The following is a 144179-nucleotide window of genomic DNA, read 5'->3' on the forward strand; positions in this document are numbered from 1 at the left end:
GGTCAAAATGCATTTAGATTTAAAATAATGTCTACATAAATGTCTTTTTTAAACTAATGCACAATCGTGTTCACAAATGTATGAGATAACAAAATTTTGTTACAGTATTTGTAATAATAAAGGAGTCAAAATTTATTAGCATTATTAGTTAATTGACTGACACAGCTTACCCTGAGATATCTGACATACTTACCCCATGACTACCATTTTAAGAAAATGCTTCATGTTATGATTCATGGCTAAACAGTAATAAGTTGTTGTCTAATAACATGATTATAAAAGGACGAGGTGAATTTGAGGACTGGAGTAATGATGCTGAAAATTCAGCTTTGCTTCACAGGAATAAATTACATTTTAAAATATATTAAAATAGAAACATTTCCTTTAAATTGTAACAATATTTCACAATATTGCTCTTTTTACTTCTTTCAAAAACTTAAAAAAGTACATGTGTTTTTATGCATACGTTTGCTTTGACATAAACACTGTGCATCTCCCAAACAGGCAGGTGTGCATCATAGGCCCTTTATAAATGTTTGGTCATGTGACAAAAGAGTTCCTCCCCAGCTAAAACTTCTCAGTAGGTGTTTGCTTCAACACAGATAAACTAGACATCAAGCAGCAGGTATGTCTGCATTTCCCCAACGTTGATCAAACGAAACAGGAAATCATGCCTTAAAATGCAGAACCAGAAAGATCTTTATCTTGAGAACGGCACAAATGAGTAAACACAGTTTACACGTCCAGTTTGTCACACCCAAACATATGCAGGTAGGACTAGGAGAGCAGGAAGTGTCATTTTCTGCTGTAATGTTTTTGCAATCTGGGGCATCAAGCTCCTCTTCCTGTTCCTTCAGTGAACGAATCCCTCATTTTAATGATGTTTATCCTCTGCTCGTTCGCTGCCTGGAACCTGCCATTCCTTTGAACTCTGAATCTTACAGGAGGAAATTCAAAGGTCAGTCATAAAATGATATGTTTAACATTATTTGGGACCAGTTTCTCAGTTTAGATTCTCTTGAGCAGATCATTGGTTTATTCTGAACTCTTCCTGTCTTTGCGGCAGCTTTCATGAACCATCGATATATCTGTCAACAAGAACTCCACCGTCTGATCATGACGAAAGGAGTTCTTTCTACCTAAACAAGTTGGTGTGGAGCACCTGAAGTATACGGGAGGATCTGAACTGTCTGACATGTGAATCATTATGTAGAACGACCGGTTTTGATGAGTAAGTAATGTTAAATCTGTGTGGGGAAAGTTTTGTGTCATGCCTGATGGAAGTTAAATAACAGTTTCCTGAAGTAAAAATGAATAATGAGAATGCAAAATGCGTCATGAAAACTTGATCGCAACCCCATCAAAACAGGTTTAAATATCCACCATCTAAATAAATCATTCCATTTAAAGCAACATTTCAACACCATTGCTAAATTTAACGTTACGTGCCATTAATGTCATCATTTTATGAAGATTTTTTTTTGCTTTTCCAGTAGCAAAGTTACCACACTTCATTCTTTGATGTCTAGCAGAACAAAAGCTTGAATTTGCTCCTAGTTGGGTCAAGTGCTCAGGTAGGAACGTCCTGACAAAATACACTCTTAAAAAATAAAGGTGCTTCACAATGCCATAGAAGAACCTTTAACATCTGAAGAAACGTTCTGTTTCACAAAAGAAGAAGAAGGTTCTTCAGATTATAAAAAGGTAAGAACGAGATGGTTCTTTAAAAAACCTTTGACTGAATGGTTCTTTGTGGAACCAAAAAATGGTTCTTCTGTGGCATCGCTGTGAAGAACCTTTTAAAGCACCTTTATTTTTAAGAATGTATGTCTTTTTTAAACATGACAAAATTTATGTTGCGCATCTTTGAGAACCAACCCTAACATGAGTGAATTGTTAAGTTATTCTAATTTTATATCCATTTCCCAACTAACACCAACTCACACTGTTTTCAGCCTGGCATCATCATTTAATACAGGCTTAAACCAAAATTCATAAAATGGATAATCCTGGTCCTGGCTTCAGATTGATATTTTTGATGCATGTTATGTCTATAAAAACACCCTTTAGCCAACGACATGCAATATACTACGGCATCTTGTGAATTAGTGGTTAAATAACATATTTTTCTTCAATTTTTAAATAGCTTCCTATATTTTTACAACAACTTCGGCCGAGGGATTTGTTTTCGTTGACATTCAAAAATTGAGAAGTTGCCCTCATAATGAGAAGTTTTAATAATTTCATGATAATATCTTTATGGATAAAGCTGACAAACATTCAGAATGCACTTATGAACCAGACTAGACATAAACGTTCCAAACTGAACAAAAATTTTTTTTTTTTTTTTAGTTTAATACAACTGAAGAACCTTTTCTCATTCTCTAGCTCTTTTAGAAAACCTACAGTATATACAGGTACTGGTGCTTTGACGAAACCATCTTAATATCTAATCTTATGAACCTGTAATGTGACTTCAAGACCTTTTTTAGTCTACATAGAACCCTATGACCAACTCAAAAACTGAATACAGCAAAAACTGGTCTTCGTAAGGAGAACTTTGCTAAACTTGAGGCACTGAGAAAAACATTTGTGACCATGGACCACAAAACCAGTCATAAGGGTAAATTTTTCGAAATTGAGCTTTATACACCATCTGAAAGTTGAATAAACAAGCTTTCCACTGATGTATGGTTTGTTAGGATGGGACAATATTTGGCCGAGATACGACTATTTGAATATATGGAATCTGAGGGTGCAAAAAAAATCAAAATATTGAGAAAATCGCCTTTAAAGTTGTCCACATGAAGCTCTCACTAATGCATATTACTAATCAAAAATTAAGTTTTGATATATTTACAGTAGGAATGTTACTAAGTATCTTAATGAAACATGATCTTTACTTAATTTCCTAATGATTTAGATAAATCGATAATTTTGACCCATACAATGTATTTTTGGCTATTGCTACAAATATACCCCAGCAACTTAAGACTGGTTTTGTTGTCCAGGGTCACATTTGAAGAACCTGTAAAAAAATGTTAACTATATAATTACATTTCATACTATTAATTGTTTAATGAATAACTGTCATACCGTAAATGTCTACTACATTGACTGAAAACAGTCAAGCACATAAATCGCTCCGTCAAAATAATGTGTCATGAAAACAAACCCAACCAACAGCTAATGACGTGATTTAGTAGTAAAGCTGTTGAAATATTTTTGTCACCTCTGTTTTTTCTGTCGTTGGTCTCAGGTTGCAGTCAAGGAGGAGCTGAGATCCTCCCGTGGGCCTGTGCTGGAAGCTGCTCCTCACATATAAAGCGCTTCCCAATGCCGGAGGAAACAGTGAATCACAGCTTCAGAGGGGGAGTCGAGCACCATCCACTGATCTCTCTCACAGTGCTCTTCAACCACCAGCTGCTCAGTCAAAGTCGTCTCTGATTGCGCTTTTACTTTGCTTTAAATTCGAAACTAAAGAAAAACTTTAGGTCACATTCAAAGTTTGAGACGAAGGGAAGCCGAAGTTTTGAGAGCGCACATGGCTGCCCTGATAAGCGCGTATTCGTCCTGGCCGGAGAGCTTTGAGTGCTCCGCGGGAAATGCGGACGTACCTGACGGACACACCTCCCACAGAGCTCCCGCGGACAAGGTGTCGGAGCCTCGCATCAGGAGACCCATGAACGCCTTCATGGTGTGGGCCAAAGATGAGCGCAAGAGACTCGCAGTACAGAATCCCGATCTCCACAACGCGGAGCTAAGCAAGATGCTGGGTAAGTACTATTTGTGTAATAATCATTCATATTAAGCGCTCATACTTATTATTATTATTATTATTATTATTATTAAAGTAGGATATTGTTATTAATATCATTGGCAAGTTTTTGAGACTTGATCTTTTGTTACACAGATCTTTTGTTTTATGCGTCGATTACACAAAGTGGGATGTTTAATCCTAATTAAAAACTATTTGTAGACAAATTATAAGAGATAATATTTTTTGGAATCTTAAGAAGCGTGAAACACACAAAAAGCGTGAATCTGTCCGAGACGAACTTGAACTGAAAATAAACTGAAACAAAACTGAAATAAATCTGAGTCAAAGCGAGATGACACACATCTTTAAATTACATTTAGACTATTTATATTTAGATCAAGAGCGCACATTTATCATTTCACACGTGTGAGAGACTTATTTTCAGCTATAAATACTATAGAGTTTATATAAAATGTAAAAACGATTTAAATATTTATTAACAAACAATATATAGAAACAATTTCAAATTCATTTTAAATCAGTCTGATCTTTGGGTTTGTATAAGAAATAACTGAAAAGTGTAAAACTTCACTGGATTATGAATTAGTATGTTGTATATGTGAATTTTTTATACTAAGGTACATTATTTCAGTTGTGATAGATTTGCAGGCCTGTTTTAACAATTAACTTCTATAGGAAATATTTTTTGCTGCTCTAATAAAAAAATGTTTTTAAGTGTTTTTAAAAGCTACACATTTTTAACTCAGTATAGTTCCTGTCAATATTATATTTCAAACATTATCGAATTAATGCCAAGCTACGAATAAAGCACCTTTAAAAACTATGGTGCAAAAATATATTTTTATAACTGCCGTTATAGGCAATTATACTAGCTAATGATTATTTATTTGTATTATTTCTGTTGAAATATTCAAAAAAATGCAGACATTATTTAATTTATCTTTGTCTGCTGCACAATGAAAGCAGACAAACTAACAGTTTGAAAAATAATAAACCATATAATTATTTTGTGTTGGTGCTAATGTGATTGTGAAAGGAATAGTTACTGTGATTAACTCTACTCTACTTATGTGAAAAACGCCAAATGGATCCTTTAAAAATACAGTATTAAGTCTCATGTGTCTGTTCGTTTTTCTCTTCAACAGGAAAGTCCTGGAAAGCTTTAACTCCGCCGCAAAAGAGACCATACGTGGAGGAAGCGGAGCGGCTGAGGGTGCAGCACATGCAGGACTACCCCAATTATAAATACCGTCCCCGTAGGAAGAAGCAGTTGAAGCGCATCTGTAAACGCGTGGACCCCGGCTTCCTCCTGACCACCCTCGGCCCCGACCAGAACTCCCTCCCGGATCCCCGAGGCTGCTGTCACCCTCTCGACAAAGACGACGAGAGCGGCGTGAGTGGCAGCGGTGGCTTCGGTTCTCCCAGCGCAGCTCTACCCGGCGTCAGGGTCTTCAGAGATCCCGCCAGTTCCAACAGCAGCTTCGATACGTACCCGTACGGCTTGCCCACGCCACCTGAGATGTCGCCTCTGGATGCCGTGGATCACGAACACCAGTCCTACTACTCGTCCTCCAGCTCAGTGTCCACCAGCTCCTGCTCGTCTTCCAACTCTTGCCCAGACGACAGGCGTCCCACCCCGGTGCACATGAGCAGTCCACCGCCCTACCATCCCGATTACTCCCAGCAGGTACCTTTGCACTGTGGGAGCTCACATTTGGGCCACATCCCAATGTCCCACCAGGGAAGTGGGGCGACCCTTATCACGGCTCCTCCGTTGTCCTATTACAACCCTTCGTTCCCGCAGGTTCAGATCCATCATGGGCATCAGGGGCACCAGGGGCACCTGGGCCAGCTTTCGCCCCCTCCAGAGCAGGGGCACCTGGAGGGTCTGGACCAGTTGAGCCAGGCTGAATTGCTAGGTGAGGTAGACCGCGATGAGTTCGACCAGTACCTAAATTCCACTAGTTATCACCCTGAACAAGGTGGGATGACAGTGACGGGACACATCCAGGTAACGCCGGCTTCCGTTTGCTCCAGCAGCGCTACGGAAACCAGTCTCATCTCCGTATTGGCCGACGCCACGGCAGCCTATTACAACAACTACAGCATTTCATAAACACCAAAACAGAGACGGCTGACACAGACAGAGACTGTGGGCTTGACAAAGGTCAGCAATGTGACTGGCAGGTGAAAGGGGGGCCGTGGAGGGAGCGGAAAAGAGAAGCTACAGGAAGTCAAAGGACACCTCAGGGATGCATAGATAAAAAAAAAAACTGAAGTTCATTCCCATCTTTGTTTCCAAAAGAAGAACGGAAGTAAAAGAAAAAATGGACAAACATAGAAAATGCTCTCATATCTTGCCACAAAGCATGTACATATGCTATAAAGCTTATTTATATATCGAATCGCTTTGCATTAAAGCTTATTGTATTGCTTTTTTCAGTCCTGATATATTCATTTGATTTATTTTTTTTCCCAAACCTCAATTGTTTTACCTCAAGAATTATTTAAGTGAGGCTGGACATAATTTTGAAGGAAATTCTGTCCTTTCTTTTTCCCTTTACATTCATTTCAACAAATTTATATGTATACTCATAAACTGTTAAAAGAATAATAATAATGATGAATACTATTGTATGCCAGTTTAGGTTTGCCATATTAATTTAATTCAAATGAAATGTTGAGTTTATACATTTAGGATTCTCACTTTTGATATCCACACAGATGTCAAACGGATAAACGTAGCTCCATATTGATGTTTGTTGAACGCCGTTCAATGATGAGGACTTCGAGTTGTCAAATTTCATGATGAATTGCATTGTTTATGCCCGTATAAGTCCAGCACAGTGATTCTGTCTGTAGGTCTGGACTTAAGAAAAAAATGTTGCAGATGCTGTTCATTTTGTGAAATATATTAAAAGTGAATGTTCTGAGGTCCCATCTGAATTAGACGCCGCTGAATAAAAACACAAAATAAATACAGGTGAAAAGTCTCTTGATTTTGTAATTTGTCATTATTCAGCTTTTTCTTTATTATTATTATTATTCATATAAAATTTCATAAGTATAGTAAGTAAATAAACTTCTTTACAGTTATTTAGAAATATGAACCACTAAATGTTGTTTTTTTTTTTTCAATATTTGTTTTCCATGCACTTATTTTAATACTGGACGCAAGCGATTGAGGTCCCTTCAAGAAGCTGACCTCTACATTTTTTGTTGTTGTGTGTGCCGGGCCGTCGCCATAACCATAGCCCTGGAAACCGACGGTATCCACCCTACGTTCCCAGTTTGCTATCAGCAACACCCATTATGCACTCAGTTTCACTCCTCCGCGGATCAGAGGATTAGTGTAAAACAGGCTCTGCTGTTTTTCTCCCCGCCTCCATCTCCACGGGCCTTTTGTTTCCCCTCATCTTATTCTGGGTGCGTGTCTTAAGCAGAGCGCTGGAACTCCCCTCCTACCCTACCTTCACCCCCCTCTGCTGCCTGTCCTATCTTGCTGATGCAGACTTTCATAATCTCTACGAAATAAATAAATACACCTCGTCCCGTCAACTGTTTTACACGTTCATCGTTTTTATTTTTCTCCCTCTGTCTCTCTCTCCGTCTCTTTTCAAATTCCTCCTCTTTTTTGATAAAAGGAATCTGAAGTGGGGAAAAGAGGGAGGCGGTGGCGGGCGTTTGACAAATCCTGGAGTCTGGCTTGGTCTTCCTGCGTTTTTGGGAACGGTTGAGTCGTGTTTCTTGTAAAGAGGATGTGGCGGAGAAGCAGTGTTTCCTGCCTGATAAGAGTAAAGCCTCTCTCCGTCAGGATGTTTGGGCCCCGGCCGGTCCCCGCATTAAAAGAGCCCATGGCGAGGGAAAGGGAACCTGCTGTTCGTTTTAGCAGGGAGGAAACATGGCTCTCGTTGATTAATATCTCACACCGTGGTTTTTTTAGGGCTTCGATTTGACCCTCCTCTGGTTTGGCCACACACCGGGCTCAGCACAGATTTTCTTAATCTGTCTCTGTCACTGGCTCCAAAGACAAGTAGCTTGTGGTTATGATGTGAGCTGAGGCGTCGCATTCGTTTTTATGAAACGTTTCAGTCAAGGGACATTCATCATGTGACTCTAATTTCTTTTCACAAGTGAGGTTGTTATTAACAGCCTGCGAGTGAATGCTTAAGGTTTGGGAGAGAGGGGGTGATTGGGGTCACCAGCCCCAGGCTGAGGCTTGAATTGTGGCTTATGAGCCGGACACCTATAGGTTCAGAGTACGTGGGTCCAATACAACCTATTCCACTGGCCTTGGGGAAGGGCACGGTGTCACGGCAAACCAGACGCATTCAACATCAATATGTTTGCGTACATTTTAAAAGTTCAATTTCAGTCAGACTTAAACAGTACATGTGACCTCGTCACAACTGGCTTTGTTGTGTGCTTGCTCTAAAAGACAGAGGTAATGTGCAATGTGTTTACTAAAACATGAACTATCCAACCATAATAAATTAAAATATCTAATTTAGGTCACAGTCTCAGTCATAAACAGGCAAATGTATATTAAATGCAAAATAACACAATAATTAAAATAAACGAGTGTACCTAATCCTTACGAAAATTAACCATGGTTTTAATACGAATAAAAAAAAAAAACATGGTTACTCTACTTAAACCATGGTAACTACAAATTAACCATGGTTTTGGTATTCTAGTTTAAGCATGGTATTTGTAGTAAAACTGTGGTTTTACAAATGGTAATAAATACGCCAAATATAACAAATAAAAAAACGGTTACTACACTTTTACTATAATAAAACCATGGTTAATTTTCGTAAGTGAATACAGGGACGAAAAGCAGAATCATTTTTAATCTGCTCATTAAATGAACCACCTGAAAACATCAAAGTTATCCTAAAACAAAAATGGGTATTGTTTTTGTCTTAGAACAACTTTGATTAAAGGTTTTGATCCACTTCAAATGTCGACTACTGTAGTCCAGAATGAATCGACTCTTCAACATTACAATGAGTAAAACAATTAGAGTGAACCGAGTCACTAGAATGAATCGGACTTTCAAGTGAACCGATTCATTCGAATTCCAAACGTCAAAAAGAACCGTTTGTGTGAGGGTGTTTGATTATTCTCTCAGGTAAACAGCGACGAAGCGTTGTTTAGTAGCTTATTACTGTAATATATTTCAAAATATTATCCATTGTTTTAGTTATATATTTAACTAGACACATTAATCACATTAAAAATAAGACAAAAGAGAGTTCAGGTGAGTGTGTTTGATTCTTTCAGCATTTAGTCGCGCTATCAGGTAACTTAATTACTTTGACGTTACTGGATATTTTTCAAAATATTATCCAGTATTACAAGTATATTTCACTGGACACATAACCTCATAAACATAAGACATACAAAGAGAATTTTAGATGAGTTTAGATGTGTGCTTATTCTTTTAGCTAAAACAGCTGTGTAGCATTTAGTATCCCTTACGAAAATTAACCATGGTTTTATTACAGTAAAAGTGCAGCAAACATGCTTTTTTTGACGTATTTATTACTATTTGTAAAACGATGGTTTTATTACAAATACCATGGTTAGAATACCAAAACCATGGTTAATTTGTAGTTAGCATGGTTTAACCATAGTAACCATGTTTTTTTTTTGTTTTGTCTTATTTGTAGTAAAACCATGGTTAATTTTCATGCCGACAACTTGTTCTTTAGAGGGATATTTCAAAATATAATCCAATTTTTAAATGATATTTCACTTGACACATTAATTGAATTAAACATATATAATTATATACTGTGCCCATGACAACGCCTGCTTTAGGTTTTTCGCCAATACTTTTCATAAACATTGCAGCCCATTGTAGTCACTGTGGAGACTGCTGACTTTCAGGAAACCAGGGCAAACAATCAACTCATCTGCTACAATCTTTTCCTGTGTGAAACTTGAATAATTCTCCATGCAACATACTAAGAATACACTGCACTCAGTGTCACCCACAGAATGGCCTCTATTTCCATGTTCCTTAAATAGGCCAGAGTGTTGGCTAGCTCAATACAGTGGCTGAGAATTACATTAATGTGCAGAATGTGAGTTGTTATTTGCAAAATGAGGCCATGCATTCTTGATTCAATTTAAATATGCAAACATTCAACTTGACCTTGTTAATAACTTATTTATGCTAAGTTTGTGGTATAAACTCTCTATCAAACTTTTTTTCACACTTTCTTACAGCATTACAACTTCAAATTCATGTTTGAATTTGCATGGTCTTACGACTACTTTTAAGATATTTATGTTATATAATTCAACAGATTTCCCCTTCTTGTTTTTTCTTTCTGATTGCTCTCAGGATCGGCTCCGTTCTCAGGTCATCTCTGTGGAACGTGGATGTCAGGTAGTCTCAACTGTTTCCTGTTTCCCCAGCAGTGACGTCACATCGCCGGGCAAATAAGCAAGGGAGCGCTCCAGCACGCGCCATCTTCCTCACGGCGGGTATCTGATGCTGCGACACTGCGTGTGTACAACCTTACTTAGCACATCTGGGTAAAGTATTAAGTGTCCTGAGGGAGAGGAGGTCATGCATATTGACGCCCCTGTCGGAGACATACTGGCTCGAGCTCTGATCATGAGCCCGACTGGGTGTGGACAGAAGCCACCTGATAACGTCAGCCCATATGCTAAAATGAGTTAGACAGCACATACTGTACACTGTAAAACTGCAAGGGTTTTCAAGATTAAACAAAAAATACTGCGATATTTACTTTGTAAATTAATGCACGCAGATGCAAAGTGGTATAGACAAAAAAGAAATTACACATTGCATTATTCGATCAAAGAACCATTGTGGTCCTTTGTCTTTCATTTGGCTGAGAATGGTAAAAAATGCAACTGCATAATTTATTTATGCCAGCATAGTATTACAGTTACGTTTATGACTGTAATGCAGACAGAAAATTATTGAAATTCTAGCACATGCTGCTATTATTATAGTTACTTCCTGCTACTGTTTACTGTTGCAGAGTCAAACTAAGTTGTGTTGAATTATATAAATACTATAATTACAATTAATGATGAGAAAACGTTTTATATTATAAAGGTAATTCAGAGATAAGTGTTAAAATAACAAAACATACCTTACAATTGCGCGATACAATTATGAGATTGCAATTATTAGATTTCTTGCAATTATGAGATTTAAAATGTGAGATGTCACAGTAAGAAATAAAGTTAATTATAAGAAAATAAATGGACATTGTAAAATATTAAGTCATAATAAAGAGATATAAAATTTCACAATTGTGAGATGAGAAATAAAATTGTCATTGTGCGATAGTCACATCACAAATTATGAAGTGACAGTTATGAGAAATAAATCCACATTGTGAAATAAGTCAGAATTATGAGATATGAGTTGCAATTGTGATATATAAATTCATTGTGAAAAATTAGGTCACAATTATAAAAAATAAAGTTTTAAATAAAGATTTACAGTTACAGTTATGAAATATAAAGTCAAGATTGTGAGATATAAAGTCACAATTGTGAGATACAGTTGAGGTCAAAAGTTCACACCTTGCAGAATCTGCAAAAATGTTAATTATTTTACCGAAATAAGAGGGATCAAACAAAATGCATGTTATTTTTTATATAATACTCATACAGTCCACAAGAGAAATTAATAAGTTGAATTTATAAAAATAATCCTGTTCAAAAGTTGCAGCTATTACAGGAGTTTTAAATGCTCACTGATGCTCCAGAAGGAAAAATGTGCATTATGAAAAAATGTGTTAAGAGCCAGGGGTGTAAACTTTTGAACAGAATGAAGATGTGGATCATTCAGGTAACAACACAGTATTAAGAATCAAGTGTATGTAAACTTTTGAACAGGGTCATTTTTATAAATTCAACTATTATTTTCTTATGTGGACTGTATGTAACGTTTTTTTATGTGAAATATTTTATTTAGTACAGTACTAAAAAAAACATAACAAGCATTTTGTATGATCCCTCATATTTTGGTAAAATAATTAACATTTTGCAGATTCTGCAAGGTGTATGTAAACTTTTGACCTCAATTGTATAAATACACATTGTGAACTACTAAGTCACAATTATAAGAAATAAAGTCACAATTGTGATAACTATGAGACTGAAATATTAAGTCACAGTTATAAGATACAAATTCACAGTGTGAAATATTTCCTCACACTAATGAGAATTTAACTCGCATTATAAAATATTAGGTCACAGTTATGAGAAATAAAGTTGCAATTGTGATTTACAGTTGCAGTTATGAGATAAAAAGTTAAAATGGGAAGATATGAAGTCACAATTGTGAAGTATTAAGTCACAGTGAAGTTGTAATTGTGAGATAGTGTTGCAATTATGAGAAATAATGTTGCAATTATGTGATATAAAGTAAAAATTGTGAGACATAAAGTTGCAACTAAGATGTAGCCGAAACTGTGAGATATATAAAGTCTGAATAACTTTAATAAATAAAAACCTAATGACAATAACATGAATTCAAATAAGCATATTTGATTTCACATATAAGTCTGCTCAAAACAGCTGTAAAGTTATGGGGGGAACAATGACCTAGTGAATTTACAGAACTAATGTCTCACATTAGTCTACCTAATCACTCTGGTATATCACAGCTTCCCGCTCACACCTTTCAGTCTGTGTCTCTCAATATGGTCACTGCACATACCAGGATGTGGATGGAGAAGAATAATAACCTGCTTACTATTCATATTTGGCATCCATTACTGGTGGCTGGGGATTATAGGTCTAGCTGTTCTCCTGCATTCCTGCTCATTGTGGTAGAACAACAGACTCGGCAAGCAGATGTGGTGCAGGCGTGGTGCAAGGCCAGCTAAAGAATGGACCAGACCCGGCCCAGGGCCCTGTGCCATGTGGTGGAGCCAGCGCATGGGTACAGATGGGAACCCCTGGAAAACTTGAGGGATGCTGCAAGCAGCCAACGGCCACCCACCTGTACCTGCGTGTGAATACGCCAGCCGTGTTGAGTCCAGCACCTGTTTACTGCAGATACTGAAAGGTGCCATTAACTGAGAAAATGAGGCTGGAGTTCCACTGCCAACCATGGGAGAGGGAATACAGCTTCCTCATTTTCCTTCTCAGAGGTAAGCGATTCCAATATCAACATTTTACGCCTTGTCTCCTTCCGCTAAGCATTGTCAGGATACATTCGCCATGCATACTAATTGTGAAATGTGAAATCTAGTGTTTTAAATATGAAACAGCTCAACGAATGCACCTCTATGTCATGCAAAAAAATCACAAGTCATGAAACTTCCAAAATAATAACTCAAGTAACAATTTAAACAGTATATTTTATTTGTGAACTTACGTTCAGCTGTTCTTTTTAATAGTTAACTTTTAACTATTTTTGAAATTTTCAGATCTTCAGATCATCAGGTCATCAAAGCTCGGTGGTCACAGACACTGAGATTTACTTAAATTTCACCAAGCTGATTACTCACTAAAAACTCCCACAGATCATGTTTCCAGGCTATTTTAAGTCTTATTTTGACATGAGTCTTCCCATTATATATAACACCATTATATTGTTCATTTAGATTCGATGATTTGCACAAACATGAGGCTTTATCGTGTGGGATTTATTATATGAACCAATCACAGCTGAACATAACCAGTCATATCCAATCATATCGCGATGGAAACGTTGTCTCCTCTCACATGACTTGAGATTTCTCAATTACCCCCAAGTGAAAAATGAGTGATTCATACACTTTTTAATGTTAGATTTTGTATTTTGAGGAGACACTTGCCTCCTCTGAGGAAATTCCCTTGACATACACTATTGTTCAAAAACTAAAATACAGTTTAAGATAAGTTTTTTGAAGGCAAACTGAATTTTCAGCAGACGTTACTTTAGTCTTAAGTGTCACATGGACCTTCAGGAATCATTCTAATATACTGATCTGATGCTCATTAAACATTTATTATCATTATTATCAATGGTGAAATCAATTGTGCTGCTTATTATTTTTAATTTTGTGGATTTTTTTTCAGGATTCTTTAATGAATAGTAAAGAGCAGCATTTATTTAAAAAATAATTTTTGTAACATTAAAAATGTTTTTACCGTTAACTTTTGAATAGTTAATTAATGTATAATGAGCTTGCTGATTATTTTACTGACCCCAAAACACTGAGAAAAAAAATACTCTTCATACCTCTTCACACAAACTTTGACCTCAGAAGTACTTAATTATTGTTCTTTTAAATATGCAAAACAATATAAAGTCAGACAATTTAATGTATACTACTAGTCAAAAGTTTTTGAACAGTAAGATTTGTAATGTTTTTTTAAAAGAAGTTTCTTTGCTGAACAGCATTTATGTAAAATAGAATTCTTTTGTAATCTTTTGTCTTTATTGTCACTTTTGATCAATTCAAAGCTAAATTGCTAAATAAAAGTATTAATTTCAATAATTTCTTTCCCAATAAATAAATAAATAAATAATTTAATTAATAAATTAATTAATTATACTGATTCCAAGCTTTGGATGGTAATGGGGAAAAAAATGAAAACTGTTTTAAATATTGATGATAATAATAATAATATTTTTTTTTTCTTGAGCAGTAAATCAGCATATTAGAATGATTTCTAAATGGATCAAGTGACACTGAAGAGTGGAGTAATGATGCTGAAAATTTGGCTTTGATCACAGGAATAAATTACATTTTAAAATATATTCAAATAGAAAACAGTTATTTTAAATAGCAAAAATATTTCACAATATACTGCAACATACTGCTTTTGCTCTTTTTTGGATCAAATAAATACAGGCTTGGTAAAAAAAGCAAACATTAAAAATCTTAAAAAGTTAAAAAACTTTTGACTGGTAGTGTAATTTAATAAACTATTATATTATAAAATGGTGCATTTTATAATTGTCAAGTCGAAGCACAGGTTTGCCACTGCATTTTTAACCCATAAAGCATCCTGAGGAAACACAAAGCTATAAGAATAGTTTCAGCAGTTTACTTGACGTCTGTGTCAGGTTCTTCCTCACTTCTGACCCACAACCCCCATAAGGAGCTGACATGTACTGTAGGTGTAATCAGTGTCTCCGAATCGGGCTTACCGAATCCTCTGCTGATACTGTGAACATCCTACCAGGGTCAGTGTGAGTAGGCTGCAATCTCTACAAGCTTGTTTTTGTAAAGCACAGGAGCTCCCAGGAGTGTCATAACTCTTAACCCCAATGTGGAGGAGGATGTTCCTATTGTGCTTCCTAATTGCAATGTGGATCTTTCATTTAGTCTGTGTAAAAAGTCACGTCATTTCCTGTCCTGCTGCTGGAAAGAGTTTTTGGTGATAGCCCAGCACTCTGGAATTTTTTGTTCCAGTGATCTACGACCTATATGAACTGCGAAAAGGCATTAAGCCATTTATTTAATCATGTTATGAATCATAAAATCCAAAAGAGAGCTCTTTTGGAGATGCTAAACAATCAAGGTTCTCTGAGAATGAAATGTCAGTTACCTTAAATATTTATCAGGTTTGACAGCTCAAGAACCAAGGAGTTTTTATGCTTTTGACCAGTCATGGACCCCAAAGATTCTTGTTTGAAGTCACTATTGTGTCTGTGTTTACTCAACTAATTTCCTGAAACCGCAGTAATGATTACAATGAAAGATGTTTTAATCTGTTTCGTCCTGTTACGTCTGGTGTGGGCTTTATACCTGCTTTGTAGACAGATTACACGAGTAAGAAAGCTTAAGTGCTCGACATCATTATTCAGGCATTTTGCCTGTGAGAACAACAAACGCGCACAGCACCTCTGAACTCACGCTGCCCACCAGCGTCACAACAGTAATACCAAAAATCATTGCGTTTATCCTCAAATATGTTATTCTGCCAAAAGAGAATTTCCGATGCCTTGATCCCATGTGTTTACAATGTGACAACAGGGGGAGGATCAGTAGCGGCTGACCTTGGCCACTGCACAAAGTAATATCATTTCCCCTCATGTGCGCAAACATTTTAGAACGATGTTGTTTATGAGTTCGCAAGGCATCTTTTCCTGGTGGATAGTCAGATCTGTTTCCTTAAGACTTCTCTTCAAATGAAAATCATGGAAATGAGTCATAGTTCCAGTGACAGTTTGTCATGACACATCTTGACAGGTGCATAACAGGATGTAAACGATAGTGTTCATGGATCATCATACAGTAGTCTGTGATGATACATAGGTATCACCATCAAACACTGAACAACATTTTTAGGATAATTTCAATATAATGCAATATTGCTCATTGTTAACTGATATTTGTTTGTAAAAATTGTTAATGTATACAAAAATGCATTACTAGACTTTGTATTATATTTATTTTTATTTAATTTACATTAATGTAGATCAGTAATTGCTGTAAAAGTAGTTACTTTAACAAATTGAACCTTATTGAAAAGTGTTCACAAATTAGTTGCTGTGACTGGTTTTCGAGGGGCTTTGATTTTGTGACTAATAGTGCATGTTGATCACAAAAAAGTATTTAAAAAGTGCGCAAATGTACTTGAATTTTATTCTTAACGACAAATGTGAAGTTTAGAGCATAGTTCTATTATTTTAGTGAAGTACCTGTATAAACTGAACCTGTATGAACACCACAATTCACAAAAAAATCTCACAATTCTCAGTCATAATTGCAAGATGTAAACTCAGAATTCAAAGACAAAAGGCATAACTGACCCTTCTCAAAAACTTGCCCTCCTTAGTTACTGTTTCTCTGTCTGACAAACAATGCGGCTCTCACACTGCACATCATGTTCTCATGCAGTGAAGAATACATTGCAGACCGAAGAGGAAACTGACAACACGACGACAGATGAGAAAAAGCAGGTTACTTCTGGTATAAAACAAGGTCTCAGCTTTTTTTAAGAAATTCAAACAATAAATATCATTTTGTGGCTCTTTAATGTGTCTTGACACATCACTGTATTGCCTTATTAGATCAATCGACACATGAATCGATCGTCTTTTCTTAATTAATTAATACACTCAAAAAACATGAATGAACATCAGAACATATTTTATTTCAACCGTGGAAAGTCATCAGTACACACAGTTTTTCAAGTTTAAGTCCACCGGAGTTAATCTACTCTCCTGTCTGATTTGTTTGTCGGACAGAATGACAGATTCGGTGTTATGATTGGTCAGATCGCCTTCAATTAAGCTGTTTGCGAAGGTTCAATTGCAAGATGTAAACTCAAATTTTAAAGATAAAAGCAGGGTTGCCAGGTTTTAACAACAAAACCCACCCAACTGCTACTCAAAACAAGCCCAAAACTAGGGGTCCCCCATTAAAAACCCATGTTCCGCGGGGTAAAATACACATTTTTTTTTAACAGCGTTCCCCTGGTAAAATTCACATTCCGGGGATAATTATCACGTTATTGGGGTCGCTTCAACCCGCAGCTACAGTGTTAAAGTAGCCCAATTCTGCGGACTTAGCAACACTGGAAAAAGTTGCTAAGATCTAAACTTGGAATTCAAAGAAAAACTCTGAGTTATGAGATGTAAACTCGGAATTTAAAAAAAGGTCAAAATTCTGAAATTATATATTATAATTCTGATGTTTTTCTCAGAATTGTGAGATATTTCTAACTAAAAACAAATTGGATACTGGTAATTCAGCTATTATAATGAAATATTTGTAGTTTTGATGTTGCTTGCAAAATATAAATGGCTTATTTTGAATGGCCAACAATGGAGAAAGATGCTTTTTGTAGCTGTCAGACGGTGTAGTTAAACCATCAACCAGCAGGTGCTAACTATAGTCTATGCTAACCGGTAAAACTTTGACCTCTTGTTGATGTAAATGAAGTCAAAGAGTCATGTGGCATATTAATACATATACTGCAGGTAAAGATGTGCTCTTAAGCAGGTAGGTATGAATGCAACCTTGCATATGTGTCAGAATTAATTCAGCTGCTTACTTATGCAAGAGAGGTTGATTATGGAAAAACTATGAAAAAAATTAGCATTTGATAAAGTGTCTCATGTTCACACAGCCCTCTTTTGTGATGCTCACATTCCTCTTTGCCATGCTCCTACTTTTTTTTCTCCTGCTTTTTTTCTCTCTTTCACTTTCTTTTATAAACGTGTACAATAGCCTAACACCATTTATTGTTTTATTCTTGATTTTCGGAGAAAATAGATTTTAAATATTCGGAAAGGAAAGGACATGACACATGGCCAAGTATGGTGTCCCATACTCAGAATTTGTGCTCTGCATTTCACCCATCCAAGTGCATGCACACAGCAGTGAACAGTGTTGGGCATTTTACTTTTAAAAAGTAATTAGTCATAGTTACTAGTTACTTCTCATAAATAGTAACTAAGCTAGTAACTGAGTTACAACGTTCTAAAAGAAACTAATTACCAGGGAAAATATTGTGTTACTATTTATGTTGTTCAAATGTTCAAATATGTCAAATAACTTGATTTGTTTTACCTTTTTTGTTGAAGGTGTTTGATGATCTTTGCATGTTCACTTTGCAAAAACAGGGTCAGCACTTGTGTAGGATGATTTTGAAATGATTTTTTCGACATACCCTAACTGTCTTGAGCCAGAATACATAGAGTTCAGGGAGAGCAAAACAAGACAAGTGTTTGAGGTTAATTTTTTTTTTAATAAAAATAACCATTTGTTATTGGACCCTTCTTCCTCAGCTGGGATCGTTTACAACTGAATAATCACGTTGTCTGCGTTCACTCGAACTGATTTGCTGAAATCAAAACAGGGTCGATAATAGGTGAGCACCAGCCAATGAGATTGTTGTTTGCTCGTTAGTTTGACAGCAATACAGCAAAGAAAATTGTTTACATGTAGCGAGTCAATTTGGCATAGCATAAAAGACTCTCTCGCTGTCTGTCTGTCTTTGCGTGTGTGTGAGACAAAGCGATGGCTATTCGTGTGCCGTCACACTAGAGTTTATGGTTCGTCAAATACAGGTATGCTGCGCATATGATGAACTGAAAAATATAATTATACACAGATAGTAATGCTGTTATATCAGTGGCAGTGAATACTGAACAAACATCTCATCCGGAGCAGTGGGCAGCCATTTTTGCTGGAGCACCCAGGGAGCAGTTGTACCGAAGGTGTAAGAGAACGTTGTTCATTCACTCCCCCCACCTACAATCCTTGCCAGTACTGAAACTCAAACCCGCAAACTTTGGATTACAAGTCTGACTCTCTAACCATTAGGCCACAGCTACCCCTTTAGATTTGGCAGACATATTACAGAGAGAGACTAACTTTAATGACTGAGTTTTAAAAAATCGTCAGACAAATATTTAAAGTCCCCATGGAATGGAAGTAGCGTCAGATCTTTTCTTCATTACTGTAACGCACTTCCAAGTGTAACGGATTATTGAAAAAAAACATGCACTTGGATCTATACATCAGTTGTTGATTGGATTTGAGCTTGCAGGGACGTTGTTTAACTGGATTAAATGACAGGAGAAGTTGTGCATACGTCACCAGAGAAAAGTCTGTCATTTCACTGGAAAATTTAGTTTTTTGAAGAAAAACTATTATTATAGCTTAAACAAATTAAGGTTGAACCACTGATGTCACATGGACTGTTTTAACAGTTCTGGGCCTTGAATGTGTCAGTTCTATTGCTGTCTGTGCAGTGTCAGAAAGCTCTAGGATTTAATCAAAAAGATCTAAATTTGTGTTCCACAGACTAATTTTTATGTGAACTATCCCTTCAAATGCCATTTTCTGTATAGACTGAAAAGATTAATTTGCACAAAAATGCAATTTTTGTCTTTCTTACTTGCTGAACAAAACAGAAAATTTTGAAGCCTGTGCCTGGATGGTTGCTCCTTTCAATGCAATATCAACAAAGGTCACCTACAGCTGCAAAAACAAGTAAAAGCATCATAAAAGTAGTCTGTTTGACTTGTATGCTCTATTGCACGTTTACTGAAGCCGTACGATAATAGCCTGTGTTTGCTTTAAGAATTTCATATTGTCCTTTAAGAATAACATTATATATTTAAGGTGTAACCTTAAAGACTAAATAGTCAAACATAGCTACAGCTTGTGTCAAAGCAGGTTCTGCAGTAATTAGGCCTGACATCCAGAAAGCAGCAGCTAAGCCAAGGTGTCAGAACTCACGTGTGGCCCTTGACCAGAAGGAGTCCTGCTAAGAATAATGTCTGTAGTACTTTTATACATTTATGCTCAGAATTTTGTCTTTCTAACAGCCTTTATATTCTGTGGAAAAAAACAACTATTTGTTTGTCTTAGTTTCCATCTTTTATGTCCAAAAGTGATAAAAATCGTAGGATATTTGTTATGTTCTTTTGGAAATCTTGCGGTGCTTTGCATTCTGGCTTCACAACTTTAGGGAGGTTCCTTAATTCAGGAAAGACCCAGAGGGAGGAGGCCGGGGTGTGAACTCTACGGGGGTCTTACGGCACATGACTCAGGAGAAAAACAATCTTATGTCCCAACTCACCCATCTGCTGAGCCAAGCCTCTTATGGCAAGACTGCAAGTTCACCCTTGAGTGCATTTGTTGACGCTTTCTTGGATGAATAAGCATCTCTATCCTTGTAATTTCCAGAAAATATATCGTAACCGGGGTTGGGATATCTTTACAAGCTGCAGTTTCTGATAAGAACGACATTAGCAGGTGACTAGCCTTGAGTAGTTAGCTTTTTGTTTGTGGCTATTATTCAGCAACAAGCTGTTTCCTACCGCTGATTCCCAGAAGTCTTACAGCCTGTGTTCAGGATACATGTCAACATACAAGCAAACATGAGTATTTTTACTCGAGGAGGAAGGTTGAGTCACACAGTTATAAAAATCGACTTGACTGAACAGTCAAAAGAGCAGATTTGTGCTCTTCATGTGCAGGTGGGCTTGACTCAACACTGTGCTAAAAGACTTTTATGTATTAGATTCTTGGCTTCATGTAGATGATCAACTGAATTTGTCATTGCCGGCAGAGCTTTGATGAAAATAATGCTGGTTCGGATCAGAACCGTGGCCTTAGGACAACAATGTGATATGCATTGTTCTAATTACTGCTGAATATGAGCCATTAATCCATTTCCATCTGGGCCACCCATCAAGTTAACTGGATCAGCCCAGATACCCTCCTGAGCTCTTAGCGATAAGGTACAGTACTGTAGATGTCCTGACTGTCTTTTCACTTGCAAGGTCTCACTTTTACTTGCATTACTCAGTTTTAATGCAAAGAGCCGGTCAAATAAATGCTGATTCTATTCATCAAAGAATCCTGAAACAGTATTATGATTTTTACTGTATTTCTGATCAAATACATTACTAGTCAAGTTTTTGACCAGTACGTTTTTTTTTAAGAAGTTCTGCTCACCAAGCCTGCATTTATTTGATCCCAAGTACAGCAAAAACATTAAAATTGTTAAATATTTTTATTATTTGAGTTAACATTTTTTCTATTTGTATATATTTTAAAATGGAATTTATTCCTGTGATCAAATGTAAATCTGAATTGCTGTTCAAAAAACATTTATTATTAGTACTATTATTATTATCAATATTTAAAATAGTTAAGTACATTTTTTCAGGATTCTTTGATTTTTTTTTTTTTGAAAAAAGAAATGAATACTTTTATTTAGCAAGAATGCTTTAAATGGATCAGAAGTGATGATAACAACATTTATAATGTTACAAAAGATTTCTATTTCAGATAAATTCTGTTCTTCTGAACTTTCTATTCATCAAAGAAACCTGAAAAAATTCTACTCAGCTGTTTTTAACATAATAATAATAATAAATGTTTTTTGAGCAGCAAATCAGAATATTAGAATGATTTCTGAAGGATCATGCGACTGGAGTAATGATGCTAAAAATTCAACTTTGAAATCACATGAATAAATTACATTGTAAAATATATTCAAATACAAAACAGTTCTTTTAAATAGTGTAAATATTTCAGAATTGTACTGTTTTTGCTGTACTTTAGATCAAATAAATTCAGGCTTGGTGAGCAGAAGAGACTTCTTTAAAAAACATTAAAATCTTACTGTTCAAAAACTTGGTAAGTGTAAGAGACTTACGGTAGTATAAGTTATTGCCAATATTAGAGATTTTATTATTGAATATTTCACTGTTCATGCTCATTTTCAAGTACCTTTGCCATAATCTAACATTCAACTTCAAGTTAATCTTTAAAAACACTAATAATAACACTGTTAAAACCTGCAAATCTGAAAATAAATATCCATTTATACTGTACATTATAATATAACAATGCTTACAATCACTTGTAGCATTCAAAACAAATGAGTCTAGTTTTTAGTGTTTTATTTACTTTATTGTTTACTTTTTAATATCAGCCATTTACCATTTATGACCAAATAATTATCAGCTTATCCTGTTAGCAAAAATTGACATATTTTGATTAACAATGAAGTACATAAAGTACATAAATGTGTCTTATCAACAGTTTGATTAGGTAAGATTTAGCTGAACGTTTGTTCATGAAATACTGAGGCCGCTTAAGCTTTATTTATTTGTCCTGCAAAAATGTAACCATATGCTCTCAACTATCAGTGTCCTCAAGGGTCTTTCACTGACGATGTGCTAAGTTTGTCTGCTCTTTTATGCAATGGCCAAGTTCTAGTCATGTGTCCAAAGCCTCAGCAGATTTTGATGCAGTCTCAGAGTGATTAAGAAGGCTTTTCGTTCTATCCTTAGCTTCCCAAGGACCGATTAGCAGGTTGGCCCCCAGTGGGACAAGTGCTGCTCAGATGGCAGTTCATAGCAGCTCCTGCTCCTTCTCAACTCTCATGGTGTGGAAACTCAGAAGATGCTTGGTTTTCTCAACACTGAGATCATGGTTCTTATCATGGTGAGTATTTAGCAGACCTTTGTAAGGGACAGTTTGAGTTTACATGGAAGGCTTCTTTTGGATCACAGTTAGTTAGAAAATGTAACTGAGACCGTCAAAGGTGCTTTCACAGTCATTACAGTTAAGATTCTCTCCCTTTTTTGTGCTTCAGTTGGTGTTTTTGACTTGGAGTTCAAATTAAGTGATTACAAGGATATCAACACAGGTGCATGCGGTAATACTGGAGTATAATGAGAAACGTCAGTGCAGTTATCTGGAATGCATTAAAAGTATTGTGCCAGTCAGACTTCTGCCCACATTTACAAAGTTCTGTGGATATCCATGATGCCTAAAACGTCCTTAGCTCAGGTTTGTTTAACATCTTTTTCATATGCTGTTTTGAGCTTACAGATCCTCTGTATCACAAGAATTTACTTGTTTTGGGTAACATAATTGATGTCATATGATTCATATTATTTGTTTACATTCTGTTTTCTTCAAATGTTCTCATCAAAAGCAGATATTGGAACAGGCCTCTGGGTAATTTATTAGAACTTTTTTTTTTTATCCAGAAAGAAGGGTGCAGATTCAGCTTTGCTAGTTCAACATTTCGTAATATGAATTACATCAGTGTCACTTTAAAAGTAATTTTTTGCTCTCCTGCAATTGAACGTTATGATCATAGGCCATTTTGTTCACAATATCATTTTTGCACATATGTAATATTTTTTCCCCATTACACAGTTTTTGATAACATATATTGACTAAACTACCGTTCCGTTTTGATTATAAATGTGTGTGTGTGTATATATATATATATATATATATATATATACACACACACACATATATATATATATATATATATATACATATATATATATGAAGAGTTCAGATGCAAAAGCCTCTAAATCCATCTGTCATATTTCTATAAAATTAGCATTTCTTTCTGGCTACTTTGTATAGGTTTCTGTGTAAGTACTGGTACTTCCGATTGGGCTGAGGCTGAAATTTAGCAAGTTTGAAGTAAGAGTATTTGATGGACATATAATATGTGTCAGGAGCATTCACTCAGTAACATTATCTCATTTTTGACCGAGATGGCTTTTAGCTGGTTTTGCATCTGAACTCTTCATATATATGTATATATATATATATATAGATAGATAGATAGATAGATATAGAAGTCATTATATTGTAAAATATTTTTTCAGTTTAAAATAACTGTTATATAAAATAATCTCCCATTATTTCAGTCTTCAGTGTCTCATGATCTTTCAGAAATCTTTCTAATATGTTGATTTGGCACTCAAGAAACTCAAGAAAATTTTCAGTTTTGAAAACATCTGTGCTGCTTAATATTTTTGTGTTTCTTTGATGAATAGAAACTTCTAAAAAAAAACATTTATTTGAAATAGAATTCTTTTTAACATAAGTAGCTTTGCTGTCAGTTTTCAATTTAATGCATTCTTTATATATAAAAGTGCTGATTTCTTAAAAAAAAAGTTTTTAATGGTAGTGTATAGGGATTATTATGTACTTTGCAAGACTTAAAGAGTCTGATTTGGTGCTGTTATGCAATAAAACTCTCAGGCTATCATTTCCCTGTTTTTGTTCCGATAGCTTAAATGGAAAAAGAGAGCTGGAACTGGAACTTTTTTTTTTTTTTTTTTTTAAAGAGATCATGGTCTATTTTTTATGTTTATTAAATAAAACAACAATGTATATGTGGATCAGAATATAAGTCAGTGCATTGACTGACCTTACACCCAGTTTTGAAATACAAATCATTCTGTGATGAATACTTTTGTGTTAGATTTCACTGATTTTGAGTTCCGCCATTTCTATGAACAAATCAGCACGTCTTTCTGTTTCTTAGTAACTTTGCTTTCTTAAATCACATGACTTGGTAATATTTAATTTTCACATTTGTACTTGAATCAAAAATAACAATAGGCTTCCACTGCAGCTTCATCCTGTCACATGTTGCTTCCACTTTCTCCCTGCACTTGTAGATAAGCTCTTTAGTCTAATTCAGGCGAAGTCTGCTCTTTTTATCCCTGCTTAGTCTCTGATATCTGTCCATCATTTCTGTGTCTTGAGCTCAGTAATGCTCCCTCAGCTGTAGTGTGTGCCAGACACCAATGTGCTGTCATGGTGTGCCAATGGGATTCCTGCAGATGTACCTGTTTAGGGTCACGTGTTAAATCTGTTTTTTCTTTTAGCTTTGGTTCGACATCAACACTACAGATACTTTCAGTTTTAATAGTTGCATTGGGCATAAAGCACTTAGACTCTGTGCCCATTTCAGTTGTAAAGGTACTGTGTCTCATGTAAAGAAGCTTGATTGTGCCAGGAACTAATTGACAAAAGACTTTAATGGGATTCTGATAGAAAAGCTGGGAGAAAAGTGAGTTCAGGTACAATAAAATTCAAATTTAAATGTAAATGATCAAATAGGAATCTAAAAACGGTTCATTTCATGACAGTGCACATGTTTCCGTATTGTGTTTGGATCACTTAGCAGAGAATCTTGTCAAGAACAGGATCGAGTTAAAAGCATTCCCTCTTTCTTTTAAGCTTGTGAGTTTATCCTCTTGTTTAAGCTTATTAGTTTATTCCCTGGTTTATAAGGGTCATAAGGGTCAATTTTCTGAAATTGAGATTTATACATTGTCTAGAAGCTGAATAAATAAGCTTTCTACTGATGTATGTTTTTTTTTTTTTTTTAGGATAGGACATTATTTAGCCGAGATACAACTATTTGAATATCTGGAATCTGAGAATGCAAAAAAAAAAAATCTAAATATTGAGAAAATTGCCTTTAAAGTTGTCCAAAAGAAGTTCTTAGCAATGCATATTACTATTCCAACATTACGTTTTGATATATTTACGGTAGGAAATTTACAAAATATCTTAATGGAACATGATCTTTACTTAATATCCTAATGATTTTTGGCATAAAAGAAAAAATTTGACCCATACAGTGTATTTTTGGCTATTGCTACAAATATACCCATGCTACATAAGACTGGTTTTGTGGTCCAGGGTCACATATTTGTTTCATATAATACATATGAGAAAGTATGCAACATGCACAATTTGCAAGTGTGCGTTAAAAGGCTAAAATGTAAAATGTCTCGCTTAAAAACGAGAGTGATTATAGCTGAATGAAATCAACATGGATTCCAGAATTTAAGTATTTACTTTAATGATATACTGTAAGCACAAGTAAGAGCTTCACAAGTTTGAGACAAACTTGATGATCATCTTGAAAGAGCATCTTGAGCTTTAATGGAAGTGAAAACATCTGAAGTACGCATAGTTATTAATTAATTCACCTAAAAATAGTGCAGACTCTTTAGTATTTCTTATTTATTTTACATTATAACATTTTTGTTTACATTTACTTTTATTTAAATCTTAAAACTGAAAACCTGCAGGTTAAAATTACATTTTAAATTGCAGATACAGCCCATATTCTTACATCATTCATAGTTTAAAGGAGAAGTCCACTTCCAAAACAAAGATTCACATATAATGTACTCACCCCCTTGTCATCCAAGGTGTTCATATCTTTCTTTCTTTAGTCGTAAAGAAATTATGTTTTTTGAGGAAAACATTTCAGCATTTTTCTCCATATAATGGATGGCTATGGTGCCCCAATTTTGAACTTCCAAAATGCAGTTTAAATGTGACTTCAAACAATCATAAATGTGATTGTAAATGATCCCAGCCAAAGAAGAGGGGTCTTATCTAGCGAAACTATTGGTTATTTTCATTAAAAAAATACAATTTAAATACTTTTTAATCTCAAACGCTCGTCTTGCCTTTCTCTCCATGAACTCTGTGTATTCTGGCTCAAGACAGTTAGGGTATGTTGAAAAACTCGTATGGTATTTTCTCCCTTAACTTCAGAAATCATTTCAAAATCATCCTACATCGATGCAGAAGTTCCAACCCAGTCTTTGCAACGTGAACATGCAAAGAAATTCAAACACTCAACAAAAAAGGTAAAACAGATTTCGAAGTTGAGGGAGAACATGAGATGGGAGTTTTTTGACATACCCTAACTGTCATAAACCGGAACAAAAACAGTCCAGGCAGAGTGAAACAAGACAAGCGTTTGTCATTAAAGAGTATATAAACTGTATTTTTAAAAATGAAAATAACTGATCGTTTTGCTAGATAAGACCCTTCTTCCTTGGCTGGGATCGTCTACAACCACATTTGGGATCGTTTGAAGCCACATTTAAAATCGGTTCAAAACCGGGGCACCATATCAGTCCATTATATGTAGAAAAATGCTGAAATGTTTTCCTCAAAAAACATAATTTTTTTTTGAACTGAAGAAATAAAGACATGAACATCTTGGATGACAAGGAGGTGAGTAAATTATTGTAAATTGTTGTTCTGGAAGTGGAGTTCTCCTTTAAATTTGTTTCATGGACCTAAACCAATTTAGATGCATTACTGTCCAGTTTGTATCATTATTAAAATATTCCCTGGGCTTGACATCCTAATGGGCTTGACACAGAATTACTTAAAGGAGACCTATTATGCCCCTTTTTTACAATATGTGATATAAGTCTCCGGAGTCCACAGAAAGTCTGTAAAATATTAGCTCAAAATACCCCACAGATCATTTTGAAAATGCCTATTTTGAGTGGAAGCAGAAACACGCTGTTTTTGTGTATGTCTCTTTAAATGCAAATGAGCTGCTGCTCCCCGTCCCTTTTTCAGAATAGGGCTGTGCCTTTACAGCTTGTACCTCAGATACTCTGCCAAAAGCATCTGTTTGGTTTTGATTATTATGTCTGTTGCACTGAAATCATGTATTTTAAACCATATTAGTTTAAACTTCTGATATAGGGTTTTCTAAGCGCACACGTCCGAAGCACATTCACAAAAAGCGGTATGTCACATGGCATGCGAGTGCAAAACTAAGTTCTCTTTCATGTCTTAACCTGGGCATGTGTTTTATGCTTTTGTCTTTTACAGAGTGTAAGGAGAGGATGAATGAGTGTGATCTGCTAGGCCAGAGAGTATAGCCTTGCTATGTTCTCCTGTGGTTCCTTTATCATCTGATTAAACCTACAATCAACCGAGGCCATTGGATGAAGTTAAAATGGCCTCTCACAAGCAAAGCTTTCAATGCTTTGACGCCATCACGGACGACCCATCTCTCAAGCCGCCTTTACCTCATGGGCACTACTCCTCAGCATCCTTCAGAGGCTCATCCGGCTCGACTAGACTGGAGCCGCTGGAAGATCATGGATGCTATCTGTGTGCTGATCACCAGCAAGCCAAAGCGTTGGCCTCAGAGGCCTCAGGAGCTTACTCAAACCCATGGTATCATTTCCAGACGCATCCACATTCTCAGCAGTATACAATCAGGAGGCCCACTCGAACTGAGGAAGCTCCAGGACAGGTTGACGATCACCACCTCCACCATCACCATCATCACAGGCACTCCAGGAAAATTGTGCTTGTGAAAAACAGTGATCCTTCTGTCCGGAGGACCATCATCCTGCATCGCAGGAGCCTGCGCAGTCTGGCGCTCTTCATGGACGAAGTTTCTGAACTCATGCAATGTCTCATCAGGAAGCTCTACACACTGGAAGGCCACAAGGTGAGTCTCTTTTGGAAATACACAGTATTATTCAGCAATGGTGCATTAAAGGCATAGTTCATCTTGTCGTTCCAAACCTGTAAGACCTTCATTCATCTTCGGAGATATTTTTGATGAAATCTGAAAGCTTTCTGACCCTGCATAGGCAGTTCCACCACGTTTAAGACCCAGAAAGGTAGTAAGAACATTGTTAAAATAGTCCATCAGTGGTGCAACTAGTATGTTATGAAGCTACGAGTACTTTTTGTGCACAAAGGAAACAAAAATAACGACTTTATTCAACAATTTCTTCTCTTCCATGTCAGTCTTCAAGGCGTGTTTGCGCACACAAAGTATTCTCATAGCTTCGTAACTATTTTAGTTGGACTTATGGACTATTTTAATGATGTCTAATTTTCTGGGCCTTGAACGTGGTAGTTGCGTTGCAGAAAGCTCTTTTTTCATCAAAAATACTTTAATTTGTGTTCGGAAGATGAACAAAGGTCTTACAGGTTTGGAATGACATGACGGTGAGTAATGACAATTTTTCTGTCCCTTTAAATTAAACAAGTGCAACATGTATAATGTGAAAAAAAAGAAAATTTTTCGCTTATCTAAAAAGAAAGAGAAATAACAGTTTCTTTAATGTAAGTTCAAGATTATTACATATCAAATTAAGTGCTTGCTGTGGCAAAAATCTCACATTCACCAAGTCCAAGTTTCAGAATTTATGAATTGAATCCCTTTCATTTTTGGCTGAAGTTGAATTGAATTGTCAATAGGTACTGTACAAATTGTTGAATTACAGGAAGTGAAACTTACTAAATTAAAAAGCTAATGTGGGGTGGAGGTGAAAACTACTTTTTATAGCTACTACTGTAAATCTCAGTCGACAAATATGCATACTTGAAAATAAATGAGTTAAACTTCTATGTGTCTGTAAGGCCTACTGTATTAAAACTTTAAACGTATAAACTTTTTTAACTTTCAAGCCTTCAAGGCTTTGTCAAGCCATCATTCAAAGTTTTTTCTTATATTTTCTAGTTAAAATTGATACTTTTTGCAGTTATGTAATTTATTTTAAATTTAGTTCATTTGAATAGAGTTCCAAATCTTCATCCTGATTTTTTACCTCAATTCGAATTCAAATAGTCAGTTTAGTTCTAAATGGTGCACAATCCTGGAATTCACAGTCTAGTTTTGGTTAGTTCAGTGCTGTTTCACATTCTGAAGATCATTTGACTCTTAAGAGTGGATCTACTTAAGTTAAAAAGTGTGCTTATATCTGCATCTTGCATAGAACACAAACCGAGTTAAGAGTTAAGCACCCTTCTAAGTATTATCAGTCAATGTTCAGGTTTTCTTATTAGTGTCTTGTTATAAAATGTCTCGGATTGTATTTGTAAATTTACCCAAATTATGTAAGAACCACAGATGGTTTGCAGGAGAAGCAAATGTTCTAAGGACACAGAGGCCTCTAGTGGCTGAAACCGGAGGCTCTGATACCAATACTCAACAGGCTCTAAAAAAGTTAGGCTAGCAAATCTGTGTTCCTTCATTCCTCTCACTTTAGTTAAAAACACATGTTTACAGGAAGCTAGGTATTTATAAGTGACGCCGCATCTGACAGCTGGAAAGTCCCAAAGCTGTGGGAGCTCTAAACTTGAGCTCTTTAATTTGATTTTTGTGCATTAGTTATTTCAGTCAAGCAAACAAAGTGACAGTCCCCACAGATTGAGTTGTTTGATTTATGAGGTGATCATAATGCTGAGAACAAGATTAGCTGAGCAGATCAGTCAGCGTAAAGTTCATTTTAGTTACTATCACTCCCACTAGCGCTTAAGGGCAAATGCCACAGACCACGGAAGAGGAAAAAATAAAGAATTACAGTCTGCAGGTGGTTTGGGTAGATAAGAGGTGGACAGGGTGGCCCGGGCTGTGTAAGAAATAGCCCCTCTGGGACAAAGCTATGGCAACCCTGATAAAAGGTGAGAGGCTAGGAGTTTATACAGCTCCGAGGGCAACCAGAGGCTGTTCCACAAAATCAAGACACGTCTCTAACGTGTTCGCACGCAACGGTTACGGCACAGTGTGCCACGATGCTAATGGTGGCGTCACGCTGTACGCAGAGAAAGTGCTGTCCCTTTAAAAGGGGAACACTTCTTGGCTTGGAGTCCACAGAATGTCTGGAGTCGATCCAGGCATTTCCTGTCCATCAGAGCTGGACTCACTAGTCATTGCTGACTCTGGTCAGCGCTGCTGGTCCTCTGTGGGTCTAGAGCAGGCACATCCTATTAGCACTGCCACAGGCATGTACTTCCCATAGAAAACATGCTGTAAAGTGGCACACACCCCTCCACAGGGGCCTGACTGATACATGGATAACATTACGAATGGCACCAAGACAATGCCAGAAATAGCTTGACCAGGACTAGAGTAAAGGTTTATTTGTCACTGGCTGAAAGTTGAACATGTAAGAGAACAAGAACAAAATCCGGAACGACCCTTGTCTGTCTTTGAAGATATAAAGCTTTGTGCTTCAGTTGCTGGGCAAGACAAATTTTACTATGTGTGAGTTTTCAGGGCTTTAAATAAAATGTTTTAAATAGGTTTAAAGGCATAGTTCACCTAAAAATGAAAACTACATTATTTACTCACCCTCATGCTATCCTAGGTGTATATGACTTTCTTCTTTCGAAGTTCGAAGTTGTATTAAAAATGTCCTGGCTTTTAATTCCAAGCTTTATAATGGCAGCGAATGGGTGTTGAGAATTTGAAGTCCAATAAAGTGCATCCATCCATCATAAAAAGTACTCCACATGGCTCCGGGTAGTTAATAAAGGCCTTCTGAAGTGAAATGATGCGTTTATATGAGAAAAATATCTCTATTTAATACTTTATAAACCATAATCTCTAGCTTCTGCTATCTGTCATACGTGCGATCATGAGAGTGGTGTTCCAGCAGATAGAACGTTTACTTAATATCCTAAAGATTTTTGGCCTAAAAGAAAATTTGATAATTTTGACCCATACAATGTATTTTTCGCTACTGCAAAATGTTAATTGTTTTTTTAAAAATGAGAGGGATCACACAAAATGTGTTATTTTTTTATTTAGTATTGACCTGAATAAGATATTTCACATAAAGACATTTACATACAGTCCATATTTAACCCCGAAGCATCAGTGAGGGTTTGAGTCTCTCAGTGTAAAAAGATGGATCTCAAAATCATACAGTCATTGTTGGAAAGGGTTCAAATACACAAAAATGCTGAAAAACCAAAGAATTTGTTTGACCTGAAGGATTTTTCTAAAGAAAAGCAGGCAGTTTAACTGTTTAGGACAAACAAGGTATTCATGAACTATGACTACAAAAACAAGACAAAACAAAACAAACGAACATCAACAAAAAAATAAACAATTGTGGATCATTCAGGTAACAACACAGTATTAAGAATCAAGCGTATGTAAACTTTTGAACAGGGTCATATTTTTTTAAATTCAATTATTATTTTATCTTGTGGACTAAGTGTAAACATCTTTTATGTGAAATATCTTAATTAGGTCAGTACTAAATAAAAAATAACATGCATTTTGTATGATCCCTCTTATTTTGGTAAAATAATTAACGTTTTGCAGAATCTGCACTGTGTATGTAAACTTTTGACCTCAAATGTATATTACATTTAAAATGACATTTATTCATACTGTTATAACATTATACAATCTTACTTAGTATAATTTTTGTGTGTATACCATAAAATTAAATTCTCATTTTTGATACACTCTTTTTTAAACATCTTTGGATAAATTTTTCCTGCTGTTCTTGTTAAATATGATCAGGATATTCCTTTACTGGTATTGTTGCACAGCAGTGATGCACCAGCATCCAGAGAATAACTATTAATCTTGCTCAAATCAGAGCTATTTTGAACCAGCAGAAGCAGGTCAATGCCATGAAAACATACAGTTTGAGATTCTCGCATCTCTACAGTTCCAATTAATTATCTTCAAACCCACTTGAAAATTGAAAAGTTTCGAAAACAGCAGAGAATGCAGATTTAGCATAAGGTTAGTATTGTGTTAAAGAGTGATAGGTGATGTTGATGTGTGTACGTTTTCTCTACGTATCTACAGTATATTCTGCTTTCATGAGTTTAAAACCTGGTTGTTGGATTGCTACATTAAATTAAATTAAAAGGGGTTTCTCTTCTTTTTTTTGTGACACATTATTCAGGTTTTTTTTTTTTTTTTTTAGCTTTTTTTGATTTCCAGAAGTTTAACTTCAATGAAGTGACCTCAGATGAACTCTGATATTTGATTTGCTAGTTATTGATATTCTTTTAATACAGATATATTCACAATAGTTTTTTCATTAGGGATGAAGCCTTTTTGATCTGACCTATGACCTATTTGTTTGTACACTTCTTGTTTATGCTGACCCATGGGCACTGACTCATGCACCGAAAACACCCTGCATAATGGATCACACACATTTTCAGATCACTGTTTTCATGATTAAAAATTACTGTGGGAAAATGTATACACCAGATGGGTTGACTTCCCATGGCCATTAACCTTTAATTGGTATGGCTTCAATCCATCATAGCACATTTCCTAATCAGAACTTGGCAGTTGTAATAATCCCTGCTGATTTAATTTTCGGCCAGATATTGCTGATCTCAATCAATTCGATTGTGTCATATTGTAATCAACCAGCAGCAGAGTCTATCTAACGTAGAAAGTGATTTGCATGTTTTTCAGATTGACAGCGTGCAAAGTCTGCTGCAGTGCCCGAGCATTTTGGTTTGTGTGGGACGTGAGCCTTTCCACCCACTCCTGTTGGACAGCTTCAGGAAGAACTCTTACGACAAACTTCCAAGGCTGAACACAAAGTCACGCTCTAGTGTCTGCAGTGATGAAAAGGGGGTCAAGAAAAATGGTAGGTCGCATGGCATTAGCCACTGGAAAAAGAAAAATAAACTTCAAATTTATACTGAGACTAAATGAAAAACATGAAAAAATCTATAGAATTATGTAATGATTTTGTATATTTGCTATAACAGTTATTTACTTTACTTTCTTACTTGTAGTCAACTTTGGACTTGAAACAAAGAGAAGCGCCATTAATCCAATGTGTGATTCAAGCAACAGATCAGCAAGACTGTCCACCTCATCTGAAAAGTTGTTTCCCAGTGGACTTAACTCATTACCACCAGGGCACAGAGGTGCTTGTCCTCATCCGGGAGAAAATACGATGGATGATGACATTGAAAAGCGAGTTCTAGTCAACAAAGACGGAAGCCTGTCAATGGAGATGAAAGTGCGCTTTCGACTATTACACAATGAGACACTGCACTGGTCCACAGAGGTTAAGAAGTCAAAGAGCAGTTTTAATGAAGCCCATATTGTACCTGATGATGCTTGTTCTCTCTCGCATGGCAGTGCAGAGAGCTGCTCTGAAGCCGATTCTCTCTCTGCTGGCGAAGCAGATGAGACATACAGCACCAAACATTACCAGAAACACTTTGAGGAGCCACATTGCCAGCATTGCTGCAGTCAGTGTCAGGAGTATGATATCTGGAAGAATCCTGTACCTCCTGATCAAGGATCTGTAAGACGCATCAGATCTTCAAGCTCAAGTGCGTCCTCACGGAGAATAGTTTGCAAAAAGGCATCTACCGACAGCATGCGCACAATGTCCAGTGAGGAGTACACGGAGCATGTGGTGGAAAAGGCAACTTGCATTCAACAGACCTTTGGGCAGCAGGGCGACACCACGATTGAAAAATGTACCATCAACCATTGCCACAGTCGAAGTGAAGTGCGCTCAGTGTCTCCTAAAACAAAGAGCACAAGTGCTGTAGAAGACAAGTTTGAGAACACTCACGTATCTGAAAATGACAGACCTGATGTCATATCCTCAAACCTGCCTAAAGATCAATTAAGTGTTCAGATCACTCAGCCAGTGGAGGAAGAGGAGAGGCCTGTATCTGTCGTGAGCGCTTCTTCTCAAATTTTAGCATCACTGAAGGAGGATCAAGATGATGAAGATGTCGACCTTCCTGTGAGCATCTCCAGAACATCCCAGGAAGATGAGGAGAGCAAAGATGCAGAACCAAACGCTTGTTCTACTACACCCTGTAAGTCTCCTGCATCTCTGGCACATTTGTCACCAAGACCACCAAGCAAAACTTCGCCTTTAGGACGGTCTAAAAGATCCAAAAAGTTGGTCAGTCCAGAAGTAGATGATGAAGAGGGCAGGTCTGAAGCATCTGCTTCACCCAAAGCTTTGTCTGAACCCAAAGTGTGTAAATGTGTGGTTACAAAAGACACAGCGATTCCAGGGGCTTCTGAATCAAATGAGAAACTAGAAGACATTCAACTCCAGACTGATGTGGAAGATGAAAAAGAAGAAAGGGCACTAAGTGCAATGTCAGCCAAATCGAAAACTTCTGTGAAGTCGTTGTCTGAGTTATCAGCCTCTAATGAGAGTGAAAATGCTGATGAGTGTACTGGAGTAAATGGCGAAATGATAGAGGAGCGCTCCTCGAGTGCTATTTCCATAAAATCCAATATCTCTGGAAAATCAAATGTTTCAGAGGTACTTGAAAAGGATGGAAGAGCACCCAGTGCCATGTCAATAAAGTCTCAGAAATCTGACAAATCAAGAAAAAATGAAATCGCAGACAATGTGTCTGAGGAACAAATCTCTGAAGTAAGAACATCAAGTGCCATGTCTGTTAAATCAAATACATCTTTGAGGTCAAAAACATCAGATAATGGCTTTGATGAGCTTGCCACATTACAAGACAATGTTGAGGAAAGAGCCGAAAGTGCTGTGTCGTCTAAGTCAAATATTTCCGCTACATCTAGTCGGTCCAAAGAGCCACAGTCTATACCCAATGAGGCATCAGAGGAGAAAATAGAAGAGAAAGCTTCAAGTGTTAAATCTGGAACATCAAACAAATCTGGAATCAAAGAGGTGGCAAATGATGATCACATATTGGAGAGGGCTCCCAGCTCCATTTCAATGAAGTCAAATATTTCTGCAAGATCTAAAATGTCAATTGAGCTGAGCGAGCTTGAAGATCAAGACCGAGCCCCCAGCAGCATTTCTGTGATATCAAATGTCTCACATAAATCAAAGTCTGACATTTCAGAAGCAGCATCTTTCCATGAAGGAGATGAATCTGCAAATTCAGTGAAGTTAAACACATCTGAAGCTGACGAAGATCCTCAAGTGGAGCTAGCAGGGGAGAGATCGCCAAGCTCTGTGTCATCAAAATCAAATATCTCTACAAGATCCAGAACATCCAGAAGTGTTGAGGCAGACCAAGATGAAGTACAGGAAAAAGAGGATGTTCAGGAAAGAGCATCAAGTGCTATTTCAGTAAAGTCTGCTACATCTGCACGGTCAAGGAAATCAGAAACAACACCAAAATTAGGAGAAGAAATGAAGGAACGAGCTTCTAGTGTTATGTCAACCAAATCAAATGCTTCCTTAAAATCAAATAAGTCCAAGATGGAGGAGGAGGAAATAGCAAACAGAGCTTCCAGTGCTTTGTCTGCTAAATCTGAAGTTTCCACATCGTCAAGAAAATCTAATCAAACTGATGTAGAGCAAATGGAGGGAAGACCATCAAGTCCAATATCAGCTAAATCAAAGGTTTCTGTAAGATCTAAAGGGTCCAAAATGTCAGAGGTGCCAGGAGATGATGATCAATCATCCGTAGCAGCATCTCATACCTCTGAAACATTAAATGAATGCAGCACAACACCTGGAGAAACCTGCAAAAGCACACAGAAAACACCGGACAAAGAGGAAAGAGCATCAAGTGCATTGTCAACAAAATCCAATAACTCTGCTAAATCCAAGAAGTCCAAAATATCTGATATGGCTGATGATATTGTGTCTGACGATTTGCGATCTGCAAGTGCAATGTCCTCTAAATCTAATGTATCTGCAAAATCTGTGAAATCAGGGGTCTCAGAATTGGTCACAGAAGGGCCTGTAGAAGCACTGGACCAAACAGAAGAACAGGCTCAGAGAGCATTATCATCACAATCCAATCATTCAGGAGTACGCATAAGTGATGGAGTAGAAGTTGCAGAGGAACGGGCACTGAGTGCTATGTCATCTAAATCCAATGCTTCTCAAAGATCAAAAAAGTCCAATAATTTAAAAGTGCCAACTGCTTTGCCTCAAGCAGCAAATCACCAGACTGAGGAACAAGCTCATAGTGCATTGCCAGCTAGATCAAGCATTTCAAAAAGATCCAGTGAGGCCAAAATTTCAGATGTTTTAACTGATGAGTTTGTTGATGTGAAAGACCAAGAAGAAGAGAGAGCTTCAAGTGTTTTGTCTGCAAAATCAAGCATTTCTGCAAAGTCAAAAAAGTCAAAGGCTTCTGCAACAGATGTCAAAGCTGATGACAAAGAAAATGCAGAAAGAGTACCAAGTGCTATGTCAGGAAGGTCTGATATTTCTACCAAAACCAGTCTCTCTGCAAAATCCAAAGTATCAAACGTTTCAGAAGTACCACCAGAAGAGCTTGATAATGAAGAAAGTGAAGTAAAAGCACTGAGCATTCCTAAATCCAGTATTTCAGTAAGATCCAATAAGTCAAAGCATTCAGAACTTGGTGTTGAAGAAGAGCTTCAGAACATAGAGAGACCTCCAAGTGCAATTTCAGTAATATCTGATGGTACACCTGAGGAAAATGAAAACACAAATGACAGTGAATTTCAAGAAAGGGCTCCAAGTGGTGTGTCTGCAAAATCAAGCATTTCTGCAAAGTCAAAAAAGTCAAAGGCTTCTGCAACAGACGTCAAAGCTGATGACAAAGAAAATGGAGACAGAGTACCAAGTGCTATGTCAGGGAGATCTGATATTTCTACAAAAACCAGTGTCTCTGCAAAATCCAAAGCATCAAAAGTTTCAGAATTACCAACAGAAGACCATGATGATGAAGAAAGTGAAGTAAAAGCACCAAGTATTACTAAATCCAGTATTTCAGTAAGATCCAATAAGTCAAAGCATTCAGAACTTGGTGCTGAAGAAGAGGTTCAGAACATACAGAGACCTCCAAGTGCAATTTCAGTAATATCTGATGGTACACCTGAGGAAAATGAAAACACAAATGACAGTGAAATTCAAGAAAGGGCTCCAAGTGTTTTGTCTTCAAAATCAAGCATTTCTGCAAAGTCAAAAAAGTCAAAGGCTTCTGCAACAGACATCAAAGCTGATGACAAAGAAAATGGAGACAGAGTACCAAGTGCTATGTCAGGAAGATCTGATATTTCTACAAAAACCAGTGTCTCTGCAAAATCCAAAGCATCAAAAGTTTCAGAATTACCAAGAGAAGACCATGATGATGAAGAAAGTGAAGTAAAAGCACCAAGTATTACTAAATCCAGTATTTCAGTAAGATCCAATAAGTCAAAGCATTCAGAATTTGGTGCTGAAGAAGAGGTTCAGAACATACAGAGACCTCCAAGTGCAATTTCAGTAATATCTGATGCTACACCTGAGGAAAATGAAAACACAAATGACAGTGAAATTCAAGAAAGGGCTCCAAGTGTTTTGTCTTCAAAATCAAGCATTTCTGCAAAGTCAAAAAAGTCAAAGGCTTCTGCAACAGACGTCAAAGCTGATGACAAAGAAAATGGAGACAGAGTACCAAGTGCTATGTCAGGGAGATCTGATATTTCTACAAAAACCAGTGTCTCTGCAAAATCCAAAGCATCAAAAGTTTCAGAATTACCAACAGAAGACCATGATGATGAAGAAAGTGAAGTAAAAGCACCAAGTATTACTAAATCCAGTATTTCAGTAAGATCCAATAAGTCAAAGCATTCAGAACTTGGTGCTGAAGAAGAGGTTCAGAACATACAGAGACCTCCAAGTGCAATTTCAGTAATATCTGATGGTACACCTGAGGAAAATGAAAACACAAATGACAGTGAAATTCAAGAAAGGGCTCCAAGTGTTTTGTCTTCAAAATCAAGCATTTCTGCAAAGTCAAAAAAGTCAAAGGCTTTTGCAACAGACATCAAAGCTGATGACAAAGAAAATGGAGACAGAGTACCAAGTGCTATGTCAGGAAGATCTGATATTTCTACAAAAACCAGTGTCTCTGCAAAATCCAAAGCATCAAAAGTTTCAGAATTACAAAGAGAAGACCATGATGATGAAGAAAGTGAAGTAAAAGCACCAAGTATTACTAAATCCAGTATTTCAGTAAGATCCAATAAGTCAAAGCATTCAGAACTTGGTGCTGAAGAAGAGGTTCAGAACATACAGAGACCTCCAAGTGCAATTTCAGTAATATCTGATGCTACACCTGAGGAAAATGAAAACACAAATGACAGTGAAATTCAAGAAAGGGCTCCAAGTGGTGTGTCTGCAAAATCATGTTCCTCTGTAAGATCTAGGACATCAAAAGTTTCTGAAATAATCATAGATGAACCAAATAACCAAAAAGTGGAGAGGGCACCAAGTTCTAGATCACTGAAATCTGATGCCTCTGGAAGATCTGGTCCAGATGACCCTGTCAATGAAGAAAAGGAAGCAAGAACAGAAAGCGCATTGTCCTCAATTTCTGCAAGATCAAATAAGTCAGAAAATTCTGAGATAATCAGCAGTGTGAAACAGAGAGCACCAAGTACAGCATCAGTTACATCTAAAACATCTGCAAGATCTAAAAGGTCAAATATTTCAGTAGTAGCTCCTAAAGAAATTGGAAACACAGATACTGGAGATGGCCGAGCATCAAGTGCAATGTCTGCAAAATCTTGTGTGTCTGAGAAATCAAAATGTTCAGAAAGAACAGCTGTGGAGGATGAAGAAGTAAATAAAGTGGTTGACAGAACAACCAGCTCTTTGTCTGTAAAGTCAAACCAATCCATAACATCTGATGCCACTGGTAAATCAAGTATTGTTCCTGCTAAATCAAATGCTTCTGCAATTTCCCACCTCTCAGAAGTTGAAGAGCCTGACAGAAGATCCACAAGTGTGGTATCTAATGCATCTGCAGAAACTAAAACATCAAAGGCAAACCATTCACCAAGCAAATTATCAGTTAAATCAAATGTATCTACAAGATCGAAAAAGTCTAAAGTTTCTGAGGGTGAGGACCATGCATGCACAAACACTGAAGATGTGGAATTAAACAGAGATGAGAGTCCGTTGTCAGATCAATCAAAAGTATCTCATAGAGAGAACTCAAATGAATGTATTTGTGGTGCAATAAACAAGCCATCAAGTCCAGTGGCATCATCTGAAAAAGACTTCGACCTTGAAGAGGTACCTGCAAGTCCTCTGTCTAAAAAGTCAGCAAAGTCCAAAATCAGTTCTGTTGGTTCCACCTCTGAAAGAGCTTTAACACCAACAAGCACTTCAGTTTCTATTGGGATTGTTGAAGACCATGAGGCTGATGATGTTGAGGAAATAGATGGAGGTGCTGTTTCAGTGAACTCAAGAACTTCATCAAAGACTGAAATATGTGGTAAATCTGATCAGTGTTTATCAGAATCTCCAGTACAAATCACAAATGAAGCAACACCAACACCAGAGGAAAGACCTATAAGTTCTTCATCAGCTAAGTCAGATGTCTCTGGTAAATCGAAGTCCAAGAGCTCTCATTGCGGCTCTGCATGTCCTATAGACACAATCCAAGACAGAGATGATGTAGCAAGCAATAAGTATTTAACTGACAGCCACCCTTCAGCCAACAGTTCAATGAAGCAGAGCTCTCAAACCCAGGAGATTCGTCCATCTAGCAATGTTTCCAGTTGGTCTGTACACACTGAAATCACAGGTCAAGAGAAAGCTGAAAGTCCAGATGTTACCCATAAACCTCAAAGTGTCTGTTCAAAATTCAGTTCTACAAAACAGAAAGAAAAAACTTCACCTGCTTCAAGTGCCTCAGCAATCTCAGACTCTGGGAAATCCAAAACTAAAGAAGAAAATACTGCAGGAGTGACTAACAGACCAAAGAGTAATAAATCTAGGTCATCATCTCATTTGAAAGTAAATGTTCAAAAGAATGATGTTGAAGCTGGAGTTAATGAAAGAAGCAATAAATTAAACACCAGAAAGTCAACACAGAAAGTTGAGGACAATGCACCCAGGTGTCATTCAGCGCCTTTGTCTTTTACCTCAGGAAATCAGCTAAGTCCTTGCCCACCAAAATCTCCCAAAAAATCCAAAAAACCTGTTATTCTACTTGGAAGCTCTAATGATAGCGTGTTATCGCAGATTGTTCCTGCTCCAGAACCAAGAGAAGAATATACTGACCATTTGAAAGCAGCAGCAGAAAAACCTCAGTCTTGTAGATCTGAAACAAATGTCAGTGAAGTTAAGAGTGAAAAAAGTAGCAAATGTAGAAAACGAATCGGAAGCAACACTTCTTGCAACAAGATGGATGATGACATGTCTGATCTGAGTCCTTCTTGTTTGCCAAATGCTTCTCCAACTGAGGTTGTGAATGAATGGCTGAGGAAAATCCCATCAGACACCACCTTGTGTGATTTGGTTGATGAATTCCATGACAATTATGATTTGATAGAGCCACTTTGCACATCACATGTGCCATCAGGAGATGATAATGAGCATGAAAGTTTGCAGCCAAGTGATGTTACCAAGCTTGAAACACAAAATGAGATGGAAGATGCTCATGTGGTGAATACAGAAGGTTCTACTGAAAAAAAAACTCCTGAAGTTGCTCAAGGTGATCGCTCTCAGAGAGGGGATGGACCAAAGATGTTTGATTCTTCAGTTCTGGTGATGAAAGTCTTGCTGAGCCCCAAACTCGACCGATGCAATAGCCTTCCAGAGGTATCTCCTGTGTATGGACGTAAGCTCAGTGCATCAGCGCAAGGTCTTCTGGATTGTCTGGCAAATCTTCAGTTGTTAGACTTTGGTCCTAGTGATGAAGATGGTAAAAAAGAAAAATACCAGGAGCTAATGAGTATGCTTAAGTCTCTTTGGCTTTGTGACCCAAAAGAAAGTGAGAAGACATCTGAAGAAAGAAACAAGTGTCTGGACGAGGAATTCAAAGCCAGGTCATCCTCAGGGGTGGATGTGAACAGTGGCTCAACAGGTTCAGTGAAAAGTAATGTCAATGATGGCACCCAAGCCCAAATCAACACAGAATGTGAAGTCCTGGATACCCTGACAAAGATACAGGAAGTTGATGAAACAGTGGAAGGGGAAGCTTCAGAAACACCACAATCAAAATATGATTCAGCCACTCCAGAAATTGCAAACCGAGCTCAGTTAACCCCAGAGACAAAGGACACAGTTGAAGGGAAGCTAAAAGATGATGTCCCAGGCTCTGAAGAGACAATCAGGAGTAATGATAGTCCAAGGGAACTCATTGAAACACCTCTTTCCTCAAACAAGAGTTCTGAGAATAATCCCAAAAAAGAGGAAACTGAATCAGACCGTCAAGAGGACACAAGTTCAGGCAGTGCTCCAAAACAACCAAGAGGTCAATTATCAAAAAAACTTTCTCAAGACCCTGATCCTGTATGGGTTCTGAATTTATTGAACAAATTAGAAAAGCAATTTATGACACATTATGTGAACGCAATGGCTGAGTTCAAAGTCCGTTGGGATCTGGATGACAACGAGCAACTTGATGCCATGATATGCGAACTGCAACATGAAGTCCGCAAACGAATACAATCGAGTATAGACAGGGAGCTAAGGAAAATCCAAGGCAGAGCTGGAAGACCAAGACCACCAAAAGAGACAATGTCACGTGAATCTACCATTCAAACAGAGCAAAGGCGGAGACGTCTGAAAGTGATGCGCAACCAATCAGTTGATCCGCAACCTGCTAAAAGTGATGATGATTACACAATGACAGGAACCGATTTTAGCGATCAACGTAGCGATGATGAATATTGTCCTTGTGACACATGCTTGAAAAAGAAAATGACATCCAAGCATGTGTTACCTGCAGAAATGCTGAATTCTGCCCCTGTAATGATGGACTTTGATTTAAGAAGAATTCTCCAGATGAAGAAATCACCTCCAACCGATGAAAAGATTGAGGAGACTGCCAATAAACAAGATGGTAGGATGGAAGGAGACGATGCAGGGCTCGAAGCTGTCTTAGAGGAGAATGAGAAAGAGGGGGCAGATAAGGAAATTCTTGCTTTCTGTGCTCAAGAAATTGAATATGAAAAACAAGAAAGTGAGGACGGTGAAGAGGAAGACAGTGCTTCCAGCTCTTATGTAGAAGATAGTTCTGAGAAACAATCAAATATACCCAGACAATTAGAAAAAGATGTGGATAAAGTTGGGGAAATTGCTGAAATGACTACGACACAAGATGAGGAGCAAGAAGACAATATTGAGAGTGATTCTGATTCAGTGGCTGTCAAAGAAAGCGCAAGCAGCTATAAGATGAATAAATTAGATGTTGCAAATGATGACATTAGTGAATTAGATGACCTAATGCAAACTGAAGCAAAGGAGGAAGCATCTGAAGAACACACTGAGGAAGAATCAGAAGAGCAGGACAAGACAGCTGATGATGAAACTGCAGAAGAAGGGCAGACTGCAAAAACAGAATATGTTGTAGAAGGTGAGACCAAAGACACTTTAGAGGATGGGCAAATTGCTGAAGCAGTAGCTGCTGGAGAAGAAGGTGAGACAGCTGAGGGTGAGACAGCAGAAGTTGGACAAGTAGCTGAAGCTAAAACTTTAAGAGATGGTGAGACAGCAGAGGTTGAAACTGCAGAAGAGGGTGAAACAGTTGAAGATGAAGCTTCAGAAGATGGACGAACTGCAGAAGCAAAAATCACTGCAGAAAATCGACAAACTTCTGAAGATGAAACTGCAGAAGAAGGTGAGAGCGTTAATGACGAGATTGGAGAAGAGCATGCAATAACTGAAAATGAAACTGCAGAAGATGGACAAACAGCTGAAGATGAAACTGAAGAAGAAGGTGAAAGCGTTAATGACGATTTTGGAGAAGAGAATGCGACAATTGATAATGAAACTGCAGAAGGTGGACAAACAGCTGAAGATGAAACTGGAGACGAAGGTGAGACAGTTAATGAAGACACTGCAGAAGAGCATGAAATGGCTAAAAGTCAAACTGCAGAAGATGGACAAACAGCTGAAGATGAAACTGGAGAAAGTGAGACAGTTAATGAAGACACTGCAGAAGAGCATGAAAAGGCTAAAAGTAAAACTGCAGAAGGTGAACAAACAGCTGAAGATGAAACTGAAGAAGAAGGTGAGAGCGTTAATGACAATTTTGGAGAAGAGAATGCGACAACTGAAAATGAAACGGCAGAAGGTGGACAAACAGCTGAAGATGAAACTGGAGACGAAGGTGAGACAGTTAATGAAGACACTGCAGAAGAGCATGAAATGGCTAAAAGTGAAACAGCAGAAGATGGACAAACAGCTGAAGATGAAACTGGAGACGAAGGTGAGACAGTTAATGAAGACACTGCAGAAGAGCATGAAATGGCTAAAAGTGAAACAGCAGAAGATGGACAAACAGCTGAAGATGAAACTGGAGAAAGTGAGACAGTTAATGAAGACACTGCAGAAGAGCATGAAAAGGCTAAAAGTAAAACTGCAGAAGGTGAACAAACAGCTGAAGATGAAACTGAAGAAGAAGGTGAGAGCGTTAATGACAATTTTGGAGAAGAGAATGCGACAACTGAAAATGAAACGGCAGAAGGTGGACAAACAGCTGAAGATGAAACTGGAGACGAAGGTGAGACAGTTAATGAAGACACTGCAGAAGAGCATGAAATGGCTAAAAGTAAAACTGCAGAAGATGGACAAACAGCTGAAGATGAAACTGGAGAAGAAGGTGAGACAGTTAATGAAGACACTGAAGAAGGGCATGAGACAACTGGAAGTGAAACTGCAGAAGGTGGACAAACAGCTGAAGATGAAACTGCAGAAGATGGAGAAACTGATGAAGATAAATCTGCAGAAGAAGGTGAGACAACTGAAGATAGAACTTCAGAAGATGGAAGAACTGCTGAAGCAGAAACTATTGGAGAGGATGAAATAACTGAGGATGAAACTGGAGGGGAGGGCGAGACATCAGCTAAAAATGAATCTGTAGAAGAAGAAGAGACTGCTGAAACTGAAGCTGTGGAAGACAGCAATATAGAGGGTGAGACAGCTGTTGACAACACTGTAGAAGAACATGAGATGGCTGAGAATGAATCTGTAGAAGATGGGCAAGATGAAACTGTAAGAGAAAGTGATACAGAAGATGGGGACACTGCAAAAGAGAGTGAGATAGCTGAAGATGAAAAGGCAGAAAATGCCCAATCTTCTGAAGTTGAAGCTGCAGAAGATGAGCAGAATGCAGAAGCTGATTCAGGCGAGAGAGATACAAGTGATAATGGAGCTGTAGATGATGAGCGAACTGCTGAAGAGAGTGAGACAGCTGAAGATGAAACAGAAGCAGAGAAAGATACTGCGGAGGGGACATCAGTTGAAAGAGTAACTGATGTACAAAGAACCAATGAAGATGAAGACAACACAGATGATTCAGGAACTGCAGAAGGCATGTCAGCTGAGGAAAAAGAGACTTCTGAAGCAGAAACAGCAGATGAAGGGACCACTGAAGCTGAGGTGTCTGAAGAGAAAGCTGCTGTCGAAGATAGCAATGTGGCAGAAGACAAAAATGCAGTGGTAGAGCTCTCAGAGCAAACTTCCGAGACAGCTGGAGATGAGACAGACAAGAGTCATTCAAACAATGATGAAGACAAGGAAACTGTCAGTTGTGAAGCAGCAGAGAACGAAGATGTTCTTTCTAACACTGAAGACACTGAGAGTCATGATGTTTTGACTAATGTTGAGGTAATTGAAGATGAAACACCACTTAAGAACAATGGTGACATTGTTCTAGATAGTGTTGATGACAAAGGTGAAGAAAGTGGAAAAGAAGATGATGATGTGGAGATCATGGCAAATAAACCTGGTCATGTAGCAAACACTGGTGAATCAGCTGAAGCTGGTGATGAAGCTGAGGATGACACAGAGCCAGATATGGAGACAGATGAAGGGGAGCATAATAGGAATACTCTTGCTTTACAGCCTCTTTCACAGCCAAAACCAAAAGATGACAAACCAGATGGGACGGCTTCATTTAACGTTTTGGTAAAGCACAACTCAGAGTCTGAAGATGGTGCCGATGCTGATGTAGAAGACTCAGAAACAGAAGTCATAGATTTGAGTTCTGAGTCAGAAAACAAGCCACAGAGAAAAACTGCTCTTAAAACCTTAAAGACACTCATTTACACTCTGAAATTCCTCTCAGCTGCTGGACAATCAAAACGCAAGGAAGAAGATAATGAACATGTGGTTGAAGCTGAAGAGACTCCAGAGGACAGGAGTGATGATGCAGAAGAGAGTTCCTGTGTGGAGAAAGACGAGGTTGAAGAGAATCAAAAGGAGAAGAGTAAACTCTCAGATATTACAGAGGACACAGCAGAAGATGAGACAAATGAGACTAATGATTATTCAGAGGACCATGAATGGGAATCATCTGAACATTCCTTGCAAAAGCAAATAACAAAGTCATCCCTAGAATCTCAGCCAGGCTCTTTTGATGAAGTTCTTGAGGAACAGGCAAAAAATCAGAAAGGTTTAAATCATCTGAAAGCCAACAGGTAGAATTCCTCTTCAAGATTAAAGAAAAGAACCAGAGATGCTCTTCAGCATGTGAAAATGGTTCCAGAGGGGTTATTTCTCCATTATCTATAGACTTTATAATAATTATCCTATATATACACCTAATCTGAGTTTAAAATAGCCCCTGGGATTTTATCTACCAAAGAGTAACATATAATGCACTTTACTTCTTATTCAATTATTATGATTCCAATATATATATGCAAATTATATATATGCAAAAACACAGTGTTGCAGCTCAGGTACTATAAAAAGGGAATTGCTTATAATTGAACCGCACATTAGATGGAAGTCGAAGTTTGTTTCGAATTTTAGTATATTTATGTCAAAACAACATTTAATTGCAGTTATTTATAAACTTTACTCAGTTGTAAGCCTTAGCCAAGTGAGGGACTGTTGACAAACTTAATACTGTATCATAGTTACTGTACATGTGTGTGCTGCTGTACAAACATCCCTTTACTGAAATACAGTGTAAATTGAAAATCACGTATCATAATAACATGTAAAGGAAATCAGGGGGCCTAAACTGTGTGTATGAGTGCATGGGAATGAATGTGTATTGCACTAATTTGAATCTGAAAAACATTTTTATCCCTGCTAAAACACATAAGAGATGTCCAATCCATCTGACTTATAATATGCACATTAATGCTTGCTTTTAAAGTGCGTGCACTAAATGCAGATGTACAGGATTGACATCACCAATATACAGCATATTGTGTATTATAAGGATTGAGTTGCACACATTAAGCCATGCCTTAGATGTTTTGCCACATCACATAAAGGACTGTACAGCTAATAGACTATATGTCTAAGTTTTGTTCACACAAAACTGTAATGTAAAGTGATACAGATGCAAACATCGTTGCTGGCCAAATGGTCAATGGTTCACTTAAATATAATAAATTCCTTGTTACTTGAATGTACTAATTTCCTGCCTGTAATAAATATACCCAGGATTAATTGTTTATTTTATTTATTTATTAGCTTGAGAATTTTTTATTTTTTTTTTTAAATAAAAATTCCTGGTTCTTTTCATAAGAAATAATAATACATTTTATTTATAATGTGCTTTTCTCACACCCATAGCACTACAACAGAGTAAAAGACAAGTAAAATACAAATAATATATAATACAGTGTAAGACAACAATATAAAGCAAATCAATACCCTAATCACTTAACCATGCTAAGCTGTTTTAGAGAGCTGAGTAATTTGGTGTTCCTCAGGGCTCTGTTTTGGGTACTACACTTTTTAGTATTTATATGCTTCCACTGGGGAAAATCATTAGGAAACACAGTCTTGGCTATCATTTCTGTGCTGACGATACCTAAATTTACATCCGCTCAAAGTCTGATGTTACAGTCAGTTTCCTTTCTGAATGTTTCAGGACATATGGGGTTGATGGTTATTTGTCAAGCAAAAAGGGTTGAGTTCTAAAAAAAAGAACATTTTCCAGTTTAAAAAAGGCCCAAATCTCTAGGATGTACATGTCTAGATATAGAATCTTTCCAAAGGGATGTTGCATAAGTGAATTATGAGGTTATTTAAGTCTGTCACTGAAGCATTAGCAAAGCACTAATGACTCCGTGTAGATACTTTTAACCTAAGCTGATGGTAAACTAGACCTTCATGACAATCTTATTAGCACTATAATCTCTCTATATGTATAACTATTTTCACTTTTCTTTAGTGAAATGCATGTTCTGTGAGAGACACCTGCCACTCTATTACTTTTCACTAAATCAACTGTCCACTTCCATTACAAAAGCCCTGTTGCTTTGGTCACTGTGCCTTTCAGAAGTTCTGAATAAGAGGGAAATTATTTCAAGGGAGCTGACTTTGTCTCTGAACCTTCAATAGATCATACTATGACATTCATGACACAATAAAAAATACCCCCTGAAAATATTGAAGGTGAAAATCAGCAAACTATTAATAACCTGACCCACCTCATCCATCAACCACCTAGTTAAGAGTCAATTCCCAGCCAGTGAGACATCTGAAACAACCTGCATTTTGTTTTTGCTCCCCAACTTTGCTGTTTTTAACAGGCCGGTCGGTTCAGTGAACAGGGGCAGAGCCTAAGGATCCCACGACAACTCCAATTACTCAAGTTAACACCCCCCAAAACGGCGTCACCTGTCCAATCCATTAGTCTAAAATAGATATTTGTAGACTAAATGGTATGTATATTCAGGGACTTTTAATTACTGTCTCTTTCTGACAGGTAAGTGTGTGGCTGGTTATTTGAAACTGTCCTAAGAGACTTCATTCCCTGCCTTTGCAGTGCTGGAGTCATAGGTATATACAGCCCCATTGGACAAGTCTGATGGATGGTCCTCTCTTGTTGAGTTTCCATCCTCTGCTTCCGGAGGGAACGTGACATAAATAATTGGTGTCACTCCCATCGACCGAGTGCCACACTCAAAGGCGGGGCTGAAGCAGCTGACAAAACACAGCTGTCTAATCTCACAAGTTTTCACCATATCCTAGAGTGCCTTCCATCTCTGTACAGAGAGAGAGAGAGATGATGATGAGCCCATTTGCATTTTAGCATCCTATAAAGACAGACCAGAGGAAGAGCATAGTTATGCTTCCATGCCAGTATGCAGGGAATACAGAAGTGAGGTCATTGCTTTCACTTTATCTTTATTTGTAATAGTACTAATCGTTTTAAAGCTTAATACTCAAATATTGCAACAGAAACTGCATAATTGCTTTTAGTTTTAAAAGGTTCAAAGACAGGACACATTAATTAATTCAAAAATACATAAGTGCAGTACATACAATGAATAATGACGTTAACTTCTATGATAATTCTATGATTGACTGATTGATTGATTGTATAAAGGATGAAATAACTATTTAATTTCACCACAGAATCTGAAAAAGTAAAATTTAATTATATCCATTTATATCTCACAATTCTGACTTTTTTCTCAGAATTCTGAGTTTACAGTATCATATATCCTGCGATTCTAAATTTATGTCTCATACTCCTGACTTTTTTCCTCGTAATTCTGAGTATATAGTACTGTAGTTCTTCTGAGTTCTCTCATAATTGTGACATTTTTTCTCAGAATATCTAGTTTACAGTATATCTTGTAGTTCTGTGTTTATATCTTGCATTTTTGCCCTTTTCTCCCCTCAGAATTGCAGGAAAAGTTTATATATATAAACATGCTTCCATAGTCCTAAAATTATAATGAACAATAAAAAAGTGAATGAAAATGAATTTACTAATAATATTTTAAAAACTTTTACCTGCCAAATCAGTCAAATGATGTACTGCAACCAACTCGCCTGAGGAAAAACATAACAGGAAATGATATAAAATAGACCGTTGCAGACTCTCATGACCATATTTGAATTTCAAGTTTATTCAGTAATAAAACAAATTATTGGATCATTTGGCCTTTGACAAGACAAGGCGGGTTCAAGCTGTAAATTCAAGGTGTAAGCAAAATGTAACATTATGTAGAAAATAGTAAACATTTTACAAAACCATATGAAACCAAAACAAAGAAACACATTTGTAAAGTAGATGCAGTTTTAACTTTAACTTAAATCTGTATAGTCTTACTAGCCTATTCACCTTATTCCTAAAAGCGGAAGTCTCGCCCGACGCGGGATGTTGTCTACACAAACCTAACCTAACCTAACAATGGTAAGAGCACACATTATTTTATTATTTCACACGTAGTATTAACTGCTCATTTTCTTTTGTCACTGTTTATTAGCAGATTTGCTGATACAAAACAAGTACTTTCCAGGAATTTCTTAAGCTTACGTAAGTTACTGTGGCAGACAACAACAGCACAGATTAACCCTGCGCACATTTTTATATTTAGTTATATTGAAAAATTTTCAGTTTAATTAATTTGGTCGATCTTTTTTTTTTTTTTTCTATGGAGACTGGAACACAAGAGCATCCAAACGGAAGTTAGAATTCATCATGGAGGCGCTTACTCAGGAAAAAAGTAGATATATGAGAAATATGATAGTAGTAACTATTTAATGCATAATAATCAAAATGAAGACAGTTCTGACAAAACAAAGAACAGATTTTGAGATTCAGAACACATTCAGTCACACTAATCTAAGTTTTTATGTAACCAAATTTTACAAATTTTGCTGCCTGTCTAAACCTTTTATGCAACTGGCCCCAGATTTTGAGATTCAGTGACACATCAGATCATTAAACACTTTTTGGCTGTTGCTGGCATTAAGAGTCTTTGGGGCTTGAACATAAGCTGATGTCCATAGTTGCCCAAACATGGCTGTAAATGTGGATAAATAAGAAGACTTGTGGAGGAAGCACCTGCTCCCTGACAGGGGGGGCTATTTCCACCCTCAACGCTGGGATATACAGACATCTATTCCGGAGGATAATGCGAGGGGTTTTTCCCTGTTTTTCCCTGTTTACCTCTGAGTGTTATGCCTGCAGCCAGCTGCAAAGACCCGCTTAGTGCGATTCCACACTCTCATGCTTCCAGATGTTCCAGGAAAAACAAGTGTGCCAGCCTGTCGGTCAAGAGAAGAGTCATTTTAAGCTTTGCGCCAGGACTTCCTGCCTCACACTACACAGGTGGATGTCAGTTACAAGTGTAACAGAGCACACTTGTCTTTTTAAGTATTTTATTGAGCTCCAAGCATGCAGAGCATTCAGACCAGTTATTCACAGAAATAATCAAAATCAATTTATGTTATAGTGATTTTAATATATTTATTTATGCTGTTTACTGTTTAAAATTATTTATACTGTATATATTTACTAAATAACATTTTATTTTTATGATTTTATTATTTAAAGTGTTATTTAAAGTCTTTTATCTTTTTTTTATTTATGAAAGACTTAAAATGACACTTTAAATAATAAAAAGCTAAAAAGCTGTCCTATTTAAAACAAACATGTAAATCTATATTTTTTATTATTTTTTTTAAGTTAAAAACTAATACTATGAAGTATATTTCCTGTTAATTACAGGTATATCAGCAGTAATTCTTGGGAACACAAACAGGACACAAATAGCATGAGAATAAGCCAATCATTGATCATTGTATCAATCCTGGCATGTCTTTTTACAGTAGGATATGGCTCCAGTGCCAAGGACATGTCTTTTCAGACCATCAACTCCTGACAAAAAGTGATTCCACAGAGGAAGTACCATGTATAAAGCAGTCCTGGAAGCCAGGGCTAAACAACAGGCCCTTGAGAGCATTGTTCAGTTTACTGTTATTGTAGCCGATGTGTCCATGGTCTCATTTAATAAAGGACGAATAAATGAGTGAGTCCCTGTCCGGCTTGATGTGTGAGAGGGGCAGAGGAGTTTTCCCACACGGTGAGAGGAAGAGAGAAAATGTTCTCACAGTAGGCTGCTTTTCCCCCTTCCATTGAGGAAGCACCCTACAAGGCTGTGAATAGGGGCTTCTCTTTCTCTTTTGTCCTCAGGTGCTGCTTGATTGGCACGGTTAGGACTGGGTGCACGCAAACAGTATGAGAAAGCAGACTCTTTCATCTATTGTAGATTTACAGTACCTGTTGTTTTATGCACAAGAGTCTTAGTTGCACATGCGCTAGCCATTTTGACTACAATATGTACTGTAGGAAAATATGTAGTTTTTTTCTTAGTATGAAGAATATTTTTATTATCTAAAACCTCTAGAACCTACATTTTTAATGGTATGTGCACACCAAATGCGAATGTCATATTTCCTGCTCAAGTAAAAATTTCTCATCTTGCATGGAAGACACGATTGAGGCAAATATTGCACAGTTTTGGCAATTGCGTTGCGCAATTCGCGTCATTTGTGTTGCCCGGTGCGAACGTCATATCACAACCATTGCAGCCTACAAAGAAATTTCATATTCTAAAATTCTGTGACCGTAGCTTTACTCGGAGGATGTTTTTCATGTGATAAACAAAAACATTGCACATGCTCTCCTCCAATTTATGATATAACCGGATGTGTCAAAAAGCTCTTCACTGATTGGCTTGTGTGACAATGCGTCACACAAATTTCCCACTCAAGATCAAATTTTTAAATTTGGCGGAAGACATGACTAAGAAGAATATCAGACGTCAGTAGCAATCGCATCGACCAATTAGTGTCATGTGCTTTGCCCCACGCAAACATCACATCACAACCATTGCAGCGCACAAAGAAATTTCACATGCTAAAAGTCTGACTGCGGATTTACTTGAGGGATGTTTTTCATGCGACGAATAGAAACATTGCTTGTGCTGTCCTTCATTTTTGGTATAACTGGACGTGTCAAAAAGCTCTTTGCTGGTTTGTGCAACAACACGTCATACGAATTTCCCGCTCAAGTTGAAATTTTTACCCAGCAGGCACGTCTATATAACGTCAGGTTGACGTTGGACATGATGTCGGACAGACGTTGCATTTTGGTTGAGAATGAAAATCGTGTTGACATCAGTATTTGACGTCAATTTGACGCTGACTTAATGTTGGATTTTGGTTACACAACCTAAAAACAACAAAATATCAACGTCAGCTGACATTGGTATTGGACATCAATTTAACGTTGACATTAAATGTTGAATTTACATTGAATTTTGGTCAGCCAATGTCGCAACCGAAATTTAACCAAATATCAGCGTCTTATGATGTTGTGTGCCTGCTGGGGAACAACATATGTTCACGGCAATCGCAATTCGCATGCTAAAAGTCTGTGACTGCGGCTTTATTCACAATGTTTTTATCGCGTGACGAATAAAAACATTGCATGTGCTCTCCTCCATTTTCTGATATAACAGCGTGTTATACGACTTTCATGCTTGAGTTGAAATTTTTCAACTTGCACTAGAGACACAATTGAGGTGAATATCGCATGTTTGCGGCAATCGCATTGCCCAGGGCAAACATCATATCATGGCAATTGCAGCATACAAAGAAATTTTGCATGCTAAAGGTCTGTGACTGCGGCTTTACTTGCGGGATGTTTTTTGCGTGATGAATAAAAACATTGCTTGTGCTTTCCTCCATTTTCTGATATAACTGGATGTGTCAAAAAGCTCTTCGCTGATTACTCATACAAATTTCCCGCTCAAGTAGAAATTTTTCAACTTGTGTGGAAGACTCTACTGAGGTGAATATTCGCGGCAACCGCATTGTCCAGTTTGCAGCATTCGCGTTGCCCAGCGCAAACATCATATTATAACCATTGCAGCATACAAAGAAATTTTGCATGCTAAAAGTCTGTGACCACAGCTTTACTTGCAGCATGTTTTTCACGTGATGGATAAAAACCTTGCACGTGCTCACCTCCATTGTCTGTTATTACAGGAAGTGTCAAAAAGCTCTTTGCTGATTAGCTTGTGCGACAACACGTCATACGAGTTTCCGGTTTAAGTTGAAATTTTTTAATTGACTTGTAATCTACTCACGCAAATAATAAAATGTGCTTTGCATTTTTGAAAGTCAAAATGGCTTAAAGCCTTGCCCCAAAAATTTGACAACATTCATCTACTATATTATGAGGCAAGCTGTCACAATGGAGCATCCTATTAAATTGCTTACTTACAGAAAATAAGTAGTCAATGCATTGATTTGGGCAACAAATTTTGCAATCAAATAAAATTGTAATATAATAATAATTAAAATATATTCATTAATATTATTGTTGTTGTTATTAATAATAATAATAAAAAAAGAAAATAGTAATCATTTTGTATAAAAGTATTACCAATTATAGGCTATAGTTGAGGCTTTTGTTCTCCTTGTTTATTTGAACCGTTATGATGAGTTAAAAATACAATAGAATGGTATATATACGATTAGTATATATGCAAATAGTATATATACTCAGACTGTGCCTTGACTTTACTACTACCTACAAACCAAACCTTTTTCCACTATAAAGAACCTCTTTGTGCAATTTATCCATGGATGTTAAAGGGTCTTCATAGAACCACAGATGCCAATAAATGCGTTTTATAAACACTAAATAACCCTAAGAAATATTCAGCAGAGTGTGAAGTGTGACAGCTAGTCCCTGTTTGGCATATATGTATGTTCACATACACCAAACACAATAAGATGGTGCAGGAAGAATTTTGCATGGTTAGCATATTGTCACGAATATGGGCAGGGCACGGAGGTTTTCTCGAGCCACAATATCTCTCTCTCTCTGCTCCTACGTTTCCACTGTTATTCAGGTTATACTGCTGGACAGGATGCAGCGTCTGGGGACCTGGGTTGTGGGGACACAGTATCCGCAATCTCTGGGAAAATCAGAGTGGGAAAAAAGATGAATGTGTTACTAGGACACCCTCAACAAACTCCCATCACACACCTGCATGTCAGAGGGGCCCCTTATACACTCCACATCACATACACAGGTGGTCCGCAAAAAATGGGCCTGAGAGTGACGTTGTTACTCTCCATTTATGTGTGATCAAAAAGTGATTCTGACAGGAAAACAGGAACTGAAAGGAAACAACTTTGAAGTGATTTAAAGTGAACTGTACTTCCTTGATATAATTGTTTATGTAGTTCTCGTATTAATTTGATGAATGCCTTCCTGATTATATGGGAAAAACGGAGTTTACATAGGATAAAATGGTTAATCAACAAGCCATTGTTTGATGTTTATGATAGTTCATTTCCTTTGTTTCTCTGAATTCTTCAAATGATCAAGTGGAATGATGTCATCTTCAGTCTTCAGCATATACTCTACGCATTGTCATATAATAGAATTTCACACCAAGTAACATATTGTAGCTATGAAAAAAAAATGATATGAACTACAAATTCTTTAAAAATCAGTTTACTTGCAGAATAAAAAACTACAACAACAACCATAATTAAGATAAAATGTAAAGCACAAAAAGGTAAGTTAAAAAAGAAAACAATGCATGTTAAACCCTCACCTTTCTGCTTGCTTGCTTTCTTATTTATTTTATTTAATTTTTTTTTTTAAAAGAAAAATTAGGTTGCGCTTTGATATTCAATAGATACTCGAGTAGGAAAGTTATTAAAATAATGTTTGTATTCAGCTAACATGTCTAAATGAAAGTAATTATTTAGACATGGAAAATATATTTGAAAAATTAGCAAAATTAAAATTTGGTTAATTCAATTTTTTCACATCTAATTCACTGGGGTCTCCTGGAACACTCGTTCAGACAACGTAGAATAGCGGTTAACTGAATGCGGATATTCACGCGCAATCTGCCCTTTTATTTTTAAAAACAGAAGCTTTGCTGCTCTCTAGTGGGACGTTTTAAAATGGGCACAAGTTTGCACATGTCAGTAATGGTGCTGTGAAGTACAGATTCACAATCAGCCTCATACACAATCAGACACAAGACAGAAAAATGCTGTTTTACAGTGCAGAGGCAGGAGCTGCATATAGGCTATCATGAAATGCATTTACAGAAGAATTACAGATGCAGAAATAAAGTTAATAATTAATACAAAATACCACAATATTTATATATTACACAACATGACATAGTTTATTGTTTGAATGTTAAAACATTGATTTGCCCACTTTTTCCCCTTTCCCCTAGGCCTAAACAAATAAACAAATCTTCAATAAGGTGTTCTAAACAGTTTTCGATGTGTGAGGAGGCGCTCAAATCTCGCTCACTTTTACACATTAAAATCAACGTGTTGACGACTCAGTTAATTCAGTCTTAATTCGAACACATCCTTCAGGTGCTGAAGCAAAAGGCTAAATAGGCACGTAAAGAAGTAAAACTTTTAGTTATTGCAATGTATCCTAAATATCAACTTAAGTTTATACAATGCAATTGTTCTGTCCATCAGCATAATTTCTGCACAGATCATTCACTGGTTTATTATGAGTGCCGTTGTGGGTTGACGCGCCCAAACGCGACGCGAATGTGAGCGTACAGTGAATGACATCGCGTCGGGAGCTGACTAGCAAAATAACTACAAATGTTAAAGCAAAAAAAAAAACGTTGTATTCAAATTCAGAAAGCAAACACACTAGACTTGATTTGAGTAGACTACATAGTGCATATTAAAGGTTGCAATACAATTCGTATCAGATTTATTAATGTTAATAATATGACAATATCTGTAGTTAATAGAGAAGATAAAAGCACTGATGTTCGTTTAACTGACGTGGTATTCAGAAACTGTGAATAAATTACTGAAAAAAAATACTGCAAAATAATAATTATTATTATATCACGGCTATAACAGCATCCTCAACAAACAAAAAAGTGATTACCTTAGATAAAGTTTAATTAATACGTGTGTGAACCCCCAAATGCTCCCCGGGCGCCGCAGCATTGGCTGCCCACCGCTCCGGGTGTGTGTTCACAGTGTGTGTGTGTTTGTTCACTTCTCACTACTATGTGTGTGCACTTGGATGGGTGAAATGCAGACCACAAATTCCAAGTATGGGTCACCATACTTGGCCACACTTCCTTTCATTTCGTACCAGTATCGTACTGGTCAAAAGTTTGGACACATTACAGTTTTTTATGTTTTTGAATCTCTTAAGCTCATCATGCTATACAGTTACTTGATCAAAATTACCGAAAAAAGCAATATTGTGAAATACTGTGTGAAAAAGTATCGTAAAATATTGTGTAAAAGGAAGTAAAAAAAACCTTTCAAACCACAATACCATTCAAGAGGTTCCAACTTAATCTACAACATAAAACAAAACAAAACATCAGATCGCACAGAATCAACTACACGAAAACACACCACTGCCGGGAGTTATTGCCCAAACTTAAAAGGCCTGTTTAAATTATTAAAACTAGAGACATTAACTTTAAGATTTTTATTTTTTATCTTGTAAACTACCTATGTGCAATATGTCATATGCAGGTGTGGGGAACACGCATCACAGCATGCCATATCACAAATCAACCACATGACAGACAGTTGTCGAAGAACACCTGAAATGCGTGACCGAACGACCGATACATGACTGTATTTACAGTACACAAGCCGCTGTTCAGCTGCGCGCGACAAACGCTGCCAATGTGAAAGCACAACGGGCGCGTGCTGCTCCCGCTCTGCTGTATTATATTCAGACCTAAATGAAACTATGACAAGCATGCAATGTTGTAGTTATGGCGTCAGTTAAAGGAGAAGTCCACTTCTAGAACAACAATTTACAAATAATTTACTCACCTCCTTGTCATCCAAGTTGTTCATGTCTTTCTTTATTCAGTCGTAAAGAAATTATGTTTTTTGAGGAAAACATTTCAGGATTTTTCCCCATATAATGGACTGATATGGTGCCCCGATTTTGAACTTCCAAAATGCAGTTTAAATGCAGCTTCAAACGATCCCAAATGCGGGTGTAAACGGTCTTATCTAGCATAATGATCGTTTTTTTAAAAAAAATAATACAATTTATATACTTTTTAATGCCAAACGCTCCTCTTGTCTTACTCTGCCTGGACTGTTTTTGTTCCTGTTTATGACATTTAGGGTATGTCGAAAAACTCCCAGCTCATGTTCTCCCTCAACTTCAAAATCGTCCTATATCGCTGTTTTACCTTTTTTGTTAACGGTGTTTGATCTTTTTTGCATGTTCACTTTGCAAAGACTGGGTCGGAACTTCTGCAGTGATGTAGGATGATTTTGAAATGATTTTTGAAACTGAGGGAGAAAATACGATTGGAGTTTTTCTACATACCCTAACTGTCTTGAGCCAGAGTGAGTTCAAGGCCTGCAAGACAAGACCAGCGTTAGAGAATGAAGAGTATTTAAATTGTATTTTTTAAAAAAAATATAAATAACCGCAGTGTTTCACTAGATAAGACCCTTCTTTCTAGCCTGGGATTGTTTACAACCGCATTTGGGATCGTTTGAAGCCGCATTTAAACTGCATTTTGTAAGTTTAAAATTGGGGCACCATATCAGTCCATTATATTGGGGGGGAAATGCTGAAATGTTTTCCTCAAAAAACATAATTTCTTTACGACTGAAGAAAGACATGAACATCGTGGATGACAAGGGGGTGAGTAAATTATTTAATTGTTGTTCTGGAAGTGGAGTTCTCCTTTAATCCATTAAGTTACAAAAAAGGCGATTAAAGCGGCCTTAAAACTGTGCATGTAAGTATTTATTATTTATGAGATACATTTAAAGCAATGTCAGATCCGCGGCAAGTTCAGCAGTGGCAGCTTTTAAAGTAACAGCAGCAAAAGTTGTTTGATCAGTGTTTGATAACTTTATTACATTAGGCTGTATTTTCTTGCTGAAGAAGTATTTTTTAAAGTCTAATAAATGTTAAATTGATAGCTCTCAATTATACTGTAATGTTGAATGGCTATAGTCAATGGTTAAATATTAGGAAAAAAATCATAAAGACATCAGCTGGTCTCAGTGATACATAAAAAAGATGACATTAAAACAAATACTAAAAAATACTTTCTTCTAAAAATACTTTCTCCATTAATTCGAAGATTGAATGTGAAATTATTGCAACATAAAAGTATAATTTAAAACTTCAATGCTAGGTGGGATTAATCGCGATTAATTTCAGAAAAAAATGTGCAATCAATTGACACCACTAATATATATAAATATATATATATATATATATATATTCATTTTAAAATAAATTAATACATTTATTCATAAGGATGTGTTAAACTGATGCTGAAAATTCAGCTATGACTCATAGAAATACATATTTTAAAGTATGGTAAAAAAAAAAAAAAAAAAAAGAGAAAGAAAAGAAAACCATTATTTAATTTTGTATTTTTTTCTTTGAATTTTACAATATTATAGTTTTTCTGTATTTCTGACTAATATATATATATATATATATATTAAAAGAAATGAATACATTTATTCATAAGGATGTGTTAAACTGATGCTGAAAATTCAGCTATGATTCTAGAAATAGAATTTTATTTTTTAAATTTTACAATATTATAGTTCTTTCTGTATTTCTGACTAATAAATGCAGACGTGATAAGCGACATCTTAAAAATATAATATAAAATATATTTCACATTTTAAAATGAAATGTTGTATAAATAAAAAGGTTAAGAATGGAATTTTGCCTATAAATGTCTAGGTCCGGCCCTGTGTAATTCTGTCTGTGTTATTTTTTATTTTTTTTTTATTCACACAAATCAGTGGACTATAAGTGTAAATTGAACATATAAATGTAGTTTTATGACAGACATATTCATTTAAAAGCTATATTCCATTCTATATACATATGTTTTATACATATATACATATGTTTTCGTCCATTATTTGACAATTAATTCATAATATTGACACAGTATAGTCAGATTTGAGAAAATGGGGTTTCCTTTTAAAGTGTTTTTTTTTTTTCTCAGAAGATCCTAAAGATATCCCTGTTTTATACAGAATATGATTTCTTAATTAAAACCTTGCTGTTTTATTTTAATGGTAAATATCAGTGCTAATAATCTATACAGACATAATATACAGAGCAGATGAGAAGAAAACACACAAATGTAAATGTACATTCTACACAATATACAGTATTTTATTACATCTCAGAATAACATTTGTGAATGAGATCCTAAAGGGGAGATTATGGTGAGCTACTTTAGCCTGTTCCAGATGTCTCACTCTAAAGTCAGTACCAAGATACATACTGCGTCATTATTATTTCTCATACATCATTTTCCGTAATTTTTCATCAATTTTTACAGTTATCTAATTACCGTCATGGCATGTGCTGTACTCAAAAAGTTAGTAATTTGTTCCAAGGTAAGGTAGTTAGCGTTACTATGTCACTTCCTAAATATAAATGATGAGTCATTAAAGTCAATTTGGTATTTGGTATTAACGGAAGTGACGTTCTCATTCTAGAAAGAATTTGATTGGACAAAAATCTATGTACCACAGAATGCAAAAGAATCTGCTTAAAGTTAATTTGATCAACATTCAGAAGCACGTTATACAGGTGAGCTAAATTCCGCACAATTGTTATTTTTGTTATTGTCTACAAAAACACTCATGGTCAGTAATATAACACATACAATCTGAACTTTGAATTACATTACAACTGCAGAGTAACTGAACATGCAAAAGTAGAGATCAGATTAACTGAAGTTTAACTGAAGAAAACCACAGTGCCTATAAAGGGAAACATGTCTGTATGGGCTAGTCAACAACATCCTGTGACAAAGCTGCTGTTGTGAGCTAAATTTCACGTAGCTTCCAAGCACTTATCTCTTCTCTTAGAAAGAATTACATCTCGTACAACATGGGAAAATTTTGAGAATTTTGTTTTATGTATATATTTCTAGGACAAACGCCTGTGAAACGACACAACTTCCCAAATTGATTTTCAAAGAAGGTTTCATTTCGTAAAGCTAATTTAAATATTTAGGATAGCTACTTCTGTAATTCTAAGAAATCCTCAGGCTTCCTTGTTGCCGGAGAGCACAGAGTAAAAATAACTTTCAGAACAGCGAAACCGTTACCAAGAATGAGGATGTTAAAATATGTTGTTGTCTACAGTTTCAATGTCTGACATCACATGCTCATCATATGTGTGCTTTACTCTAAGGCATTTGCACAGTTTGTGAATTAAGCACTGAGAGAGGAAAAAGAGGGAGGGGTAAGCTAAATAAACACAACTACTGATGTCTAGTTATCTCTTTGAGCTAATGCGGTCTCTCTGGGCATATGCCGGGCCTCAGATGCAGATTGAGTGTGTGTCTGCGGTAGATGGACTGCCTGTATGTCTTCGTATATATGTTTGAGAGAAAAAACACTCCTTATTTACTTCAGAAATTAAGAACCTGAATTTGGATTATTAAACATATGTAAGTGTGCTGAGGACACACAAAATGTAAGTACAAACTGATATGTTTATTTGGCTTTAATTTCATAGTTTGCCTTAATTTATGATCATGCTTATATTCAGTGAGTTTAAATGGAAATAATTATTGAAAAAAGACCACAGAATCATAGTCGAAAAAAAGGTTTATCGTTTTCTTTCATTTAGGTTAACTTGTAAGGCTGTTAAAATATTAAACACCTAAAAATCGTATATTTTATGTTTTGCACCAGTGATTATTTTCATCCAATGGAAACCATTTTCGTATCATAAGGGTAAGCAGTCAGTTTATTAAATATTTAATTTGTTGTTTGTTTGTATTTGTACAGTATGATAAGATTGAATTTGTCTGTGACTGTCTATTTATGCTCATGGAAACAATATTGATTATGTTTTTTAAAAACTAAAGTGTAAACCACTAAACTGTGGTGAAGTCATTATCTCGTTTAGCTCTTATGTGTGAACTTGAAAAATGTTTTCTTATTTTATTTAGCACCCAGTATGATGCATTTATCAAACTTTCTGGTTTTCTTCTGGACTGTTACTGAACTCAGAGTAGGGAATTGGGGAGACTGACTGGGGAGACGGTGAATATAGGTGTGATTGCAAGTAACAAATACATTATTTTTTATAAAATGAACAGTGAATTAAATGAAGAGTAATTAAGATGATGATTAAATTTTATTTTTAAGGATGGGTTGTGCTTGTAGTGACCAGTATAATCCCAAAGACTCTAGAGGGCATGAACATTTTAATTCAAACTCCAACAAATTTCATGTAAGTATTGCTGTTTTTTTTTTTTTTAATATTGAGAACACACTTTACAATAAGGTTCATTAGTTAACTACATTAGTTAACATGAACTAAGAATGAACAATACTTCTACAGCATCTGTTAATCTTAGTTAATTTCAGTTAGTTATCATTTTAAAAGCATTATTAAAATCACAAGTTAGTTAATTATTTAATGGACTGAACTAACTTGAATAAACAACGAACAACTGTATTTTTATTAACTAACATTAACAAAGATTAATAAATAGTGTAATAAATGTAGTTAATTGTTCGTTCATGTTAGTTAATACATTAACTAATGTTAAAAAATGACACCTTATTGTAAAGTGCTACTGTTTATATTATTACAAATGCATGCATTTCTATGACATGTTATTGTTTTACAAAAACATTAATGAATAAGTAAGTTAATTATTGATTTACAGCTGTCAAGAGATCACAGGAGGCAAGACAACGATCTAGGTAAGAATTCAGGAAAGCAGTTTTCTTTCTAAAATCATTTTGAATACATTATATTAATAGTGCGGCTAGGTGTAGATCTTGTGTTCATACTAAAATAAGCAAATATAAAAGCCAGAATCACGTCATGTTGTTGTTCACATGTTACGCAACAGAGAAAAACAGATAGAAGAGATTTTAATGTGTTCATTTGAATTGCATATTTTAACAAATTTAATTTCCTTTCTAGATGAAGACATTGTTATTGCTCAATATGACTTCCAGCCTGCTAGTGACAGTGACCTTCAGTTCAAAAAAGGCGACAAACTCAAAATTATTAAAGAGTGAGTAAACAATCCAGGTGCTTTTTTGTTAATATAACTGTAAGATTAAAATACAGCAATGTTTACAATTAATTAAAAGCCTGCACTGGTAGAAACTTTGTTAACTAATAAAGTGTGAATGGTATAATAGGCACAGTTTTAAGCGAATAGCTAAATCACGTAAAGATGTCAGACCATTTGTTGTTGCTCATGTTGTTCCAAGTGTATCATTAAGTATGGTTAATATTTGCTGTACGTAAGCTAAAATAATAATTAAAAAAGCACACAAAAACAACACAATAAAAAGATTAAAGATTCATATGATTACAATAACTAACTATATCCTATGTTTTTCGTCAGGAATGGTGAATGGTGGTTGGCAAAGTCCTTGGTCACTGGTTATGAGGGATTTATTCCGTCTACATATGTGGCAAAAGTACACACACTGGAGGTGGAGAGGTACTGTAGCAACAAAAATGACCAGTATATTAATGTGTTTCAGCAATAGCGCATGGGATAAGCGTTGTTAGTTGTTCTGAATATCAGCACTGCCGAATTTCGGCCTTAGGCACTGAATGTTCCTTCACTGTTATACATAATCACATCAACATTCTTAGAATGTCACTCCGGAATCTGAACTAACTGTTGTATAATTTGCAGATTTCATCTGTGACGAATGATACTATAAAGGCTCTGTTTTCTGTTCCAGATGGTTTTTTAAAGACTTGAGTCGCAGAGACACAGAGCGTCTTCTGCTGGCACCAGGAAATAAACCTGGCTCATTTCTTGTGAGAGAAAGTGAAACAACCAAAGGTCAGATGCCAATACTTTTCACGCCATCATTGATTGTAATTACATCAGCAGTTCACTCCTTAGAGTCACACAAAAGTTTGCAACATTTCAGACAGTTCTGTTGGTAACACTTTACAATGTGGTGTCATTCGTTAACACTACTTTCAGTATTAATAAACAGGAATCAACAATACATTACAGTATTTATTAATCTTTGTTCATGTTAGTTAATAAAAATACATAAAATACAATAAAGGTGCTTTAAGAGGTTCAAGCGATGCCATAGAAGAACCATTTTTGGTTCCACAAAGAACCATTCAGTCAAAGGTTCTTTAAAGAACCATCTTGTTCTTACCTTTTTATAATCTGACGAACCTGCTTTCACCACAAATAACCTTTTGTGAAACAGAAAGGTTCTTCAGATGTTAAAGGTTCTTTATGGAACCATTTAGACAAAAAAGGTTCTTCTATGGCATCGTGAAGCACCTTTATTTTTAAGAGTGTAGTTCAACTGTTACAAAACACAACTTGTGATTTTAATAATGCATTAGTACAGGCTGAAATTAACATTAAGATTAATAAATGCTGTAGAAGTATTGTTTATTCTTAGTTCATGTTAACTATTGTAGTTAACTAATGTTAACCAACGAACTTTATTATAACGCGTTACCGTTCCATTGGTGCAGAACAGTGTATCATCGTTATCTTTTCTAGCCATAATGTAGTGCAGCACACTGTAAAAAACAATTTGTTGAGTCAACTTAAAATAATTTGTAACCTGGCTGCCTTAAAATTTGAAGTTCAGTCAACTTAAAAAAAGTTTATTCAACTTGAAATGTTAAATTATACTAAGTGACAACTTTAGCAATATTTGAGTTGAATCAACTTAAAAATTTAAGGCAGCTGGGTTACTTACCCATCTGTTAAGTTTAGCAAACACAAACATCTAAGTTGTTACTTAGTACAACTTAACATTTCAAGTTGACTAGTTGACTAATTTTAGTTGACTGAACTTAAAATTTTAAGGCAGCAGGGTAACAAATTATTTTAAGCTGACTAAGAACTGTTTTTTATTTTTTACAGTGCAAGAAAAAAATAGTTAAGTTTCTACCATAAACAGAAAGAAATACTGAAGAAATGACCTCAGACCACTCAAACTGAACTAATTTTAAAGCAGCACTGGATCCACAGCTTTAGAACTGTGTTACTTTTATTTGATTTTGATCTAATCTTGATAAAGTGTGCATATGTGAATTTTTCAAAGTTTGCAGAGCCTCATCTGCTGCTTTTTTTCAAGTTCACATGCAGAGAGCTGAAAGAGCAAATAAATGTCAGCCTATGTACTGAGATCTGTGATTTGCTTTGAGTGGAGATATTAATAGTTTTCTTATTTTATTTGTCTACTTGTAGAGCGATGGGAAATGCGGAAACTAGTCTTCACTGGAATTTTCTTATTTTACGCAGATAGAGTTTGATTACTTTAATACTTTTTTCAGTTTTTTTTAGTTCAGAGTCTATAATTTAGTCACCAAACGTCACCACGTGAAGTACCAAAACTTGTTAAATAAGTTTGTGTGTGTGACTTATTTTATTTATTATTATATAATTATTATATGATATATTTTATGATTATATATTTATTATATTAAATTCATATATTTATTTTTCTTACCACTTTTTGTTTTGTTTTAAGTGTAAAGTCACTTAATTTTGATACGTTTTTCAGACAACTATATCTATATGTAATTTTGTTTATAGATATTTGTTCTGAAAATAAGACAAAAATACTTTTTTGCATGCACTGTTAAATCAGTAAATATATGAAAAATATTATTGTTTAGCAAAGAAGTAATTAGGGTACAACGGGGCTAAAGGCACACCACACAAGTTGTTTATTTTGTTTAAAAATCGTATAAATGTATGAGGTGGCAGGGGGGCCTTTTTACCCCACATGTGGGGTAAAAGGCTCACCAGCATGGGGCAAAAGGCACACCTTTAGCTAAAACAGTGTTTTTTTAATAATGTCTAAGTTAATACATGTTCAAAACAATCACTTTAGCAAAGTTTGTTCTATTTTCTGCTTATTTTGATAATTAAAATAATTCATTTTTGTTCAATAAATGTACTGTCATTAAATATGTTAATATAAAAATATATATTTCAAAATACATAAAGCCATTATAGATTTACAGTAGTAATAACAAATTATATTTTATTATATTATTAATATCATGTTTTTAAATATGATGGTTTCATTCTAAACATAGTGATTATCTCTAAGATGGACACCAACATTATATATGTGACCCTGGACCACAAAACCAGTCTTAAGTCGCTGGGGTATATTTGTAGCAATAGCTAAAAAATACATTGTATGGGTCAAAATTATTGATTTTTCTTTTATGGCAAAAAATCATTAGGAAATTAAGTAAAGATCATGTTCCATTAAGATATTTTGTAAAATTTCTACTGTAAATGCATGAAAACCTAATTTTCGATTAGTGATATGCATTGTTAAGAACATTATCTGAAGAAATTTAAAGGTGATTTTCTCAATATTTTGATTTTTTTGCACCCTCAGATACTTGATTTTTAAATAGTTGTATCTTTGCCAAATATTGTCCTATCCTAACAAACTATACATCAATGAAAATATTTATTCAGCTTTCATATGATGTATAAAACTCAATTTTGAAAAAATGACCCTTACGACTGGTTTTGTGATCCAGGGTCACATATGATATTTACCATCTGAATCTAACCATGTCAACAAATGGAAAAGTCAGCTTTCTATTAATTCTCATGTTAATTATTGTGCCTTTTAGCCCCAACAGCAGGGGCACTTTTTACCCCAAATACCATACTTTTACATATTCTTTCGTTATTTAAAAACTGCTGTTTTACTTATCTTAATCAAAACTGAAAATCATTGAAAATATATTTATTTTAGTGATTCTCATTTGCTACTTAAATCCACAAGATTTTGAAAACATAAAATATTAGATAAAGTAAGCACAGAATCAACTTTGCGCTGCTGCCCATCATCGCGTCAAGGATCAGCCAAATTTGCACGTGCATCTTGATGTTTCGGAAAGTGCTACGCCACATTTTTCTGCCATGAGAAAAATAAAATCACGGCGCCTTTTAGCCCGGTGTGCTTTTAGCCCCATCGTACTATATTTACGTTGCTGTAAGCAATGTCAGCCATTTCTGAACATGCAAAATTATTCAGCATTTCTGAGAGTTGTCTTAAAGCCATGTACACTGTAAAAAAAAACTATTTGTTGAGTCAACTTAAAATAATTTGTTACGTGTCTGCCTTAAAATTCTAAGTTCAGTCAACTCAAAAAAAGTTTAGCAAACTTGAAATGTCAAGTTGTACTAAGTGACAATTTAGATATTTGAGTTGATTCAACTTAAAATTTTAAGGCAGCTGGGAAACTTCTCCAGCTTTAAAGTTTGACAAACCAAATTTTTTGTAAAGTCAACTCAAATATATAAGTTGTCACTTAGTACAACTTAACATTTCAAGTTGACTAAACGTATTTGAGTTGGCTGAACTTAAAATTTTAAGGCAGCAGGGTAACAAATCACCTCCCTGATTTATCATTTTACAACAAGGGTTGGTTCTCATGTTGTTAGGACACATATTTCAATGTTGCACAGTGACTTTTAATGTGCACTATTTTAAAAAAAGGTTGGCTGGCTCTTTAGAATTTTTCTGTTCTTCCTAAAAATAAGAACCCACTGATCAGCCATGTTATTTAACTGCTGTTTCTGATCCTCTGCAGGTGCTTTCTCTCTGTCTGTAAGAGACTCCACCCCGGAGCAATGTGATGTAGTAAAGCATTATAAGATTCGAGCCCTTGATAACGGTGGTTACTACATCTCTCCCTCCACAACCTTTTCTTCTCTTCAAGAACTAGTGAAGTATTACTCCAGTAAGTACTCAGAGCAAAGACTGCCTCTGTGCCAAGTACATTTTCTGTTCCTTCCACTGTATACTTTCTGTGGTCGTAGCTGTGAGAGCTCGACAAACAGTTGCTTTAACCACCAAATAAATAGGTCAGCTCGTCTCAGTTCACATTCCGCACTCTCGCCCCATTTCGGTTTGTTGTGTCTTTTTATAGAACTGTTTACAAGTAACAAAAACCTGCTTCTGCATTTTGGTTTGGGCACCTCTAGTGCTTTTCTCTAGACAGAATCAAAAACTATTAACCATGGTTTCATTTCAGTCCGTTTGGTAGATGCTAGTATTGTTTAATTACATTTGTGACTCTGCATTCTTACTTTCCTCTGAACATTCTTGCTCTTTTCACAAACTTCTTTATTGTACATGTAGGGACATCAGATGGTTTGTGCCAAAAGTTAGGAAGTCCTTGTAAAACTGCTGACCCTCAGAGACCGTGGGCTCAAGATGAGTGGGAGATTCCCAGAGAGACTCTGAAGATGGTGAAGAAACTTGGTGCCGGTCAGTTTGGAGAAGTGTGGATGGGTAAGAAGCGGAAGATAGTTCAGTTGCGCAGTGTTGCCTTTTGGTAACAAATCTTTATTCTTTCTTTGCAAGCACGTGATTCATATGCAGCGGAGATGAAATGGTTAATTATGAGGGGATGACTTTGAATGAAATAATACAGATTTCCTTTTTGGTCACACTACATCCTGCTGCTCATTTGTAAATTTTTTTCTGGCATGGTACAGCATTTGGAAGACTCATACACAACCAGTCAAAACTTTTTGAACAGAAAGATTTTAAATGTTTTTTTTTTTTTTTTTGTTGTTTTTTTAATGAAGTCTCTTCTGCTCACCAAGCCTGCATTTATCAGAGTACAACAAAAATAGTAATATTTTGAAATATTTTTACTATTTAAATTACTGTTTTCTATTTGAATATATTTTTTAAACTGTAATTTATTTAGGTAATTTCAAAGCTCAATTTTTATTTTATTTTTTATTTCATTATTCCAGTCACGTGATCCTTCAGAAATATTCTGAAAAAAAAAAAAAAAAAAAAAAAAAAAAACACAAATAAAAACACAAAAAAACAGAAAACAGCTCAAGAAAGTTCAGATGAACAGCATTTATCTGAAATAGACATCTTTTCTAACATTATAATTCTCTTTATCATCACTTTTGACCAATTTAAAGATTCTTGCTAAATAAAAGTATTACCTTCTATAATTTCTCAGGAAAAAAAAAATGATATTGACTCCAAGCCTTTGAATGGTATATGGTACAATGTTACAAAAACTTTTTATTTCAGATAAATGCTGATCTTTGGATCTTTATATTCATCAAAGAATCCTGAAAAAACATTTGAAATATTGATAATAATATTAAAAAAGCAGCATAGCGACTTAAGACTTTTTGAGCAGCATATTGAAATGATTTCTGAAGGATTATGTGACGCTAAAGACTGGCATAATGATGCTGAAAATTTAGCTTCGATCACAGAAATACGTTTATGTTTTAAAATAGAAAGCAGCTATTTTAAATAGTAAAAATATTTCAAAATTTTACTGTTTTGCTGTACTTTGGATTAAATAAATGCAGGCTTGTTGGGCAGAAATATAATTATTAATTAAAATAAAGTAAGATTAAAAAAACTTACTGTTCAAAAACTTTTGACTGGAGGTGTATTTTTACTCTGAGTAACAATATAACCTTAAAAATCTTAATTTAATTTAATTTAATTGTTGCAGTGATACCTTGATGTAACAAACATAAAATTCTCAAAATTGAATTAAAACATTTTAATAAGACACTACATTTCATCAGAAATTTAATTAAAATTAAAAAATGAATATGTCCTCGTATTCATCTCACTTCAGAGTAAAATTCTTGTAATACTGGCCTTGATGTTGGTTGTTCAAGGGCGCTTGTCAGTGTGTCATGTGGTTTTTTGTGATATTGTCATGTTTTAGCCACATCAGTAAAACAATTAATTGAACGCCAAAGGGGTTTTGACTTTGACCACCAGGGTAAAGATTAATCAGATGGTGCGAAAGCCTCTGAGCCATATTCTCCCACTGTACTTCACATGCTCTTCCAGACTTTCACAACATTGTATTTTTCTTTAAATCTTTCCTTAATTCTTTAAACAAACATACATGTTTAACTGAGAAGCAGAATGGCATAATATTTGTTTTCATACAATATATCTTTTAGATTAGTTTCCTAAAGCTATATTTAGAAAGATATATGCCTAAAACAGGAACAGACAGTAAATATATTAAAGATGTGTACATATTTTTACTTCTAACCTAGACAAAAGGACCAATTAAAAAGTTTTTACAGCATACCTACTCATGAATGATTAGTTCTAGGCCTTTTCTCAAGAATCTAACCATGAGGCTAAAAGTATAAATTGTTTTCATTGAGCTGGGATAGATCAATGAGATTTTCATCACAAGTTTATTTAATATACCTGCATGTGCCTGGGGCTTTTGTTTGTAGGATACTACAAAAACTCCCAGAAAGTTGCCATCAAGACTTTGAAGGAAGGCACCATGGAGCCGGCGGCTTTCCTACAGGAGGCTAATCTGATGAAGCAGCTCCAGCATGAGAGACTGGTGAAATTGCATGCCGTAGTCACCAAAGAACCCATCTATATCGTCACAGAATACATGGCTAATGGTTAGTATTACCACAATGTTAATAACCCCTAAACCATTTGTTATTCAAACTATAACATAACCATCCAAACTATACAATTGTTCTTTTCCTATTCAAGGAAGCTTGTTAGACTTTCTGAAGACGGATGATGGCCATAAATTAAAACTTCCCAAGCTGATCGATATGGCTGCTCAAGTAAGAATATTTCATTTTTGTCATGATTTCACTTCATTGTCTTAATATCTGTTTTACTGGCAATGTAGATTTGAATCTTTCTGAAACAAAACACATTTAAATGCGTTGCATGGAAACTTGCCCATTGATTAGTGTTGATTCGTGCAGCCTCTGTACATCAATTTCAGCTTCTGTAACTATTTTTAGAATTGTTTGGCACCCTATACTGTCAGGGACATGTCAAAAGGAAATGGTCTTTGGTCTTGTAAGCCCATGGCCTGAACATTTTTAGATCTCAACACTTCTAAAAGCCACCACAAATTTAGATTAATATCATCCGGGCAGGATATTACGTACTTTTTTCCATCAGTCTGAAGCCCCTAACATGCATGACTGTGATCTTGCTTTCTGTGTGAAAGCAACTTCCTGTTAGAGCCCACTATGTAGCTGCTAACGTTTTTATGGTCTGCATTCTAAATTTACTGGTAAATGCAATGATATATGCAAATGGTTTATGTATTTATTGAAAAGCGAAAACCATTTAAACCATCTAGTCTATTCTATTTTAAAACAAGCTAAAAAAATTGCCTTTGATGATACACGTTTTGCATAAGAAAACTTGTTAAACTTGTTACCATCAGGGGAGACGATTCAGTATCTTGATGTGTACATGTAAATGTAATGTGGTCAAAATGTTAAATAGAGAATATAAGAGAATATAAAAGGTTATGTTTGTACCCTGTTCTTGTTGTTAAATAATATAATTTGATGCTGATATGGCATAAAACAACATAAATGAATACATAGATTTTTGGATTTTACTGTTTTTTTCAACTGCTTACACACATTTTCAAAGCTTTGCCTCTATTTTTAAACACTTTACACACAAATCCAAGAATTGCACACACAAAATGCAAATTGCCTTACATCTCTTGCAAAATGAAGCACTGCATTCAAAATATTTTGGATATATCATATACACACAGTTATTCAAAACCTAAAGCTCTTCTTTCATGAGCTCCTATGTACATTTCCGTACAAGATTGAAAGTAATTGGCAGAGAGATGTTGAGAGAATTCACAGTGAACAAGAAAGCAACTGTAAGCATTTGCGGTTGTGAATAAAGTACTACACAATACGAAAGAAAAGAAATACACTCCCAGTCAGAAGTTTTTGAACAGTAAGATGTTTTTAAAGAAGTCTCTTTTGCTCACCAAGCCTGCATTTATTTGATCCGAAGTACAGCAAAAACAGTAAAAAATGATTATTTTTACTATTTAAAATAATTGTTTTATATTTGAATATATTTTAAAATGTAATTTATTCCTGTGGTTTCAAAGCTGAATTTTTAGCACCATTACTCCAGTCACACGATCCTTCAGAAATCATTCAAATATTCTGATTTTACTGCTCATAAAACATGTAAATTATTTTTTTCAGGTTTCTTTGATGAATAGAAAGTTCAGAAGAACAGCATTTATCTGAAACAGAAATATTTTGTAACATTATAAATGTTTTATCCTTACTTTTGATCAATTTAAAGGTCTTTAAATAAAATAATTAAATTTTTATAATTTCTTTCCCCAGAAAAAAAAATAAATACTGACTCCAAGCTTTTGAATGGTATAGTGAATAATGTTACAAAAGCTTTTTATTTCAGACCAGTGCTGAACTCATGTGACACTGAAGACAAAGTAATGATGCTGTAAATTTAGCTTTATTGTATATATTTCAATATATTACTTTTAAAATATATTCAACTATACAGCAGTTATTTTAAATAGTAAAATATTTTACGATATTAATGCTTTTGCTGTATTTTGGATCACATAAATGCAGGCTTGGTAAGCAGAAGAGATTCACAAAAAAAAATAAATAAATAAAAATCCTACTGTTCAAAAATTTTGACTGGTAGTGTATATCAACCATGTGTAGTTGGACAGAAACCAAACATAATCTTGAAAAAGGTTATTATTCCAAAGCATGTTCCAAGGCCTAAAGCCATGATTGGTTGGTGTTAAGTAAAGCAATGAGTGTTTGCACAAGTGAGGTTAGTGTGAGGCACAGATGAATTAGTGAATCAGATTAGAAATCAAGATAATTCCTGTTAGATTTTTGTGTGTTACATAGAGAAGTGTTATATTTTGCAAAAGAGTCAAAGGCAGAAAATTTGCGAATGGTTTTGCAGATTTGGTGTGTGGTTCTGGTGTTTGAGTGTCAGATTTCAGAAATTGTGTGACAAGAAAAGATTTTGTGTGTAAGCACAAAATCTGTAAATCTGTAAAAACTGTAAATAATAATAATAATAATAAAAACAACAACAACAACAATAATAATAATAATAAATGACAACACAAATACAGTATTATAACTGCGTTATAAAAATTACATTTTTTTAAAAGTATCCCATATATAGCCTATAATATATTAAATTTAATTTCTCATGAAATAAAAGTGCACCATTGTCTGTTTTTTGTGTTAATTGATTGTCAATTAAAAAAAGAGAAACCACACTATAAAAATGACCACATATGAAGTATTCCACATATAACATAAAAAAACTAATACATTAATTGATACATACATATTTTAAGTGATTTTAAATAATAATAATAATAATAATAATAATAATAAATGACAACAAAAATTATAGTACAAGTTTTTGAAATAAGTATTTGAGAAACCACACTATAAAAATGACAAATTATCCAAATATAGCATAAAACAATACAATACATGCATATTTTAAGTGATTTTAAATAATAATAATAATAAATGACAACAAAAATTATAGTACTTTTTTTTATTAAAGTATTTGAGAAAATGCATTATAAAAATGACTACAAATGTCTGTTTTTCATGTTAGCTGATGATTGTAACAGTAAATAATGCCGCTCATACATCAACAGACCTCTTCACTTATTTCTCTCTATGTAACAGATTTCAGAGGGAATGGCTTTCATAGAAAGGAAAAACTACATTCACAGAGACCTGCGTGCCGCTAATATTCTTGTCTCTGAGACCCTGCACTGTAAAATAGCAGACTTTGGCCTTGCCAGGATCATAGAATCTGAATACACCGCACAAGAAGGTGAGAACACTAATTTATTCCCTCAATGCAATGTATTTTTCCACTACCACAGATTAATTGCCGCCAGTAAGTGCTGACATTTGATTTCTAATGCGACGAACTGATATATATGACCTTTAAGAGCTACTGATATTTAAAAACAGCTTCTTTCCGTTATGAAATTTCCATGTCTATTTTTTTTAACCACATAAAGGCAAAATTTGTGTTTATAGCATGTTTTTGATCATTAATTTTCCATGCATGAACCTCTGTTCCACAACATGTTTATGAGAACCCCGTTTATCGCCTGTCATCGCGTCTTTTTTACCGATCAGGTGCAAAGTTCCCTATTAAGTGGACGGCCCCTGAGGCCATCAACTACGGTACTTTCACCATCAAGTCAGACGTTTGGTCCTTTGGAGTTCTTTTGACAGAGATCGTCACATACGGCAGAGTACCGTATCCAGGTAATGGGTTTTTCTCTCTTGGGTTTCGTTTTCCATTCAGAACAGTGTAGGACAGATGGGTAGATCTTTAACAACCTGGCTGTGCTTTCCTCACAATTTCAAGGCATGACGAATCCGGAGGTGATCCGCAACCTTGACAGGAATTACAGGATGCCTTGTCCAGATGGATGTCCAGAAGAGCTCTATGACATCATGGTGAAATGCTGGAAGGAAAGGCCAGAGAACAGGCCCACCTTTGACTACCTACAGGACACACTCAATGACTTTTTCATTGCTACCGAGGGCCAGTACGAGATGCAACCTTAACCTCAATAGATGAACTGAAAAGGGGATGCAGGAAATACATATGGAATGAAAGGATGGACTAAACTCCGGACCATAATATGGATTATGGGGAATATACTCAAGCAACAACAGTGGATCCTTGTATATTAGTAAATATTTTTTTACACATACTGTATGTCAATTTTGTTAAGGTTTAGTGAATTTCTAATATTTGGTTTGTCTTGTGGGCTTCTTGGGGTATTTCATAATTCTTTAAAGATGAAGTGTGTGCTTTTTTTAGCTAAGTTACTTTTTTTTCTATCACAGCTGTACGTATTGTTTGATTCCCCTTGAACACTGTGGCTCTGAACATTGCTCTGTTTGTTTGAGCATTTGACCAACCCAGCACAACATCATTGGCCTAACCAATGAGATTGGGGCGGGGCTATCTGTTTATCCAGCCAATTGGAGAACAGGTGTTTTGCCAGATATTATTTATGCAATTCAGTTTGGTGATTTTATTCACACAGAAATCACACACTTCAGGTTGAAGGAGTTCACTTCCAAAACAAAGATTCACATATAATGTACTCACCCATTGTCATCCAAGATGTTCGTGTCTTTCTTTCTTCAGTCATAAAGAAATTATATTTTTTGAGGAAAACATTTCAGGAATTATCTCCATATAGCAGTTTCAAAGGGCTCTAAATGATCCCAGCCGAGGAAGAAGGGTCTTATCTCGTGAAATGGCCATTTTCAAAAAAAAAAAAAAAAAAATATATATATATATTTTTTTTTTTAACCTCAAATGCTCGTCTTGTCAAGCTCTGTGTGTGCATTCTGGTTCAATAGAGGTTATGTCAAAAGGCTCCCGTCTCATTTTCTTCTCCAACTTCAAAATCGTCCTACAAAGTGAACATGCAAAGAAGGTCAAACACCTTTTACAAAAAAAGGTAAAACAACGATGTAGGATGATTTTGAAGTTAGAGGAGAAAATGGGAGGTTTTTTCAACAGAGTACGCATGCGCATGGCAGAGCTAGACAAGATGAGCATTCGAGGTTAAAAAGTATATAAACAGATTGTTTTGCTATATAAGACCCTTCTTCCTTGGCCGGGATTGTTTAGAGCCCTTTGAAGCTGCATTTAAACTGTATTTTGGAAGATCCACTATATGGATTCCTGAAATGTTTTTCCTTAACGTAATTTCTTTACGACTGAAGAAAGAAAGACATGAACATCTTGGATGACAAGGGGGTGAGTAAATTATCTGTACATTTTTGTGAACTACTCCTTTAAACTTTCTGATTAAGCTTTTGGAAAACCACACTGGGTTTTAACAGCAGGTGAACAAGGTCCTCTTTTTATCTTAGTCAGAAATTTCAATAAAACCGTGCACAGATATTAAACATTATTTCTGCACATTACCTATGACTCACTTGAACTCTGAACAGATTTGGATGCGTTTTAAATGAACTGACTGCACGATCAGTGAAGTTTCATGCAGGAAACCATAAAATGATCACAGTCATTAGTTAGACTTCCTCGTGAGATAACCGACTGTGAATGTTCCGTTCATCAGGAGTAGATTAAAGAGTTAGATAACAGTCAAGAAGTTTGTGATTATGTGATCATATGCACTACTATTTAAAGATTTGTGGCTGGTAAGACTTTTTTAAATGTTTTTGAAAAACTCTCCTATGCTCAAAAAGGCTGCATTTATTTGATCAAATATACAGTAAAGATGGTGATATCCTGAAGCATTATTACAATTTCAAATAACCTTTTCAATATATTTTAATTAACTTAAAATTTTCCTGATAATTTACTCATCCAAGATGTTCATGTCTTTCTTTCTTCAGTTGCAAAGAAATTACGTTTTTGAGCAAAACATACTATATAATGGACTTCAATGGGGATCAACGAGTTGAAGGTCCAAACTGCAGTTTCAATGCAGCTTTAAAGCACTCTACATGATCCTAGCTGAGGAATAAGGGTCTTATCTAGCAAAACGATTTGCCATTTTTTTAAAAAAAGAAAAATGTATATACTTTTTAACCACAAATGCTCATCTTGCACTAGCTCTGCGATGTGCATGTGTGTTTTCATGCATTGTATCCACCTTATTTTTCCCATAGGAGTGGGTGCAACCATTTGTACATTTTTTGTGTTTTGCTTCCGGTCTCATCCACTTCCAGCTATTTTTAGCTGCACAAAAAGCTATGTTTTGATGCTTAATATTGCAAACTGGTGTGTCTTACTATATTATTTTAATGTATTATCTTAATTATGAACACACTGGTTTGTAGTGCAAACTGTTTTACCGTTTACTGCACTTCGATATTCTTATCGTTATTTCCCTATGGTGGATTATGAACCGGACGTCTAACACATTACCAGAATACCTACTTCCGCACTGAAAAATAAGGTGGATAATCACATTGTAAAGTTTGTGTGTGGTTAGTTCCTTCATCTGTGTACTTTGGTTCAAAAAGGGAGGATAGGGCAAAAAATCTCATTTTCTCCTCCAGTTTCAAAATCCTCCGACATCATTGTTTTACCTTTTTTTGTAAAGGGCATTTGACCTTCTTTGCATGTTCGCTTTGTTAACATTGGGTCGGTACTTTCGCCTACGTCAGTGGTGCCTGCAGGTGTACAACTATATGCACTGTGCGTACCATGAGCGCTCAGACTGACCCGGGAAACGTCCAGCAAATATTTCAGCAGTTATTATATGTGTCCAGTATTTCTGTCGACTAAACCAGCCATGTCATTAATTTGCATATCAGTATTTTGAGTCGATGCTTTCACAATCGATTCGCATTTGTTCAAACCGTTCTCTCACTGTTCCTCCGTAGTAGCCTAGTACGATCTCATAAAAATTAGATTATTAGTTTTATTAGATTTTTAGTTTCAATTTAGGGCATATGCAAAAGTTGACTTTGGTGTGCATATTATGATACGCAGTTTTGGCATACATATAATATGCACCTACCCCCAACCCACCCCTAATCCTACTGCGTGTATAAATGGCCTATTACGTCAAATAAAACAAAAAAGGTTTTACATTCAATCTACCCATAAAAGTGAAAAGTATTTTAAAAATACTTTAATAATAAATAAATTTATAATTTGTATTATACATCTCTCATTCGGCACGAATGCAAATGTTTACCACAAGAGGCTCTGGCGCGATCACCTGGATTTTTTTCCTTAGCAGAAACAACTAGGCTACAGATAAGAATAAAACATTATTCGGAACTATAAAGAGTTTACTTTTATTTGTGTATACAATACTAAAAACAAAACATTGTGCTTTTGAAAAATAAAGACAACAAATAGGGTGCGGATTCCTTGAACTTGTGGTATAGTCACAAAAATGAAACAAAAACAAAAACAAAAAAACTTGTTAATATGTTCGTTATTTAAGTGAAATAAATTTTGTTCAGGACTTTTGTTTTATTCCTTTTATGTTGTTTTATTCTATTTTTCTCTCTACACAAAAGCGCTGCAGGTGCGTGATATGACGATGTGTAAATCCTTATAATTCTGATGTTTGTGCTGCTATTTGTGCATGCACTAAGTTCTAATTTAATTTAAATCTAATTTAACGTTCTAATTTTTCCATTTAACTGTTAATTATCGGTCAACCAGCGTCGGATGTCAGTCAGGAAATTTAACGTACTGAACCGCATGCCCTGCATTCCCAGCCGCTACGCCACTGATGAAGAGGTAAATTTGAGAAAACTAACTTGTGTAGTCAATAGGCCCATTTGGACCAGCAAGTTTTGTTTTTTTTTTTTTTTAGTCGTGAATATCCACTTCATCCAAAGCACGTGAACACTATGGCCAATCAGCGATGTTTAAAAATCGGCACAACAGCGCTTGAAAATGTGAGTGGGAAATGGACGTTTTTAAAATTTCAGTCCTGAAAGTACCGAACCGATACCATTTGACAGCCCTAATGATTATGTAATGTGTGAGTTCGAGCTAGTGCAAGATGAGCATTTGTGGTTAAAAAAGTATATAAATTTGTACTCTTCTTAGAAAATGACTGGGTTGGTTTACACTTTGTAAACACAGGGTCAGTACTTTTGCCTACATCACTCGTGCATGATTACATAATGTGTGAGGTCGGGCTAGTGCAAGATAAGCATTTGTGGTTAAAAAGTATATAAATTTGTATTTTTCTTAGGAAATTACTGCATTGGTATACACATCGTAAGCACTGGGTCGGTAATTCTACCTACATCACTCATGCGTGATTACATAATGTGTGAGGTCGGGCTAGTGCAAGACGAGCATTTGTGGTTAAAAAAGTATATAAATTTGAACTCTTCTTAGAAAATGACTGGGTTGGTTTACACTTTGTAAACCCAGGGTCAGTACTTCTGCCTACATCACTCGTGCATGATTACATAATGTGTAAGGTCGGGCTAGTGCAAGACGAGCACTTGTGGTTAAAAAGTATATAAAATTGTACTCTTCTTAGAAAATGAATTATCATTTCGCTAGATAAGACCCTTATTCATTGGTTGAGACCTTTGAAGCTGCGTTGAAACTGCAGTTTGAATCTTCAACTCGTTGGCCACCATTGAAGTCCACTATATGAAGAAAAATACTGGAATGTTTTTCTCAAAAACCTTCATTTCTTTTCGACTAAAGAAAGAAAGACATGAACATCTTGGATGACATGGGGGGTGAGTAAATTATCAGGAAATTTTTATTCTGAAAGTGAACTAATCCTTTAATAAAAGAAGCCATTTTAAACTTAACTGATATTTCAAATAGCACCCTTTTAATTAAAAATGCTTTGGGGCATGTCTCTCCTCTTTCCTGGTGTAAACTGCTCTGGTGGCTCAGATGGATATGAGAATTGCCCAGCATTCATACAGCTCCACTCCCTGCCTTAAACTCACCCCTGGGGCTTTATATGTTTGTAGATAACTGAGTGAGAATGCAACCAACACCCAAGAGCTGTTCCTGTGGTTTCCTGCCTGCCAGTCGGCAGCTGAAACAGGAAGCAGTGAGTCAGCATTCCTCTCACGATAAGCACTCTACGCCTCGGAATTCCAAACATGCAGTTGAAGTTCTTCTCAGCATTCATGTAAAATCAAAGGTGTCCGTTTAATCGAAATATTTATGAGAAGTGCATGCTAAAACCTTTTTTGTTTCAGCGGTGCTTTCCAGCTGTGTTAATGATGCAAAGCTTACTATATATCGTTTCATATATTAAGTAATGTTGCTTTGGTGGAATGATAATATTTAACAGAGGCTGATAAATTAACTGGCTCATCAGTCACTTTAGTTGGCTTTGTTGACTGTGCCAGTGGAAATGAATCATTATCCAGAGTGCATTTTACTGTCATGCTCTTTAATGAGGTCATTATCTAGCTTTTCACTGCAATATTAGATTAATGCATCATTAGATTTGTGAAACGCATATGACTGTTTTTTTTTTTTTTTAATAAGACAAATAGGAGGGCTGGACTTAGAATCAGCAAGCTGTCTGTGTTGGCCAGCTCTCTAAGCAGTGTGATTTACGTACGGAAGACCAATTATTCTAATGCATCATCGCAAATTGCTTATCTGCAAAAACCTCAACCCATTATAAAGATTACAAAAGAAGGTTTTCTCAGAAAAAAAAAAAAAAAAGACAATGAGCACCTGATTTAAACATCCAGGTTGGCCATATTCCATCCAGGCTGCAAAATCTCTTTATGGTTCCACTTACTCAACATCATCTCTTGGCAGAAGCAAACTGTCTGATATTGGATCATTAAGTCCCTGGAAATGTGCATTTGAGGCCAAAAGTTTGCTTTTTTAAATTCCAGAACTGTAAAATCCATCTGATCAGTGTCATAAGCAATTTTAAACACTTTTAGCAAAGAGCAGTTACAAATTATTACATTTGCAGCACAGCTTTAGAGTATGCTGGAATATGTTTTTGATAATATAATAAGATAATAATTTAAAATAAACATAGAAAAGGAGCATATATCAAGAAGCTTTGACAAATTTTAGAAAGTAGGCTTTTTTAGACTGATATCCCGAAGAACCGTGCTGATTCTAGAAAACAGAACCTTTTGAAAAACATTTAGAATTTTCAACGGAATTCTATTTATCTTATTCTTCAACCCAGAAGTAAGCCTATGGGCAAGACTTACGGTTCCTTAGCTGCTATAGGGAAATAACGAGAAGAATAACAATGTGTAAACAGTAAAACTGTTTGCACTACAAACCAATGTGTTCATAATTAAGATAATACATTAAAATAATCTGGCAAGACACACCAATTTGCAATATCAAGCAACAAGACAAGCTGTTTTGTACTAAAAATAGCTGGATACAGATGAGACCGAAAGCAAGACCCTTAAAATTTACAAATGGCTGCATCCATTCTTACGGGAAAAATAAGGTGTATTGGATTTTGGGTGTTTTCAAAGTCTGAATTTGAAGATATCATAACCTCAGAAAAGCAAAGGCTGAATGTTTTAGTGGCTGTAGTTTGAAGCGATGTATTCAGGTCTACCACATTTTCATTTCCTATTTCTGTCTCTCTCAGTCATTTCCACCAGGGGGTAGTCAAGCACAGGAGTGATTTTGTGTTGCTTTTAGCACTGAACATCTGTAGCTCTGATAATGTGCCAGAACACATTATTTGACATAATAAATTATATCTAGGGTCAAACACTGCACTTTTCTTCGAAAACTAGCTTGATAAATCATCTGCCAGACAGTGAGCCTCAATATATTTTAATTAGATGCTGACCCAGTGTCTGAGGTTAATCATGGCAAAACGAACTAGTCAGCTCTTCAATATGCTCTTTCACTCAGACTTTATCAATCTATATATGACAATATATAAATAATATTCTGATTATGTTTTGGCATGTTCTTAAAGAAATGCCATTCTCTTCTATATAACATAATAATTTGATCCCAATTAAGTTATATTAAGGATAAATATAAATTCTGTCATCATGCATTTGCCGTCACGTCGTTTTAAATCCGTATGATAGCCTATTCTTCTGTAGAAGAATGCTTTCAGACGAAGGCTGTTTTAATTGTAAATTGCGACTGACGCTTTAGCTTCACATGGGAATCAAAACCCATGATAGTTTTATGTGGAAAAACAAAGGAATGTTTTTATTTGTTAACTGTTATTCACTGACAATCTTCAGGACTGGATTCATGGTTGCCAGGTTTTTACAACAAAACCCGCCCAATTGCTACTCAAAACTAGCCCAAAAGTAGCCCAATCGAGTTTTGACAGGGGACCCCCGTTAAAAATCGCGTTCCGGGGGGTAAAATACACGTTTTAGCGGGGTTCCTCTGGTAAAGTAAGCATTCCAAATTAGCACTAAATATCACGTTATTGGGGTCGCTTTAACCCGCAGATATGCAATACAACAGTGTTAAAGTAGCCCAATTCCGCGGGAAAACCGCGGATTTGGCAACACTGGTCTGATTTGGGCACAAATCATTTAGAATGTTTTAGTTCAACCGATTCATTGAAAGATTCAATCGTTGTTGACTACTTCCTTCAAGAACATGTCGGTAAGCGTTCAGACGTCATGATTTCATCATCTGTTTATCAGACGTTAAAGACTTATATCCTGTCATGAACCATGACACTTTTATGGAGCTTTCCCATATTTTTGGAAGCTTTAGAGCTCCGTTTGTCATTAATTTTATCTGCATTGAAAACAACAAGAACTCCAGCTGATTCAAAGTGTTAGTTTTTTAACTACAGAGGGTGAGTAAATCAGTTTTCGTTTTGACAGTTCCTTTACTATCTCTGTATCAAATGTGTGCAGCTCAAGGCTGGTGGTCTCTCTGTAAACTCGAGTCAACATTTTGCTCCACAAGCCTTTGCCTGTTCTGATAAAGATCACTTCAGGGCCTCTGACCTCCCTGCAGTCATTCTGTCTTTCAAACAGAAATACTCTTGTGTCATGTGTCATGTCTCTATATAACATTGTCTAAATTACTGGACTTGCAGTAGAGAACAACAAAACAAAGATTCTGACCGACATGTTTTACAAGCAATTGGGAGACTGTAGCAGCAGAGTCACAGCTATTTCTATGTCATACCAGGGAAGAAAATGCACTTGTAAAACTAATTGCTGTTATTGTTTTCACATAACACAACATGATAAAAGCACAGACAGACAGCAAAAGGGTCTCTGTTAGATGCATTTGATGTAACCTTTGTCCTTGGGTTGACTTTGCTGTGCTTCGTTTCATTTACTCACCCGAGATGGAAGACCAAAATATTCTCCTCACAATCGTTCCATCCCTCCCTTCTATACTCACCATCAGTGGAAAGAGAGTGATATGAATACAAAACAGTAAGGAAATAAAGCAGAACACAATCTGATTCATTGTCCCAGTCTAAAGATGGATCCAGGTGGGTATTCTCTCCTTACCTGACTAAACCGACAAAAGCCTCCCTTTGTTTAATGACTAATAAAGTTCCTTGCAAAACAACCTATATTAAAAGTAGTATGTTTTTTTAAAAAAAAAAAAAGTTTCTAACTTCTATTTTTTAAATATTTTTTAAAAGCTTAAAGTCTGAAAGTTTTTCTCTGAGAAGTTCGGAAAAGGCAGACAGACCTATACAATCTCAGATCATAATAGACAACTACAGAACCTTTTTGACCTCATCAGACTGATAAGAACCTACAAAAATCGTTAGATTAAAAAAACACTCTCAGCTGGTTGCTAGGAGCTGTTGGCATTTTCTTTAGTTGTTAGCATATTTTAATATGTGGGTAGCATGTTTTAGCACATTGTTGGCATGTTAACAACATGTTAGTCTTGCGTAGGCAGGCAGACATTCAGACTGACGGCAGAAGGTTTGGGAACCTTGCCACTTTGAATAGCTAAGGACCACCCAAGAGGCCATATGACTGACAGGTAAATCCACCGGAAATACTATATAAATCAGCCAATCCGATGATGTCGAAATTCCTAAAGTGTTTCCAATTTTGTGTGGCATATGCATCAGACGTTCAGCCAGCGGTCCGACTAACATGTTAGCAATTCACTAAAACATGCTTTAGCATGTTTCTAGCATGTTTTAACATGTTGCTAGCTTGTTTTAGTACTTTGCTAGGCCTGTGGCTGTTTCTCAATTCTAAGAATGCAAAGAATGTACGTATTTGCAAGCATACAGCCAGAACCTCTTAAGTTAGAAGGAGAAGTTTAAAGTTTACAAGTTTCTGTACATCATCCGCCCTCAACATCTTCTGGGATTTCTAATGGTTCGATTCTCTCATGTCTGTGTTCAATGCATGCTCAATAGCATGAAGACACAAGGATACAAAATGGCTTAAAATCGCATTTTGAGAAATGACCCTTATGTTTTAGCACATTGCTAACATGTTTTCGCATGTTGCTAGGATGTTTTAACAGCTAGAATGTTTTAGCAAATTGAGCCACTTTCATAAACCCCATTAGACCTTTAAAAAACGCTCAGAGTCTGGGAGTTCCTAGCATTTTCTTGTTTTAGAACATTGCTAGCATGTTTCTTGCATGTTTTAGCATGCTGCTAGCATATTTTAGCACATGTTAGCATGTTTTACCATGTTGTTAGTGTTTTTAGTATGTTTCAACAGCTAGTATGTTTTAGCTAATTTTCTCCACATTTTTGAGAATGGGGGAAAACCCTACCAAAACTATGATTAGAACTGATACATATTTAGTTGCAGATCAATGAAAATTCTGTTTCATTCAGAAATATTTTAAAGGAGAAGTTCACTTCCATAACAAAAATTTACAGATATTTTACAGTTTTACAGAATTTTTTACAGAAATTTACAGTTGTCATCCAAGATGTTTATGTCATTCTTTCTTCAGTCATGGAGAAATTATGTTTCTTGAGGAAAACATTTCAGGAATTATCTCCATATAGTAGACTTCAATGGTGCTTGCGAGTTTGAGTGTCCAAAATGCAGTTTAAATGCAGCTTCAAAGGGCTCTAAACTAGTGGTTCTCAACTTCAGTCCTTGGGGCCCACTGCTCTGCACATTTTGTATGTTTCTGAATCTGACACACTCAGTTCAGTTCATGGATCTTTCTCCTAATTAGCTGATGATCTGAATCAGGTGTGCTAAATGAGGGAGATATACAAAATGTGCAGAGTAGTGGGCCACGAGGACTGGAGTTGGGAACCACTGCTCTAAACGATAGCAAAATGATAGATCACTTTCTAAAAAAATTATACACTTGTCTAGCTTTGCCATGCATATGCGTAGTCTGTGTGATCCAGGTCAGTACAGTTAGGGTATGTCGAAAAACTCATTTGTCTCATTTTCTCCTCCAACTTCAGAATCATCCTACATCGCTGTAGAAGTACCAACACAGTGTTTACAAAGTGAATGTGCAAAGAAGTTCAAACGCCCTTTACAAAAAAAGTTAAAACAGCGATGTAGGGCGATTTTAAAGTTCCAGGAGAAAATGACATGGGAATTTTTCTAGATGCTCTAACTCTATTGATCCGGATTACACCGAGTATGTATCACAGAGCAAGACAAGTCGAGCATTTGAGGTTTAAAATTATATAAATTTTTCTTCTTTTCTTTTTTTTTTTTTTTTTAGAAAATGACAGATCGTTTAGCTAGATAAGACCCTTATTCCTCGGCTGGGATTGTTTAGAGCCTGAACATTCCTGAAATTTTGTCCTCAGCAAACGTAATTTCTGTACGACTGCAGAAAGAAAGACATGAACATCTTGGATGACAACGGGGTGAGTACTTTATCTGTAAATTTTAGTTCTGGAAGTGAACTTCTCTTTAAATACAGAAGTAAAATGGGTTTAAATAATAGCTTTTTATGTTGACTTTAAAAACATGAAATATTTAGACATGATGCAGGTTCAAATCTGGCCTGCAGTGTGTCTCATTCCCCTTCTCATTTTTCTTTGTGGTTTATCATCAGTAAATTGGAAAAAAAAAAAAAAAGTTATATAAAAGTTTTCGATTTGCAATTCATTTAAATTAAAACGAGAGACTTTCAAATATAAAGAGCAACTATACAGGTCCCTGGAGCATAAACTATTGCAGAGTCAGGACAGTGGATGTGGATAATTAATATCAATCTATAGGAGAAACATCCTCGGCATAAATATTAATGTTTCCGTGACCTAGAATACTGTCCTTTCTGATGATGAAATTGACCATGGTCTCTTTCTCTCCACCTCACAGAAACAATTAGAAAGCTCTAGAGAGCCTGTTGCAGCAAAAATCAATAGCTGTACGTGCTTATTCTTTTGTTTATCAAACAAATAGATAACACTGTTGTGAAGCTTTTCTTTCATGGTGGGAATTTACTTCCTTGGCTATTTCATTCACTATTCCATTGATTTTGCAAACTATTTAATTTGGACTGAAATCATTTGGAAATAACATTTCTACAGCTATTCTTTGAATGCACATACATTCATCTATAGCTCCACGTACATCCTACAACTCCAAAGCAGTTCATACTGTATTGTACTGCACTTTAAATTGCTAGTATAATTTCTAATAATGAGGCAGTTACTGCTTTTGTTATTCCATAAAGAAATGGAATTGTTTATTACTCTTATTATTTGGTCTTATTAATGTAAGTCTTTGTTAGTATTTGTAATATCTTAATTTGAGTAAGTAATACACAATTTGGAAAGAGGAGACCTGTACATTTATTTTGGAGAAATATATCCATATCCAACCCAACAGTGAGGTGAGTCCATTTCCTTTGCATAATGTCATCCTTTTCTGCATTTACTAATTCATTTATCTCTTGATGTCATGCTAGAGGAAATGTGCTGTTCAAGTGTTATTGTCTTCACAATTGAGAAAATCAGACAAAACTAGTGGACGCATTTAGCAGTCTCTCTGTTTTCTGATTATTCTTACCTCTATTATTAGCATAATCACTTACCTCAAACATCTGTCATTCTTTACGCTTTTCTTCTACAGATAAAGCATATTTCTAAAAGCTGTGAAAAAGAACCACATACAGTTTGAAATTTATCCCCTGCTATGCCTTTGAAAAGAGACAAATTACTTTCCCATGCCCTGATTACAGTCTTTTTCTGCTCCACAGGTGTCTAAAGGAGAATAAAGAACTTCATTCCATTTGAGGACCTGCTGTCTGCTTTCAAAAGCGCAGCATTTTAACATTCTGAAATATACTCTCAAAGCAATATAATCTCTCAGCATTTTTGCAAATTAAACTTTAAGCCATAATGTGTGGGTGTGCATGAAAATCCTAGCAAGATGTTCAGTTGCAACTGTAGCCTACTGAATAGCGCCACCTTGTGATCTAATTGCAAAAGCAGAGCATGTTTTGTGGTTGAAGCATTTATTTAGTTAATACACTAAGTTTCTACTATTGCATCCTACAGGCAGTCACCTAAACTAGAGGTAAAACATCTTTGGCCCTGCCTTGAATTCTTAGGATAACATATATGACTTGAGCTGAGGAATATAGTAGACTGTCACATGATTGAGTTATGGCTCAGCATTTATGGAGAGCGTGTTTGGAGTGATAGTTCTGACTGTTGCCAGGAGGCAGTTCCTCTACTGATAAAGCAGAGGCGAAGAGAAAGTGATGATGAATTAACTCTCAATCGACCATAACAAAATAAAATACTTGTTGAAAACAATACATTTATTTATTTTTTTAAATAGAAGGATAGGAAGTACACTCAACAGCTCACCTTGGTATGATCACATAATATAGTCAGTTTGAATCAGATTTGATCTTTTTTTTTCATACAGTATTTATGTGATTGAAAAAGAACATAATGCTCAAAATTTTATAGAAAAATCCAATAGGGGGCTTAGTTATCAACATTGTACTACTTTATTTATAGTTTGGAGTATATTCAGTAAATCATAGACCAAATCCAAATCATTTTTCAGCCAGTTTTTTTTATTCTACAATATTCCTACACATCACTGATCCCTTAAGCAGGTAATGTACCTGAAAATGCATATTTAGAAGCTGATGTGCTGTACTGACCTTTAAAAACCTTCTTAGTAAGATAGAAAGATGAAAATCATTGCAGAGCAACCCTGTGACACTCTCTAAAGTTTAATTATGTCAGAAGGTTGCTATGTGATTAAAATACTATAGTCTCAACCTTCAAACTTATTGCGAAGACTTTTGTGAAGGCCAAAGCACCGGAGGCCTCTAAATTTGCATTTCCAGATACTATACAGGTGGTCAGTGAAGTGTACACTCTAAGAAATGTTCATAAAAATAGGACCTTGTAGCCATTAAAGAGAGGAAATTTTCTGTGTTGATTTTTCACAGGTGCTCTACTTGTGCAGTATTTTGAATTACATTGTGTTGCATTTTCTGGGTTAGAGGATAAGTTAATAAACTTACTTGGAAACAACCATTTCTGGGTTATTTGGCAACCCAGCACTGGGTAAATATTAGACAAAACACATGCTGGGTTATTTTAATCTGGGAGGTGAAACCTCCATAGTGACGCTGGCAAGGAAAAGTGTGAGACTACAGACATTTTCCTATTTTTACAGTAATAATTTGATAGGAATTCAGTGTAGCAGAAACCTTTATTTCATTCAGGAAGTTTCCCGTCAATCAAGTTTCCTCTTAGAAAAAAATAACCCAGCGTTAAATGACCCAGCAACTAAGTTACAGAAAAACTACCCAGCAGCTGGGTTACATGTTTCAAATAACCCAATAAAATGACCCAATGGGCTGAACCCAGCTTTTGGTTTAAAAAAATTAGTCAGCATTTTTTTGAGTGCAGTTTTAACCAGTTTGGGACAGACTACCCAACATTGGGTTACACCGACCCAGCGCTGGGTAGGTATGTGAAGGGGTTCATCATATGTACTGAAAGTAAAAATTACCCAGCAGCTGAATTACAGAAAAACTACCCAACACCTGGATAAAAGAAATATTAAAAATAACCCAATAAAATGAGCCAACAGGCTGAACCCAGCATTTGGGTTTAAAAACAAATAACCCAGCAGTTTACAGTGTGCAAAGTGCTGGGTTAAAAACAGCCCAGCACTGAGTAAAATATGGACAAACTCAGCGATTGGGTTAAATGTTTTATTTAACTTAACTATTGTTTAAAAATTACTGTATTTCTTGCTTAAAATTAACCCCAAATAGGTTGAAATTAACTTTTTTAAATATGTTTAATAAATGAACATTTATTAAATAGTTGAATAAGTAATAATTAAATAATAAACATTTTTAAAAAATGCTTATTAATAAATGTTCACCTTTTGATTATTGCTGATGCCGCCAGTAATTATGTTTCTGATTTTTAATTTACAACCTATTTTGGGTTGGATTTTAAGCCAGACATATTGTAAATTTTAAACAATAGTTAAGTTAAATAAAACTACCCAAAAGGTTAGGTTAAACATTTAACCCATCCACTGGGTCAAAACAACTCAGTTGATGGGTTTGTCCATATTTTAACTAATGCTGGGTTGCTGGACCCAGCACCTGGGTAAAAATATTAAAAATAACCCAATAAAATGACTCAACACTGTGACCGCACCTTCACAATTTCTGTACTATATCCAGTATATAAGAAACTATCATAAGAAACATTGTTTTGGCTGCCTGAAACCACTTTCAATTAGGAAAAACGAAAATACCTCATTCATGTAAATCTTGGTTTTTGAAAGCTTTGTAATGAATGAGGGAACTGAGTCTTGGCCATTGAGCAATGGAGCAATCCTGAGATCTCCACATTGTCAGGATGCGCGCACATTTATAAATAAATAAATCTCCTGTGTCTCTGGCTCGCGTTCTCGCGCAGCGCTGGAGCTGACCGTGGTGCTGATCGCCGCACGCTCGCTCAAAATGACATGCACGAGCGTCAGTATCTGAACACCTCCGACACTGAACTTGACGCTCCCTCACAACCTTCAGTATCGAAGGAAAGCCTGAAATAATCAAGCATGAATCTGAAGTGAGACGGAAGCGTTTTGGAAGTCGACGGAAAGTCAATATTTAACCTGATGCTGACATGGACGTTCCGGCACGTGTTTAAATGGGATTTGCGAACATGATGTCCATCGTGAGATTTTTACCGTACTTTATTTAAGATGTGTTTATTTGGATGAATTTATATTCATAATGTTGCTATAAACAAACCCGTTTAGAAGCAAAGGAAGATAACTACATCTGTTTGGATTCTTGGACATTTGAAGTGGAGATATGGCTCGCGTTCTTGTCCTTGTTAACTCAGTCGGACTGTTGCTCTTCGGTAGTGAAATGTTTCTGGTGGGAGCAAGTAAGTTTATTTGTCTGATAATCAGCGTTCTGTCTTGCATTGAATGGACGCACTTAAGCTTCTAGAAATGAGATGAACTGAGCCTTTGCGGGTTTTGCTTGGATGCTCTGTGTTTGCGTCTGTGAGCAAAATCATATCAAACAGTAGGTTACATAAATATCATGATTGCTGAATTCAGAACGACAGGTACTTCAGTATGTTGAATGGTTGTAATATAGCAAAGACAGTTACGTTGAAATGTTTTGATGGAGATTAGTACAGACTAAAATGGGCTAAGAAATGACTTTTTATCATTAGTTTATTATTTTTGATCATTCAGTTGAACACTTGACTTAATTTAAATAGTCTGAATTCTCAGCTTATTCTTGACAAGTGGTTGGTGTACTTTTTACTCTAAGTTTTATAGCGGTTATGTTACAAATAAAGGAGATGATTGCAAATATTACTTTGATTATAAAATATGAAATCAGTCTTATATCAAAACTATCGAAAATTGCCCCATATAATGCTATAATGTTGTTTTCTACAATATGTTGCATTGAATAGAAGATTAGTTCATTTTGCATTACATAAAATTTAACAGGAAGAAATAACTGTTAATATTCATGTATACTGGTAAACACTTTTATCCAAAGCGACTTTTGTTGGATTCAAAGTATGCATTTTAGCAGGTCATGTAATAAAACCTACGACTTTGCCATGGCTAGCACCATGCTTTGCTTTTTGAGCTACAGGAGTACTTGAACCTTGAAAAATCGTGGCAATATTTTGACTAAACAGATTTTTCTGGTATCCTTCTTGACTATTTTTGGGGGAATTAGTACATTTTCAAGCATGGCGTGAAGGTATGGAAGCATGTCAGGAAAACACTATCCTGTTTTGTTCTGATCCTTTCCCTTTTTTCCTGATTGAGTCATCAGGGATTTTGGGGCAGCTTTGATAAGGCAGCAGTTGGCACTTCTGTTCTCACAAGCACAGCGTTTCCGTCTGAAATATGAACACTTCCAGTGCTCAAAGTTGCTTCTCGGAAACCAGAACATCTCTCCTTTTGCAAAATAGATTACACCTGTCAGAGAAAACATAACAGAATACTGCAAAATTCATCCTCAGCAGCTGCATATTAAGAGTAATAATTTACTAGTGCGTGTTACACTAAATAATCTTTACATTCATCTTTTCCCAGCCGAGCATTAAGTGCAAAGTCAACACAAATGTATATGAAATGTCCAGTACATGCATGAAACAAAAGACACACCTGATTAAATTCAAATGGGGATAAGTGCGAAATTATGATCATGCGGTTTGAAATCTGTCCTAGTTTATGATCCAGAGCAGCTTCTTTGCCGAGATTTAGGACTGAAGAATAATTTATATTCATCTTGGTTTCTTTTCCTTGACAACAGACACCTGAAATGAGCTAGTTAGTGTCATGCAGAGCACAGCACTGCTCAAAATACTACAGCAAAATCGCTCTTGATTAAAGGAATAGTTCACCCCAAAATTAAAATCTGTTGAAAATGTATCCTCAGGCCATCCAAGATGTAGATGAGTTTCATCATCGGAACAGATTTGCAGAAATTTAGCATTACATCACTTGCTCACCAATGGATCCTCTGCAGTAAATGAGAATTCAAGCAGCCCAATAAAAACATCACAGTCCAGTCCATAATTTAACGTTTTGTGAAGTGAAAAAGTTGTTTCATCTGAGTCTGGAGAGAAATATGCACAAAAAAAGCACAGTTTACAAGGAAAAAGTTGTCTAAACAAATCTGTTGGCGGATTTCGATGTGAGAGGACAACAAGGGATGGACTTTTTCACTAGAGGAAGCATTATTATGGATTATGGACTCGGAAGAAGAGACAAGTTGCTTTTATCAGCTGTTTGGACTCTCATTCTGACGGCACCCATTCACTGCAGAGGATCCATTGGTGAGCAAGTGATGTAATGCTAAATTCAACATTTCAACAATCTGTTCTGATGAAGAAACAAACTCATCTACATTTTCTAAATTGACAGTGAATTTTAATTCTTGGGTGTTCTATTCCTTATACCAACACAGACCTGAATCCCAATGAACAAACTTTGGGAACTTTAATGGAATGGCAACTCCGAGCTATTTGTTACCAGACCTGATTTAGATGGAAATCCTTCCCAGCAGAGTAGAAGCTGTTATTGCTAAGATTTTGAAATTTAATCTTCAGCAAGCACATATGGGTGTGGTGTTCATGTGTTCAAATACTTTTGGCCATGTAGTGTATATCCAGAGGATTTGTGTTGAAATTGGCTGCCTGTTAAAAATTGTCAGACTTCCAACACCTCATCTGGCCCGTAGTGAGGTGACAAGAGAATTTCATCGCCGGGCCAGACCTGGTGGACCGTGGTCACCAATTACATTGACCTTAAACTGCCACACTGTCTAATTTCACCTCTTGTAGACCCAGGGAGGGGGAAGTGTTCACGGATCACTGCTAGACCCTACACAAACCAATCAAATGCGTGTACATAGCTAGGAACGTCATTGACAGTGGGAAATAAGGTCACATTTGTGCACAGGTGATATGGTGGAGCATAAATGCATGACTGTGTAATCTCATTAGCATTCATAGGTATTTGTCTGAAGAGTGAAAAAAAGGTCTAGTGCATGTTTGGACAGACACTGACTGAACATGCAATATTAATGTACTGGCAGCATTTAAAATGTATGAATGTTTACAAATCCTTTAAGATTTATAGAATATATTGTCATGAGATTATTTAAATAATTTCATATTTTGATAGCACACAGTCATGAGCCAATACATGAGCATGTAAATGTTACACTGTGAAACCACTTGTATTTCTTATGCATACTAATAAGATGACTCTGTATATGCTATGTGTAGGATGACTATTGATGACATCTAGTTTGGAACAAAGAAAAGCAAAATGATCTTTTACAAAGGCTTTCAACATTTTCATGCATAAAAAAGAAAGATTCGGTCTCCACATGTTCAGTTTTGTTTGTGTGCGTGACTCTTCTATTATGAGTCTTTGAAAAGTGCTTTGCCTTGAAATATAAGGACATGAAAATGTAATTATAGAGAAACAGAAAGTTTCAAATCTAACAGAAAATAATAATACTCTACAAGGACAAGGGCAGAATTTATTTGCAAATTATGTACTGTCAGAAAAATGTGCAAAAATTATACCTTCAAAGTTAAATTATGCTTCATTTACCCCTATGGTTTGCAGGGCTGGGAAAATAAATTGCTGCATCGCGAATCAAGAAACAATTCTGCATCGATTCTGAGATTTTCCAAATGCATTGTGATTCTCTCTGGAATTAATTCTGAGCTAAGTTTTTAACAGCAGATTGCGTGCTTTAGAAACAGCCGTACTCTGCTTGCTTCCAATTCCTTACACACGCCACTTGAACCTAAAATAATCCTTGAATTACAAAGGTGTTCACAGTGGGCTGTGTTAATCTTGCATCATAAAAGCTTTCTGAGTTGAGGTGCAACTGACCCTTTGCGAAGACCCACCCCCCCTTCGTTATCTGACGAGTCATAGCACTCTCACTCCACATATCATGTTTTCATGCAGCAGTGTTGCCAGGTAGATACATGTACATGTACAGTTGGTCTACTTTTAACACTGCTGTGAGTTGTTTTTTGTGTCCATGGATTGAAGTGATATTTAGCACCCTGAATGCAAATTTTACCAAGAGAACCCCACCAAAAAGTTGTATTTTACACCCAGGATACCCCTTTAAAACGCAACTGGGCTAGTTTTGAGCAGCAATTGGGCGAGTTTTGTTGTGAAAACCTGGCAACCCTGTAACACAGTGAAAAATACAACGCAGAGCAAAGAGTAAACTGACAATGCGCTGAGAGACGTGTTGACAGAGCAGGTTACATTAGGCATGAAACAAAGTCTCACCATTCAAATTTTGTCATTTTGTAAGCAATTCAAACAATAAATACTCTTTAATGTGTCGTGATCGCTGTAGCACCTCAGATCAAGGCATGTGAACCTTTGTTGTTTGTCTTTGTTATAGCACAAAAGAAACATGAATGAACATAAGAAGGTATCTCATTTCAGTTAAACTGTGGAAAGATGTCAATACACACTATCGTGTCTGGTTTGTATGTAGGACAAAATGGCAGATTCAGCGTTATGATCAGATTAGATAATCAATCAAACGTCCTGTGAAGGGTCTTGCGAAGGGTTTGTGAGCATTTAAGTGTGCGTTTGAAAACTAGATTAGAGTCCCATTTGCTGTTAAAAACTAAGCTCAGAAGAGATTGCAGAGAGAATCACATCGCATTCGAAAAATCTCAAATTGATTAGTGATGAAGAATTTTCAGTTTTCAGTGATTATTTTTGAAAGTTAATTTTTTTACACCAGTAGGTGGCAACAAGTGACCATCTTTATGAGTGAGTACATAATTCGGAGGATTTATTCAACAGCGCTGATTTATTCAAAAACTTTGAGTGAGTCGTTTAATCATTGACTTAACCGATTAGTTCAAAACCTCAGAATCATTAAAAGAATAGGTCCATCGAAAAAGAACATTTTCTGCAACTTTTCAGGGTTTTCTCTATCTAACGCAAGTGAATTGTCCTCAATGTAGACCATCTTTGACAATTGTTAACAATAAACTAATACGCACCATCTTCCATGACCTGTATTTGTCGGCAGGGGTCATGTGGATTCTGAGATTGCTGAAAGCATCACGATTCTCTGTGGAATCAATTCTAAGCTTTGTTTTTAAAAGCAGATGGTACTGCATGTTTTAAAAACAGCCGTACTCTGGTTGCTTCCAATTCCTTACACACACTGGAACCTAAAACAATCATTAATAAAATTTAAAAAAGGTTGATGTGAATTACAAGAGTGTTCACAGTGGGCTGTGTTTACATTAATCTCACGTCATAAAGGCATTCTGAGTCAAGGTGCAATTGCATCATGCTCTTCAGCACTCTACTTCTTGAGCATTTGAGTATGCGGTTAAAAACTCGATTTAAGCGCCATCTGCTGTTAGAAACTAAGCTCGGAATAGATTCCAGATTCTCTTCCAGAATCAATCCACAAATCGCAATGCATCAATTTAATGTCGCAGCCCTAATTCGTGCAATAGTGATGAGGAACTTTCAGTGATTCCTTTTGAAAGTTAATTTGTTATACCAGTAGGTGGCAACAAGTGACCATCTTTATGAGAGAGTACATAATTTGGAAGATTCATTCAACAGTGCTGATTTATTCAAAACCAATTTGTTCAAAACTGCTGAACCATTAAAGAAATAGGTCACCTAAAAATGAAAACGTCCTTCAAATTTCCAGGTGTTTTGATGTTCAAAAACGGGTTAACCAACATTCATTTACATTAGTTGGGGAAGAATCTTCAAAAAGCAAATTAAAATTTTTTTTTATAAAATCTGAGAGCTTTCTGACCCTACATAGACAGCAACGCAACTATCACGTTCAAGGTCCAGAAAGGTAGTGTAGACATTGTTAAAGTAGTCTGTGTGACATCAGTGCTTCAACTTTAATTTTATAAAGCTACAAGAATACTTTTTGTGCGTAAAGAGAACAAAAATAACAACTTTATTTAACAATTTCTTCTCTTATGTGTCAGTCTTCAACATGGTACTCTCATGAACGTGTGTCGAAGACAGATTAAGGTTGAACCACTGCTGTCACATGGACTATTTTAACAATATATCCTATTCTTGAATTGTCCATCTTGTCCTTAGACACCCATTGACTGTTCAAGGGCGGTGTGGGGTGTTCTGTTGTTACAGTGACATCTCGCTCCGTCGGGAAAGTGCAGTGTTCCCCTGAGGCTGAGACGTGCTCCCTCTGCGGCTTTGTGCTGATAGAACACCCTGCAGTTCCATCTGTGAGTGCACTGTCTGCCCTGAGAGGATCAGACAGCAGATTTCACGAAATCTATCATGAAGCACTAACCCCTTACCAGAATCCATTGCATGCCTGGAGGTCATTAGAGCATGAGATAACATAGTGATGGACAGAAACGGTGTGAGAGAGATGTCACATTTGGGCTGTGAAGACAAACGGCTTGTGTTGTGTTCTCTTTATTGCACTCACCAAACAGATCTCTGAGGTAGCATGAAAATTCATTTAAATCTTCAGTTCAGATAAAAAAGCAGTTGCTCAAGCAATCAATATGCACATTTGCAATTTTAAACTGAGGTTGGGAGAACTTGCATCTTGCATTACTTAACATTTGGAGAAAAAAGGAGGGACGTAGTAGTCCAAATGTGTATTTTTAGCTAGAAGGATCAAAAAAATCTGACTCAGAGCGCACATGTTTATTCTGCTTTCATACTTGTGGAGCACTGTTGAAGATTGCGTGTTGAAGGTCTCTTTGAAGGAGATTTTGGAGCGGCCCGTGTCTGCTCTCAGATCATGAGGAACAGTTGAAGTGCTGCTAGTGCCTGTTTCCTGTGAATTACCCTGACAGGATGTCTGTGTCTCATGCGGCCTCTTGCTTTTTAACTGTATGCTCTGTGTTTTACCCAGGGTGACCTGTGCTCCTCTTTCTGTTATGTAACAGATTTGAGTGCATCTGACTTGTGCTTGAGTGGTTGCGACATGACAGAGATAACGATAGACAGTCTTATTTTACATAAAATGTATACTTGCTTTTTGTGGGTTTATGTTTAGAGCTATAAACATAGATCACTTCTTGTCAGATGCTAATGGAAGTAAGCAATGCTTGCATCAGTGTATTAATCTACGTTTGCAACATCTTAACGTAATGTAGTTTAGTAACTAGATTTCACTAAGGATATAGACAACAGAAGTAGTTACTAAAGATTAATACTTTCCATATTGTCCTATACGCCCTATTTTTCTTCTGTATTGCAGAATTCTGAGAGCTTCTGTTTTCCTTACAACAAAAGTGGAAGCTGATTTATGTAGGATTAGGATTTAGGACATGTATAATATATTATTAAATAATTTATAGTATAAATCACCATGTGTAAAAGACAAAACCTTAGAGATGTACTATACAGCATAATGGACTAGAAATTAATATTAGGCTGAAACAAGATGGGGTGGGTGAATTATGTCTATTTTTATTTGCATTGTGTATTTTCATTTATTCAGACAGTAAGATAATACGACGCAAATGCTGCTAGTTCCACCATATCTCACGTCTTCCGTTATCCAAACAATTATTTTCCACATCACTAAAGAGCTTATGCCTGGCCATCTATCACAATTTATTTGAAGCTACCTTCAGACACGTGTAACCTCTATTACTTCAAGGACAATGAGCTCTTGCGGGGGAAGAGTGAGGTAAATGTCATGGCTAAAATGACAAAAACCTGATGAATTGTTTCTTAAGAACCTTCTGTTCTTGGTCAGTGAAGAATGTTCATTATATTAAGTTACTATATTGAGAAAATTGGCAATTCATTATGTGTCTTTAGTACTTTCGGAACATTGGCGTCAAACTGTGCTGTTAGCTGAATGGATGCTTAGTCAGAGGGATTGTTTTGAGATTGAAATATTTTGCTGCTTTCTGTGACAAATTAGCAGTTGTAATGATGAGACATAATTTAATAGACTCTGAGGTGCAAATACATTTGTTGATGTGACAAACATGACCCCAGCAGATGTTCTCCCATGATATCAGTTTATGAAAATCTTTCATTTTTCACTTCACTGAGCATCTGCTGGACAGATGGAATGAAACTGGCTTGGCATTTAGTGTCTAATAGCACACTATAACAATGATGTGTTTTCCTCCTACACTAACAGACAAAACTAATATTATTTAGCATTTGTATTATCTAACAAAGCATGTACTTTTTTTAAATGCTAAAACATGTTAATTACAGCAACTTATTGGGTGGTGACAAGTGACCATCTATATGAGTGAGAACTTATTAATTAAAGGGGACCCCTGGTATTAAAACTTGTATGGCTTAATATAATGTAAATGATTTCTCTCACTGAAATATTTAGTAGAAAACCCATGAAAGATTTACATTATTTAATAAATCCACATCGGTTTATACATATTTTGGACTATGGGGGGTGCAATTATTTTGATGACGTGACGTGGTTGCACTTGGTGAACTACTGGCGCTACCTGTTGATCTTTTTTACCACAAAAAAAACAACAACAACAAAAAAAACAATAGCTCCAATTAGTGCCACATTATGCAGCTTTTGTTTGTAATTTTCCATCGAAGGGCAACAAGAGAAGCGATGTAAGTCTTCACTGCTTTTCCTAGCGATAAGAAGAGGAGAAAAGAATGGGAAGATGCCTGTGGACGAATAAAACTTGCTAAAGTCTTAATTCTCTCCACTTGCCCTGATGCCTCTGAGGCATTTAGTAGAGCCAACACACGACACACGGCAGAGCCCAGAAGCCCTAGATACCATCCTGGGAGAATGCAAACATGTCGACATGTCAACGCTTGTCATGACGCCACTGAAGGAGTTTCTCAGCGTGGATTTTACTCAATATCTTGGGGGCGTTAAGGCTTCTTGTGGAGAAAAAATGAATGGTAAGGCATTTGGTTTAAGCCTACACTTATATCCATCGCTATTTCAGCTCTTTCATCTCTTTCAGTAGCTGTAATCATTGTATCAGTATTTTATTGTCCAAGTTGTGCTGCGGTAAAAATAGTAACAGGTAGCACCAGTAGCTCACAGAGTTCAACCATTTCACGTCATAAATAATGGCACACCCATAGTCCAACATATGCATAAAACGATGTGGATTTTTTACATAAACATAAATCTTTAAATAACATAAATTTTCCATGGGTTTTCTCCTACATATAGGAAACATACAAGCCTTAAGTCTTAATAATATGTCTTAAAAAAAAGATTTAAAAGCAGTGATTTATTCAGGAAATTTCGGTTAGTCATTGAATCGTTTACTTAACCGATTCATTCAAAAGTTACTCAATTTTAAATTACAACTTAATATTAACAATACATTATAATATATTAGGGATGTTACAATATCAAAATCTCACGATACGATAATACCTTGATATGAAGTCCACATGAAGTCCCATGTTCTTAACTAAGAAAACTTAAGTCAGAAAAAATTTAGTGAATTGACTTGTAACTAAACTAAGGGAGCTCAACCCTCTTTTTTTTATTTGTGGTACACTGTATCAGTCTAAATTACATTCACATTGGTGTTTCAGGAGGCCAAACAAATTGGAATATAATATTATTAATAATAACAACAATTTTATGTTTTTGTTATTCCAATAACAGTAATAGCCATATAATGTAAAACAATTGCACTGTAAAATAAATGAGAATGAACATTTCATTGGTATGTTGTTTTTGCTTTATACTACAGTTGGGAAATTACAATACTTTTTTCCCATTTAAACTGCTAGTTGTCAGCAATTCATACTGCTTTTATTTTGACTGAAAACTCCAGCTTCACTGAAAACAGGCTTACAAAAACATGTCTCACTACAAATCTAGTAAAATGCTGTAATCATCTGCCACGAAAATAAAGCATAACTGGTGGCCGTGCATTCCCAAACACATGCTAAATTCACAGTACATGGAATTAAATGAGTTCACTGCATTCAGCTGATTGCCTGAACGAAGTGCACACTTCTTGATGAAGGGATTAAGCCATACTGCGCTTTCGGTTTTAGTTTGACAGATACTGTGCCAAAGCATAATGGCCCAAAACACAACTTTAAAGACCTTTTATGTTTGAATAAGAAGTTTAAATATATTTTAAATATGACACTTTTTGCCCAGAATACGTATCGTTTCATATTGTCATGTGACCATGATAATATCGAGACAGTTTTGCTATCACAATACCACAATATTAATAATAACGTAACATCCCTATAATATATTGTTAAGTCTCACAGTCGTGCTATTTTTCCTTGTCTACAGCCGAAAGTATACTTCCCTTGTCCATGTTCGGCTCTGGCTCGCAGCCTTTTCCGCATGTAATATTTTGAAAATATATAACATATAACAGCCAGTGTAGATGTAGAGCTCATAATAACCCCTTGCACACAGAATTACACAAAAACAACAATGTAGCTGCAAATCTAGGAGCTCATTAAAATGGAAGGTTTGGTGCATGTGACCCCATAAATGCTTTGATGTCGCATTCAGCCTTCACTGAGGTGGCCCTCTCCTTCCTCAAAATGATTATCCGTGGTGCAGAGCTGGAGTCAGACCTCTCGCCATCCAATTTACACAGCCATTGCTGAGGGCAAGGAAGACCAGCATAATCAGCCGTGACCCCTATTGTGTATGATCATAGCTGCATGGCGATGAGTTCTGCCATACTAGTGACCTCCTAGGGCGTCAACACGGGGCATTGATTATCAGTCTGATACTGAGTATGATCCTTCAGCATTGTGATGCATTATTATGGGTTTTGTTGCTGATTATTAGCGCCGGAGAACAGCAGACAAATGACAAATCCAAGCTCCTTTTTTAGTCTTATAGTATACTATTACATAGTATATTTGCTACGCTGAATTGCTTCTGCTGTTGGTTATTGCTGCTGTTGTAGATTATTGCTGCTGCTGCAAAGCAAGTACAGGAATTGCTACTGCTAATACATACACCGATACAGTGCTGTGAGTATTTAAGACATACTGCTGCTGCACAAATTTTTACATACACCTTGCAAAATCTGCAAAATGTTAATTATTTATCAAAATTAGAGGGATAATACAAAATGCATGTTATTTTTTATTTAGTACTGACCTGAATACGATATTTTACATATAGTCCACAAGAAAAAATAATTTATAAAAATTACCCCATTCATAAGTTTACATACGTTTGATTCTTAATACTGTGTTGTTACCTGAATGAGCCACAGTTGTGTTTTTTTGTTTAGTGATAGTTGTTCATGAGTCCCTTGTACCCCTCCTGAACAGTTAAACTGCCTGGTGTTCTTCAGGTCCTTCAGGTCCCACAAATTCTTTGGATTTTCAGCATTTTTTGTGTATTTGAACCCTTTTTAACAATGACGGGATGATTTCGAGATCCATCTTTTCACACTGAGGACAACCGAGAGACTCATATGCAACTATTACAGAAGGTTCACTGATGGTTCACACTCACTGATGCTCCAGAAGGAAACAATATGCATTAAGAACCGGGGGAGTGAAAACTTTTTAAATTTGAAGATCAGGGTAAATTCACCTTATTTTGTCTTCTGGGAAACATGTAAGTATCTTCTGTAGCTTCTGAAGGGCAGTACTGAAAAAAAGTACACATCTTCATTCTGTTCAAAAGTTTACACCCCTGGCCCCTAATGCATTGTTTTTACCTTCTGGAGCATCTGTGAGTGTTTTAACATTATGTAATAGTTGCATGTGAGTCCCTCAGTTGGCCCCAGTGTGAAAAAATGCATCTCAAAATCATATAGTCCTTGTAGGAAAGAGTTCAAATACACAAAAATGCTGAAAAACCAAAAAATTTGTGGGACTTGAAGTATATTTCTGAAGAACAGCAGACAGTTTAACTGTTCAGGACAAACAAGGAACTCATGAACAACTATCACTAAACAAAGAACACAGCTGTGGATCATTCAGTATTAAAAATCAAGCGTATGTAAACTTTTGAACAGGGTCATTTTTATAAATTAAACTATTTTCTCGTGGACTACATGTAAATGTCTTTAATGTGAAATATCTTATTCAGATGAGTACTAAATAAAAAATGCATTTTGTATGATCCCTCTTATTTTGGTAAAAGAATTAACATTTTGCAGATTCTGCAAGGTGTATGTAAACTTTCGACCTCAACTGTAATAACCTATAGCAGATCTATACAGGTGGAGCTGGGGAGGTGGAGGGTTTCAGAGGAGCTAATATGTGTCATTTATGGGTAAATAAGGTACAAAGACGTACCTTTCAGCTTTTGTACCTTAGCATACCACCCATATGCTATATAGTGCAATATTTATAAAATCATATTTTTTGTGCATTTTTATGATAATTTAACATTTACAAATAGAAATAAAAGTTTCAGGCATGTGTTACTGCTATCCAATCTGGCATATTTTTAAATAAATAAATTGTGATGATTTTTAATAATTAGTTTTTATGCTAATTTAATATTTATCTGAGGAAAATAATGCCTGAAACTTATTTACCCCCATTAAACTCTACTGGGAGAAAACAATTTTCAGGCATTATTTAGTTCTCTGTTGATAGAAAGTGCCTGCTAATGTTGTGGTCCTTTGGTAAAGATGCGTCATACAGATCTGGAACAAAATCGTTGTGCAACAAGCCACAACTTATTTCAAAACAGCTGTTATGTAACTTAGCTAAGAGTCTGTATTTGTTATTGTTGATGTTCGGGTACAGGAACAAAAAAACACCCCTTCCCCTTTTTGCAGTCGCCCACACAAACACATAAAGTCCATTAGAGCACTGCTCAGAGGAGATGCTAGAAAATGCTCTCGTGGTTCAGTCTAGTTCACCGCCTTTCTATTTTCTCCAGAGCGAAAGAGGCATGTGCTGGAGTATTGAACCTGCCACCGTTCTCCTCTGCTTTTTGTGAGACTAATTAGCTTGTCTATTGCTTCCTAAATCATGATGGAGGACCCTACAGCTGAGCTGAATTAAAAAAAAAGGACCCACATAAAAGTATCATATAGGACACAGTGTGCTGGATACAGTCAGTTTCAGAAAGCAGTTTCAATAAAATATAGTCATGAGGAGATCTGCTCCACAGTATATCTTTTATTTCCATTTCTTTGTGTTTTAAGAAACCTGCTTGATTCTGCTTGGAATCACTATTGATTTCTGGCACTGTCAGTCTGATTTCTGAACGCCGACTCATTTAATCACGAATGAAGTGGTGAACGGGTAATATAGCAAACCACATAATGGACCCAAACAACTTTCAAGATACCAATTTAAACATGTTGCCCTGAGGGGATGTACTAACATTAACGAAAAAGAAATGTAGCTTTGCATAAAACATCTCTGAGTGTTGTAAGGGGTTTGCTTTTAGAGAGAGCTGCTGCTCCTCAGAGAGCTAGCCGGTGAGAAGAGATCAAGCCACAGAGTAAATGTTTTACATGCCAAATCTGATTGGTCAGATTGGAAAGCTTTCTTGGCAGGCGACTCAGACAGTCTATAAAAGGACAGCAAATAACAGAGCACAGCAACATATTTCAAACCTGTGGATCATTGTTGTGTTTTCATGGGACGGTAATAGCTTGTCCATGACTTGTATGACAGTAGATTATTGCTTTTGAGGTTTTTGCCTTGAAAATGTGCATCGGCTCTACTAGTTTCTGCACTAAAAATAGACAATAGTTGAAATGTTATAATAATATACCAGTTCAAGTATGGCAGTAAATGATTTCTATCACTATTGCCCTATAATTAATAACATAGAATAAGTGGGCATTGAGGCCTGAGAAGTTATGAATTATATATAAATTATTAGAGTTCAAAGATTCAAAGTTAATAGCATTGATTTTGTGTTTCTAGATCGTCCACCTGCTCCAGTTAATGTGTCGGTCATGCACCTGAGAGCTGATTCGGCAACCGTATCATGGGAGGTGCCGGAGGGTGACATCATTATTGGCTTTTCCATCTCCCAACAGGTAAATAATCACTTTTCAAGAAATTCTATCATTTCGGAGTACATGGGCACTGACAGAAAATAGAAAAGAGATTGATCCACTGTTTTTGGTCTGACCATGGCTCTCATGTGTTTGGTTCTTCCAATTTTACATACTCTTTTAGCCCAAAATACTGTACTTTTTCTTTTACTATGTCATAAACTTACAAAGTTAAAATAATAACCTGTCTTTTTAAAATGAGCTGTCATGCGAATGGCTGGAACACTGTTTTGAACAAAAGCCAGGAGCAGAAGTTTTATAAAGTGTTGGGTAACACTTTAGTATAGGGAACAATTCTCACTATTAACGAATTGCTTATTAGCATGCCTATTCATAACATACTGGCTATTTATAAGTACTTATAAAGCACATATTCTGCATGACCATATTTTACATCCCTAATCCTACCCAATACCTAAACTTAACAACTACCTTACTAAGTACTAATAAGCAGCAAATTGGTAGTTTAATGAGGCAAAAGTCTGACTGATTTCACATTTGAGCAATTACAAGTATATCTGTCAATCATGTTATGCAATAGGTTGTCTGCATGTCTGTAATGGCTGTGCGGGCGACGTTCACAGATTAATGCATTATTCATTTAGCCAAAGACTTCTATCAGACTCCCCCACACCTAGAGGCTGCTTCAGAGCCCAAGGGCAAAGGAAAGTGCTTTGGATCTATTTGCAGACTCTAAAGACCAACGAAGGCAGAGCTAAATGCAACATTAAGTTAGCGGGCAGAATTATAGCTGAAATGAAAGGCTGTCTTGTTTGGCTCTCAGGGCTTCGAGAAGATCCTTTAGCGCCCTAACATGTGATTTATACTTATTAGGTGACCTCATAGAAAGCGCTCACTGTAACTGTACTGCTGACCTCTAGACAGCATGAGCCATTTGAAATGTCAGCAAATACCAGCCTAAAGCGGCAGGTGATGTTTCAGAGTTTGTAAATTCAGTAGGAACCTTGAAAAGATTTTGTGGTTTGAAAGAACATGTAAATACAGTCATGGCCAAAAATATCAGCAGCCTTGCAATTCTGTCAGAAAATGCAACACTTCTCTCAGAAAATTGTTCCAGTTGTAAATGTTTTGTTATTCACGTGTTTACTGTTTTTGTTTGCACTGCAACAACACACACACACAAAAAAAAAAAAAAAAAAAAAAAAACAACAAAGAAGAAAAGTCAAACTTGATAAAATTTCACACAGAACTCAAAAATGGTTGGCACCTTGTCAAAATTGTAAGAAATAATTGCTTGTCAAGCATGTCATGCTCCTGTAATTTGTATTTAGACACACCTCTGGCAAGTAACAGGTGTGGGCAATATAGTACTGTGGACAGATGAGACAAAAGTAGAGCTTTTTGGTAAAGGACATCATGGCACTGTTTACAAAAAAAGAAATGAGGCCTTCAAGGAAAAGAACACAGTCCTTACAGTCAAACATGGTGGAGGTTCAAAGATGTTTTGGGGTCGCTTTGCTGCTTCTAGCACTGGACGCCTTGACTGTGTGAACGGTATCATGAAATCTGATGATTACCAAAGAATTTTGGGGCGCAACGTAGTTGCCAGTGTCAGAAAGCTGCATCTCCACCAGAGGTCATGGGTCTTCCAGCAGAACAATGACCTGAAACACACTTCAAAAAGCACTCAGAAATGGTTACAAACAAAGCGCTGGAGAGTTCTGAAATGGCCAGCAATGAGTCCAGATCTGAATCCCATAGAACACCTGTGGAGAGATCTCAAAACAGCAGTTGGGAGAAGGCATCCTTAAAATCTGAATGACCTGAAGCAGTTTGCAAAAGAAGAGTGGTCCAAAATTCCAGTAGAGAGGTGTAAGAAACCACTGCCAAGGTGTTATTTTTTCCAAAGGGGGTGCTATCAAATATTAAGCCAGTAATTTTGTCCAGTGCATTTTTTGGGTTCTGTGTGGAATTGTATCAGATTTGATATTCCTTCTCTGGAAAGTCTTTGTGTTGTTTCAATGCAAACAAAAAATAAACATGTGAGTACCAAAACATTTGCAACTGCAACAAGTTTCTGAGAAAAGGGTTGCATTTTCTGACAGAATTGCTAGGGTGCCAATATTTTTGGCCAAACTTAAAGCCCATCACAGCTTACAGTATATAATTCCTAAATACAGATGTAATCCTAATTATTGAATTCAGGTGTTTTAATCAGACTCATTGCCACAGGTGTATAAAAAGTTACAAACATTTGTGAAACAATGGGTCAATCTATAGAGCTCATTTAAATCAAGAACGGATAGAGTGCCCTTATAAAAATTAACCATGGTTGTATTATAGTAGAAGTGTCGTAACCATGTTTTTTTGGTGTATTGACTACCATTTGTAAAACCACATTTTTACTACAAATACCATGGTTAAACTATGATTAGAATACCAAAACAATGGTTAATTTGTAGTTAGCATAGTTTAAGTACAGTAACCATGGTTTTTTGGTTTTATTTATAGTAAAACCATGGTTAATTTTCGTAAGGGTGGTGTAAAGCGCACAAACACTGGACTCTGGAGCAGCTGAAACCTGTTTTGTGGAGCAATGACTCTTGCTTCTCTGTCTGGCAGTCTGATAGTCAAGTCTGGGTTTGGCAGGTTCCTGGAGAACATTACTTGTTTGACTGCACTGTGCCAAATCTAAAGTTTAATGGAGGAGGGATTATGGCATGGGGCTGCTTTAGAGGTTGGGCTAAATCTTAATGCTTTAGTAAACCAAAAAAAATTGAACAATTCTGTTTCCAACTTAGTAGGAACAATTTGGGGAAGGTCCCATTTCTATTCCAGCATGACTGTGCCCCAGTACACAAAGCAAGTCCATAAAGACATTGGTTGGATGAGTATGATGTGTAAGAACTTGATTGGTCCACTATAATTCAGTAATTCTATATTTAGGGGTACATTTCATATCAGCCAATAAGTCAGGAAATCAATATTCTTTTTTTATTCTTTTTTGAAACTAGATGGTTGAATAATATATCCCCTTAATGTGCTAAATTAATTATTTGGCAAGCTTAAGCTCTAATGACTTTTAATATGTTCATGAAAATTAACATTTGATTCATTATTTTGTCAACTGTGTTACGGACAAATTCTGTGTCAAACGAAACATGAATGAAGTATCACATGTTTAAGTGATTTGAAAATATGAATTTGGGTCTTCATAATGAGAGTTATGTGGGATGATATCATGAAGGATGGACCTAACATAAATCCACAGTATGCTAAATTTAGTGTTCTTTTTCATCAGTCATGACCAAGCAGAAATAGATATATGTCAAATCTATAATATTATATAGGTTTAAGTCAATCATGAAGAATTCTGAATGCTTTATAACCCTTGAAAAATGTTATATAATGTGTATATAATTTTATGGATACTGAGTTAATAGAAAGTGTGGCCGTGATTACACCAGTTAAGTTTATCCATTGTAATGCAAATCATGATTTTAGGCAATTCCTATGTAATTTCTGTGTAATGACATTAGCTGTGAATATTTTTTATATCAGCAATACTCAGTGTGAGCATAAATATAAGTGATCATTGCTTGAAGTTAAAAGTTAAAAGTGAGTCCATGGACATGACATGTACCCCTAATTGTAGAATGACTCTCATACCCCTTTCCACCAAGGCAGTTTGAGTGCTGGTTTGGAGCCAGAGCCTAGTTTCAAAACAGTTCTTTGTCTTTCGACACCCAAAGCATCAGAACCAGGAACAGTGGGTCGTAGGTAGCTCCAAAACATTGCTGGTCTAGAAATAAGAACCGTTTGCGTCAGTGGCTGGGACACGGTTTCCGTGACATACAAGACAAACAGAAACTTTTGACCTGGCTTGTTTTGAAATAGCAGCTGTTGGTGCTGCACGGACCGATCAGTGTGTGGCGTCCAAGTACCGTGAGAACAATTGAAAAGCTTAAAAAGTCATCTGCTCTCCAATCACTCTCGCTGTGTTTTGGTGTTGTGCGCCAGTCGATCTGCATGGCGCCGATGCATCTTGAGCAAGCTTAGTGTGTTTATGTTTGGCGCTGCTGCACTAGCTTTGCTGGGAAAGATGAGATTTACTCAGTGATGTATGACCTGGCTCTATGGTGGCTCTCTAGCCCATGGAAAAGCAGACAGGTTTTTAGAAGGCTCGCCAGTTGAACCAACTTCGAACTGACAATAGCACTAGTTCTGAACTAGCACTAGTTTCCTGCTGGTGGAAAGAGGGCCTCAGAGCCCTGACCTCAACCCCATCAAACACCTTTGGGATGGACTAGAATGAAGATTGCGAGCCAGGCATTCTTGTCCAACATCAGTGCCTGTCCTCACAAATATTCTACTGGAGGAATGGCCAAAATTCCCTCTCTTAGCTATAGTTGCAAAGGGGAGACCAACTCTTCTGTAATGTGTATGTATTTAGAATGCAATGTCATTAAAGGAGAAGTCCACTTCAAAATCGGGGCACCATAGCAGTCCATTATATGAAGAAAAATCCTGAAATGTTTTCCTCAAAAACATTATTTCTTTACGACTGAAGAGAGAAAGACATGAACATCTTAGATGACAAGGGGGTGAGTACATTATCTGTAAATTGTTGTTCTGGAAGTGGACTTTTCCTTTAAAGGGATAATTTACTTAAAGAGAAAAATTCTGTCATTATTTACTCAAATTGTTTCAAAACCGTAAGACTTTTGTTCATCTTCAGAATACAAATTAAGATATTTTGATTAAATGTGAGAGCCTATATATACACTGCCTTGCGAATTTTTCATTTTTTTTTCACATTTTGTTATATTGCTGCCTTAGGTCAAACTGCTTTAAATGTATTTTTCTCCCACATCGATCTCCATACACCATAATGGCAAAGCAAAAAGGTTTTTAACATCTTTGCACACTTCTTAAAAATAAAAAACTTAAATGATTCAATTGCATAAGTATTCATACCCTTATCTGGGACACTTGAAATTTAGCTCAGGAGCATTCATATTCCTTGTATATGCAATATATATATATACAGTTCAAATGAAGTTAACCTGTGCCAAATTCATTTGAATGATTATGATTTGGAAAGGCACACATGTCTTAATAAAAGATCTAACAGCTGAAAATGTATATAAGAGCAAAATCCAAGCCCTGAGGTAAAAATAAATAAATAAATAAAATAAAAATAAAAACTGCCTGTAATGCTCAGAAACAGTCTTGCATCAAGCCACACATCTGGGGAAGAGTTTAGAAAAAAATTCTGCTGCATTGAAAGTTCACAGAAACATGAAGCTTTCATTATCCATAATGGAAGATGCTTTAAACAACTAGGACTCTTCCTAGAGCTGGCCTCTTGGCTAAACTGAGTAATTCATGGAAAAGGGCCTTGAATAGACTGGTGACAAAAAACCTGATGGTCACTCTAGCTGAGCTCCATGAACACTTTACCAATCTGGACTTTATGGCAGTGAGTCAAGTCTCAATCCTCTTCCTAGTGAACACACATAAAAACACATTTGGAATTTGCAAAAAAAAAAAAAAAGCACCTAAAGGACCCTCAGACCGTAAGAAACAAGATTTTCTGGTCTGATGAACCTCAATTCCAAGCATCATATTTGAAGGACACCTGACACTGCTCATCACCTTAAGAGTACCATCTCAAAAGTAAAGTGTAATGGTAGCAGCCTCATGCTGTAGGGCTGTTTTTCAGCAATGGGGACTGAGGGACATGTCAGAGTAGAAAAAAGCTCAATGCACAAAAATATTGAGATTAATGAAAACCCAGTCCAGAGCATTCAGAACCTTAGACTGGACAGAAGGTTCACCTTCCAACAGGATAATGAGCCTAAGCACACAGCAAGAGTGGTTTATAGACAACTCTGTGAATGCCCTTGAGTGACCCAGCCAGAGCCTTGGCTGACCGCAATCAAATATTTCTGGAGAAACCTGAAAATGTGCGTCTGCCCCATTCAACCTGACAGAGCCTGAGAGGTGAAGAGGTGAGGAGAAGAATGGCAGATAACTGTCAAATGCAGAAGTGCAAAGCTTGTCGCGTCATACCCAAAAAGACTTGAGGCTGTAAAGGTGCTTCAGCTAAGTGCTGAGTAAAGGGTATGAATACTTATGCAATGTACTTATTTCAGTTTTTTTTTTTTTTTTATAAATTTACAAAGTTGTGACAATTCTGTTTTTGCTTTGTCATTATGGTGTATGGAGTGTAGATTGATGTGGAGTTTAGGCAGCAACATAAAAAAATGTGAAAAAAAATGTATATAAAAAAAGGTATGAATACCTTCACAAGGCACTCTATGCATATATTTCTAATCTATACCAGTGATCTATACTAGTGGTTTAACTCTTTCAGAGAATGGACGGCAAAATGCAGAGGTTTATCCGGGAGGTGAACACCACAAGCAGATCCTGTGTGCTGTGGGACCTGGAGGAGGAGACGGATTACATTATTCAGGTGCAGTCAATCGGGCTGTACGGAGAGAGTCAGGCCAGCAAACGTGTCCACTTCAGAACCCTGAAGAAAACGGACCGCTTCCCCTCGAACAGTTCGAACCAAGGTAACAACAATACTGTATCATTCTTCACACTTTTGATGCAGTCCATCACAGCCTGACATTTTGTGTGTTAAAAATGAGAAACGTCAAATGTGAACAGCACAGGGACTGTTTACATTCTCAGCGGATTCTGCCTTTGTGTTCAACAGTTCCCTTTCCTACAACCCAATTAATTATTGATGAACACTTTACGCATGGATGCAGGTAGACCTTGTTACTGCCTCTCATTTTCAGCTCCAATTTCTAATCAGCTTGCTGCCTCTCAGGGGATACGCTGTATATTGGCGCTGTGCGGCACAAGTGGGTGGTCCCTAATAGCAGGCCAGTTGAGTGGATTATTAACACCCATTTCAGTGATGTATTTGAGACTTTTGCTCTTTGGTATGAAATCTGGAACAGCACTGAAAACCAGATAAATCAAGTTGCTTTCAACACAAGAGTAGGTATTTTTACCAGCGATGTTGAGAACAACAAAACATCCAGTCTTTGCACGCCGATGCAGATGGAGTGCTTGAAATTAATCACCCGAGCATTCAAAGATGCACGTAGTTCAGAAACACGCTCAATATGTCATTAATGCTCTCCTGCCTTGAACTCAAATAACATATTCAGCACATTAAGAATGTATCATCAAATTTCAATTGAAGACATCATGTTGATACAGGAAGGTGTGTAATTACAGATGTTCACTAAACACAAATGATTCCATAGAGCTTCAGTTCAATTCAACTGCATTTAAAATTATTCCTAAAGCTCCTTTATGATTGAACAGGGAAAAAAAAGTCTTTCATATAGCTTCTTTTGTAGACATTTGAATTTAGCTTCATCTTGGCTGTTAGTTGTGTATAAGGCCAGAGTCTAAACTCATCCAACTGAAGAGAAAAGCCTGTCATTTGAATTGCTTGGACAGAAAAAGCCTGCAGAACTTACACACACAATGAGGCATAAGAAGTGTACTCTCAGCTTGTTCTAAGCTCATTTTTAAAAATAAGATGTATGGCCAGTGCTACTATATTTCTACTATAGTTCAGGGACTTTTAAGAATATCTCTCATTCTCTTTATTTTTAGTCCTCTGTCATTATAGTTTCAAGTGCAGTACACTTGATAAACAAAATATGCGTTATATAAAACTGTTTTAAAATTGTCTACATTGCTTTTCAGTCATAATGCCATTTATAACTCAAATGACATTTGGTGCAGATGTGTATACAGATATCATGCAGGTGATTATGGAATAGATAATGCAGTTTGTCTGTTATCTTGCTGCTCATATTTGGTTAATCAGTTTACAGTGTTCAGTATTAAAGGTGACCTATAATGCCCCTTTTTATAATATGTAATATAAGTCTCAGGTGTCCCCAGAATGTGTCTGTGAGGTTTCAGCTCAAAATACCTCACAGATCATGCATTATATAATTTTTAAAACTGCCTACTTTGAGTGGAAGCAGAAACACGCTGTTTTCGTAATGTTTCTTTAAATGCAATAATGTCTCTTTAAATGCAAATGAGCTGCTGCTCCCCGCCCGCTTTTCCAGAATACAGCTGTACATTTACAGCTCGTACCTCAGATGCTCTGCCAAAAAGCATCTTTTCTCTTTCATGTCTTATTGCGCTTAAACTGTCAAATACACACAAGTTTATGTTAAAAACACAAGTTAAATAACAGTTTAAGGTAACACAAGGTAAAGAAACTGCATGTTTAAATTAGATCTGTGTGGCTGGAATTCTAAATAGTGTTCTGTGCTTATCTGTGCAGTCAACAACAGAACAGTTAGCATGCTACAAGCAAACTTGTAGACCGTGGTCACTTGCGAAAATACAATGGTGGCGCCGTAGGTGGAAACATGAAGATTAAGGGGTGGTAATATTATAATAAGATCTCCTTTCAACGTAAATACATTCATTTTCTGACAAAAATGGTAAAAGTTCCTCAAAATTGAAGAAAAAGTTATGCCCAGAGAAAGAGTTTAACAATGCATCATTCAAATACGGTAATTCTACACATTAGCATGATTGTGAGCCAGTGATTTACTGCATGTTCAAAGGAGTTCCAATTAGTGTAGACTCTCACAATGCATCAGTGCATCTTTCTCTGTTTCTATAATAATGAGTCTCATCATGATGCAAAAACAGTTCAATTCCAACCCTCCCTCCATCCTGCGGTGCATAGATTTGAAATTAGAAGCAATAAACTTAGCAGGGAGTATTTGCCATCTGCTTACAAACAGGAAACGTGATCCAATGCAGAGTTCTGTTTTTCAACTCTCAAAGTCAGCTTGTCATAATCGCCTAAGGAATCTGACCGGCATCCAGACAAATCCAAAAAGGAAAGAAGTCGTCTTCATAAAGATAATAGAGAGAGATAAGAAAAGTGTGCCAAGTCATTGAGTAATGTGTCTTGTTTTGTGACTCTAGACAGTTTCACTCGCATCTCTGAGGTATTTTTGGCCAGTGCTTCTCATGTGCTGTCAGACTGAGCTGAAGATGATTCCCATTGGACTCAATTACTGTGATACTTCAAAGAACTGAGTCTGTAGAAGCTGAGTCAATATCAAACACCAGGCCCTGCAGGTCTAACAAACAAACCTGTGCATCCTGATGAGGAAAGACCCATCACATTTATGACTAGAAAGACAATAAACAACTTATAGCAAGTGCAATGCTTTCTCTGTGACGATCCATACAGATCGGCTTTGCCTGCGCTCAAATGAATAGCTCAGGCAAAAATTTAAATTCTGTCATCGTTTATGCAAGAGGAATGCTTTGAAAAATGTCTCCAGTACATTTTGTCCATACAGGGAAAGTCAGTGGTGTCTAAAACATTGCCTTCACTGTATGGGGAGTGTATAACTTCTTTTGTACTACACAAAAATAGTCATATATAACAGATAATTAGATCCAGTTTCACTACACCGTTTGTTGAGAATGTGATGAGTTTGACTTGTGTCAGACATCATTGTTAATTTTGAGCCGACATCTGGTGGTTGTGATGTGGTTATTTTATGCCTTCTTAGAGATATGGTGGATGTCATCGAGCCAAGTATCACTTCTGTCATTAATAGCAGCCTTCCTAATGGTGTTGTTCCGATGGTCCTTGAGCAAGCGGTTGTTCAGCCGCCTCTTTAAAAAGCCTAACTTCGATCCACTAGATCTGAAGAATTACCAGCCCATGTCAAAACAGTGCATCTCAAAGATTTTAGAAAAGGTAGTTTGTTCACAGTTAGGACTAGTTTTACTAAACAGGGTAAATTATCGACCAAAGCAATATAACAAGTGCAGCGCAAATTAGCGTAGTCGCAAATATAGAATAAACAAATAAAGAAGCAACAGTGCACTATAAAGAACTGGAGTCCAAAAAATTAAGGTTTGCTAGAAGTTTTGATAGACCTGGTATTGCGTGACTCCTAGTTGAGGGATCCAAACTGTCTTTTATTTCCTGAAGCAAATTAAAAATAACATGGCTTGGCAAAAACAATATGTTTAGATAATGTGTTCTTCTGGCATTCCAAATAAATTAATACATGTGGAAAAAATCCTCTCCCTTCTACCACGCTTCCTTCTGGCTACAACTACTGCAGCCATTTCAAGCGCAAAATAAGACATGCTTTTTTCAGACGTTAAATAATGGCGCAAATGCCAGTAATTTGACGAGTACAAAAACGCATTGTGTGATTCAATTGAATACACTCACATAATTTTTCCTCCTGAAAGGGAAACTCCTACAAATGCATATTCAGTAAGGTCAGGCGCAAAAATAACTGTCCACGCCTTTTCAGCACTAATTCATCACTGCGCATCTTTAGTAAAACCTGACAGTAAAATTTTATTGCCAAAAGGACAGCTGGTGCAAGCTGTTAGTAAAACTGGTCCTTAATGTTTTTTTTAGGAAAGAATGAGATCTTACACAAGTTTCAGTCAGGTTTTAGGGCAGGTCACAGCACAGGGTCTGCACTTTTGAGAGTTGTAAAGGGTTTTGGGATGCACAGAAGTTTCCATAGACTCCTTCCATCTGAGCCGCTGAGAACACTGTGGTTAAATTTTATTATCGAAGGAAATGTCCCGGAAAAAAATCGCCTATATGTTTAGGGATCAATATCAACGCTTTGTGCGTGAACGTCAGCTCCATACAAAGTATCACATGTTTGTTTTACAAATTGCCTTTCTGAAAGAGTTTGTAATAGCACGCAACAGCACTATGAGACCAGACGTGCTCACCGTTTGTGTAATTCATAAACACACATATATTATGCACAGTACAGTATCAGATGACTGACTTTTAAACCGGTTTAAACATATAAGGCAGAACACCGCTACTGAGAGTTTCTGACATTTTCACTGCGTGAGATCTGTTTTGTTTTTGTGGGTTCTTTAAGCTCCGCCTTTTCTGAAAGGGGACCAGCAGCACCAACTCAATAGCATTTAAAGGGACAAACACAAAAACAGCGCATTTTGGTTCATACCCTAGAAGTGGCAATTTTAACAAGTTTCATCTGTTGGGTATTTTGAGCTAAAACCTCACATTGGGGACATTGGAGACTTATTTAAAATCTTGTAAAAAGTGGCATAATAGGCCCACATTAAAGTGTTTATCACATTTAGTTGGGATCTGTGTGACGGTTTTAAAGTGGTTGAATTCCTATCTTGCGAACAGAGCAAGATTCTCAGTATGGCGACAACAGCTCCTTTTGTGGGGTTCCTCAGGGCTCTGTTCTTGGCCCTGTATTGTTTTCCTTGCACATGTTGCCCCTGGACTTGATTTTTAATAAATATAGCACCATCTATATGTCAGTGATATGCAAATGTATCTCCTTTTTAAATCTGGAGAGAACTGTGGTTCAAATGTACTTTTGCCATGTCCGGGAGAGGCGAAGAGCTGGATGGTTTGCAATTTGTTTCAGTTAAAACAAAGTAAATACGAAATCTACGAGTTGTATTTGACCCGGATTGGAAATTCGACAAGCAGACTGATGCTGTAGAGAGTTGTTTTTTTTGGGTCTTTTGATTAAAAAACCCATTTTGTCGATACAAGATTAGGAAAAGGTTATTAATGTCTTTATCTTGTCTCGTCTGGACTGATGTTTTGTATGTGGGGTCCTGTCAGACCATTATTTCACACTTGCAATTAGTCCAGAATGCAGCTTCTTGTGAATGCTAAGAAAATTCAACATATCTACCCTGTTTTGGCCTCTCTCAAGTGGCTACCAGTGGGCTTCAGAATAAAATATAAGATTCTGTTATATGTGTTCAAGGCAGTGCATGGGATGGCTGCTTATGTGTCTGAAGTTACTTTTCGGGGGAAAAGTTGACAGCAGCTGGTGACTAGTTTGGAAAAAAAAATGGTCAATGGCTATGTCAACTCTTAACCAACAGTCTTCAAAATATCTTCTAAATATCCTTTGTCTTTGGGTTTGGAACAACTTGAGGGTGAGTAAATAATGACAGAATTTTAATTTTTGGTAACCTACCCCTTTAAAAATAAGGTTCCAAAGGATGGTTTTCACATCAGAAGAACCATTTTGGGTCCGAAAATATCCTTTCATTGAACAGTTCTCAGAACAACCATTTTTATCTTAGTGAAGGACAATTTGAAGACTTCCTTTCCACTGCTAAGTACATTTTGTGCTAAGGAAATGATCCATGAATGTTAAAGGTTCTTCATGGAACCATCGATGCCAAGTGTAGGTTTGGAACAACATGAGTCAGTAAATGAAGGCAAACTTTGTGTAGCTGCAGTGATTCTCTTCACGCTCTTCGTGAGAATGTCACAGTGAGACATACATGTGCCACAGTGTCTTTGAACTGATTTCAGGCTTGTGGAACTAATGAGCAGATGTCTTGCTTTGGATCTTTACACCAAAGACGAAGCGAGGACGCATTATGTTGTCTGGCATATAGCAGCTTTTTAAAGAGCTCTAAAGAGATCCCCTGTTGGGCTTTTGGAACATAACCAGTTAAATAAACAACACTGCGTCCCACATAAGGCTCTTATCTCTGTTGAGAGAGGTGGCGAGGGTAGGTTGAACCTGCTTGTGGAGCACAGACAGCATTCAGTTTCCACACGAGTGAAAAACCTCCACACTTATCGTTATAAATATTCATGGGGCTGATGAGAGGACCGTTTCGCCTGTCTTCTATCTTGAGTGTTTAACGGCGGAGAGTGTGAACGCGAGCGAGCGTTCATCTTAATGCTGTAAGACTGCTATTGGAAATCACGACAGTGCATGTGATCCTTCAGTAATTGGCTGGGCAGAATATACCCCCACCCCCCCAACCCTCCTTTTTCAATTTATGACAGCAGGTGTCTCAGTGGCAGCGCTGCTTTCATCCAGAAAGAAACAGCAATTGGGAAGAGTGGTGCTCTGGACCAACTCCACACAGGTTAAAAGATATCTGGAGGAGGAAATGGGCCTGAATTCAATCCCTTTAACACTGGATTAATAATGAAGACAGATGGCTGGGGGGATCAGGCAGTGGTTGGATGGTGCTGGTGATTGGGATGCTGGGAAATTGACCACCTTTGGGAAACATCCTTAGGGCTTAACAAAAGTAAAATTAATCACATAAGCGGCTGACTGCATTCTGCATAGTTTATTTTCAATTCATTTTTACACAATGTAACTTTTGGCCCTCTAGTAGTTGAAGCATAAAAATTGCAGAGGAACATAGTTTTTTTATTACATGATTAAGCTCTGGCTTCACTGTTCTTTTTGGATAAATCTAATGGCTTGTACCTTTATTTATGGGTGTGACGTAAACATGCACGGACAAATACCAGAAATATGAAGTTTCCAGTGAAATCCACCCTGACAGCTCTAAAGTATAAATAATTATTATTGGCTTGCCATAGTGATTTGGGGTAAACCAGTAACACAGTTACTTGTTACTTAGTACAGCTTAACATTACATGTTGAATAAACTTATTTTAGCTGACTGAACTTAAAATTTTAAGGCAGCAGGGTAACAAATTATTTTAAGATGACTCAACAAATTGTTTTTTATTTTTTACACTGTATGTGACTTTCTTCTTTTAGACAAATCAGAGTTATATTAAAATATGTTCCTGCTTTTTCAAGCTTTATAATGGCAGTGAATGGGTGGTGAGATTTTGAAGTCCAATAAAGTGCATCCATTCATCATAAAAAGTACTCCACATGGTTTAAGGGGGTTAAAAAGTACTTCTGTAGTGAATCAATGCATGTTTGAGAAGAAATCTCTGTATTTAAAATCATAATCTCTAGTTTCCGCTAACTTTCACACACGCGGAAGCACAGTGGAGAGACCAAAATAAATAAATAAATAAAAAATTCTCACTGGAGCTTACGCTACGTCTACATCCGACTTCATCTGCTGGAACGACACTCTCTCATCAACACAGTTAGCGGAATCTTGGGATTATGTTTTATAAAGTTTTAAATATTGATATTTTCTTGCATTGAAAGATGCATTGATTCAGAAGGCCTTTATTTACCCCCTGGAGCCGTGTGGAGTACTTTTTATGACAAATGGATGCACTTTATTGAACTTCAAAATCTCAACACCCGTTCACTGCCATTATAAAGCTTAGAAGAGACAGGACATTTTTAATATAGCTCAGATTATATTTGTCTGAAAGAAGAAAGACATATACACCTAGGATGGCTGACTAAATTATGGGTTAATTTTCATTTTTGGGTGAACTATCTCTTAAAGTGACTATTTTTTAATGTTTAAAAACTGCTATCCCAGTCTACAATTAATTTCCCTGAAAAAATACAGAAATTTCTGAACATAAAATTGTTCTTTTCTTTGTTTAAATGTTAATGGATCTACACTATTTTTTTTTTTTTTATAAAGGAGTGTGTGTGTGGTAAGTAATTTGTATAAATTGTATATATTTTATTTCAGTTGGTTTAACATTTTATATACATTTATTTATTTAAACTGCTCTTGAAAAGTTGGGGGTCAGTAAGACTTTTTCTAATTAATACTTTTATTCAGCAAGGACACATTAAATTGATTAAAAATAACAGTAAAGACTTTTATAATGTTACAAAAGATTTCTATTTCAAATGCTGTTCTTTAGAACTTTCTATTAATTAAAGAATCCTGAACATTAATCAGAGTTTGTTTCTACTAAATACTCCATACTTTTGAACAGTAGTGCATAAACAAATTTTTATAAACGTTTTTAATTTATGACTGCAAGAATGAAAATTGTGCACTTTTAATTTCAGAATTGGCCCAGTGACTGTATCAGCTATAAATGATCATGACCGTTCAGTTCACAAATGACCCTCCGTCTCCTCTAACAGATGACCCGACTGTCCAAGGCCTGGATAAAGCTCGACACCTGCAGACAGGAGAGATGATCATCATTGTGGTGGTGCTTCTTATGTGGGCAGGTGAGACACTGATGTCAGCTCAAAGGAAATGTGTGGACTCTATTAATAACGTCCAAGTCCTGGAATTCTGTTCTGGCTGTTTATGCGTACTAAGAAAAACTATGCTTGCAAACATTACCTCATGAATTATTAACCTCTGAGAGAGATGAAAGCAAACAAGTTAAGAGAGAGCGGATCATAATTTGTCTTGGATCTGCTAATGGTTATTAATTTTTCACCTGAATAATTTTTAACATCACTTGAATTAAGTGGTGCTTAAAATTCCACTATACATGCCAGCTCTAAAAGCCCTGAAAAACCATAATATGCATTATACTGATAAAATATGAAATGTAGTGGCTGAATATTGAGAAGGGCACAGGAAAGAGAAGCACTTCTCTGCTTACGTAAGGCATTGAGCCAGTCTGCTTCACTGTCACAAAATAATTCATGCGCTCAATTGCAACTGCCACTCCAGCAAACAAGGAATGTCTTCGCACCGCTGGGCTTTGACTACTGAAAGGAATTCTGTCTGCCCCTCTCCATCCAGAGGATGTTGAACGTGTCCAACATAAAGAGCAGGGGCAGCCCCACACTGGAGATGATATTTAAATAATTAAAGTTGTTGTGTTTTTTAATAATCAAGCTATTCAATCTCAAAAGGTCAAGGAAAAGTTCAATGGCACTATTGTATTTAATCATTTTCCCCAGTAATTTTAAAGGGATAATGCATCGAAAAATATAAATGTTGTTATTAACTACTCACCCTCATGTCGTTCCAAACCTGTAAGACCTTTGTTCATCTTCAGAACACAAATTAAGATATTTTTGATAAAATCCGAGAGCTTTCTGACCGTGCATAAACAGCAACACAACTGACACATTCAAGACCCAGAAAGGTAGTAAGGATATCTTTAAAATAATACATGTTACATCAGTGGTTCTACCTTAATTTTAGTTGTTATTTTAGTTTTCTCGTAGCTTCATAAAATTAAGGTTGAACCACTGATGTCAGATGGATTATTTTATTGATGTCTTTACTACCTTACTAGACCTTGAATGTGTCAGTCGGTGTGTAATTAATAACAGAATTTAAAATTTTTGGTGAATTATCCCTTTAATTATCCTGTAAGATTTAAAGCTGTGCAGTATACATGACTCTACTAAACCAGATGCTTTGTGCTGGGCTACTTAAGAAAATGGGCACACATACAGTAAGAGACAGAGGTGAAATGGTGGTAAACCGGGCACAGTTGTGTTTGTTCAGTAACTGTCTTATAGGGTTGGATGCTTCAGTGACTCTACCTATCAGTGTGTCTCTCTAGAGCTTTGTAGAGTTACGACAACTCCATGTCACCATGTCTTCTCTGTTTCCACAGCCGTAATTGCCTTGTTTTGCCGGCAGTATGACATAATAAAGGACAACGATTCCAGCAACAGCAAAGAGAAGGTAAAACCATCCTCAGAGAGAAGCACACCAGAGCACCACAGCGGAGGTCTGCTGCGGAGCAAGGTGGGACACCTGTGAACCTTTTTCTCAAAACTATCGTTTCTAATAGCCAAAGTCCTTTAAAAAAAGATGAAAGTTTAGTCTGCATTTTCTCTAAACCTGTATGACTTGCTTAGTGAAACGCAAAAGAAGATTAGCAAAATCCCTTCAAATCATTTCTTTCTCTGTACAATGAAATTGAAAGGAGACCAACGGCTGTCAAGCCTCACAAAACTTAGCAAAACCCCCACAAAAGCATCTTGAAAGTAGTCCATCTCACTACTTATAAAGTCTTCTGAAGTGAACTGATAATTTTCTGAAAAACAGACTTAAAGTCTTTATTCAATAAAAATCTTGCCTTACCTGTGCCTTGGTCTCCATTCACTTTCATTGTGTGGAAAAGAGGAGCTTATATAGCACTGTACCACTTTTCTTACAATGAAAAAAGGTCTTAAAAGAAAGAAGATTTTGAAAGACAATAAATGACAGAATTTAAGTTTTCAATAATTCTTAAAGGGAAACCCGGTTATTAAGAGACTTGTATGGCTTGATTTAACGCAAACGATGTCTCTTACTAAAATATGTACACTGTAAAAAACAATTTGTTGAGTCAAATTAAAATAATTTGTAACCTGGTTGCCTTAAAATTTTAAGTTAAGTCAACTCAAAAAATGTTTATTCAACTTGAAATGTTAAATTATACTAAGTGACAACTTAGATATTTGATTTGAATCAACTTTAAATTTTAAGGCAGCTGGGTTACTTACCCATCTGTTAAGTTTAGCAAACACAAATATCTAAGTTGTTACTTAGTACAACTTAACATTTCAAGTTGACTAAACTTATTTTAGTTGACTGAACTTACAATTTTAAGGCAGCAGGGTAACAAATTATTTTATTGAGCTCACTCAACAAATTGTGTTTTTTATTTTTTACAGTGTAGTAGAAAAACAATGAAAGATTTACGTTATTTAAAAATCCACATCGTTTTATAAATATTTTGGACTATGGGGGGCGCTATTATTTAGATGACAGGAAATGGTTGCACTCGGTTGCTATTTTTACCATGACACAACTCTGAAAATAAAATATTTATACGATGACCACAGCTACTGAAATAGTCACAGGTGGTGATGGATATAAGCGTAGGTTTAAACTAAATGTCGTATCATCGATTTTGTCCCCACAAGGAGTCTGAACATCCCTGGATATCAAGTGAAATCTATGCTGAGAAACTCTTTCAGTGGCTGCGGCATCAAGCGTTGGCATGTTTACATCCTGCTAGGATGGCATTTAGCGTTTCTTGTCTCTGCCGTTTGTAAGTTCTTTCAGTAACTGTGGTCTACTAAAAGCCTCAAAGGCATCAGGGCTAAAGTGAAGAGAACAAAAACACGGGTCTTTAGGACGTTTTATTCATCCACAGGCATCTTCCCATTCTTTTCTCCGCCTCTTATTGCTAAGAAAGCAGTGAAGACTTACATCACTTCTTTTGATGCCCTCTGACTGAAAATGACAACCAAAAGCCACACAATGTGGCATCGTATCAGCCCCCCATAGTCCAAAATATGTTTAAAACTATGTGGATTTTTTTAATATTAAGCCATACGAGTTGTAGGGCAAAAAAGATTTTTCTTCATTGTGAAAAATGCAGTTTTATCTGTAAATGAATGTGCTGTAACAGATTTTAGCTTTCAACTAAAATCTGTCACCAGTTTTGTAAATTGCAGTGCAAAACAGATATGTATTTATACTTTCCCCCCATAATTCCCTCACTTTCCCCCCATTTTTAAAACCTCAGATTGAGCTGAAATTGAGAAATCTATTTCCCTGTACATTCAGTTGTAAAAAAAGTTTATTCAACTTGAAATGTTAAATTATACTAAGTGAGAACTTAGATATTTGATTTGAATCAACTTTAAATTTTAAGGCAGCTGGGTTACTTACCCATCTGTTAAGTTTAGCAAACACAAATATCTAAGTTGTTACTTAGTACAACTTAACATTTTAAGTTGACTAAACTTATTTTAGTTGACTGAACTTAAAATTTTAAGGCAGCAGGGTAACAAATTATTTTATTGAGCTCACTCAACAAATTGTGTTTTTTATTTTTTACAGTGTAGTAGAAAAACAATGAAAGATTTACGTTATTTAAAAATCCACATCGTTTTATACATATTTTGGACTATGGAGGGCGCTATTAATTAGATGACAGGAAATGGTTGCACTCGGTTGCTATTTTTACCGTGACACAACTCTGAAAATAAAATATTTATACGATGACCACAGCTACTGAAATAGTCACAGGTGGTGATGAATATAAGCGTAGGTTTAAACCAAATGTCGTATCATCGATTTTGTCCCCACAAGGAGTCTGAACATCCCTGGATATCAAGTGAAATCTATGCTGAGAAACTCTTTCAGTGGCTGCGGCATCAAGCGTTGGCATGTTTACATCCTGCTAGGATGGCATTTAGCGTTTCTTGTCTCTGCCGTTTGTAAGTTCTTTCAGTAACTGTGGTCTACTAAAAGCCTCAAAGGCATCAGGGCTAAAGTGAAGAGAACAAAAACACGGGTCTTTAGGACGTTTTATTCATCCACAGGCATCTTCCCATTCTTTTCTCCGCCTCTTATTGCTAAGAAAGCAGTGAAGACTTACATCACTTCTTTTGATGCCCTCTGACTGAAAATGACAACCAAAAGCCACACAATGTGGCATCGTATCAGCCCCCCATAGTCCAAAATATGTTTAAAACTATGTGGATTTTTTTAATATTAAGCCATACGAGTCGTAGGGCAAAAAAGATTTTTCTTCATTGTGAAAAATGCAGTTTTAGCTGTAAATGAATGTGCTGTAACAGATTTTAGCTTTCAACTAAAATCTGTCACCAGTTTTGTAAATTGCAGTGCAAAACAGATATGTATTTATACTTTCCCCCCATAATTCCCTCACTTTCCCCCCATTTTTAAAACCTCAGATTGAGCTGAAATTGAGAAATCTATTTCCCTGTAAATTCAGACACGATACTTTCCATTAGCTCTTAATGAAAAGCGTAGCATAAGCATTTAGAGCTAAGAAGACAGGGAAAAACAACCCACACACGTTTAACACCTGCAGAGAGACTAAGACAGAAAGGAGAAAAGCATTTAGATTGTTATCCATCTCACTTTTCACAAAGACTGTTGGGCCGGGAACTGCTGATTGATAAAACCCCTGATTGATAAAACCTTTTTGTTATTTGTCGGATGAAACCTGCCAGCAATGAAGGATGAGACCGAACACTTTAATGGTCAGAGCGCCAGTCTGTCAACACTAGGCCAGTCCTGCATTCCCTGACTCATGTGAAAAGCTTCGTGGCCTCTCTCTGTTCGATTACTTTTGCGAGATCATTAACTAAACCTATGGAGCTTTATATCTGAACAGACAAGACTACAGTTTGGTGTGTTTTTGGCTCTGATCAGTAATGCAAGAGAAAGTGTGTCAGTGTCCCAGAATCACTATTTTTGTTTATAAGTAATGTAGAACACTACATTACTTATAAGGCTGAGCTTCAATACAGATTTTCCCATTTGCAAGCTCTACAATACGGTTCTGATTCATTTGGGTATGTTTTAGTGATAATGCTAATGCTGTAAATTAAACAGAGAAATCTTTCAGACACATTCAAAACGGTCTCTCAAAATAATCATAAAGTTGGAAATCAGACTACACCGATTGTAGTTTAGCCTTTGTTATTGCATGCAGCCTGTAAGGACATTTCTTTGTTTGGATTCAGTACAGACTGCAATTCAATACAAACTCACAACAGGTAAAATATGATTTCTTTTCCCATAGAAAGATAGTGTTTTTAAGCATTTAACATTTATTCCAAAATACCTCAAGGCAGTAAACAATCTATTTTATTTCTGAAGTAATGTTCAGCTATTCTTTTTACTAGTTAACTTTTAACTATTTTTGACTTTTTCGGATAATCAGTCATCTAAGCTTTGTAAATATTGGTCACAGACACAGAGATTTACTTAAAATTTCACCATGCTAATTAGTCACTAAAAACTCCCACAGATTATATTTTCAGGCCATTTTAAGTCTTATTTTGACATAAAGTGGTTATATCAAAGTGTGTGAGTTGTTTACTTACTTTTTTTAATTGGTCTTCCCATTAATGCCATTATATTGTTTATTCAAACAGATTCGCGAATGCTGAACGTGCACGAACATAAGAAGTGGGATTTAGCGCATAAACCAATCACAGCAGATTAAATATCATATCAAATCATATCGGTCATATCAAATGGAGGCATTGCCTCCTCTCACATAACATTCATTCTCAATTACCCCCCACCAAACTCACTGCACGCTTTAGGAGGTCTGATAAAACTCAGTGGGCTTTTTATTGTTATAATTTGTAATTCGGCAGTATTTTTCTATTATGGTACTATGAATTTTTTTCTCATCCAATATTTTGAGAAGACACTGATGCAAACATTTATGCGAACAGCTTATATACAAAATAAAAAATAACATGCAATTTTAATGATGCTCTTATTTTGAAAAAATAAATTATGCAAGGGATGTGTAAATTTATGCATATAACTGTAAATTATTAAAATAATCATTTTAAAATTTGTCTACAGCGCCTAATTTATGAAGTGCTATACAAATACATCTGCGTGCAGCCAGACCGGTTTAATATCGAATTTGTATAATGAAATGAACTGAATTGCAGTTAATTCGAAAAACAATATTTTTACCCAACCCTATAGAACAGCACCTTGAAACATGACTAAACTAATACTATTTTTTACTATAATTCAAATAAAGGCCATCATAATATTTACTACTTCTTTGTAGCATCTATAAGGATACAGCCTGGAAAGGAAAGTGGAAAATATTATGCATGACACTTAATTTTAGAATCAGAGATTTTTTAGCATAATAAGTTCTGTGGATCAAACACATGAGCTACTGACCTACTTCTAAAATGAACCATCTCAGGAAAACCACCATGTGCCTTTGATCCTTCCCGTGTTCCTGCAGCTCTTCGCTTGCCACTTTCTCTGCATTGGAAATTCAGAGCGATAAAACAAGGACAGACGCTTCACATTTCACCCGTGTGCCACTATTAATCCTTATAGCAGATCAAAAAACCAGGCCTTTTAGACGCATGATAAAATCAATATCAGACCCTTTGATGATGTCATCCCTTGCACCAAGACCATAATGGCCTCATTTTTGACATAGTGTACTGCTACAGAGCAAAATGCTGTGCATTCATCTCCGTGTGTATTACATCTTAGTGCTCACAGCCATATATACAATAATCTCAAGCTGCAAATACATCCAGCGGCGTTCTATCCATCCAGGAAGTCACACACAAACGATTGCAGGCGTTGATGAAACGGTTCCCTTGGAGGAGAATCACTCTTCTGTTTTTTTTGTCCTCCTGTCTGTTGCAGTTCCACCAGTCTGTGCCATCTATCAACATCATTGAGGTGTGATGGGAGTATCGTAGACGTCAGTCACGCCCACCCGGAATATCAGGATGACAGTATGTCGACCCTTTCATCACCACACCGTCAAAAATCCATCAGCTACTCCGCAGTACTGGCCCACCCATATACACATATTAAAGCAATCTACTGGGACTGTAAATAACATATTGCGTATATGACTGGATGTCTATATTTTATGATGGATAGAGGAACTCCTAAAACTCTTACTGCAATATATCAGACTAAATCTGCGATTTTTTTCTCTTGTATAGAAAAGGAAGGAATGTGTATTTTTGTAATGGTCCTGAAGTATGACAGGGTTTCTACTCTTTATTAGCTCGTTTTGTTTGTGCATGCAACTTTCGTGGTCTGATAGGATGTGTACAGAAGACGGTCTTGAGATTAAAGAAACAGTTCACCCAAAAATGAACCCAATGCATTTTTAATAAAGTTTATTTATTTATTATTATTCTGATTCAAACAGATTTGAAGAAATTTAGCATTACATCACCTGTTCACCAGTGGATCCTCTGCAGTGAATGGGTGTTGTCAGAATGAGTCCAAATGGCTGATGAAAACAATCGACATGGCTCCAGTTTATCATTTAACATCTTGTGAAGTGAAAACCTGCATGTTTGTAATAAATCAAGACGTTTTTAAGCAAACCATTGCTTCCAGCTAAAATATGAGTCCTCTATTCATAATATTGCTTTCTCAAGTGAAAAAATGATCTTGTCTGAATCAGGAGAGAAATATACACGATCAAGCACTGTTTACAAACGAAAACAGTCCAAAATATTTCTAAACACTTTTTACTTCACAAGACATGAATTGATATATTGGGGTTGTTTGGATTACTTGTGGGTTATTGTGATATTTTTATCAGCTGTTTGGACTCTCATTCTGACGGCACCCATTCACTGCAGAGGATCTATTCGTGGGCAAGTGATGTAATGCTAAATTTCTCTAAATCTGTTCTGATAAAGAAACAAACTCACCTATATCTTGGATGGCCTGAGCTTGCGTATTTTCTGCAAATTTTAAATTTTTAGGTGAATTGTTTCAAGTTTGTGCTCTTATTTTATTAGTCTGTAAATGTGGTGGAATTGTGTCTGTTCTGCCTATTAAAGAGAACAGACTTATGCCAAATCGCTCTGCTTGCAAACAGTTTCATCTCTTCACCTTCCTTAACGGTTTTTATGTCTCCTAAATATGCTAGTAATATTTATTTGCGTATTTACCCAGTCACTATGTTATCATTTAAAAACATTACAACCTGAATAATGTACATAGATGCTAATCTTACTGTGTAAAAAAGAATATCCTGACTGAATTATTCTTCATTTTAAAGAATATAAAGATGACTAAACCTAATGATGAAAAGTGCATGCATACATAGTTTTGCATTTATGCTCTTAGTTCATGGTTCCTCTTTTAAATTAGTTGATCTATCTGTTTTAATAAAGATAATGAATGACTTGATGTAAGTTTGTTTTTTTCTTTCTTTTTTATTGGCATTAGCATATTTGGTGTATGAGAGAAGTATCCACTTTTTTTCTGAACGCGGAAGTCTCCCCTGACTGGAACGATACTTTACATTTCCGGTCTCTTGTGTTTCTAGTCAAATTAATGTATTTTACCAGCCGATAACATAATGTTAAACATATGAACGTGGTTTTAAAAAGCACATGGCGGCACAAGATGTGTTTTGAACAAATATTTTATTATACATTATTAAATATCAACCAGTGTTTACATATATATGCAAATGACCTCTTCAGCTCAGTTATGGTTTCATGATGGTTTAAATAATACAAACTAGTATGTGTACAAAGCCAAACATAGATTGCATAGATTTTTTCATAAAGCACCAACTTCAAATTCTTACTATAAAAATAAAAGAAAACATTATAAAATCACACACAATTGTCTCTACTTATTGAACAATACTTAAGAAATCATTTTAGATATGATGACATAATAAAAATGTGTTTTTACTACAGCTGTTGCAACACAGAAAACAATGATTTTTTTTTTTTGTGAAATCAGAACAAGCATTAATAATTAACCCACAGACAGATTCAATATGATTAATCAAAATAAGCAGAACACCACTAACTGAATTAAGAAATTTACACTGCTATTACAGTATTCTGTTAAATTAAATAAAACTTATTCCACTTTCAGCAGGACAGAAATGGTTAAATGTTTTTGATCTGTAATATTGATTGGAAATACTGCATGTTCAAAAAAGCACAAAAGAAAAAAGCTGACAGAGCCACTGAGGCTCAAAGGCTGAACGTTTAATGATTTCAGAGAATGATGAAGAGATTTCGGAGCGTGCATTTTAATACAACGTTAAAAAAAAGGGCAGAGTGGCAGTAACCCTAGCTGCTAGAGACTGATTAGGACTCATGGGAAAAAGATCATTTTTCATTTCTGAGAGGCAAAATGTAATATTCTTTAGTTCTTATAAAGCAAAGAAATGCCAGAACCTATAGAAGAAAACAAGATATTATTTTTTGTGCCTTTTCTATTCAACATCTATTTGACACAATATGATGCTTATTTTTTTAACCAAATCAGTATTTTTGACATCATTTGAAAAGAAAGAAACAAAACAACAAAAAAGTCTGTAAATATATGAAATTGCATATATTTAAAATAATTAAGATTAAAAATAGGTTTCACTCAGGATAAGCAATAGGGTGCAACACTCTACTGTAGACATAAATAATAATAATAATAAATCTATTATTAGAAGCCAGTGTAAAAGGCTTTCACACAAGATTATTTTGGATCCTATAGAAGAAAGAAATTCAGTGTTTGAGGCCTTTGTAAAATATTTTAAAATTCCATGATCACAGAAGAGTTTCTGTAATGATTGCTTAAGCAAACGTCACCCTGACCCACAATATGTATCTGAAATTGAATTACAGTGCTTCAGAATGTCAGTCCTGAACAATTCTACATACTTACATTTGTAAACATTCACCTAGAGTGTATAACTCCACATCTAAAGCTCCACAACACATGCAGCTCTAGTACTTCACATCCTCTGATGTTTAATCACACTTGTCTGAGAGCTTTGCAGTGGGTTTGTTCAGTGCAAAGCACTCGATTGAAACGATCCACACCATGTGACTTGAAGAACAGACATCTGTTTTTTGTGGAATGTACATTTGGTCTCCCTTTTAAGTACATGTTTGCAGTTATTGTTCATTTAAATAGCAGAACCCAAGTATCTACAATATAGCACCTGTGTGTTGAAAAGATTTACACGTTTTACATGATATATGTGGCAAATCTACCTACACAAACGCTTGAATACAATATAACAACATGCAGTTTCATACATGTTGTGTTGTCAAGTACTTACCCTGAACTTACAGTATTACAATGTAAGTACATTGGCATTCAAGAGTTATATAGTTGAATCATGCACATCTATGCTGTTTTGTGGTGTTGTTTCTGTTTTAAGTGGCAGTATTGTGAATGAGTCCATCACTGAGGCATACGTTGCACGTTGTGTGCGGTGCTGGGGTGTGTTGTGTGTTCAGGACACTTTCTGATAGGCTGGTGAGAGTGATGTGTGTGTTCAGTCTGAGTCCTCACTGCTGAAGGACAGGAGATCTTCTTCCGCTGGACTCAAAGCTGCATCCTCAGACACGGTTCTGCTGCGGGACGTTGCCAGTCTGACGGAGGTAACGGGAAGAGTGATTCTGAATATTTCTGTTTTGTTACATTTCTTTTTCTTTCATTTTTTTTTTTAATCCTAAAACTTAGTTTATTTTGAGGACTACATTTACACTAAAAAATAAGAAAGATGCACATGCAACAAGTCTTTAAGGAAGACAGGCTTTTATCAGGGTTCCCACAGTCATCAAAAACCTGGAAATTTCATGGAATTTAACATTTTGGAAAAATCATTTTATTATAATTTATATTTTTTTATTCATATATTTTTTTAAGTATACATATACATTTTGTACTTACGCATAGCTCTGAATAATTCATCAGCTATACTACAGTTCAAAAGTTTGGGGTCAGCAAAAATTTTTTTTTTGTTTTTTGTCAAGTTTCTTATCAAGGCTTTATTTATTTAATGAAAAACACAGTAATACTGTGAAACTGTATTACAATTTAAAAAACACACTTAAATTTTAATATTCATTATTTAATATTTAATATACACTTTATTCCTGTGATTGCAAAGCTAAGAAAGGCCATTTCCGCCACTGAATAAAAAAGGTAATTGCGATTTTTTGTCTCACAATTTGAACTGAGAAAAAAATAGGAATTATGAGATGTAAACTCGCAATTACAAGAAAAAAAGTCAGAATTGCAAGTTTTTATCTTGCAATAAAATCTGTGTAAAATTACAAATTGCAAAATGCAAACTTGCAATTTATTGTATGAAAAAAGTCAGGATTGTGAGATTAAAACTCAAATTTGCGAGGAAAAAGTCAGAACTGCGAGTTTTATCTCAATAAAACTGTGAAAAAAAATCAAGAATTGCAAGATGTAAACTTGCAACTGTAAAAAAAACTCAGAATTGTAAGATTAAAATAATTTTTTGCGAGAAAAGGTCAGAATTGCGAGCTTTTAACTCACAGTAAGAACTGAAAAAATATCAAGAATTGCAAGATGTAAACTTGTATTTTTGAGAAAAAGTTGCATGTTCTTTATCTTGCAATAAAAACAGGAAAATTAAGAATTGTGAGCTTTTATCTCACAATAAGAACTGAGAAAAATTAGGAATTGTGAGATGTAAACTCGCAATTGTGAGAAAAAAAAGAATTGTGAGCTTGTATTTGTGAGGAAAAAGTCAGAATTGTTTTTATCTTGCAATAAAAACTGCGTAAGATTACAATTTGCAAAATGTAAACTCACAATTTATTGTGTGAAAAAAGTCAGGATTGTGAGAACTTAAATTTGCGAGAAAAAGTCAGAACTACGAGTTTTATCTCAATAAAAAATGTAAAAAAATCAAGAATTGCAAGATGTAAACTCGCAATTGTAAGAAAAAGTCAGAATTGTAAGATGAAAACTAATTTTTGTGAGAAAAGGTCAAAATTGCAAGCTTTTATCTCACAATAAGAACTGAGAAAAAATTAGGAATCGTGAGATGTAAACTTGTAATTGTGAGGAGGGAAAAAAGTCAGAATTGTGAAATAACTCAAATTTATGAGAAAAGGTCAGAATTGTGAGTTTTATCTCAATAAAAACTGCGAAAAAATTAAGAATTGCAAGATGTAAACTTGCAATCGCAAGAAAGTCAGAAAAAAACTCATTTGCAAGGAAAAAGTCAGAATTGTGATCTTTTATCTCAGTAAAAACTGCGGAAAATTACGAATTGCAAAATGTGAGTTTTTATCTTGCAATAAGAGCTGAGAAAAATAGGAATTCAAGATGTAAACTTGCACTTGTGAGAAAACTCAGAATTGTGAGAAAAACTCTTGTGAGAAAAAGTCAAAACTGTGAGCTTTTATCTCAATAAAAACTGTGAAAAAATTACAAATGGCAAAAAGATAAAAACTCATTTGCGAGGAAAAAGTCAGAATCGTGAGCTGATTAATTTAGGGGGATATCATACTGACCCCAAACTTTCGAACTGTAGTGTAGATATATTGTTCAAGCAGTTATTTTAAACAGATCATCAGTTTGAATCAGTCTGAAACTAAACTTTTTTTTTTTATTATTATTATCTGGTAATCACAAATGTTTCGAAAGGTCATGAAAATTTACTGGGAACCCTGTTGTATGTTTTTATGTTGAAGTGAAAGACAGTAATCTTGTCAGGCAGTGACCATGAAGGCACTAAGTGTGATGTAAGTCTGAAGTGTAATGATATCAGTTTCTGGCTGAGGCTTGATGATAACTGAGGCTCATCATTAAGCGGTACGGTTTCTCTCACCTCACTTACCTGCGTCCATCTCCTCCACCTCCATATTGCTGCGTGGCAGGTGAGAGACAGTAAGCTATGATTAAACCATCACATCCTTCCCAGCATCCCACTGTTCAAACTTTACCAGCCTTTGTCAGCAAGTGGAGATCTAGGTCTATTATTGCGATTTTATTGTGTTTTTTTCTTATTGCTCACTGAAAGGAAAGAGCTGACTATTTGGATTCGCCTCATCTGATTCACTTAAGGGAATCAAGGTCCTTTGGCCCATTACATTACTTATAATAATGGATTCTTTTGGCAGGATGTCAGTGTCGTTTCTGACCTGCTGTATGCCAGTAATGAAGTCATAGTAATGCTTTGGCATCACAACCAGTTACAACTTTGTGGTAAGCAATCATAGTATGATTTGTTTCAGGTTAAAAATACATTGATTAGAAAGCACATTCCTGTGCACCTGTACATAAGAATGCTTGGAACTCACTAAGCAATCAGTTCCTAAACATTCAGCAATGAAAGCACTGATGTTTGTGATTTTTATTGCTTGGTGCTCCATAAAAGATGCCCATACAGACAGAGATAGTGAGTTAAACTCAAAAATCTAAAAAGGTAACTAAATGAAAACAAACACACACATACTAAAATGAAACAATAATAATATAATTACAATAAAATAAAATAAAATAAACATAATTCTAATTAATTAAAGAATTGTATTAGTATTAAAGTATTAATCCAATGACAAAACAGATTATACTTTTATATCAATAATTAATTAAACATATTAATTATAAAAAATATAAATGATTAAAAATATACTAATTTATTATATTCTAATTATAAAATATATATCTAATTATTCATCCAAAACAGAGCAGATAATAATGTTAAGTTAATAATTCTAATTAATTAAAATATTAATTGGATATAATTTATTACAAAAATATGAATAACAAAATATTAATTTATTATATTTTAATTAGAAAATGCTTCTAATTACAGAGCAGATTATAATTTTAGAATAATAATTCAGTGTAATTAAAAATGTAAATGATTAAAAAATATGAATTATTATACGCCCATACAAAGAGAAAAAGTGAGTTAAACTCAAAAATCTACCAAAAATCTAAAAAATGTATTAAATTATAACACACACACACATTGCAAAAAAGTACATTCATTGCATATGATTATAATTGTATTGTAATAATTCTAATTAATTAAAAATATTTATTATAATTTATTATAAAACATTAGTTATTAATAAAATATCAATTTATTATATTTGAATTATAAAATTAATCCAAATGACAGAACAGATTATACTTTTATATTAGTAATTCTAATTAATTGATTATATTATAAAATATGAATTATTAATAAAATACTAATTTATTATATTCTAAATCTCTATCAAATTAATTCAGTGAAAGAACGGCTCATAATATTATATTAATAATTCAAATTAATTAAAATATTATTTTGGTATAATTTATTATAAAAATATGAAAAATAATTTAATTGTAAAATGTATCTAATTGCAGAGCAGATTATAACTGAAGATTAACAATACAGTTTAATTAAAATTATAAATTATAAAAATATGAATTATTATATGGCCATACAAAATAATCTACCAAAAATCTTTAAAAAAATCATAAAATGAACACACACACACACACACACACACACACATATTAAATTAAAAATAATAATTGTATATTAATTGCATATGATTATAATTTTATATTAATAATTCTAATTAAACTATTTATGTATTACAAGTTAATATAAAAACATTAATCATTAATAAAATATCAATTTATTATATTTTAATTATAAATTAATCTAAAGACAGAACAGATCTTTTAAATGAATAATTCTAATTAATTAAACATTAATTATAAAAACATGAATTGTTATTAAAATGCTAATTTATTATATTCTAATTATAAAATTCACCCAGTGACAGAACAGGTTATAATGTTATATTAATGATTCTAATTAATTAAAATATTAATTTGGTATAATATTATAAAAAAAAAGTACGACAAAGTATTAATTACCAATTACAGAGCAGATTGTAATTTTAGATTAATAATTCAGTTCAATTAAAAATATAAATTATAACAAATATTAATTATTAATACACATGTATTTATTTATTAAATTTAAATGATAAAATTCAAATGACAGAACAGATTATAATTTAAGATTAAACATTTTAATTAAAAATATTTATTATCATTTTTATAAAATATGTATTATTAATAAAATAAATATGTAAGTATAAATTAATTATTTACATGACAGAACAGATTCTCTATTTGTCTTGCCAAATCTGTTAATGTGGGTAATAAGAACATATTCATTATTTTGGTCATTCTTGTTTGTATTACTAACAGCTTTAACTGTTGACAAAAAAACCTTAAATGAAATCATTATGAACTCTTTACATGCCATCTGCTGCTGTCTATGGGTGCTAGCTGAACATCAATAACTCCAACCTATCATTGCATTCATTTCCAGAGCTCTGTTTGAATTGATATTAATAACTGTGTATGGAGAGACACTCAAAATAAAATGATTCTCCTCGTCCATTAATCTGAAGCAGAGCCACTGCCGTTAATGTGTTTCAGCGCTCCTACTGTGTGCCGAATCTCGCTCCATCTCCACTTTATGAGACATAATGTCACACCTGAGGGAGCGCGAACACATTAGCTGATTATATGAGGCAAATATTTTACAAATAGTTCCACATCAGCATACAGATGGCCTCAAAACTCACACACACGTGCATGATATGCTAGAAAAACACACATTCTGATTTCTTGGTGTCTTTAAGGAAGCAAATCAACCCTTTCGCCTCTAGCTAATAAACAAAGAGTTTTAGTGCATCTCGGGGGAAATCATCTCTTTTTAAATGCTGAATTCAGACATTTGCTGAGCCGCATTGCAGATAAAACAAATGCAAGTGAATAAATACCATTCAAACGTTTGGGGTCAGTAAATTTTCCCTTTTAAAGAAATTAACACTTCATTCAGCAAACACTTTAAATTGATAAAATGTGACAGTACACACTTATAATGTTAAAAGAAGATTTTAGCACAAATAAATGCTGTTCTTTTGAACTAAAAATGACATTAGAATGATTTATGAAGGATCAAGTGATACTGAAGACTGGAGTAATGATGCTGAAACTTCAGCTTTGCATCAGAGAAATAAATTACATTTAATTTTAAATATATTAAAATAGAAAACAGTAATTTTAACTTATATTCTCAAAATCTTACTGTATTTCTGATCAAATAAATGCAGCCTTAGTAAGAATAAGAGGCAAACATTTCAGAATGATATTTTAATAATTGTAATTAAATAAAATTTTAATTTGGTATTTTTTTAATAAAAATAATAATAATAATTTACCAAACAAATTAATTTAAAAATGTATCTAATTACAGAGCAGATAACAATTTTAGATTAATAATTAAGTTTAATTAAAAATATAATTATAAAAAATATAAATTATTAAATGACCATACAAACAGAAATAAACACAAAAATCTACTAAAAATTGAAAAAATATTTAAATTTAAACACACACACACACACACACACCCATTAAATAAAAAATATATTTGTACATTAATTGCATTTTATTTTAGATGAATAATTCTTATTAATGAATATTTATGTATAATTTATTATTAAAAAACATTATAAAAAACATTAATAAAATATCAATTAATTATTTTTAATTGTAAAATTAATCTAATGACAGAACAGATTAGACTTTTGTATTAATAATTCTAATTACTAAAACATTATTTATAAAAGAATGAATTCTTAATAAAATGCTATTTATTAAATTATAATTATAAACCTTATCTTCAACATGTTTTAGTAATAATTCTAAATAATTAAAAGACTTTAAATTGATAAGAAGTGATAGTAAAGACATTTATAATGTTAAAACAAGATTCTCTTTCAAATAAAAGTTTTTATTGTTAAAAAGGATTTTATAATGATTTCTGTACAATCATGTAAATGGAGTAATGATGCTGAAAATTTAGCTTTGAATCACAGAAATAAATTACGTTTAAAAATATATTGAAATAGAAAACAGTAATTTTGACTTTTAATAATATTTCACAGTAAGACATTTTGTTTACTGTATTTTTGATCAAATAAATGCAGCCTTGGTGAGAATAATGTATAAAAAAACATTTTACAAATCTTACAGACTCCAAACTTTTGAATGGTAGTGTAGATATATTTATATGCATGTGAGTGTATTAAAGTGCAAGTTGTGATCAATAAGCACTATATCTCCAAATAAACACCATCCTGGGAGATCAATCTTTGATTTCATAGACAGTTTGACTATGTGTGTGCAGACAGGAACACAAGTGTACCTTGAAAATGCATCATCGAGGCCATCTTCCGCATCCTGAAAATACAAGAACATTCAATAACCATGTAAGAAAACCATTACAGATCACATCTATATCATACATACAGATTCAGAGGGTAAATTCATGTAAATGAGTTAAATCAGCACCAGCATGCTGTTTAAAAAACTTGATCTACAGTATCTTCTGTGACAGTCATTATCTGAGGCCAGCAGACTGAAGGTCCTAATTGGGTTTTGCAACCTGCCTGAACAGTGAACGGAATTCAATCACGGCTGAAAAGTAATTAACAAAGGCACAGTTGAGCACCGTGTGCAGACAGAGAGCTTGACGGATCCAGTCTTTCATAAAACAGACCTTGGCAACTAAACTGGAATGGGCAGCTCTCCACCTAGTGGTCATTTATTTATTCAATAGTATTGTATTTGAGCAGAGAATGCCACTTAGTGGTGACTATGTGCTATATCAACAGCACAGACATTGCTGACTGACAGTATAATGGCAATTAGCCAACAGCAATAGAGTAATTACTGGCTTGGCATGCTGTTTGCTATCAAAACAACTGACCTTCATTTTGGAGCTGATACTCTGCACAATAGTGGCACTCTATCAGCAAATTAATGAAAATGAGCACTCAAAAGATCAGATAGGCCAAAAGACAAAGAGATCCAGTGCCATTCAGGTTACCAGAAAGACTACCTGGCATTTCAGCCATGTTTCATCACATAATACAGAAATAAACTGGAAATGTGATCCGGGGGAAAAAAAATGTATGTGTAAAAAATTAGTTCTGCTTTAAATTTTGATCAGTAAGATTTATTTTATGAAAGAAATTGTTCATTTTATTCACAGTCATGCATTACATTGATCAAAAGTGACAGTAAAGACATTTACAATGTTACTAAATATTCTAATCTTTTAGAAGGAAAAACGTTGCATTAAGAGCCAGGTGTGAAAACTTTTGAACAGAATGAAGATGTGTACATTTTTCTTATTTTGCCTAAATATCATACTTTTTTCATTTAGTACTACCCTTCAGAAGCTACAGAAGATAGTTACATGTTTCCCAGAAGACAAAATAAGTTACATTTACCCTGATCTTTAAATTCCAAAAGTTTTCACCCCCCAGCTTTTAATCCTAATTTGCTGTTTATTGATAGTTAGTAAGGTAGTTGTTAAATTTAGATAATGGGTAGGATCAGGGATGCAAAATATAGTTATGCAGAATATATGCTTTGTAAGCACTAATAAACAGCCACTATGTAAATAATAGGTATGCTAATAAGCAACTAGTTAGTAGCGAGAATTGGTCCCTAGACTAAAGTGTAACCAAAAATCCATTCAACCACAAACTTTTGAATGGTAGTGTATGATAAAAGTTTAGAAAGAAGGATGACATCATACCCAGGAGTCATGTTTGATTGGTCGTCTCCTAGCGTTGCTGCGTGGAGATGGTGAAAGGAAGGAAGGGAAGAAGGGCTTCCTAAGTTTGTGCTCCATCAGAGCTCGGGTCTGCTCCTCCTCTGACACAATTAAAGAACAAAAATGAAGAGTATGCTCACGAATTTAAAAAAATTAAGACAGACGTTCAGTAAACCATTCTGTTTAAACAAATAAATGTACCTGAAACACTGTTTGGTTCAGATTCAGGCTGAGATTCAGGGTTTGAACAGGTGTAGCATGTGCGAGTTTTCTTACTTTTGTCTGCAAAGGGAAAATGAAGACACAGGAATATCTTCTGTTGCTTGAAAAATATGTGTATATCAACAAAAGGCAAACAACCTCACCTTCCTGTGCGATCTCCCACATATCCAGAGCTACTTTAAAAGCTTGTGCAACTGTCAGAGTCACAGCCTGAGCCTGTGGAGGACACGTTCAGTTCAATTCAGCTTAGCACGTTTAAAAACAACCTTGATCGCACAAAATCTAAGAGGGTGCTGGTTGAGATTTTAAAAACTCATGCTCTTGTCCACTAGATGGCGCTAGAAACCAACTATGGATACGAATCAAGAGAAAAGAATGGCTAGTACAATAACAGTTTATCATATTTGACCGTGGACCACAAAACCAGTCATAAGGGTCAATTTTTTAAAACTGAGATTTATACATTATCTAAAAGCTGAATAAATAAGCCTTTCCACTGATGTCTGGTTTAAAATATCTTCATGGAACATGAGCTTTACTTAATATCCTAATGATTTTTGGCATAAAAGAAAAATCGATAATTTTGACCCATACAGTGTATTTTTGGCTATTGCTACAAATATACTAGTGCTACTTATGACTGGTTTTGGGGTCCAGGGTCACATCTATAATTAAAAACTGCAGAAACATAATAGCTCATAAGCTGGCCACACAGCAAGATGATGAAAGGTTACAAAACTATCAAAATAGAAGAATTTTCATAAAATGAGCATAGATAGATAAACTTACTATTTTCTTTTTTTGGCACAGGAAGGCATGGCACTCCAGAGTTTCATTGAACTGGCTTTGGGAGACATAGGCAAAGACCTTATCCTGAGTTTTGTCTGTTGTGCAGTAAGATATTCTGAAGAGGCAAGAAATACAAGTATTTTATTTATTCCATAAAAAAATCATATAATCAAATAACAATTCTGGGAATCTGTGTGTGAAATGTAATTAGACCCATTTCTGCAGCCAAACAGTTCTGTCACCATTATTCCAAACCTGTATTATTATTTTTTTTTCTGCTGTGGAACACAAAAGAATATTTTCTGGAGAATGTTTACACTGCTCTCTTGGATTCAATGGCAGTTTTCTCTGGTTTAAACAGTAGAGCAAGGAATGCAGTGTAAGTTGTTTGTCATTAAAGCATCTGCCAAATGCATAAATGTAAATAAAAGTGGATGGGAACTAGAGCTGCCACACACACACACACACACACACACACACACACACACAAAAAAACTTAAAAACATTATTTCTGAAACCATTTGTTGATCATTTCTTTAAAGGAGAAATCCACTTTCAAAACAAAGATTCACATATAATGTACTCACCCCCTTGTCATCCAAGATGTTCATGTCTTTCTTTCTTCAGTCGTAAAGAAATTTTTGCAGAAAACATTTAGCATTTTTCTCCATATAATGGACTGCTATAGTGCCCTGAGTTTGAACTTCCAAAATGCAGCAAAATACAGACTGAAATTTAAGATTAATTTTCGTGCATGTCTCTTTAAATGCTAATGAGCTGCTGCACCCCACCCCCTTTTCCCAGAATAGAGCTGTGCCTTTACAGCTCATACCTCAGATACTCTGCCAGAAAACATCTGTTTGGTTTTGATTATCATGTCCATCATGGTGAAATCATGTGTTTTAAAGCCATATTAGTTTAAAATTCTGATATAGGGTTTTCTGAACACACTTATCCGAAGCACGCGCACAGATACACACGGCATGTGAGCACTCAACTAAGTTCTCTTTCATGTCTTATTGCGCTTAAACTGTCAAATACACAAAGGTTTATGTTAAAAAGACACAGGAGTTACAAAAACAGTGAAGGTAAACAGCTGGGAAAGAAATCGCATGTTTATATTAGATCTGTGTGGCAGCAGCGTAATATACAGTAAATAAATCCAGAAATCCACTGCTCTTGTCTCCTCTGAGGCTGGAGACTCTAAATAGTGTTCTGTGCTCATCTGTGCAGCCAGCGACAGAACAGTTTGCATGTTTTGCTCGAACTTTCGCCTTGTTGTTAGAAAACTGTTGCGAAAACAGAATATTATAATAAGATCCTTTTTCTACATCATGGGGGAAGCGAAATCTGAGCGGCTCGTTTTTTCACAAGCTTGCAGAGTAAGGCTTTCCAAAACAAAGTTACTGAGTTGTTCTTTTTCACGTTTCCTGGGGTGTTTCATACATTTACCAAATAAGCCAGGCTTATTTCCGTTAGTCTGATTTATTGTCACTTGATTTGGCTCAAAATAAGTCAGACTAACTGCAATAAGCCTGGCTTATTTGATAAATTTGTTTTATGAAACACACCCCTGGTTTGGTAGATGCACCAGGGACCCGATTATAACGCTTAAACATGGAAAAAGTCAGATTTTCATGATATGTCACCTTTAATTTGAGGTTTTATTTGCATTTATTTTAATGCGTTTAGTTTTTATAAAGCACACCAGAGATCAAAAACACTGTAGATTTTACAGTCAATGCAATCATCAGATAAAATATCATACTTATAATTAAAATCAAATATGAATCATAAATGTAATAGAATGTGCATTTTGAACATCAATTTAGGAAAAGGATAGAAATTTAGAGCACCAACCCCAAATGCTTGTGTGAAGCAATGAGATACGATAGACAAAGGCCAGGGGAAGACAGAGCTCTGATCGCACTTCATCTACAACTGTTAGTGCACTGCTTCTGATGCACGACCTAAATAGAAATGCCCAAGACTCTCGATTCCCTTTCTCCCTCCCCTTTCTGTCTCTGAACATGGGGGGTGTGGTGAATTATCATTTATTTCAGTCTGTGGTGCATTGCACACTTTCATTATTGAAGAGGGAAAAGCTGAGAGGGAAGGAAATTGTAAATGTCCTGAATGTAGCTTGTTTGTAGCTCTATTTAAACAGGATGAAAGATGAGGGACATTTTATTCTAAACAACCTCTGCTATACTGACAAGAACTTTTCAATCTTTGCTTTCATAGAACTCATGTTTTGAAAGTAACTCACTGGAATTCAATGAAATGTAATGCTTAACAAAACAAAACAATGTGTTTTACATATTTACATTCCAGTATGTGTATAGTCCAACAAAACAGTTTGCATTGCTCCACTTGCATGTGTTTGTGAGTTCTACAGGTGGAAATTCTTTTTGACTCTCTCTATGCAGGTTACATTGGTTTACCAGTAGGTGGCGACAAGTGACCATCTTTATGAATAAGTCATTGGAATCATTCACTCTAAGGATTATGCATATTTCCCTATTGTGCAGTAGAAACAGTATGTGAAAGAGTAGGTCACATGATAATGACAACATGACAAATGTAGTACTGACTGTATGTCCAAATTACATTCATTCAACACATATTCATACTATATAGTACAATTAAACTGTCGCAAATGAACTGCTTATACAAAAGAAGTACCTACTTAAAAATTATGCTATTTCGAAGGCAGCCATGCAGCATTTACTAACAAAACAAGTGACTGTTTATAAGTGAGCCACTGAATCATTCACGCAACCGTTTTGTTTAAAAATCGCCGAATTCTTCGGGAACAAATTGCCACTACAGCTGTGTAAATTGCTTGTGTAAGTTTGCAACAATTTTCATTCCAATAAATTAACTGGCAATACTGTGTTTTAAGATATTAACTGAACTGTGTTTTATTGTCAGTGTGTTTTCAGACTTTTGCACTCTACTGTATATGAATGAGAAAACATTAGGTGGATCATTTAAACAAAGAAATTGAATCCAGGCAAAGGGAAAAGCAGAGACACAGTAAAGTAGAGGTGCACATCAAAATAAGTGAGTGAAGCCATAGCATGAAAGCTTTCTGCTTTTGGAGCCTTTAGGCAAGGAGACGACACACGCTTGTTAAATTTTAACAAATGTAAATAGTCCTAGTCAGGTTACATATACAATGTACAGAGAATAAATTGCGGCTTTTACATAAGGAACTCAAGGCTAACAAACACAACCTAGTGGCTCTGACTAACATTTTTTAAATGCTTCTGATTTCATTAAAAGCAATGTAAAACAATTATTACTGTATGTACTGTACATACACATATATAAATGTATATTTGTTTAATTTTCATTTAATATTTTATATATGTATAATATAATTATATTTATTAATTTATTTAAAAATAAATTATAATTAAATTAAATTAAATATTAATTCAAATAAATATTATTTTGCTTTAATTAGCTGAGCAGTTTATTTAAAAATAAAATAAAATTTAATGTAGTAATATTTATATTTTTATTCAAATATAAAACATGATTGCTTTCAAAAAATTACTTTGCTTTAACTAGTTTTAACTTTAACTTTTGCTTTAACAGTTTATTTAAAAATCTATTTTAATTTAATATTACATTTATATTTGTATATATATATATATATATATATATAACATGAAATTAAAATAAACAATTGTAGATATATAAAACATAGAAGAAATAATTCTGTAAGTATTCAAGTAACATTTTATGCAAATAATAGTTAATTTAATTGTTCAGTTTTAACAAATGTAAATAGAGTCTTAGTCAGGTTACATATAGAATGTACAGAGAAAAAATTGTGGCTTAAACTCATGGCCAACAAACACAACCTAATGGCTCTGACTAACATTTTTCAAATGCTTCTGATTTCATTAAAAGCAATGCAAAGCAATTATTACTGTATGTACTATATATACACATATATAAATAAATATTTAATTCTCATTTAATGTTTTGTATATTTATAATATAATTATAAATTAAAATATTAATTTAAATATTATTTTAAATTAAATATTATTTTGCTTTAATTAAGTAGACCGTTTATTTAAAAAAAAAACATTTTTAATTTAATATTATTTATATTTCTATACATTTATAAAATATTCAGATGAAATAAATAATTGTAGATATAGAAAACATATAAAGACATAAAAAATTCTGTAAGTATTCAGGTAACATCTTATGCAATAGATTGTTTTCCAAAAAAATATTATTTTGCTTTAATTAACTAGACAGTTTATTTAAAAATAATTTAAAATTTCATATTATATTTATATTTCTATACATATAAAACATTACATTTAAATAAACAATTGTAGATATGTAAAACATATAAAAAGTAACATCTTATGCAAATAACAATAAAATGTATGAAAACAGTCTGTGAATACTTCTTATTTACTTTCTTATTTTAGCTTTGGCAGCGTTTGTATTGGCAGGGTCACATCTCTGTCAGCGATGCCCTACTGGCTCCCCTCTCTTGCCGAACACATTACAGTAGAATATGCCATTCCCATAATGGGAAAAAAGCCAAAGTGGGGTTTAATCTTTTCATGAACCCCCATACAGTTAATGCGGGACCATAGCGAATCTCATTACACAAATCACTGTGCAAGATTCGTGGCTTAGGAAAATAAAGTCTTACACACAAATATAGATGTTTTCTTTTCAACAGACAAGCTGGCAGAAGCAAAACTGAAGAGTGTATTTGGCTAAAAAGCTACATAAAAATCCTAAATTGCATTGAGCATTGACAGAAATGTAACAAAAGCAGCCAAAAAGATCCAGAATGCCCTTCAAACCTTTACAACTTCTGATGTTATAAGGCTGACAGCTCCTACTGAGCCTAGACAAACAACATCATCTCATATTTTTCACTAAAAATAGAACGGCTGTGTTTTTTTTCCCTTCGTTATTTGTATATTCGGCTGTGGAGAGGGGGATGGGAGTCAAAGGAGTGAATAAAGATGAGGAAAAGTATTCATATCATCAGCGCTAATGTGTTTCCTTCTTTTCAAACCCCCACCACTTCATTCAAAACGCTCTCATTTTCCGTGCCGTCAGTGAAAAGGCACAGAATACCCATGATTCTGTTCTTCACCCTCCAAATGGCTGTCCAAAACCCCCTCAGGGTCTGGGTTGAAATAGCATTTATTATAGCATTCCGACTGAACTCTGATTTCACGGTCCCCTGGTACTTGTGTTTATTCTCCAGCCTCCTTTGAAAGTCAAACTGAGGCTGTATGATCAAAGCGTACGCTGATTACATTCCGCCGAATAAGACGCTTCGCTCCAGGGTGTTTTTCTTTTAACCTGAGGTGTGCTTTACCTGGATCAGGCCAATAATACACTGTAAAAAATAAGCAGAAGCTCAGTGCTGTGGAGAGCAGTTTGTCCTGCTATGTGAGCTCTCAGCATATCCCTGTCTTACACAGGAATCCATATGTCACCACACTACACAGCCAGAACCCTACAGAGCAACTCTGAAGGGTGCAGGCAGGACTGTCCCAAGGATGGAGGAGTTCCAGGTGCAAGGACAAAGTGTTTGTTGCAGACCTGATGCTCTGCTGGCATACATTGCAAAATCAAACTAATTAATTGGTATATTTGTCTTTTTTACCATTGAAAAATATGTACATTTCTATGAAACAAACACATTTATAATAAGAATCAGAGAATTATTTAAATATTCGAATTCTGACTTTTTGTGACTGTTCTTAAAATTACAAGTTTATATCTCACAATTCTGACTTTCTAACATGCAATTGTGAGACTTTTTTTCTCATTGTGTGACAAATTCACAATTGTGAGAAATAAACTCGACACTGACTTTTTTTCTCAGAATTCTGAGATATAAACTCACAATTCTGAGAGCATATCAGTCCTTTTTCCCCTCAGAATTGGACTTTATTACTTGCTAATTTGAAAAAAATAGTCAGAATTGCAAGATACAAACTCGTATTTGTGAGAAAAAAGGTTTTATCGCAATTCTGAGAAAAACGTCAACTGCAAAATGTAAGCAATTTTTTTTCATTTCTCATGAAATCATGCAATTTATATCACGCAACTCTGAGAAAAAAGTTAGAACTGCGAGTTTGTATTACGCATTGTTACGTATTAATTTAGACTTTTTTTCTCAGAATTGTGATACAAACTTGCAATTCTGATGTTTTTCCTTACAACTGTGATATAGACTCGCAATTGCAAGATATAAGCTCACAATTCAGATTTTTTTCTCAGAATTGCGAGTTTGTCTTGCAATTGTGACTATTCTTAGAATTATGAGTTTATATCTTGCAATTCTGACTTTGACACAACTGCAAGACTATTTTCCTCAGAATTGCGAGAAATAATGAAAAAGGTTTACATCTCAGAATTGACTTTTTTCTCAGAATTGTGAGATATAAACTTGCAATTCTGAGAGCATATCAGTCCTTTTTTCCCTCAGAATTGGATTTTATAACTTAAAATTCTGAAAAAAATCAGAATTGTGGAAAAAAAATTTTTAGCTCATAATTCTGAGAAAAAAAGTCAACAGAAAGAAAGTGAACAATTTTTTTCTTTATTTTCGAGTTTATATCATGCAATTCTGAGAAAAAAAAAGTCAGAATTGCGAGTTTGTATTACACAATTCTGAGAAACGAAGTCAATTGCGAGATGTAAACTCACAATTACAAGAAAAAAAGTCAGAATTGTAAGATAAAAAGTCACAGTTACCTTTTTAAAAAAAATTATTCAGTGGTGGAAACGGGCTTCCATAAATACGAAATAATAAAAAAATCTAACATTCTAAATATTAAAATATAAAAATGTTAAACATTTTCAAAAATAATAATGTAAAAGAGATGGGGCTAATGTAACGGAGGGTATGTGT

General features: G+C 35.5%; 5 protein-coding genes across 11 annotated transcripts in view; 4 read left to right on the plus strand and 1 right to left on the minus strand.

Moving 5' to 3' along the window:
• The first annotated feature begins 3506 nt into the window (after positions 1-3506).
• Positions 3507-6774, plus strand: sox7 (SRY-box transcription factor 7). Its single transcript, XM_051139580.1, has 2 exons — positions 3507-3776; positions 4927-6774. The coding sequence occupies exons 1-2, from the start codon at positions 3545-3547 to the stop codon at positions 5895-5897; spliced, it is 1203 nt and encodes a 400-aa protein (XP_050995537.1). The 5' UTR covers positions 3507-3544; the 3' UTR covers positions 5898-6774.
• A 15820-nt stretch (positions 6775-22594) lies between these two features.
• On the plus strand, positions 22595-46914 carry rp1l1b (rp1 like 1b). The gene is made up of 4 exons (XM_051138991.1): positions 22595-22701; positions 27682-28312; positions 33056-33233; positions 33385-46914. The coding sequence occupies exons 2-4, from the start codon at positions 27809-27811 to the stop codon at positions 45960-45962; spliced, it is 13260 nt and encodes a 4419-aa protein (XP_050994948.1). The 5' UTR covers positions 22595-22701; positions 27682-27808; the 3' UTR covers positions 45963-46914.
• A 13625-nt stretch (positions 46915-60539) lies between these two features.
• Positions 60540-74520, plus strand: blk (BLK proto-oncogene, Src family tyrosine kinase). 2 transcript variants are annotated; one of them, XM_051139438.1, is made up of 15 exons: positions 60540-60795; positions 61017-61058; positions 61338-61380; positions 61476-61560; positions 62003-62039; positions 62266-62359; positions 62699-62797; positions 63048-63151; positions 66922-67071; positions 67473-67625; positions 69587-69766; positions 69864-69940; positions 72860-73010; positions 73325-73456; positions 73560-74520. In XM_051139438.1, the coding sequence occupies exons 4-15, from the start codon at positions 61477-61479 to the stop codon at positions 73760-73762; spliced, it is 1464 nt and encodes a 487-aa protein (XP_050995395.1). In that variant the 5' UTR covers positions 60540-60795; positions 61017-61058; positions 61338-61380; position 61476; the 3' UTR covers positions 73763-74520. The 2 variants fall into 2 exon arrangements, with proteins under 2 accessions (XP_050995395.1, XP_050995394.1); XM_051139437.1 differs by having other exon boundaries at positions 60541-60795; positions 61277-61380.
• A 13978-nt stretch (positions 74521-88498) lies between these two features.
• Positions 88499-125988, plus strand: fndc4a (fibronectin type III domain containing 4a). 3 transcript variants are annotated; one of them, XM_051138484.1, is made up of 6 exons: positions 88499-89001; positions 102491-102606; positions 108965-109169; positions 117459-117548; positions 118907-119040; positions 124471-125988. In XM_051138484.1, exons 1-6 carry the CDS (start codon positions 88926-88928, stop codon positions 124510-124512), a joined length of 663 nt encoding a protein of 220 aa, XP_050994441.1. In that variant the 5' UTR covers positions 88499-88925; the 3' UTR covers positions 124513-125988. The 3 variants fall into 3 exon arrangements, with proteins under 3 accessions (XP_050994441.1, XP_050994442.1, XP_050994440.1); XM_051138485.1 differs by having other exon boundaries at positions 88499-88785; XM_051138483.1 differs by lacking the exon at positions 88499-89001 and adding an exon at positions 102053-102205.
• A 222-nt stretch (positions 125989-126210) lies between these two features.
• Positions 126211-144179, minus strand: part of si:dkey-71h2.2 (low density lipoprotein receptor adapter protein 1-B) — a 41867-nt gene continuing 23898 nt past the window's right edge. Inside the window, exons 4-10 of one of the 4 annotated variants that reach the window (XM_051138480.1) lie at positions 137258-137372; positions 136612-136684; positions 136448-136528; positions 136229-136347; positions 134828-134862; positions 130433-130461; positions 126211-128201 (exon numbers count right to left, since the gene is read on the minus strand). In XM_051138480.1, coding sequence (XP_050994437.1) covers positions 128155-128201; positions 130433-130461; positions 134828-134862; positions 136229-136347; positions 136448-136528; positions 136612-136684; positions 137258-137372 — 499 coding nt within the window. In that variant the 3' untranslated portion in view covers positions 126211-128154. Of the gene's footprint in view, positions 128202-130423; positions 130462-132585; positions 133110-134827; positions 134863-136228; positions 136348-136447; positions 136529-136611; positions 136685-137257; positions 137373-144179 lie in introns of those variants that run through there. The other 3 variants (XM_051138482.1, XM_051138479.1, XM_051138481.1) reach the window with 3 other exon arrangements.

Source organism: Labeo rohita, chromosome 20 (assembly GCF_022985175.1).
Source record: "Labeo rohita strain BAU-BD-2019 chromosome 20, IGBB_LRoh.1.0, whole genome shotgun sequence".
Taxonomy (NCBI): Eukaryota; Metazoa; Chordata; class Actinopteri; order Cypriniformes; family Cyprinidae; genus Labeo; species Labeo rohita.

What these genes read in the sequence shown, in the direction of transcription:
- sox7 (XM_051139580.1), top strand. Translation starts at nt 3,545, where the DNA reads ATGGCTGCCCTGATAAGCGCGTATTCGTCCTGGCCGGAGAGCTTTGAG. An exon ending in GGAGCTAAGCAAGATGCTGG is followed by an intron (nt 3,777 to 4,926) that starts GTAAGTACTATT and finishes TCTCTTCAACAG; the next exon opens with GAAAGTCCTGGAAAGCTTTA.
- rp1l1b (XM_051138991.1), top strand. Translation starts at nt 27,809, where the DNA reads ATGGCCTCTCACAAGCAAAGCTTTCAATGCTTTGACGCCATCACGGAC. An exon ending in ACACACTGGAAGGCCACAAG is followed by an intron (nt 28,313 to 33,055) that starts GTGAGTCTCTTT and finishes CATGTTTTTCAG; the next exon opens with ATTGACAGCGTGCAAAGTCT. An exon ending in AAAGGGGGTCAAGAAAAATG is followed by an intron (nt 33,234 to 33,384) that starts GTAGGTCGCATG and finishes TCTTACTTGTAG; the next exon opens with TCAACTTTGGACTTGAAACA.
- blk (XM_051139438.1), top strand. Translation starts at nt 61,477, where the DNA reads ATGGGTTGTGCTTGTAGTGACCAGTATAATCCCAAAGACTCTAGAGGG. An exon ending in CACACACTGGAGGTGGAGAG is followed by an intron (nt 62,798 to 63,047) that starts GTACTGTAGCAA and finishes TTTCTGTTCCAG; the next exon opens with ATGGTTTTTTAAAGACTTGA. An exon ending in ACTAGTGAAGTATTACTCCA is followed by an intron (nt 67,072 to 67,472) that starts GTAAGTACTCAG and finishes TTGTACATGTAG; the next exon opens with GGACATCAGATGGTTTGTGC.
- fndc4a (XM_051138483.1), top strand. Translation starts at nt 102,064, where the DNA reads ATGTTTTACATGCCAAATCTGATTGGTCAGATTGGAAAGCTTTCTTGG. An exon ending in GCTTTTCCATCTCCCAACAG is followed by an intron (nt 102,607 to 108,964) that starts GTAAATAATCAC and finishes TAACTCTTTCAG; the next exon opens with AGAATGGACGGCAAAATGCA. An exon ending in CTCGAACAGTTCGAACCAAG is followed by an intron (nt 109,170 to 117,458) that starts GTAACAACAATA and finishes CTCCTCTAACAG; the next exon opens with ATGACCCGACTGTCCAAGGC.